This window comes from Melitaea cinxia, chromosome 2 (genome assembly GCF_905220565.1).
Source record: "Melitaea cinxia chromosome 2, ilMelCinx1.1, whole genome shotgun sequence".
In the NCBI taxonomy this organism is placed as follows: domain Eukaryota; kingdom Metazoa; phylum Arthropoda; class Insecta; order Lepidoptera; family Nymphalidae; genus Melitaea; species Melitaea cinxia.
The window spans coordinates 13,920,196-14,021,925 of NC_059395.1; the positions used below are offsets into that span (position 1 = coordinate 13,920,196).

At 33.5% G+C, this 101,730-nt stretch overlaps 1 protein-coding gene across 1 annotated transcript; it reads right to left on the reverse strand.

The window, feature by feature from the left end:
* Positions 1 to 48,665: 48,665 nt before the first annotated feature.
* Positions 48,666 to 99,701, reverse strand: LOC123661809 (nose resistant to fluoxetine protein 6-like). Its single transcript, XM_045596752.1, has 12 exons — positions 99,455 to 99,701; positions 62,156 to 62,337; positions 59,558 to 59,757; positions 56,647 to 56,770; positions 55,990 to 56,068; positions 55,785 to 55,893; positions 55,046 to 55,201; positions 54,460 to 54,969; positions 53,189 to 53,358; positions 50,214 to 50,390; positions 49,770 to 49,966; positions 48,666 to 48,809 (listed from the first exon to the last, which is right to left on the reverse strand). The coding sequence occupies exons 1-12, from the start codon at positions 99,699 to 99,701 to the stop codon at positions 48,666 to 48,668; spliced, it is 2,295 nt and encodes a 764-aa protein (XP_045452708.1).
* Between the last annotated feature and the right edge of the window lie 2,029 nt (positions 99,702 to 101,730).

Sequence of the window (101,730 nt, forward strand, 5' to 3'; positions counted from 1 at the left end):
AGTATTTTTATGCTTGTGAATTTATCGTGTTAATGGAAAGTAGTCTTTGTTTATTATTATCTAAAACTAAATTAAAGGTGTATTTCATCATCACATGTAATTAAAAATACTAATATATAAAAAAAAAAAAAAAATCAGGGTATATTTATTTTCTGAGCCTTTCTAACATTTCATGTTTTTTTTATAAAAATATATATTTGTACTATTAACTCTTTATTATGCAAACTAAATACGAGTATTTATATGACGCTAAGGAATAATTTAGCATTTCTTTTTTTCTCTACAAAGTGCATGGATAAATTAGGTTAACTATTTTATATGTTTTTACACTCTTTTGAGTAAAAATAATTTTATAGCTATTATGTGACCATTTATTGTAGATAAGCAAAAGAGGAACGTAAAGCACAATTTGGCAACAATAGGAGAGGAACTGCAGTATGCGGGAAATCATAAAATCCAATCTAGTCTGACGCCCATCACGCATTTGGCGCGCAGTGAGACTTTTAAATTGGTTATTGACTTCATTGAAATAGATCTAGTGATTTGGAAAAGAGCTATTAGAAGCTACTAGATTTTTTTCACTCATTCGTATCGTACTCGCAATAAGTGTTAATATTTCAACTTATCAGTTAAAGAATTTAGTGTATCTACTAGAACAGTAATTAAGTAACTATTTTTATTTATTTATTTCAACCAATTAACTATAATAATTACATTTGAATTCCTGCCAAACTGTATAACAGTTCGTTGGCAATTCAATTGGATTACATGTAAGCAATTCTTTTGAATTACATGTAATGATGTTACTTAAAAGGTCTATTCAATTAGTAACTAGATGCTTATTTAGTACAGACAGCTACAGTTCTAGCTATATGTGGGTACAAGGTATCACTATATATAGGTGTAAAACAAATCTAATTAATATCATCTGATTATAATGTACTGATCTATGTGTTAATTAAGTGAGTGTATGTGTGTGTGTGTGTATGTGTGTGTGTACGTTTATGCCCGCGTGCGTGAATGTTTACCAGTCAGATTTTGATTTTGATGGTCACATGTGTGTGTTGTCCATGTCTCGTTGTTTACAATTCATTCGGTGACTGACGCCAGGCAGACAACGGACACAGACTACTTGTCAGTAATGTTTTTTAAACATAGTTTTAAGTTTATTTTTACTTCACTTACTTTATTTTTGCTTCAGTAATTGACGTTGTTTCCTCTTTCCTAACTGCATTTTCGATCGTAATTCGACAATTAGTTTCCACTTACTAGTCAATTGTAATTAATAATATAGTACGAATAAACCATCGTCAAATCTAGAAAAAAGTTTTCTTTTTACTATTTAAAACTGAGAAAAGGCATTACTTTTATAACTTTTTCGTTAGTTTGTAGTTTGGGTGTCCATATTCATATAATTTTTTTCTTAAAGAATTAATGTAATCAACACCTTACTAAGAAAATATAGTACAAATTTTGTCCGTATAAAGTTAATTGGCTAGGATTCAAATAGCATTTTATCCTTGATTCGCAGTACTGTTTTTTTTTCTGTGAAGTTACAAAGCGAAATTATTCTTATAAAGCTTATACTTACTTATTAACTATGTAACTTTTTTTTAATTTTAAAAGTTAGTACAAGTAATATCATAAATCGCAGTGTTAACATTTGTCTATTTAAACTTGTATGTTCTGAAATTTCTGTTAAATGGCATCGTAAACCCTTTAAATGACTTTTTTAACCGACTTCAATAAAGGAGGAGGTTACTCAATTCGACCGTATTTATATATATATATTTTTTTTATGTATGTTCGGGGATAGCTTGGTGCTTATGAACCGATTTTGATAATTCTTTTTTTTTGTTGGAAAGGAGATATTCCAACGATGGTACCTTGATAAGGAAACCAGGATCTGATGAAATCCCAGAGAAATCGAGGGAAACCCTCGAAAATCGTAGTAACGACTAGTGCGTTTGTTATTTTTTTTCGTCTACTTACGTTGTGTTACTTGCCGATGTAATTGCGGCGGTTTTTTTTTGTTTGAGAGCAAACACATTTATTTTGTCTGTAACATTAGGACACATTTTAATTGAGGTAGGGCATAGCCGGAGGTTTTCCTATGGTAACTAAGGTGACCAGAAAGCGATAGATATTTGTATTTATACAAATATTTCTTTCTGGTTTGGATGTTTATCCAATCTTCGTGCATTGGAGAGCACGTAAAGATGTCGGTCCCGGATATAATCATAAATATCTCATAGCGATCGTTACTCATAGTAGGGACATATCTACTGACCAGCAGTTGAGCAGCGTGGTGGATTAAACTCCAGTCCTTCTACACGGAAAAAGAGGCAAATGCCCAGCAGTGGGATGTTAGGTACAGGCTGAATCGAACAATACCGAAATTGGTGAAACAGATACTAACCCTAGCAACATTTATTTTGTTTCTAATAATCTTTATAATGCTGAGCGTACCACAAAAAACTGCTCGCATAAAACATTCATTGAAGTACTGCGCTCACATTAAATACGTGTATAGGTTCTACGACTAAGAATATTTAAGTCCATTATCGTAATTGAGTGTTCCGATTTTATTTTTTTATATTTTCTATCGCTGCTCGTACCAATCGGCACTAGTATGTTTTGTCTGTGGAGATCAAACGTAAATTATATAACGTAAATAACAAAAATTTGTAATATACGACAAAAACTGATATACTTGTTTTATTCTTGAACGATAAATTATTAATTTTAAACCCTCGACAGACTTGACAGAAAGATAAAACTAACAATATCGAAAAAAAAAAAATATCAAACTCAATACACTTAGAACTGCTTAAATTTTCATTTTAAAGTTTTTACAGTTTTTGTTTTTATTATATAACCACAAATTACAGAATGATCAGAGCACGTCCTTAATGTGAAAGTTCAAAGACTAAGAAACTAAAAAATAAACTCTTGATAGTCACTAATTAAATTTTTTTAGGTACTGTTACACAAAACGAACGTTGTGACAAGAGAAGTACATTTGTGCATAAATACGTCATGCTTAAATTAGTGGTACCAATATTTTTCTCAATTAAAACTTTTATTTATACCATATGTTGTGTTTTACATTTCAACCGAACTTTCCAAAGAAAGAGAAGGTTCTTAATTCGATTGTATTATTTTTTGTACGAGTATATGTTACCTCAGATCTTTTGACTGGGTGGACCGATTTTGATAAATTTCTTTAATCGAAAGGTGGTTTGTGTCATGTGGTCCCACTTAAATTTGACTTCTAACAAATACTTTTCGAGTTATATCTAATAGTGCGTATTTACTTACTTTCGTCTACGTACGTTGTATTACTTGTCGATGTATTTGAAGGCGGTTTTTGAAGTTTTACTTTATTTGGCGCGTTAGGGAAAAATGATGAGAGTAAATTTTAAAGATGCGCGCGCACAATGTCACAAAAAAAAAATCCGACACCGTGAAGTTAGCTAGTCAATGAAAAAGAAGTTAGCAACGTGAAGTTAGCTAGCCAATAAAGTATAACTTCTTACGTGCGTACATACACACACTTTTTTGTATCATTTGCGAGCAAACACAATTATTTCTGGGTAAATTAAATTATTGAGAAGTAATAAAAGTAGCTTTATAGTATTAAAAAAATTAGTGATTAAAAATATTATAATTATGATAAAATTATACCTGCTGCACTAGAGGGTGGTTTGATAAAAGAAGTAGTGAAATCTTATTATTAAAAACGAAATACATGATTTAAACAGTATTTTAGATAGACATGCTGTCCTGTAGGAAATATTTATGTAACCCGTATTTCGGATACTTAACCATTAATTTCGAATTGTATATTTATTTATGTTTATCTAATGATGCGTATACGTTTATTGAGTAAATATAACGTACACAAAATAATGAAAAAGATTTTTATATAAAGTAACGTAAAAAAAGTCGGAATAATTCTACACTTAACCTTTTGTTCAGATTGTTGTGCAGACTTGTGTTTCGTCGGCTGAGGTAGAGCTAGCTCAATTTTCTACTTGAGAGTAGAGACGAGAACCTCTTTCTAGTCAATTGAAAAAGTTAAACGTAATAAAACCAAAAAAAAGTACATACATATATACAAAAAATATATATACAAAAAATATACATTTTTATCGATAATCATTTTAATAAAATTAAAATAAGGATAAAAATTAAATCAATTAGTAATGTTTTAGACGTATTGTTTTATTAACTACTTAAAATAAGTGTTGTAAAATAAGTATTCTAACATTTCTATCTATAAAATACTAGCTGTACCCTGCGCGCGTTGCTATGGTTTTATTTATTTATTTGGTCGTACCAACTCTGAAACCTTTGTGGGCTCATGCAGAACACTTTGGTGAAGATCATGATATGATCAAATGCATAGTTTACGATTCTATAAAGGACATACAGACAAACATTCATAGGTGTTTAATCAAAGCAGAGTGTTCGAGTGAGTCCTGACTTTTAAGTGAGATTAGGAAAACTTTCCGAGCAAAATAAAAGAACTTGAAATTTTCCGAAATGTTACACGCATGAATAACTGAGATTTTTCTTATTTATATTTCGAAGAAGGCAGGAAAGTAACAGATACTAGGATATCGGATAGAAATTTTTATGTTACTAGGAATCAGTCATGAGTATCAACGTCTAAAGTTAAAAAAAATGAATGATATTTTTTTGATTTTATTCGTAAGAAGCTGAAGTTATATTACATTAATATATAAATATAAGATCGTTAGGCCATTGACATCACGAAATCTCAAAAACCTTGAGAACTCTTTTTTTGAAAAAGCAAGGTTTTTTTTACTTGTTTGTTATCTTTATTCATGTAAGTATAAACTGAGTAGTTTAGTTTTATTGTTTTGCTTTATAGGTTTCTAAGACATTTTATCAATACACACACACACACACACACATATAATTGAATAAATTGTCTGATAAAAAATAATTATAACTGTTAAATGTTTAAAATATATATACAAAAATGTAATAAAAAAAGTTAATTTGTTGGGTTTTATAAAATTCATTGTAGTACAGCATCTGAAAGCCGACTTTTGTTTCCCAAGTTGGATACCTTTACAAGCGTATCTGTGACTGCTTTAGTACTACTCTGTTTACGGAAAACAAGAGATTATAAGATGACATAACTTAACTGTTCGTTTACCGGCTGAATATTATTTAAAAATCACCTTAAACAATTTACCTAATCAACAATTTCTAACACAGGGTTGGCGCTTCTATATTATCTGCCTATACCCCAGACAGAACGTTCCACAGAACATATCCCTTGGGACCAACTATTACATACAGCTCATGTAGCTAAAATTTAGCTACATGAACTGTTTTAGCTGCTAAATAATTCATTCCATTATCATAAAAATTCCATAATCATTTAATATCTATAGGTTATGCAATACGGATAGACTACTTTAGTAATAGAGACAGTTTTGAATAAACAATTTCATTAAACACTTTATCAAAAATAAAGTAATTTAGATAATGGCTCTTCTTGCCATCGATTTTTCTGTATCTTTATTAATTATTTATCAATCTTCGTTACTTAACGATTGCTTGTTAATTGTCTTATAAAGTTTTGGCAGTTATATAGTAGAACCAAACAAAGTATATTGGTTGTTCACCAAAAGCAATTTTAATTACAAACAAATACCAAATATTTAACGTGTGAAGCAGGACCGCTGACCGCTGAAACAGACATATCTTTGAATGAAGACTACATCTTGGCGTCAAACAACGATCAATGCAAGATCACCTGCAGAGGCTCTACACTTTAACATACTTTTTAACCGACTGAAAGTGGTTACTCAATTAACTATAACTTCGTCGTTTATGAACCGATTTTGATATATATATGTATGTAACAACATTACGGGATAATTTCGTCGTTTATGAACCGATTTTGATAATTACATTTTTGTTGAAAAGGAGATATCCCAAGTGTAGTACCATGATAAGGAAACCAGGATCTGATGATGGAATCCCAGAGAAATCTAGGGAAACCCTCGAAAATCGTAGTGACGACTAGTGCGTTTGTTAATTTTTTTTCGTCTACTTACGTTGTATCACTTGGCGATGTGATTGCGGTCGGTTTTTTTCGTTTACGAGTAAATACAATTAATTGTATTTTTTCTTGTCGCTAATGTATCATTATATGTATAATGTTTATACAAAGATACATCAGCGAAGTGAAGATGGATGAGTGTTAAAAGTTAGAACGAGCTAGGAAGGAAATTTAAATGCGTCTTTACCGAAGTTTGTTACTGCAGACGATATCGAAATATATTACATTATTAGTATGTAACCTCTGCTAGCAACTTTTTGTTATTATTATTTCATTTATACTGTCCATTCTAAAAATAAAATAGGTACAAGGTAACTGTGAATTTAAAGTTGATAAAGTATTTTCTTTCAGGCGATTTTTTTTTATACGATTGTGTTAAATACAAATGGGAGAGATATTTTTATCTTTTCTTGTATATAAAAGCAAAAAAAAAAAACAAAAAGAATTAACAATATCAGAAGAAGACAAAACTAATTCCGTTTTCAAACGTTTTATATGCGAAGGATTCCCCATACCTCCCGTTTCAGGACACTTGTTTGTTTATTTTTATTTAATTACAATAAAAATTATTTTTCATCAGAATCAGGTTTAAAAGTTTTTTTTTTTGTTATTAATATTTCAATATGTTAATATGATATAGTCAATTAATATGATTTGTGTTTTATGTTTTAAAAATCATTATTTACCTACTATTAAAGTAAATGGGTTTTTGTTGAATTTTTTTACATCGACTGCATCAAACACTAACGATTTACTTCGTTTTATCGATAAATTTCATTCTTCAGCTCGGCTGAATTCTATCTGACATCACAATTTAGTAGTACAACGAATATTCAACGTCGTACCAAAATAAAATCGAATTGAGTATCCACTTCTTTTAGATATTTTTTTGAGTGTGGGCACAAAATGACGAAATAAAATTCGCTGTATGACATAGATAAGTTTATATAAATATTAAAAGATGCAGTTATGTTTGCTTGATAAGATGGTTACAAATAGAATATCAAAATATATTAAATAATCTGAGGAATCCCTAGTTTTTTAATTACCTTGAGTTAAAAATGAGGGTTACGTATTTTACAAGTTAAACAAAAGCATGCATGAATAAAACATAAGTAGGTATATTTGGATTGTGAATAAGAGTCCACAAAAATCGTGATTAGACGAATACGTTCAGCTTGGAGCGTCGTATAATTAGTACGGCAGATACGGCCTCCACGGTCCTGATTATGTGAGTAAGGTAGAAACAAGACGGCAAATTTATAATGTTATTAATAACGAGGAAAATTCTTTCAACTTTTCTTCTTCAGGAATTCTTTTACCATTAGTAAGGTTATTCAGAAAATACAAGACTTACACCATCCTAATTTTTCGAAATTTAATGACTTTTTGACATAAATTTTAACACAAGTGAAACCGTGAGGGAGACCTCTTACCTAAAAATGTATAATATTGTTTACATCCGACTAATGAAGGGAGATAATCAACAATACAAATTAATCGTACGCGAGAAATGAAAATGTTTTTATTGAACGAATGTTCAATTGAAAAGAGCCCATTGATTAATATAACATTCAATTCCCGCAATCGCCGTATTTTGCTGATGAAATATATTACCACGATGCGATATACTAGCAAACTGATTAAAGAGAGGATCGATTAAATTATTATTAACAAGCGTACTAAGCGTCTCTTTGAATTTATATATATATATATATAATTATGGTGATATATTGCAACATTAAATCCTAATGAGTTCTATGTTTTTGAACTAATATTTATGGATTTTCTTTTAATGTTGACTGAAACGCCTTCTTTCATAAATTAATTAAACGTGAAAGTTGAAAAAATGGCCTCTTAAATGACGTATCAGAGAACAAATTATCAATGAAAAAAAAAACTTTATCAAGCAAAAAACATTTTTAATTTTTTAACTACTACTAAAGGGAACAAAAGTAACAGATAATTATCCGTAAGTATCTTTCGACTTTTATTTCAGCGCTTTAGGCGCCTTTGGTATTGATCGGCATAAAACCGAGCTCGATGACAGAAGAGTTTGCTCTGTAAGTTATTTTGTACGAGCCTCGGGTTATTTTTGGCATCGGTTTGTTTTAAGGGTTTATTTTCTTTTGCTAGGAACGTTTCATAGGTATTAATGTTTACGATTTCTACTTTTAGTTCTATTATAAATATATTTTTAATTAAAAATTAACCCAATTGGGTTAATTTTTAATTAAAAATATGGTATGTAAAATATGGTTAATCCAAACTGTTATATTAATTACTAAAATCTCTTCAAAATGGTTATTACAGGAAAAAAACAACTTTACCTGCAATTATTATAAAATATAGTTTGAACTCAAAAGTAATAATACTGAATTCATAGTTTGTTCCTTAAAACAGTTTAAAGGTAGGAATAGTAACAACACAACAAAGCACAAACTGGCACAACACAGTATAAAGGACGACATTTTGAATTGCGCTTTGAGTAAATATCAATTACACACCGATTTACATTGATTTTAAATTTATAGGTATTTACACACCTACAACAACAATCTCATATCACATAGCTATTATATGGGTTTATATATTATGAGTCAGTACATACGATAAATTATCCTTAGTGTCGTAGTTACCAATACGAGTTTACGGAAGCTTACCTTAAGATTGAGTTTCTGCACTGTGCATCGCCCTAGACGATAAATTAATATACATGTGTATATTTTATTGAAATTTCTTGTGTTTGTTAAATATTTTACATACGTTGTCTTTAAACTTACAGTTCACAAATAGTCAATGTATGTAAAATGTACCTATTACAAAATGAAGCAAAATTCATTCTCAGTTATATTTTTTAAACTGAAAGAAGTAATAACAACCACAACAATTTTTTTTTTGTATAAATATGATGTTTTTGAAACGTTTAAAAGGTAAGAACACTTTAAAGGAAAGTATGGTCGAGTTCTATTCGCTTTTAAAATTTACGAGGCACAGGGGCCGACCTGTGTGCCGATTTCTTGTTTTGTAGGCGCTGTGCTTAGTACGCCGACATAGGGTAGGACGATAAAATCTGCTATCGATAAAGGAAATTTCAGCGTTATACGGTCACTCATCGATACGGCCCCAAACTCATTTTAAAGTAGAATGGTACAAACTATCTTACTAATATTGCAAATGGGAAAGTTTAAAAATAAATAAAATAAAGTTTAAAGATAAATTAAGTTAGTAATAATGTTATAGATAACATTTTTAAAGTGACGCGTATGTTAAATATTTGTAAAGATTATAATTTTTAAATTAATTTAAGTTAATAATATAAAATAAATGTTGAAAATTCTATTAGTTTGTATTGTATACTATGGCATCTATATCTATACCATAATATGTTAGTATTCCAGTAGTAGAGGCTAGATGCTGTACAATTTTTCTTTATGTTCTGCAAGAACGATTTACTTATGTTCATATGTTCCACTGAAATTGTTTATTTATTTCTAATTTATTGCGAGATATTTCATTTTAACATTGAGGAAGATATATAAGTAGAAATAATCATTATGTTTTTTCTTGCGCAAATAGAACCTTTATTGTATAAATAAGTCCCTTACCAAGTGAAGAACGAATTAATTAAAATATTTTTTAACCGACTTTAAAAAAGGAGGAGGTTACTCAATTCGACCTATATATATATTTTAATGTATGTTCGGGGATAACTTCGTCATTTATGAACCGATTTTGATAATTCCTTTTTTGTTGGAAAGAAGATATCCTAAGTGTGTGTGTGGTACCATAATAAGGAAACCAGGATCTGATGATGGGATCCCAGAGAAATCAAGGGAAACCCTCGAAAATCCGCATAACTTTTTACTAGGTGTACTGAATTTGATGATTTTTAATTTCATCGAAATCCGATTACAGTATTATATTATAGTCAAGTAAACACGCATTATCAAAGATTACTCATCTTTGATAATGCGTGTTTACTTGACTATTTTTTCGTCTAGCTACGTTGTATTACTTGTCGATGTAATTGAAGTCAGTTTTTTTTTCATTTGCCAGCAAACACAATTATATATCTTCCTCTTAGGATTCTTATATCATATTATATGTATAAAGCCAAGGAAATCATAATAACGTTTACTTACTATCAAGATTACTTTGAATTATTTATCAATTATTACAGAGATATTGGCGGCTGTTAAATTGCGTTGAAGATTTAATTAAGGTTGTCACTAAGGCTGAGTGGTTTAAAATGGAAATTCTCATCGCTGGGGCCCATTTCAATCAATTTTGGGAAGTGATAGTGATAGATAAAGTCAATCATAATAGCTTTACAATTCCTCATCGCAGTATTTTCAAAGATAACGAGGAACTCTATTTATAGTAAATATTTTCGGTTAATATAAATTATTATTTATATAAAATTAAGGTTTCTTTTAAAAGGGAAAAGTAAAACATATATTATGATTGTGTTTCGATCAATTTTTGCGACACAGATTTGTAAAGATTTAACGGCACCTTATGCTGTGTGGCTACGGCACTAAAGAATTTAGCCACCCCCTCTCTTCCCGTGGGTGTCGTAAGAGGCGACTAAGGGATAACAAGGTTCCACAACCACCTTGGAACTTAAGAAGCCGACCGATGGCGGGATAACCATCCAACTGCTGGCTTTGAAATACACAGGCCGAAGACGGGCAGCAGCGTCTTCGGTGCGACAAAGCCAGTACTGCGGTCACCAACCCGCCTGCCCAGCGTGGTGACTATGGGCAACACACATGAGTTCACGTTATTTTTGGCGTAAACTTGTGGAGGCCTATGTCCAGCAGTGGACTGTATAGGCTGTAATGAATGAAAAAAAAGGCACCTTAACGCATATGAATTCACTTATATTTCGATATCGAGATATTAATGGCAATAGGTCATAAAATATGATAATTTGTTCTTATACATAACCCTGGCAACCAGTGGAAAAGCCAGGGGCATACACCTGAAGACGTGCAAAACTCTGGGCTTGATCAGTAAATATTAATTATTAACATCCCTCTCGTCTTTGTTATGTTATAAATCATGTCCGCGTGGAATGGTGACAAGAGGCTTGTTGCATTTTTTGCCCGAAGAATCGGTATTGCGACTCAACGGGAAAATGCTGCCAGCATACTTGTTCCAAGAATGCTGGTATTCCCCGCTGACATGATTTACACCGTAACTATCTGTAACTATTTAGTTCTTAAGTTGTGAATTGTTTATACGTGTTATTACACGTATTGTTAACTTTTACTTATTATAATCGAATAATAACGATCGATCATGTACGAATATATTTTATTTATTTTTTAATTATCTGGTAAAGACACAATATGTACAAATTCACAATTATAAGTAACAAAAGTAAATTACTAAGGTTTCTACAATGGTACAGTTTACATAATATGTATATTATATTTATATTTTTTTCACGACTGTTCGACAAATTACTGTGTTTGAACAGTTTAGGATAGTGTCAAAATCTGAGTCCTCTATAGTCTGTCGTATAAATCTATATGTAATAGAACTGCAGTCTATATATATATTAAATAGTAAAAAGTCACGATATTGTTTGCAACAATAAAAAATTAAATAACAATAATAAATAATAAATATGAGAAAATGTTTGTTGCTTATTGTTTATATCGCGCTACGGGTTTTCTTATTTCTTTCCTTTTCATTTAAATCGAAATGTAGCTGCGAATGTTCCTTTTTATAAAATGGTGGATGTCTGTCTACAGTTATTTAAAAACGTTCCCTTCAATTTCCTCGTCCATAAATATATAATTTGGCCTTTGATATGCTAAGGCTTATGAATAATTTCTGATAAAATCATAAATTATTTATAAAATATATTTGTACTTATTATATTGTATATTTCATTTTTAATGTATACTAATATTATAGAGCATCTGCTCTAAAGCTCTAAATTTGTTTATTTGTTTCTTTTTGTTAGCGCGCTAATCTCGCGAACTACTGGTTTGAATTGAAACATTCTTTTTGTGTTGTAAAGTCCATTTAGATCGATTTTCGATTTATATCTAATAATGCGTTTTTACTTGACGCTTTTTTCGTCGAATTACGTTGTATTGTACACATATATTTTTAATTTAATCGAAAGCTGATGTTTATCATGTGGTCACATTTAAATTTTATCGAGATCTGATAACAGCTTTTTGAGTAATCTTTGATAACACGTATTTACTTGACTATATTTTCGTCTTTCAACGTTGTATTACTTGTCGATGTAATTGAAGTCGGTTTTTTTTCGTTTGCGGGCAAATACAATTATAAATCACAAACTGGAAAACTATCTTAAATCTTATTCTTCATTTCCTTTTAACAAATTTATTTGTTGTGCACAAATTTTGTGTGTTTTAAACTTTCCTAATGAATATATATGTTTATGTTCGATTACTCTTATTACTTTTAAGTCGTAATGTATTTTATCTCACGAAGTCGTTACGTATTTATCAAAGTAGAATTTAAATCTTTTCTATTGTTAAAAATTCTTTCAATAAAATTTCTTACTTAACGAAAGTATTTATTTTCATTCAGTAAAATAAACAAGTTCAACAAAGCGATAAAAAACAATTTTACTTAGGGAGATTGTTTTTGGATAACGTTTTCCTTTACACCATTAATCACTCTAATTACTCAACAACTATTCCCCTTTCATTTGCGGCTTTATGAGATACTCCAACATCAGAGCGAGGCGGAAACATGAATAATTGAACTAATGTGCTTTTTAAATTACGTGTTATTCAATTTGAACAAAGAACTTCAGAGGCATGCCTGATCACGATCCCTTAAACGAACAAAAGTTCATTTCAACAGCGCTTGGAATAGAACACTTCATCCCGACGATCGCTACATTTCTTGGTAAAATCAATATTTGCTAGGTTAGGCTACTTGGTTGGTCGGAAGCGATTCTTAATTATGAATATATTTTATAGGGACGCTAAATTTGTCCCAAGTAGCATAAGGAACGAGATAGTGATTAAAATGAGTAACACATATTTTTGTTTGTATTATTTACACTTATAAATTAATATACATATTGTATTGAATCACTGGTAATGATTTGATGGTGAAATAGGGTACCAAATATATAAAATGTAACTGCACAATAGAGTGGTACGTTATTTATAGTTATTAAATATAGAATGAAATTAAATTTATTGAAGATTTAAAGCTTTAGGTACAGGCGTAGAGGAATTGGCATCTTTTTGTAGCAGATTAAGCATGTCCTAGCTACGTCAATTATAATAATAGATGCAATTAGTAATAATAGGAACATAAACGGTGGAAATAATTTTATGTATTTGAGGTGTTGGACGACGGGATATTAGGGACAATCCGATAACGGACTCAACGAACTGTGTCTGCTCGCATCTCTCGCTCTGAATTTGCATTTAATTACTAAAAACCCTTTTCAATTTATTTTTGTACACCACAAGTATACTTGTTGTTTTAGCGTAGTATATTTATACAGGCACGATCGCAACAAAAACTATCCTTTCTATATGTTAATGCAAAATATATATAATTATAAAGTTGTCACTCTCGATTTTTCTTGATTGACAAATAGACACACAAAAATAATTTGTTTGTGTTGTATTATCCTGTACAAATACACTTATTTTTGTATAGATTTATAAATTTGATGTATATTGCCAACTTGTAGTGTAATATTTATAGCATGCTTAGTATGATTTTTTCAAGGAATAGTGAGATCGATCATAAAATCAAATTTACGAAGTTTAGAATATTCACTATTAACTAATTTATTATTGATTGCAAATCCGAAATATAGTATTAAAAGTCCTTATAGATTTTCTACTCGCACCTCGTGATTTATGTCAAATTCAATCCTACGAAATTTATATTGATATGATCTCTAGATGCTCGTAAAGTGTACGCAATGCGAAGCGTAAAATAGACGTTTTATCTTTTACCGTGCACGCGAGAATTCTCAATTTAGATAAGCGGAAACTATAACCCATCAATAAAAAAGCTTCTAGCAAAAGAGGTGTTGGATGTTGAAGTCATTGTTCCGACTATAAAGAACTTCGTAAATGTGGCCGATAGAGGCTATTTTCGGGTCCATTTGTCGGGTTGCGTGTTACCAGTAAATTTGTTGCTCCGAAAATCCGATTTAAGTAGACGAATTAAATGGGTTCACATTATACGAGGACGGCGCGTTGGCGCAACGGTCACAGCACTGGTTTGTGCACGTTAAGGTCTTGGTTGTTATCATGTACACCTGATAGCGATCGTTACTAATAGTAGGAAATATATCTACCAACCCGCACTGGAGCAGCGTAGTGGATAAAGCTTTGATCCTTCTCCTACACGGGGAAAGAGGACTATGCTTAGTAGTGGGATTTTACAGGCTGGAGCGATAGCGTAGCGTACATTATAAAAATAATCCATACTAATATTATAAATGCGAAAGTAACTGTCTATCTCTATGTCTTATATGAGTTGCTTTTTCACATAAATAATTCTAGTGTATTTTTATAAGTATTTAAAACGTTTGAGTTAAAGTAAGTACTTCATAAAAACTCAATTTTTCGCTGGTATCAATATTTTTATCGCCAGGAACCCAGAGATTTATCTCGCGAGTCACATCTTAACGTGAATTTGAATATCACTTGGGAGACGCAATTTGTCATTTTATGAGCGAAAATCGACTTTCTAAAATGGATATCGAATTAAAATTTTAAATGAAATTATATAAAAGTTTTAAGAAGTTATTATTTACAAATGTACATTAATTGATAAAAAAATATTTATTACAAAATTTTATAATATAATACATGTTTACAATTCACAACTTAAGAACTAAATATTGACAGATTGTTACGGTATAAATCATATCAGCATGAAATGGTGCCGAGAATGCAGCATTTTCCAGTTGAATCGCTATGCCTATTCTCTGGGAAAAAATACACTTGCTCTCTTGTCTCACTAATTTAATAAAACTGTCAATTTATTACTTGACCTTTTAGTCCCCGAAATAAAAATTTTTTTCTTCATTTAGAGTGTCTCTTTGTTGAGAAATATTTAAGGGTAACAAATATTAAGTTATACATACAGTAGTGAAAATACTAGAGAGTTTTTATAATGCTTAAATTAAATGTATATATAAAAAAAAAACAATTTTCAAATAAATATTGCTTTTATATTTTCTTATTTCTTAACTGTTTATACTACGTAAATACGTATGATTGTTAAGACATAACTATCGCAATGTTTAGCTATAATGACAGCTTATCAGATTACCTTTATTTATTCTTACGTTTCAATTTAATAACCAAATAATAAAAGTACATAATATTATAGTAGACTACACCCAAAAAAACAAGCTGAGCTAATTTGTGAGGGATATGTGCAAATTAATGTGTAATTATATGTAATAATTTTATCGAAAATTTCACCGTAACCGCTAAACTACAGTAGAAAGTAAAAATACTCAAAGTATGTTCTAATTTATTTTTTTTTCTCTTATAATTTGAAAAATTCACTCTATACGATCCTGTGACTTAAGACAAAGTGTGAACTTAAGGTTGTATTCTATTAAAAAAATAACCTCATTCAGGTAATAAAGTTTATTAAACTTCATAACTTTAAATGAAGTCACGTAGAAAACCGTTCAACTTCATTGGCATCGCAAGTTTCTCGAAAATGTAATCAAGAGATTTTAAACTTATGTTGCCATAGTCGTATGTGAATATAGACCTATGTAATCTGGGGGCACGATAGTGCCCCCGCCAAGACGAGCCAAAAAAAAAAAAAAAAAACGAAAAGCACTACCTATCTTTTCTCGAAGCACTTCGTCGTTTTTTTGAACCGTCATAACTTGGGTTCAGATTATACTAGATAAACAAAATTCTCGAGATATGATGTCAATAGTAGACTTATTAACTATATAAAGTTTCAATTACATAGCTCTTATACTTTAGATTTTATTGATATCTAAAAAACCCCGATTTCGTCACTCACTGATGATCATCAAAATTCTTAGAGTACTTCCTGAAGTTCCAGAAAGCTGAAATTTGGTATGTAAGCTAGTATTAGTACACAAACAATAAAAAAATTCTAAAACTTGAAACTTTTACCCCCCAACCCCTTAAACTAGGGGATGGAAGTTTGTATGAGACTTCCGCAAATTTTGATGCTAGAGGTCTGAAAATTGATATAGGGACTCCTTGTTACTCCTTATTATAAATAATAATAATAAAATACATAAAAAATAAAAATCGGTTATTAGATAAATATTGACTTTAGTAGTATTAAAGCACAACAGGCAGCTATAGTCGAATATAATCGCCTAAAAGCCAAGGATCGCCCTGATCTATCTCTTATTATAAAGAGTAAACCAACAAAGAAAAAAGGCAAAAATAGAGAGTGATCTATGAAAAAAGGCACCGCTGATTTGCAAGAAATACACCCCAAAAAAAGAAAGAAAAATTTACAAAATAACAAAATATTGTCATAAGCAACTTACAAAAAGAAGTGAAATCCCAACAAAAACATTTTCATGTAAAATGTTGCCAAGACGAGATCATATGGCTCGCATTGTCAAAAAGTTATCAGATCTCATGTAGAGCCAAGCTTCTAACTCTACACACCCTAACTCTACAAGCCCTAACTTCACAAACTCTACACCTTAGTCAAAATATGTGGCTTGGCCGTTTCGCTACCGACACGTGGGCGAGACTGGGCCAAAATGAAGAGGCAGGGTGCAGCATCGCCAGCAGCAGTAGTCCACCTCACCAGCAGTTGTCATCTACAACATCGGCAGCTGGTAGTAACGAAACGGCCGAGCCACATATTTTGACTAAGGTGTAGAGTTTGTGAAGTTAGGGCTTGTAGAGTTAGGGTGTGTAGAGTTAGAAGCTTGGCTCTACATGAGATCTGATAACTTTTTGACAGTGCGAGCCATATGATCTCGTCTTGGCAACATTTTACATGAAAATGTTTTTGTTGGGATTATATAATATACATTATCATTTAGAATTAGAATAAATAAACGTTTAAATCCTTTCAACAAAAAAATCTAAAACAGAAGCAGAACAACTAAAATCTAGCTTTATTTTTACAGTACAGATTAAAAATAAAAAGCAATCCATTCATCTATACACTTAACATCACTTTAACAAACTCCGCTTCGAAGAGAGAATAAAAAAGATTAATTACAATTGAACAAAGTCACTAATTTGCGTAGAAACGGCTGAGCGGATAGCAAAGGTTAGTTTAAAAGGAACGCGGTTTGAATCACCGATTTAAACTTACGCTCAGATTAATTAAACAAGTCTAATGCAATAAAAAGTATGCCTAGAAACCAAATTTGAATATGCACTGCAGAGATAAGATAAGAAAGTATGTAAAGTGGTTAGGGAAGGATATTTTAGGTGTCGCTGAGCTGTTTATCTGATAGTCCCTTGTCACCCACCTTGTCTAAATTATGTGTAACATATGTATGTACGTGCTTGGCTTCACCGTGTAATGATCATCACCATTAGTCTCTTATATATAGGTACCAAATGACATAATTTAAAGAATACTATATATTATATATACTATATAATTATATATAATTATATATTTTTAATGAAATCTCGAGTCTCGAATCGAAAGCTGTAAGTTTAACGGATACTGATATCTAGACTATATGTGATTTTGCGTTTGAAAGTATTGAGATTTGTTATGATTTTTACAATAACATGCCATAATCGTCACCAAGGAAAACCTTGTAATCAAAGAAAATGTATGTAATTATTAGTCTAAAATTCCAAATATTAAATCACTGTTACGCTTGACCAACCGTTACAAATTAATTTGAAATATGGACAAAATAGAAAGCGAATTTCTTATACTGATAATAATAATTTAAAAAGTCATATCGTAAATTCTGCATACACGTATAAGTAAAGCACTGCTTGATAGCGTATCTCTGTTATTGATTGCCTAATCTTGTATTAATTGAGTCATGAAATACTTTATAAAAAGATGTATTTTTCCTTTTGAATTATTCGGAATTTACGCATTGTTACCTATTTTAATTTAAACATATGCATGGTACTACATATTCATGAAAAGGTTTGCATAAAAATTAAACTTTGCTGCATTTTAAAGTTTAGCTTTCGCTAAAGTACATTGTTTGCCACTTTATATTTACTTTAGCAGGAGTATGAGGCGGAGTTCTGAACCTACTCGATATTTTATAGGCTTTCATTTAAAATAACACCAAGATTCGACTTAATTTCAAATTCTACTTGCTTCTTTTTTTGAAAATATTAAACATAGAAATACAGACCCACGAATTATTATTTAATTCTTACTTTGATATCATGTAACATTCAAAGGAGGAAATTTTTTCACATTAATATTAGGTATATCAAATGTAATGTGTACATCAATCTCGCACATGTGTACATCATCAGCGCACATCAATCTCGCGACCTAGTTTAAGCGCGTGACCGACAAAAAAAATACTTACGTTGCGTCGCGGCTCGGACGTCGCGAGACTGCAAACTGCACCTGACTCTGCTTCTTCAAATAAAGTAAAACTGTATCAAGTAAATACTGTATCAAGACCGCGCGAAGAATACGTGAAAAGACAGCTGCAACGACAAAGCTACGGGACACTTGCGGAATCATCGGCACATCACATCCTTTCGCCACGTGAGTCCAACTGATCAAATCTAGTTTTAAAAGTAATCATCGCTGTATATTTTGAAAGTAGTTATTAGTTGTATAGATATCTTTAGTACATAAGTGCAAGCAAAGATGTCTTCACACATCAACAAAAAGACAACCGAAGCGTCATCGGTGATTTCAAAATCATCGGTCTCGCTTCGTAAAAAAGTACTGAAAAAGCTTGCAAACGTAACCGGAACTAGTACACCTGCCGCACCGCTGCCGTCGACATCAAGCGAAAAACCCAAAAATGTAGCGGAATTCACTGTCGTCCACACCGACACAGCCTCGGAGCCCCCATTGTCAGATCTGGAGGACGGTGAGACGTCCTCGGCGGGCTCTGTAGCCTCCGAAAACAGCAGGAGGACCTCCCTCCTCTACACCACCCCAAAGAGAGGAACAGGAGTAGAAATGGACATGGTCACGGGCGTGGCCAACGACCTCCTACAACGCGGCAAGGAAGCTTTAGAAAGTAGCGGCAATATGAAGCGTGGGGTGAAAATGATCGCCTATGAGAGTCTGCAGGGCCTCTACGAGACGGTTCTGTCGCTCTCGGACTCGCGCAGCCGACACAAGTGCAGCCTCGAGAAGGAGCGCGCCCGTCATGCCCAAGAATTGGTGCGGGTCGAAAGAGCTCATGCTAAAGAGCTCACTGAACTCAAAAAGACGCTCCTCTCAGGGATGCAAAAAACTCAGACAGACTTGGTGGAGACGTTGAGGGAGACTCGAGCCGTCCGCTCTTGGCTGGAGTACGAGACGGTGGAGCCTTTCCGGCGGATCCGCGACATCTGGGAAACGCAAGTCAAATTAGAAGAAAAGCTGAGCGAGCTCCATAGGGTGGTCTCGTCAACCAGGAACGGCAGTGAAGTGACTTCGCAGACGGACAGTAAAGTCCAGGAGTTACTTAAGGCAGTGGAGAATAAAATAGGATCGCTTTCAAGTGGCCTAGAGAAGCTGAAAGACGAACTAACTCATACCAAGACCCTCCTCACTGCGAAAATTGACGACATCCCACTGATCTTGGACGACGAAAGCCGCCCACAGGTAAACAAGGACACGGCATGGAGAACCCATCTGGATGAGATCAAGCAGCACATAAAGTCAATAAATACACAACCATCTAGTACACAGCCAAACCCACAACAAGATCTGGCCCCCCTATTCGAAGTTTTAAATGAAAAGGTCGAGATCATGTCCTCGGAGCTGCGCACCCTGAGGGATTCTAGCAAGACCACCGCATCCCCAAAAAAACCAACACTGGAGACAGAGATGGCGGTTCAGGAGGTCAAGCAGACCCTCAATACTATTAAAGAAGGAGTCACAAAATTAGCTCCTTTGGCGCCGACAACCTACGCCCATGCCGCAGCCCGACTAAAAACAGAGAGTGTGGAACAAAGACCCAACCACACTCTCATCATTTCGTCCCGAAACCCGCAGGAGACTAGCGAGCAAGTGCTTACCAAGGTCAAAGACTCGCTGGACTTAAAGAAGTCTGGGGCGAGGATGGAAAGGGTCCGTAAGGCTCGCGACCAGAAAGTCGTGGTGAGGTGCGCCTCAAAAGAGGACATGGCTAAAATCAGGGGCCAGGTCCAGAAAAATACAGAGCTGACGGTGCGGGAGCCCACAAACCAGGACCCCCTGGTCTGCGTGCGGGGAGTGCTGTCAAATTACACCAACGAGGAGATTGTAGACCTTATCAAGGCCCAAAATAGTCATATCCTCGAAGGAGTAGACAAGGCGGCACTTAAAATGAAGGTGCGGTTTAGGAAGCGCGCCCGAAACCCCCACGAATGTCACCCTGTGATCGAGCTTTCCCCGTCGCTCTGGGGAAAGTTTATAGACAAGGGCAAGATCTATGTAGGATTCAGTAGATGCACGGTCGAGGATCAGTCCCCCCTCGTCCAGTGCATGAGGTGCCTTGGCTTCGGACATACTAGGGCACTTTGCAAACAGGACAAAAACACATGCAACTACTGCGCTGGAGAACACACGGGGGCGACCTGTCCCTCGAAAGCGAAAAGTGACTTGCCCAAGTGTATAAACTGTCTCAGAGCTAAAAGATCCGGTCCTGACCTGGAACACACCGCGTACAGCGCTGAGTGCCCAGAGAGAATAAAATGGGACAACATAGCGAGATCACGGGTGCAATATTGCTAAGGGCGACCCGGAGACCAAAGTTGTGGTCCCTAACAGAAAGGCGGACGGTGCAGGATGCGCTTTGCGCTTTATACAAGCAAACCTGCAGCGCTCAAGGTTGGCAACGAGCGAACTGCTTCAGGTGGCCCAGAAAAAGGGGATCTCTTTCGCCCTAGTACAAGAACCGTATACCGGAAGAACGGGCGAAATGAGGCAATACCCTGGCACGAAGATCATCCAGTGCACCCTGGGCCGCCAGAAACCAGTAAAGGCGGCGATTATCGTGTTCGGTGACAACGTGGAAGTCATTCATGACCCCCAAATTGTCACCGAGAACGTGGCCGCCGTCTTCGTAAAGGCCGGCCGACTCGAGCTTGGCATACTGTCCGTCTACTTCGAACCAAGGGACCAAGATATAGAACCATATCTTAAACAGGTGAGAACGGCTACCACGAAGTTTCCCACACACCATCAGATAGTGGCCGGTGACGTCAATGCCTGGAGTCACTGGTGGGGCAGCAGCTCAGAAGACCATCGCGGAGCACAACTCCATGGTTTTATCACCGAAATGGACCTCCACATTCATAACAACGGGGAAGTTCCTACATTCGAGACTCACAGAGGAGACAGGCTATACTCGAGTTGCGTAGATCTGACTCTAACCAGTCAATCTCTTCTCACGAGACTGGAAACCTGGCGAGTGGAACGAAATCTGATCACATCTGATCACAACGCCATTACGTTTAGTCTGCGCACTGAGGGGCCCTTGAAACCATTGGACCCAATCTCGACGCGTAGATACAACACCAAAAAGGCGCGATGGACAGATTTCTCCGCTACCCTAACAACCGGCCTCGCGGAAGAAAGCATCACTCTGGAAGCCGTCCGAAATGTCTCGAACAAGGACGATCTCGATGGCATAATCGCAAAATACGTCGCGATTATTCACCGCACATGCGAGAGTACCATCCCGAAGATAAAACCATGGAAAGGCGACCCCCGACCGCCCTGGTGGTCGGTAGAGCTAGATTCCCTGAAAAGGGAACAACTAAGAGCCAAACGTCGCATCAGAAATGCTGCACCCTGCAGAAGGGCTGGCGTCATCGAAGAATACGTACGGGCCAAGGAAAAATATAAACAAGCGGCAGACAAAGCAGCCACTCAGAGCTGGAAAGAGTTCTGCACGGCACAGGACCGCGAAAGCGTGTGGGACGGTATCTACAGAGTCATCAGGAAGACCTCTCGTAGACACGAGGACGCATTGCTAAGGAACGAATCAGGCGAAACACTGTCACCAGAACAGTCGGCAAAACTCCTAGCAAAAACGTTCTACCCTGATGACTCTGTAGAGACCGAAACCGCCCATCACAAACAGATCCGAGAGGCCGTAGAAGGCAGAACTCCCGCGGAGTTAAAAGATCTGTCCGATGACGACCCGCCGTTTACGGCCGCGGAGCTGGAACAGGTTCTTTTGAGCCAAAATCCCAAAAAAGCTCCAGGCCCAGACGGGTTAACGTCGGATATATGCGCGGCGGCAATAAACTGCAACAGGGAGTTATTCCTAGCGTTGGCGAACAAATGCCTATCGCTGTCCCACTTCCCCAAGCTGTGGAAAGTCGCCCACGTACGCATCCTCCGCAAACCAGCCAAAGAGGACTACACCCACCCGAAGTCCTATAGACCTATAGGACTCCTGTCAATCCTAGGAAAGACAGTTGAGAAAATGCTTATAGGTAGACTTCAGTGGAGACTCTTCCCCACGCTGCACCGAAGCCAGTACGGATTCATGCCACAGAGGGGAACGGAAGACGCCCTCTACGATCTCGTCGAGCATATCAGGCAGGAAATTAAGTCCAAGAAGATAGTACTTCTGGTATCGCTTGACATAGAGGGCGCTTTCGACAATGCATGGTGGCCGGCTCTCAAAAAACAGCTAGTGGACAAGCATTGCCCGAGAAACCTATACGCGATGGTCGCCTCATACCTCCAGGACCGAAAGGTCATCGTAAATTACGCCAGAGCGACCAGTGAAAAGGAGACCACGAAGGGTTGTGTCCAAGGATCCATTGGCGGGCCGACCTTCTGGAACCTCATACTGGATTCGCTTCTGAGAGAGATCAGCGCGATGGGGGTATACTGCCAGGCCTTTGCGGACGACGTTGTCCTCGTTTTCTCCAGCCAAAAAACCAGCAACCTACAGACCTCAGCCGAAACCACCTTAGCGGCCGTACAAGAGTGGGGTATACGTAACAAGCTGAGCTTCGCCGCGCACAAAACCAACGCGATGGTGCTCACTAAAAAACTCAAATACGACACCCCCATAATCCATATGTCCGGCACTCGACTGAGGCTTGTAGATGAAATAAAACTGCTGGGGCTCATTTTGGACTCGAAGCTCACTTTCAACGCGCACGTATCCGCCGTGTGTAAAAAAGCGGCGGACATCTATAAACAGCTCGCGCGCGCGGCGAGAGTGAGTTGGGGTCTGAATGGGGAGATCGTACGGATCATATATGTGGCGGTGATAGAGCCCATCGTTCTGTACGCAGCGAGCGTATGGTCCCCTGCAGCAGAGAAACTGTCGATAAGAAAGCAGCTAGACTCACTGCAGAGAGGATTTGCACAAAAAATGTGCAGGGCGTACAGAACGGTGTCTCTGACATCGGCACTAGTCCTCACTGGCTTGCTCCCGTTAGACCTTCGCGTCCGAGAGGCGGCCATACTATTCAAAACCAAAAAAGGTCACAGCACGGATCTTCTTCCACCGGGAAGAGAGCTAGAGCGCAGGGTGGGACCAATGCAAAATCCCCACCCTTCCCTACTCATGACAACAGAGTACGAGCGCTTAGAGAATCTGAACCCCGAAGTCCTTGAAGAACACAACATCGTCGGGCCTTTCATCTTTACCGACGGAAGCAAAATAGAGGGTAAAGTAGGAGCCGCCCTCACATGCTGGGACCAAGGCAGGGAAGTAAGATACTCTACTTTCCGGTTAGAGCCGCACAACACTGTCTTTCAATCGGAGATGTACGCACTCTTCAGAGCCGTGGACATGGCAAAAACCTCAAAGTCATGCTCCATTAACATCTTGAGCGACTCGAGGTCATCTTTAGATCTGCTGAGGAGCCCCTCAGTGACTCACCCTCTGGCCCTGGAAATGAAGAGTCGAATCAGACAGCTCCGGGAGGAGAATAAGACAGTGCGGTTCTTTTGGTTGAGGGCCCATGTTGGAACACCGGGCAATGAGAGAGCGGACGGGTTGGCCAAAAAGGCGGCCTTAACAAAAAAGACGGCACCTGACTACGACAGAGTACCCATCTCGTATGTCAGAAGGCAGATCAGGGAAGAGACTGTCAGGATGTGGCAGGAAAGATATAATTCTTCGGAGACGGGCTCGGTCACGAAAATATTCCTACCGGATGTAAAGACCGCTTGCAGGCTGGTAAGGAAATCGGCACCAACAGCTGTCGACACAAAAATTCTGACCGGCCACGGAGGATTTGCGGCGTATCTCCACAGATTCCACCTCACTGACAGTCCTTCATGTATCTGCGATCCGAATTGTGAGGAGACAGTTCTGCATGTTATACTGGACTGCCCGAGATTCAGTAAGGATAGGCTAGATCTAGAACTCAAACTCCAGATCAAACTTGAGCAGACATCGCTCCATACCATCCTAGAGAGTGAAAAAAACAGAACTGCCTTCCTCACATTCGCGAGAAAGGCTGTCAATATAGCCGCAAAAAGGAACAGCACGACCGCTCCACCACCTGCTGTAATACCCACGCAGAGCGTTAACACCGTCTTCCACGCAACACACACCCAAACACACAACGCACAACTACAAACACAACAAAACTGTGTCCAACAAGCCACTCAGAGAAACAGCTCAACGGCTCCGCGGATTTCTCCTGGCCGCACCCTTCTGGGTCAAATAACAAAGGTCATGCCCTCCTCGCTGCAGAAACTGTTCAGGAATAGAGCCGACCAAAACGCACCTCCGCAACCGACCCACAGCGGGATGACACAATCCTCGCTTAGCGAAGGGAACGGAAGCGAAGTAGTGGGAATTAAAACCAGATGCGTGGCTCTGTTCATGGACAGCGAAGTAGAGAGGATGGGAATAAGTTTCTGTCGTTCCGAAGGACGCGATCGGCTGGCGATTTCGCCGGGGCTCGCTTTACTGTTAAAGGGTAGCACGCAAAAGACAAGTATAAAGCGCACTAAAATCACAGCGCTATCGCAAGAACAGAAGGGCGACTCGACCTACCGTCTGGTGCGTTTGAATAACAAATCCATCGTGCTGTTCGAGTGGGGAGAGACGTCCCCCTTTACGCAGTCTAGTGTGTGGCTACGCCGGTTGAGCGAGACCCCCGGTGGAATCCCCAAAAGAATTAGCGTGGATTCGATGAGGGTCGGATATGATAGAGGTGACGTATCTGATAGGTACGGTTGCCTAATGGCCTCCAAGTACAGTGAGGTCATAGTCTACGAAGACAGGGGGGAGGATCTCGGATATCTAAGACCGAAATCCATAACACCAACACCTCCTGCATCTCCGGCCGACGACGAGTCCACGCTCTGCGGCTCGGAGCGCCTACAACAACGGATCGAGACCCAGAAGGCAGAGCGAATTAAGGCAAAAGCCACACCTGAACCTAAGCCGAGCTCGATGCCATTGGCGACCTTTATCCACGCAACCATCTCCCCAAAACCAGGCAAGCTCCCGCATCACCTCTCTCCCAAAAAGGCTGGACAGGGTGAGCGGCAATCGGCGGCGCTGAGCAGGTTCACCAGAGACAATAGTCCGAGGCACCCGGAGGCGTCACCGGCCGCTCGTACTAAGGCCGACATGGGACATGTAACACCGCCGAGACTTCGACCTGCCTCCACACCGCTACAACATGCGGAGAACGCCCTAATCGAGTTCCTGGCGATAATAAAGGCAAACCGCGAGGTAAGCCTGGCCATCTGCAAAAAGATCATGCAGGCCTACCAGTACGATCACCAAAGATTACTGGAGGTGGAACTCGAGGAAGCCGAAGCGGCCATATACAACAGTGAAACCCGACAAATACTCAAGGGCAAGATGTCGGGTAGGTATATGGCAGCATATAACAGCACAGCAGGCTTCGTGAGCGCAGTCGAATCGGAGGGGAATGACGAGGAGCCACAAACCTTCGAAACACCTGAAGGGGACCCAGTGGTGGTAGTGGCCAGATGCACGAAAGTAATGCTGGGGGACCGGATGCTACGAATGGCGAAAACCATCTCGGGCGACCGGGACGGCTTACCGACCGTGCCCTGGGAACTACCATCACTGGAGTGGATAAACGGGGTACCGGGATGCGGCAAGACAACTCGCATAGTCGGGGACTTCGATGAGGACACGGAGGTCGTGATTACGACCACAGTCGAGGCGGCCAAAGACTTAAAAGAAAAACTGGCGCACCGCTACGGCAACAAAGCCAAGCAAAAGGTGCGCACTATGGCCTCCGTTCTAGTTAATGGGTTCAACGAGGGCTCAAAAATCAACCGCCTAACGGTGGACGAGGCCCTTATGAACCACTTCGGAGCCATAGTAATGGCCGCCCGACTATCGGGAGCTCAGAAGGTAGTCCTTATCGGAGACATAAACCAGCTGCCGTACATCGACAGGGACAACCTGTTCGAAATGCGGTACTGCAGACCAACCCGGATAACAACCATCTCGTGCGAGTTGTCATGCACGCATCGAAATCCCAAAGACGTAGCCCTTGCCATCAGCGAAGTTTATAAAGACGTATACAGCTCAAGCCCAAAGATCCGATCTTTGCGAGTGGAGAGCCTCACGGGCGCGCGTATTCCTGCAAGAAGAGACCGAACCTTATACCTGGTCTTTATGCAAGAGGAGAAGAGGTTGCTGACTGACCAGGGATACGGATCCGGGGAGGGATCGCGCGTCTTAACCATCCACGAGGCGCAGGGCCAGACCTACGAGGACGTCATTGTCCTCCAGACGAAGGCGAGGAGGCTCAGGATCCACGACAGCGTTTCGCACGCTGTAGTCGCGGTGACTAGACACACCAACACCTGTGTCTATTACACCGACGACCGTGACGACGCAATTGGTCGCTTTGTGGCGAGGGCAGCGGAGACCGCGGATAAGAAAATACTCGAGCACAGTCTCAAGATGGCGATTCATCACAGAGATGCCGCCGTCACTGAGAGTGTGCTCGACATGTTGAAAACTATTGACGTGTGAAGACACTTGTTGAATAAATAAATAGTGTGTATATAAACATAAGTACTAAGTGCTAAATTAAATACGATTAATTATATAAATATAAATAATAATTACTAAATTAAATAGGATTAATTACATATAACATAACGTGTACAAATTATTTATACTTAACATGTGTAACAAATTAATTAAGATTAATTATATAATATTAATTAAAAAAAAAATACATATATGGTGATAAATATATAAGAATATATATAAAAAAAAAAAACAAAAAACGAAAAAAAAAAAAAAAAAACTTACTAACAGTAACCTAGGCTAAGTGTATATTGTAAGTAGGCCAGTAGGCCATAAGTGTATATATAAGGTAACTAGGAAATAAGTGTACATATATGATAACTAGCATATAAGTGTAAATATAAACTTAGATAATAAAAATAACAGTATAAATACAAAAATTTCAAGAAATGTACACAGCTTCTACCCCTGGACAGTTGTAAGATAAAAGTGAAGAAAAGGAAAAAGTAATAATAAATAGTAGTAATTATATATATAAGTAAATTAAGATAGCATAACTTTAAATTTTGGTCGGTGGACTCACGTGGGATTAGTGATACTAAGCTTAGTTTAATTAGTCTCTAAGTTGCATATGTAGGTGCCAAGGTATCGAGAGTAACAAACAAATAATTGCAATAACAAGAGCACGGGCATTATAAGCCCGTGGATATATATCGTTAAAAAAAAAAAAAAAAAAAAAATGTAATGTGAACAAACTTAACTAATCTTTTATACAAAATTCTCGTGCCACAATGTTAGTTGTAACTAACATGTCGAACATATCAATATATATAATATTGATATGTTCTATTAAAGTGTTGTTTTATAAAGTCACATGTCTTCAGTAAATTTTTCTGCAAAGAGAAAACCTTAACATTTCGAGCTGTCATCGTTTTTCATAACGTTAACCTAAAGGCCAAAATGCTTTATGAGACCTTGATGAAACTATTATTTATAAATTTATATTAAAATTTAATGTCTTACAAAATTTTACCATTGCGTTTTTAACTACCTTCTACCTTTGTTTCATTTTTTTTTACAGATTCGTAAGTATAAATCTGAATATACGTATATTAATCAGACGATAGGAACTTAGTACAGTACATTTGATCAAGATTTTTGAATTTTTTAACTTAATCTACAGTGTAGTGCTGTTCCTATTGCAAGTTAGATGTTTTTAATTCAGTCTGAATATTTTTTCAGCTATCTACTAAAGCAAAAGGGAAAATTTAATCTCGAGTTTGCTATACTATCTTAAAGTATTCAAAAGCCACAAAATTCTACTATTGTCGTTACTAATCTTCTTCGTTCACTACATTTATCTTTTAATTATTAGATTCATTAGTTAAACATTACGCCAATATCAATTCTAGATAAAATTGCAATAATTATCTTAAAACTAATTCGAGATAAGATTAAAAATAATTTCTATTTTATCCATGGAGAGATTTAAAAAAAAGTAATCAATCATATACGAAAACGTATATATTAAAGATTAATTACTAACAAAGGGAATTCGTAAGGAAATTTAATAATTACATCGTGGACGATATCTTTACCCACTTACCAAGGTTATTGAATCATCTCTCTCGCATTTGATAATATTTCTCGTTAAACTTATTTTAATAAATTCTCCGCCTTGCTTCCTTTGGTGGAAAGTATCGTGTATTGTTCCTAAACTTGAGATTACATTCTTTACAACTGCTTTATAAAGTTGTGATCGTAGTTATTAACTGTGTCAATAGTGTAAAAGTAATTATAAACAAACAATGGACCTAGTTCCTCTTCCCTTGTTAATTTAATTTTACGCCGATGCAAACAGTTTTGTGTAATTGTTTAGAAAATTTGAAAGATACCGAAAAAGTTGAAAAGTTTGTTCGAATTTGCAACCAACCGCAGATGTCAAGACGTGACTGTCATATTCTCGATTGGATTTCTTCGAATATATCATGTCCAATCTTTTCGATCCTGAACTATGCTCTTGAGGCACGTACTTTTCATCATATTCTTTGCATTAATTATTATAAAAAGTTCTTTAAATTTTGAAAATAGAACGTCAATGTAGTTTCCAACTTCTGTTATCATATTATACTACGAAACTCTTACATTTACGTTTCTCTCAATGTTCTAAAATTAATATATAAGAAGAATGAAGTACAAGTATAATAATTAATTCTAAGTTTTTGACGGATTTCTCAAGTTTGTTTTTCTTGAATAGATTTTAATAAATCTAACCACGATTACTTTGATTTATTATTAACATGTAGCACTAGTGATAGTGTGGTATTAGTTTTTTTTTAATATTCAACTGTGTTTTTAATCTAGTGCGTAAAATTGAATCGTTTGCGGTGTTTAATTGTTGATCCATCTGCCTAAAGCTGGTCGACTTTGGCTAGTTTAAAATACCCTCGTAGGGAAAACTTTGATTATTTCAAGCTTTTTGTAAAAAGTGAGCACATAATTACATATACACATAACATTTTGGTGTTTGGTAATGTTCAACGCACACAATGAATAAAATATAATGTAACCTACTTTGGATATAACAATAACATTAAAAATGTTTCATCTATTTATTTCTGAACTCTGTAGCAATAAAGGAACGTACACTATTTACCTACATGAGAAAACATGTATCTGTAGTACACATTATTTAGAAGTGTCGCACCTCACGTCCGTCCAAGTAAATAAATTAAGAACATTAAGCGATGTTCTAATTTCTATGCTTACTTTAATACTACCCCTGTTTAAATCATTTGAAGCAAACGTCTTATAATTCTAGGTAAATACGTGATATTATTCTGAAAATTTAATTTAATTTTCCTAATCATATATACATACATACCTATGTAAAAATCGTTTCAATAAGCATATATATTATGTATCATATCTGTTCAAACGATTTTATATACATTTTTTAAAAATACTCAAAAGGATTCACTTCAATCCTGATTCCCGTATAAAGCGATATAACTTTTTTTTGACATTCACTTTTTTATGGAGATGTAGTTTTCTGATTGTTGTCTAGAACTTGGTTGTCATCGGAACAAAAATCTGATATTCACATATAACTAAACGAACTAACGAATAGAAATTGGATGAATTATCAATATTTTCAAGTTTTATAAACTTGAAAGCAAAGTATTACCTAATTACAAGCGTGGAAATACTAAGTTAAGAAGCGTTTCAGTTATTTAAAAACTTAAAGCAAGTTGTTGCTTAACTTTTATTAAAACAACTATCACTTGCCCTATAAACTACATCGTGTTGAAATATAATTAGATAATGTAAAATTTTAAGAGGAGTTAAATAAAAATTAATGTTATGATTTCAGTACTTTAATATTATACATGAAGTAAACTAAGTGCTCATACATATTTTTATTGAATTTTCTACATACTATGATTATAATCGTATATACGAAACATATAAATATATTTTAATGTAAATAACCAACCGTTACTTGGTTAAACTAGCTAAATAAACGAAGTTATCAGTTAGCTACAGCTAAGTAGGTTCTATCGTCATATGAAAAAAAACTATAGTAAATAAATATATATAGATATAGAATGTGTGCTAAAAGAACGAAATGAAGATATCTCTATCTTTACGACCGGGTGCCATTGAACTGTAAATAGCCTTGGTGGACCGCGTGTTACTGTATAAGTATAACTAGTATGAGGAAAATGTTTTATTACTCAAATGAGGCAGCTAAAGAAAAGTTTTGTGGCTATCAATGTACACTAAATAGTATTGATATGCCCTGGTACTAGTTCAGTACACTAGCGTATGCGACGAATTTAAGATTACCTCTATCTATGGTCATTCATATAAATTAATACAAGTACTTTTTAAGCTCAAACAAGGCTCTTTTGTTGAATAAAGATATGTATGTGTAATGTTGCTGGAATTATAAAGAATATTGCTGCAATGCTATTGAATACGCTCAAAGAAATTTCAAATATAAAGGAAATAATATTTCTGATTTAGCGAATGCAATATGGATGTGAATGTCAAAGGAATATGCTGCATATCCCTTTGACATTCATGACAATATTGCATTTGCAGGTGTGTGCTTGTTGCAAGTAACTAATTGGTCGCTCACCATAGAGGTTTGACTGAAATGATCACCTGAATATTCATCGAATTTTGTTGGCCTGTTTCCGTTTATTATTCCCAAATATTAAGTGCAAACACATCTTATGTTGTTACGTAAAATAACGTGTAAGAGACAATCGATCTTGTACTGCGATGACTGGTGCTGCAAAAAGCTGTGTGTATTTCTATTATAGTTTCTCTCTCTTAATGTTCGGAAGAGATTGCCCTTTAATATATGGTCATATTATAAATTAAATGGAACAAACAGACAGACAACAATTTTAAAAAATGTTATTTTTGTATATGTACCGAGTATACATTCACATGCATTTAGTAAAAAACGGTTATTTTAATATTACAAGCAGACACTAATTTTATTAATTTGTATAGACTAGCTGTGCCCGCGTCTTCGTCCGCTTGGATTTTAACAAAAAAATTTTGTTCAGTTTGCAGAGTTATAAAATAAATTAATTTTTAAAATAAAACTAGCCAAGTTATTACAACACCTACCTGCCAGTGAAAGTCCCGTTAAAATCGTCCAACCGTTTAAGAGATCATAACTGGAAATTAATATATTTCAGATTGAGTGCCAATAACCAACCATAAGATATTGGATGAATTCAGAAGGGTGAAAAAATTGCTTAGTGCGGAATAGCACTGTATATCTAGCAATTCGAATAACATACATTTATGTATGTAGGTATGTCTACGTACGTAATGCCCTTGGAGCAATTACGTCAATGGAACGTGATAGTTTTTAAAGTTCCAAGTAAGCTATTTTTATTTTATTTTTCTTTACGTATATGCTCTTACCCCAGGGTAGGCTTACGTCCAGCAGTGGAATATAAAAGGCTGATTATGATATATCGCACCTTCGGTGCAACAAAGTCACAATTCAGGACACTTTTTTTGTCATGTCTTTTATTAGGACTTTTTAACCACCTTCAAAAAAAGGAATATATATATTATGTATGTTCGGGGATAACTTCGTCGTTTATGAACCGATTTTGATAATTCATTTTTTGTTGGAAAGGGAATATAGCTTTTGTGGTACCATGATAAGGAAACTAGGATCTGATGATGAAATCCTAGAGAAATCGAGAGGAATCCCTCGAAAATCGTAGTGACGACTAGTGTGTTTGTTATTTTCTTTTCGTTTGCGACTAAACACAATTATAAAGGTTAAATATTTCAGATTTAAAAATAACATACTATGGCTCAATACAATCAGCAATAAACTATCAAAAACGAAACAATGGAAATTAAACGTAAATTTCGAGACCTTTAGTATCAAAAAACGTCATCAAGATGAGCTTACCTCCCTTATTTGAGATTAAGATTAATTACATTATTTTACTTAGTTTAGCTTTTACATTGAGTTTTTGAATTTTAGAGCATTCTTTATCAATAAAGGCTTTATATAAAACAATTTGTACATTTGTATATCAGTAATATGTTATTACAAACCTATGTTACAAATATCTCTTTTTCTCATTTTCTTGTTCACAGATAATTTAGCGGTTTCGTACGTGAGAAGCAAAGGAGCGGAGTTAGCTTACTTAATGTCACTATACGTGACACCAACCTTCTTGTCGCGCTACGAAGCTCAAGTAATTCTCTAGAAAGCCGACAGAATGCAAAACAAAACAATATGTATAATTATACATTTGTAAGGCTATAATTAAAAAAAAAACTCTTTTAGATAGTTTCCTTTAAAAATAATTATTAATAAGACTGACTAGGTTTATTTGTTTCTTTTTGTCTGTAATAATTAATGTAGCTTACAATCTCAACGACACTGACCATTCTCCTTCGTCTTTTTTCTTTCTTACGTGACATTGGCGAAATTGACAGTGTCCCTTGTGCACAGTGCCCCCTGTCCTAGTGGCACAAGTGAAAGCCATTAAACCCAAGAATTTATTTATTTATTTATTGATAAACCTAGTTCGGCAATCTCGAATTACATTTATTCAAAGTTAACGAAAAAGATAACGAAATGGGGTAAAGTCTTCGCTAGTTTTTTAAGAGGAATCTCAGAATGACCTACAGGAACTCGTATAACGAAGGTTATAATAACCGTCGCCATAAGCATAAGAATTGAAGAGGAACGTGACAGTAATCTTAAAAAACAGGAAAGGATCATTTCTTGTTTACTTTTCTGCCTCATTTATTTCTATGTAAATTCCTTTTTCAGCTATTTATTTACTTTTTAAAAAATAAAAAGCAGGCAACTTTTGTAACAAAAGTATAATTTTTAATAAGTCAACTTTAGAAATTTATACGTTTTAACTTAGTTGTAAAAATATGAGCAAAATTTTCATTTTTTTTAATGCAATAAAGCAGGGCAAACAAGCCGACAGAAACATCTGATGTCAAGTGGTTACTGCTGCCCAAGAACATCTGCACCATTGAAGGAGTTGCGGATACGTTGTCGGTCTTAAAATCTCATTCATCATTAACTTACTTAATTTTTTCCATTCCAAGCACAAAATACTACCAAATGCCTTTGTATTAGTTTCCTGAAACGTAACCATTTTAACATGTAACATATGAAACGTATGCTTCAATAAACATATCAAGAGATTGGGGTGATCGAGATCGCTGTGAAGGAGTGAGAGAGTGCTGGGCCTCAGACAGAGTGCAAGTATTCATCAGTACCCGAGGGCTAACAATCATTATTACAACTTAAAAAAGTGCTGCGTGATTACGGTAATAAGAATACAGCCACCCCCTCTCTTCCCGTGGGTGTCGTAAGAGGCGACTAAGAGATAATACAGTTCCACTACAATCTTGGAACTTATATAGGCGACCGATGGCGGGATAACCATCCAACTGCTGGCTTTGAAATATACTGGCCGAAGACGGGCAGCAGCGTCTTCGGTGCGACAAAGCCAGCCCTGCGGTCACCAACCCGCCTGCCCAGCGTGGTGACTATGGGCAAAACACAAGAGTTCACGCCATTTTTGATGCGAACTTGTGGAGACCTGTGTCCAAGAGATTATTTTATTTTGTCCATTATTATTGTTGGAGGATCTGACTCCTGCTTGTGTCACAAGATCATTACATTAAATATGAGTTAAGCTAAATGAGTTATAACTCAAGAGATCCAATAGTAAATGTTAAATTACTCCATCATATACCAGTTACTATATAAATTACATAGGATGCACAAAGACCAACAAAATTAGATTAAATTCAAGAATCTCTAATTAAATAGATTCTACGTACAATCATAGTTCCTGTGCACAATATAACATGGTTACTCAAATTGTCTTGGTAAAAATATTTTATACATTAGTTGAACATTTTAATTCTAATAAAATAAATTTTGTTCTCTAAAGAGACAAAAAATATTTTTCAAAAGTTACACTATACATCCAAAAAAAAAAATTAACAAATATATAATCTAATACACATCTATATAAATATAAATGAATGTTGCTAAGCGCATAACTTGAGAATGGTTCGACCAATTTGGCTAATTTAGTTTTTATTGTATGTTCTTTAAGGCCTACGGAAGGTTTTAATACTAAAAAAAATATATTTTTACTATTAACTTTTGACAGACGAAGTCTGTCCGGGCAGCGTTATTAATAAAGGTAACTTTACAAAAACCTAAAATTAAAATTAAACGTTAAATAATAATAATCTTGTTAATGTGGCCCTATAAATACAATTTAATATTCGTATTAAATTATGCAAATGTATGTTAGCGAAGACGAGATGTGATAATGTCCACGGATAGAGAAGCCGTACATTCATCAACGTCTCCCAACACGCATAGATAACGACCCATTACTTCTAGCTCTAATCAACGATTTGAATGATACATTTAGAGACATGATTACTCGCCTAATTTGCTTTTCTTGTTCTTTAGAATTTCACACAATATTTTGAATTTGTAACAAAATTAAAATAGTTATAGCAATACGTTTTTTGTTTAGAAAACACGATAAAAAACATGTTTTATCCTTTACAGATTTTTCTTTATTTTTTTTTCTCACTTCACTCACTTCAGCCTAATAATAATCCTGATTATATTTTAAAAAAAAACATGAAAGTATTGCAAAGAAGAATGTAAAACAAGAAATATTACAAACAAAAGGAAATACATATTGTATATTATAAATATATATTCTTACCACACGCTGGAAGCTCCAAAAGCTCGCGATTAAAAAACTTGCAATCGTTTCACAGTGGTTTGTCAATGGTCCATGGTTGATCAATAAATTTACAATGGTTGTTTTTTACTAGTTTAGTATAGAAATTCTTCGTCATACGATCGTGTCGTAATATTATTGTAATATCTGATTTAATTTGGTTGGTTTTTATTTTCATTTAGTTTAATTTAATTTAATCACAATGTTGTGAAGTATTTGATTTCAAAATGTACATGCTGTTTTTCCTATTAATAACAGTGTTCATATAGTTAGGAACCATATTAAAAAATAATAATTTTATAACGACATACTATAAAAATTAAACAATAGAACAAAAATAATGTCACTGGTTCAGTTACTTGAGAAGAATAATATTGCAGTAATATGACGATGAAGATGTTAGATTATATATATAAGAAATTTATTAGTTTTTGTGAACCTGTAATATTAAACTAGAGAGCCTTTAAAAATTAAATGTTTATTTACTCGTTTTTTAGAAATAAATTTATATATGTAAATTACTTTAACAGTTGATAATCAATAATGTCCGCGTCATTTAGGCTAACACATACTGTCGAGATATAGGACTCCTTTGTGCAAAGTTCCTTTCATTAGCGCTCCGTTGTTATCTCTTATCGCAAAATCCAGTAACTTTCTGCCTCTGTATATCAGGGTATTCAGGGTATTACTTGCCGCCTATCTCCAAGTAGGTCATATGTATTGACGACCAAGCAGCATAATGTATATTAGGGTGAATTAGTTCAGTATGTATGGAGAGAATGATGACCATATTTATATTATTCCTACTTTTTAAAATAGTTTTAACTACATCTATGTTTTGTTATAATTAATCAAAATCAAAATAGCTTTGTTCAAATAGGCTTCAAAGTTTCATTGTTTTTTTTTTTCAATGCATTCATCATTATTTTATAACAATTTTTTCAAATTAATTTTAAAACTAATTTTATTTTACACAAAACATAAAAGTATACTATGTAGGTACCTCATACATCTCTTAGAATAATTTTAACGAAATCACCTTAGAAAGTAACATTACCTTCCTGTTACTCTATGCCTGTAACTTTTTCAATTAAAATTATCTTGATTTTGATTCAAAATCGTAATAATTTTTCGTATTTTTTTTAAATTTTAATTTGAGTGTTTTATTTTTACAACATTAAACGGATTTTGTAAAAAAGGTAAGTAGGTATTCATTTTCAGTTAAAAGATATTTGCCATTAATTAATTAATTTTGTGACTTGCAGTTTCGAGGGTTCTCGTTTAAGAGGGTTTGTATCAAAGGTATCTACTAGGTAAGGTAGGTACTAGGTATCAAGCTGGTAAATGGAAGATCTATTATTATTATAAGTTTTTCGATACCATAGCTTATTTTTTTTAATAAATCAAACTTTTCACTACTACACAAATGCGTGTATTATTTTAATAGTCGGAGCTTAATGCTACACGCTGTCCTTTTCTATTCCTGATCGTTTGCTTTAAATAATCTCACCGAAATATAATCTCAGTGGGAAAACCCACTAGAGATTCCTGTTTCGAGCGATTATTTAACCCCAAAATGTAGGCTTCAATGGAACGTTCGTCAGTAAGTACACCAGAACATTCTTCGTGAAAATTATTTGTGAAAATAATTGTACGTTCGAATTGATAGTTTCATTTTTCAATCTGGCAACACGTTTGTCGTACTTTATCGTAAACTCTCGTAGTTCGGGACGTGTGGTTAATCGAAACTGTAGGAAATTCAAGCCATATCTCGTTGCAACAGTATAAGTACGAAGCGAGTATTTTGTTATCTCTTCAATAGATGGACAACCGTTTTCAATTATTGACTTTCCGTCGCATACCTAGTAGCTTATATAAGTTGTATTAGTTGAAACTTTGTAGCCACATAGTTTTTGACAGTTACGTATAAGTCAATAATTAAATATTTGATAGACGATTACTTTTACTTATGTTTACTACGTACAAAAGAAGATTACATAGTATAAATAGTTCACCAGTGGTACATATATATATATATATACTAGCTGTGCCCGCGTCTTCGTCCGCGTGGAGATATAAAATAAATAAATTTATAAAATAAAAGTAGGCTAAGTTACTCCTTGCTACATCAGGTATCTGCCACTGAATACCCTGTCAAAATCGGTCCGTTTCCGAGATAAGCTGGAACAAAAGACGGACAAACAGACAAAAATTATAAAAAAAATGTTATTTTGGTATATGTACCGTGTATCATATGCATTTAGTATAAAGCGGTTCTTTTAATATTACAAACAGACAATCCAATTTTATTTATCTGTATAGGTTTATTATCGTGTAAATCAGGGGTTACCAAACTTATTTTGTCTACGACCGAGGGATAAACCTGGCTTCAAATCATCAGGGTCCCCGGAATGGGGTCTCCGTCAAGAATTCGTGGCATAGCTCTAAAAAAATTTACTTACGCCGAGTTGCACGAAACGAAATTAAAATTTAAGTAGTGATTAAACTAATTTAATCGCAAGAATTGTATGAAATTCTTGTGATTAAATTAGTTTAATCTCTACTTAAATTTTAATTTTGTTTCGTGCAACTCGGCATTAGTCTGTTTAAATATAAAAGCTACTCTGGCAACCTACTTCTGCATAACCGTCCAATACATTTTTTCGTAGCCCTAAAAACGTCAATAAAGTAAAATATTAATACAAACTGCCGGATACATATGGGAACGAATAGTTTTTCTCGCAAAATGTTTTTAATTGTAAACTATAGTCGTGCTTACGCACACACGGAATGTATCATGCGAAACAAGTCTATCAAATTAGCTTGTCTATTTAAACGAAGTCAAATTTAAAAATGAGCTAGATTTTTTTTTCGCGTGGAACTGATCTGTAACACTTACCGAATATTTGAAGGACCGTAGTTAGGAGTCGAACACTCTGTATATATTGTCGTTGAAAATAAAAGTTAATGGAATGCCTTCAGTTTGTAAGTATCCCAATGGAAGCAAATCAGCAATTATTCGCCTGTGAATATTGTTTAGAAGATTAATTAAAAGTTCTAAAGATTTACGAGTACTAAAGTTTGGTAGCAGGTGTAAAAAAGTTAAAAACGCTACGTCACACATTTTTTGCTGGCTCCGTTCCATCCGTCTTGTATACATTTTGCTGCACTTATATTAGATATATTATCTGTAAATGAGTACAAAGATTCGTACTCATTTATCTGGTACTTATTATTTTAAAGGAATTATTTATTAAATTTATATTGCTTATAGTTGTTGTTTTGATACTATTTCTTGTGCTTGTGTATGTTTATAGCAACTAAACAGAATAATATAAATCTAAAATATAATTAAAGACAAATAGACCACAAATCTCAGCTTGAGCTCACTGTTCATTAAATAACGAAATTTATTGTTATAAGTATTCATTCTAGACAAGCCCGTTGGCGCAGTTTGTAGTGGCCGTGCTTTCTGTCCCGCGGGTTGCGGGTTCGATTCCCGCCTGAGTCTGGGTGTAATATTTGTATTTATATATGTATTATGGCTATGTATATTTATCAAAAAAATATAGTTATGACAGTCCGCTGTCACTTGTTATACAAGTATTACGTTGCTTACCATAGGAACAGACGACCGTGTATTTATATTATATGATATGTACGATTTTTATTTTTGTGTTACCCACACATTAGGAATTCTAAACATTTTTGAATATCATATCAAAAATTGACCGCTCCAGCGGGATTCGAACCCGCGTCTCCGACTGACCGTGTCGGCGCTCTAGCCAATTAAGCTATGGAACGATATACCCGCTAGAGCGAAATTTTTGATATGATGACTTTTATTTTCGGTTTAAGCGAACCGTGGCGCCGTCTATAGTGAGTTCTTTACAGAGAACCGTAACTATTCAAAATTTCATATTACAATGAAAATCTTTGTCAGTAGACGACACCATACTATTTTTAATATGTACGATTTTTATTTTTGTGTTACCCACACATTAGGAATTCTAAACATTTTTATTCAAAAATGTTTATATTATATGATATTTATTTATGTATTCTAATAGTAAAAAACTTATTTTTTGTGCAACGACTTCGTAATTTTCATAAAAATTGTACATAAAACAACGTAACGTATAACATAAACAACATATTCTACGTTCAAAATATTCAAATAATTGTGTTTGCTCGCAAACGAAAAAAAAAACCGACTTCAATTACATTGACGAGTAATACAACGTAGATCGACGAAAAAATACTCAAGTAACAGCGCGTTATCAAAGATTACTCAAAAAGTGGTTATCAGATCTCAATGAAATTTATATGTGACCACATGACAAATATCAGCTTTCGATTAAATTAAAAATTATTAAAATCGGTACACCCAGTAAAAAGTTATTGCGGATTTTCAAGAAGTTCCCTCGATTTCTCTGGGATTCCATTATCAGATCCTGGTTTCCTTATCATGGCATTAAACTAAGGATATCTTCTTTCCAACAAAAAAAGAAGTATCAAAATCGGTATACCCAGTAAAAAGTTATTGCGGATTTTCAAGAATTTTCATCAATTTCTCTGGGATTCCATCATCAGATCCTGGTTTCCTTATCATGGTACAAAACTTGGGATATCCCCTTTCCAACAAAAAAAGAATTATCAACATCGGTACATCCAATAGAAAGTTATGCGGTATAATACAACGTAGTTCGACGAAAAAAGCGTCAAGTAAAAACGCATTATTAGATATAGCTCGAAAAGTAGTTGTTAGATCTCAAATAAATTTAAATGGGACCAATTGGCACATACCACCTTTCGATTAAAAGAAAATTTGTCGAAATCGGTCCACACGGGCAAAAGTTCTGATGTAACATACATAAAAAAAAAATACAGTCGAATTGAGAACCTCCTCCTTTTTTAGAAGTCGGTTAAAAAGAATAATAAACGTAGAATAAAAATGAGAACTTTTAAAAACAATTAATTCTTTCTAACGTACCTAAGTATATTCTAATGACCTCTGTCTACTTTGAGGTCATTTCTACCTGATTTCCGATATTTTGATTTCCTGAATCATGACAGTACTGTCGTGTGTCGTGTGGGTACAGGGGTGATGCGTGCGATTGCGATGATAACACTAACGAGAATGTAATACACATTTTTATGCGAATGTCCTAAATTTATTATATCAAGATATAATCTGAAAATGAGCATTGGTATAAACATAACTTCTGATAATATCAATTTCATTATGAGAGATGATGGTGCGAGGAACGAGTTCCTTAACTACGCTAGAAAGATCATCAAAGTAACTAATGTGAAAAATAATTCAAGAGTAGTCACTACATAAATAAACGTGCGGTTACTCGCCCTTAGCATCTTATTCACATCCGATCTCCAATGAGTTGGTTAAGTCGCCACACATCTCTGTAGTGCGAGGATTTTTCCCTGTGCATCCTTCCCCGTAACTAATATAAAAATGTGGGATGTTCTTCAATTATATTATTTTTAATAATTGTCTTAATTATAGTTGATACAATAAAAAATATATAAAATTTAAAGGCGATATACAGAATCAAATCATGATGAAGACTTAAAAATTGTCGCAATATAAATAGCGGCTGTGCGAATTTATCGTACAAAAAAAAAACAGTACTGTCGTAAGTTTAGTTTAGGTTGTAATGAATAGAAACGTAATGGGATTTATTGTTGAAAGCTGGCGTTATATTATTTCGCAAAATTGTTTTTCTATAGTATTTCGTTTTTGTTGTTATGTTACCTTTATAAATGTTAATAGTTTAAGTAGTTAACAACTCTTATTTCACGTTTTCGTAACGAAAACCTCACAATTTCCAGGCAAAATACTTTTCAAGCAAATAGTTAACATGAAGTGAAATGTTTAAGTGCTATGATGTTTTCATAATTCCAATATTCACATTATTATCATGCATTTGATGTTCGTTCTGTTTGTTTTTATTTTTTGCAATCAATAATTACAGCTCTAAAAACTGTTCTTACATTGTCATAAAAACATTTATGTCGTTTGTCACCCTGTATATTTTAAATAAGATTTTGTCTTTAAATAATGATTATATGTATATATTTTTTACATTGACAAAGTCACAAAACAATTACCTCGCTATCTTCTTCGTTATTCCTTATACGTGTTCATTCTTTATTTCATCACAATTGGTGTCTTAATTTAATGTTTACCTTGGACCTTACGTCTGAAACACCCATTATAACCATTATATTATTTGATAAAATCTATTTGCTTATAGTTAATAAAAAAAAATAAAGTAAAAGCATTAATGAGTATTAAATCAACTAACACGATTAGCTCGACTAAACAAATAAAACAACTACCTATTTTGAATTCATGGAGAATCTTAGCGCCCGTTATTGGATTTGTAGCGGATTAGTCTGAGACTTAGAACAGACTAATATCGACGCAGTTCAAGCATATTACTTTCTTAAAATATCTTTCTAACTAAAACAATTTTCTTTCAATTCATATAAAAGATTTAATGGGATAGATTGGAAACATTGAGTTATTATTACTATACATTAGTAATAATAGTTCAATGATTGGAAATTATCTTTTTGCATCACAGTAGGCAGAAATTTATATCTTTGTTTATCACTGAAAGAGTTTTTATAAGAACATAAAACCTTTGAAGTATCAAAAAGGCCTTTTAACCGTTTATTTTTTATATAAGTTTGTTTATTTTTTAATAGTATATCAAACATGCTATGTGGCTACGGCACTAAAGAATTTAGCCACCCCCTCTCTTCCCGTGGGTGTCGTAAGAGGCGACTAAGGGATAACAAGGTTCCACAACCACCTTGGAACTTAAGAAGCCGACCGATGGCGGGATAACCATCCAACTGCTGGCTTTGAAATACACAGGCCGAAGACGGGCAGCAGCGTTTTCGGTGCGACAAAGCCAGTACTGCGGTCACCAACCCGCCTGCCCAGCGTGGTGACTATGGGCAAAACACATGAGTTCACGTTATTTTTGGCTGTAATGATGATGATATCAAACATAAATTGTTGTGAAGAGATATTTTAATACTATATTTATTTTAGTGATGTGCCGGATCTTAAAAAATGTATATCCACCAATACGGATCCGGATACGGATATTTAGTGTCAAGATCCGCGGATACGGATAGGGATATTAAGTGTCAAGATCCGCTTATACGGATACGGATCTTTATTTACTCACTCAATCGGTGTCGGTGAGTGACCTTGAAACTTTAGTTAACGTCACGTCCGCCGCAACGACGGGCAGGACAGGTTTCGACTTGCATTGCGCGCGTATTACTTTTATTAATCGACTTTCAAAAAAGGGGAAGGTTCTCTATTCGTCTGTACTTTTTTTTGAAAGAAAGAAAAGTTTTTAATTAGCCTTTTTGTTTACAATATTAGCCTTTTTATTAACAATATATTTTTTATGTATCTCCTCAGAATTTTTGACTGGATGGACCGATTTCGATGATTCTTTTTTAATCAAAAGGTGATGAGATGCGTGTCATGTGGTCCCATTTAAATTAAATTGAGATTTAACGAGTACTCTTCAAGTAATAAGGTACCTGGGTCATATTTTTCCGTCGATCTACATTTGTATTATACCGCATAAATTTTCACTGGGTACACCGATTTTGATGATTTTTGTTTTAATTGAAAGCTGATGCTTGTCTTGTAATTAGCTTTAAATTTGATCGAGATATAATCAGTAATCTTTGATGACGCGTATTGAGAGAGGGTGGCTATATTCTTACTGCCGTAACCACACAGCAAATAGCATTGATAGATAGATGTCTATAACTGCTTGTTCCTAAATAATATGAAAAAAACATAAGTAAGCTATAAGCTAAACATGGGTGAAAAAGACTGCCGTAATTATACCTAGGCTTAAGCTTACTCCACGTAATCTCTTACCACCACGAACGACTTATTACGTATTTTTTGTAAGTAATATAATATACGAAATTTCTTTTTAATACCCCTTGATGTGCGTTTTAATTATTAAAATGAAAAGTAACTCAAATTAAATTCGTTTGTGCGCCACTTTTCATTTTTAATTATTTAAATCCTTCATATAGCGATAAACTTTTTTAAATCGGATTCCAAAAGTTTAATTTTCCATAAATTATATCTGACGTTCGAAAATACACGAGCTTTTCGATTTACATTTAAAACACGACGTCAAACAATTCGTATAGTTTGCAACAATGTTTAATTTAATAGGTACAAAACAATTTTGTATCACGATTAGCGAGATACAATTATAACTGACATAAATATCGAGCAAGCAGATCTCTACTCGTACATATTAGGTCAGGGGTTGGCAACCTTTTTTAGTAGAGGGCCGCAAAATTTTGAAAAATCGATATTCGGGCCAAAAGCACAGAATGATAGAAAATTATAAGACTTGATGGTACAAGTATTGAATTTTGGTGTGCCTTATTATAATAAAATTGACCACCGCACAAAATCTCTATTCGGGGCGCATCTCTACACGGGCCGCGGCTTGCTTACCCCTGCATTAGATAATTCCAGTACTCCCACTTGTATTGGTTGAAATAATACAATTACGTGACGTACCTGTCAGCGTAACCATGTTACTATTTATTATATTTCAGCCCAGGTATCGACAATCAGCGAATGAAATATACGTAGATATATTTATTTTTATAAATAACGGAGACGAAACTACTGTCTATTAAATTCAAAGCAATAAAAAATATCTTTTCACATTATATTTAAGAAATTCTCACATCCACTTATATCTATCTATTTAGAATATTTTGAAATTATATAATGAGGAAGGTCATTTACCCTACGATCAAACAATTTTAAGTTAAAAGATTGTATCGTAGTAGTACTATTAGATTTTAAAATTATTTTATTTATTTATTTATTTATTCAATATTATTTTATCAAATATAATTCCATGTAATATGCATGGTCCAACACACACGTACATAAAACTAAGCCACACAATATTTAAAAAAGTACTTATATATGTGATTTTTTTTTGCATATATTTCGTTTTGTAAAGATAATTGTGGCAATTGTTTGGTAAAAATACGCTTCACTTTTTATTTTTTGTCAAAAAGCTCCTGAATCAACTGGAGTAAAATATTTAATATTCCCTTAGTTAAATTAACAAAGAGCGCTTAAAAGGCGATAAACCTATGTTCATATATGTGAACATCCTTACATCCTTAAAACTTTTTATATTTGTTTACTTACTTACTTACTTACTCCTCTGGCTCAGCGACCCGAAGTGGATCTTGGCCTCCGACACCAAAAGTCTCCAGCGGTCCCGGTCTGGAGCTATCTCGCGCCAGTCCACTGTCACCAGCTCACGCAGGTCTTTCTCTACCTCGTCCTCCCAGCGGTACTTGGGGCGCCCCACGGGCCTACAACCGTCAGATTTCCCCAAGTACGCTCTCTTCGCTGCGCGATCGTCTCCCATCCTTACTACGTGGCCGAGCCAGCGAAGTCGCGCTGCTTTGGTTTCTGCGATAATATTGGGTTCAGCCACTAGGTCTTCAATCTCTTGGCTATATTTGTTTGGATGCGCTTATGAGATATTTGTATAGATATTAAGAGAAAATGAAAAAGTATCGAAATTGTCATGAATTGCCACTGATCGTAATTTATATATTGATTTATTTATCATTGTGGTAAAAGTATGGGCGTTTAATAAATCAATGTGTTAAATTTGAGGAAATCCAAGAGAATCCACGATTTATCTTTACGACGAAATATAATATATCAATATATGAAATAAATAAATCATATATCAACTATGTACGAACTAGGACTAGTACCGTTAAAAAACTTTTTAAGATTCATCTTTTATTCGATTCTAAAGAGATTTTTTTTTAAAACCTGTGCAATTCTGAACCGCCAATTCACACTAGAAAACTTTTGCTCTGTAGTTATTTTAACGCCACACAAAAACGAATGTAGAAATGTAGAGACGAAACCTAATATACAGAATGTCAAAAAGTTAAAACCAGTCCATCTTCTGTTTAAAAAGTATGCATCTTTTTTTATTAGTATCAACAAAAATAAAACATGTTTTAATATAAAATTTGTTTCAACGATAATATTTAAGAGGTTATTTTTCCAAATATTTATGGCAGAACGGTTTGATTTATATTTAAAAAAAATACAGGGTAACAGCAGTTTAATTATATGAGAATGATTAATTGTATCGGTTTTGTTTACAATGTCAGTCCGCTGGATAAAGAGAATTAATTGGACAAAATAAACACTCAACTTTTTATTTAACAAACAAAACCACGCTTACGTGTGAAAAAACTTTGAAAGCAAACTAATATAATAATTTTATACCACTTTCAACCGTATGTATGAAATTATTTACCTTAGGTTTTACTTATGTGTGAAATTATTTGTATATTATAAAAAAGTAAGTAGTAAAATTCATAAAAAGAAACTATACTTTAATTTCAAATATTGTATAACTTGTACATAATCGTGTTTTCTCGCAAACGAAAAAAAAAAAGACTTCAATTACATCGACAAGTAATATGAGTACAACGTAAGTTGACGAAAAAAAATAACAAACGCACTAGTCGTCACTACGATTTCCGAGGGTTTCCCTCGATTTCGCTAGAATTCCGTTATCAGATCCTGGTTTCCTTATCATGGTACCATACTTAAAATATCACCTTTTCAACAAAAAAAGAATTATCAAAATCGGTTAATAAACGGGGAAGTTATCCCCGAACATATACAGGCGAATTGAGTAACCTCCTCCTTTTTTGAAGTCGGTTAAAAATAAAATACAGCTACAACATTTGTTCCTAATAATTGTGTTTGCTTGCAAACGAAAAACAGCCGACTTTAATTAGATCGATTAAGAGATTTAATTATACAACGTAGGTAGATGAAAAACAGTCAAGTAAACACGGATCTTGATAGAACACGTGCTGTTCGATTTGAATTTGATCTACATTTGCAAGCACCACCTTTCGATTAAAAAAGGGAATAATCGAAATTGGCCGAACCCAGTAAAAATTTCTAAGGTGACTTACATAAAAAAATACATTCGAATTGTAAACCTTCTTCTTCGTTGAAGTCGATTAAAAATGATACAAATTATAATAAGTCAAGGTTCAAGGTCCGATTTATGATTTTGTTCCGGAATAAATTTTAAAAAAGTCCCTAACTCGCAAGGTTATCTTATAAAGCGGCGAATTAATATTGGTATTAGCATATTTTATTTTTTTTCAATAAAAGAGATCTTATTTTAAATAAAAAATAAATTACGTGACCATTGTTTGGAAAGTTTATGTTATCTGGCAACTCTAAGTCTATTCGTTGTCACTTTTATGATAGTTATAAACCTTTTTTTTCACATTGGTGTCTATAGTAAAGTTACTAAAGTTGCTATTATTTTTTATCTATTAAGAAAATTTAAACATAGTTATTTTTAGGCAAGAGTTCATTAAAGTTTTAGATACTGGAATAAAGAGATAGCAATAAATGAAAAACAATTAACGACTAGAAATTCAAACTATTTTATTTATGTATACTATAATAATGATATTTACATATATTCATACAATATAAGGTCACAATAAGAAAACTTACTCGTACCAATGCTTATAAGTCATGGAATATCATCTTACAACTCTTATGACTACAATAATTACACAAAATAGAACACAAATATTTGGGTAACAAAAATTTATGCGATTAAAAGTTATAAGTAAAAGTATTTGAATAATTTAATGACCGAATAAATGAACTAAGTCATTAACTTGCCTTTGAGGCTTTAATTATTTAATAGGTCAAAGTTTCCTGTGACTGTAAACTCAATGTCTACTTGTATAACTTAATGAGTTTGAGTAATGGAAGCCAGGGAATATACCCCGTATGTACTTAGTTTTGCACGGTGATGCTATAACTCTATCGGTACAATAGCTAGGGGTAACTTTGACTTTAATGTTTGCTTGTAACTGGGCTTGGTACGATTTATAGACAAAAATAAAATTTTGAAATAACCTTATTAAATATTTGCATCGTCAACCTTAATTATATATATATTATAATTATATTGGGTTTTACATTTTTAAGTCAATTATCACATACAAAAATACATCGGAACTTTAGATGTCTTTCCAAATGTTACAATACATTTCAGTACTGTCGGCATGAATGTAGCCCTGTTTTGTAATATTTCAAAAATATATAAATACTATTCATAAAATTCTTTAATGACTAAACTTTATATTGATTTCTTATCTATAGTTGGATTATCTCTGGCATAAACATGGTAACTATATCATCATCATCATATCAGCTCACGGACGCCCACTGCTGCATAAGCCTGCCCTAATGCTTTCCACGACGATCGGTCCTGCGCAGCACGCATCCCGCGACCCGGACCAGATCGTCGGTCCACCGCGTAGGGGTCTGCCAACGCTGCGGCGCCCGGTACGCGGTCGCCACTCGAGAACCTTTCCGCCCCATCGGCCATCGGTCCTTCGAACTATGTGCCCTGCCCATTGTCACTTCAACGATCCTTCGAGAAATCTCGGTCACCCTGGTTTTCCTACGGATCTCCTCATTTCTTACTCTATCAGGCAAGGAAATACCGAGCATTGCCCTCTCCATCGCCCGCTGAGCGACTTTGAGCCTTCTTATGAGGAACATATTTAGCGACCACGTTTCGGATCCATATGACATCACTGGCAACACACTGGTTGAAGACTTTCGTCTTGAGACACTGCGGGATATTGGACGCCAAGAATATCTTGATTATATTGAAGTACTATATACTTTTGTAATCTTAAGAATTTGAAAGAACGCAAAACCAAGTTTGCAACGTTTAAATAACTACTATAACTAAATAAAGCTTTTACAAAGAGGCAACGTTGTGTCGTCAGAGCAGTACTATGGTATGGAATTTCGTTATAGCGCATAGTTTAAAGTTCGACGATGCTTAACCTCGTTTCCACATATTAATAAACGTAGCTACAAACATGTTTATTTATATTTTGTCTCTGTCATTTTAATAAAAGTCTGTCGAGAAAGGCAAAGACAAGTATATGTATGCTAAACACGATCCTTCGTTTACGTCTACGTTTATTAATTTTGCAGGTGGTTTTAATGTTGTTCATCTGATGACATTTTTCTTCGTCCTCCGCCGTTGATGATTTTCAACAGACGCACTGCTGGCGCTTCGAATGCAAGTGATATGGCAAACGATGCAAGAAAAGCCATCACTGCGTAGCCGGCGTATATTGTTAGCTGAAAGAAAATTATGAAATGCATCAGGGTTGTAGATAGGGTAATAAAAGAGCTTGATTAAGTACTTGAGACGATTGTATTAAAATGATTCCTAATAAAATTTGTTAGATTTGACAGGTTGATATGGGCTACATAAAACTGAATATTTATGAGGTGATCGATACGTTAATTACATAATATCAAAGCAGTAGAGAGAAACCGATCTACATTTAAATTACTACCAAAGACATCATAGAACAAATATAAAGATACCTTTCATGACATTACATTGTAGGAAAAAATTACCCGCCCGTTATATTCTATACGCAAAGTGTGAAACTTGAATTCAATATTGATCTCTATTTATATCTATTTCAACGTATGATGGAGGTAAGAGAGAGAGTACAATTACCAAACAGATAAGGTCTGGGAATTTATTTACATAATATTTATGTTTGTTAAAGAACTATTTTGTATTCATTGATGTTACAAGAAGTTATCGGAAATTCGCATAAATGCTTATGACACTTTGGGTCGGGTATTCAGAAATGAAGAATGTTCGTTCACGTATTCAATATTATATAGGAATTTTGCAGGTATAAGGTTTGAGATAAACGAGAGTTGTTAAGTTGAAGGCTATAAAATATTTTTCATAACTTTCTCCTGCGGCATTCTCGAATGTTAACAAACATAAAGTAGCCGTAAAAGTTATGTGAACTGATTTTTAACGTGTTACATACTTTATGAATAAATAATAAATAACATCAACATCATCATCAAATCTCTATGAATAACAAATTTTTTACTGAGGCGATGTTGTATTATCTTAATCTTTTATTATCAACAAAAATAGTAGCGACGAAAATGATCTACTATAAGTTGTCCTAATCATACTGATAAACGCCTCTCGAGAAAGACAAAGACGACAAAATTTCATACATATTCTGTATCTATAAGTTTTTAATATAAATATATACTTACGACCATAGAGTTCTGCAAATGCAGAGGTCCATCGAGCAAAAATGAGGTGTACATCATGATAGTTGGGTGTATCAGGTAGGCGCAGTAGGTCAGGCGACTCAAAGGCAACAAGCCGCGGTAGGACAACGCCGAGTTGACTATACCACCGTAACCGCAGCAGCAGGCGATGCATATCCACGCTAGTGCAATTCCCCAACCTAAATTTCATAGAATTAGTTATAAATGAACAGTTACGCAATCGATATAGTTGGTTCAAACAGATCAAGCGTCAGTTCCACTTAATAAAAATTTAGATTAAAAATTTAAATTGATTCAAACTTTTACTGAAACAAGGAGCCTTAATTTCGACACATTTCAGAAGTTTTGGATACATTTAAAATTAAATTCTGAAAACATCGTCGTTGAAACATAACTTTTATAGTAATTAAACTTTAGATAATACACCTGTGTGTCCAATGCTAACGTAAAATGCTGTAGGCCATACTTCGAAGTATCCATCCACCATTCCGAAGATTAAGCTACCGATGATGGCCAGTGATGTGGGCCAGCCTATCACCACCAGCCAGTATGGGATTCGCACCTGACACTTAGTTTTATGCAGGTACCACCCTACTGTCATTCCTGGAACAAGTGATATTAATTAATATAATTTTGTTAAAAAAAAGTATATTTTTGAGGTCAACAGTCGTAGAGCTATTACAAAGCAGAAGCTGCTTATGATATTTATTATTTAAAAATATGAATGTGTGATATTTAGTTAAAACCATCTCTGTCAGTAACTTGATCTACATAAGATTGCTGGTGTAAATGAGGATTGCGGAAAACCGGGACGTCTGGCGCAAACTTGGGGAGGCCTATGTCCAGCAGTGGAAGCCACTTGACAATATATTTCTGCTGCCACCACTAAAAGTCTTGTTTAATTTACTGCTATTTTTAACCGACTTCCAAAAAAGGAGGAGGTTCTCAATTCGACTGTATTTTTTTTTTATGTATGTTACATCAGAACTTTTGACCGTGTGGACCGATTTCAACAAATGTTTTTTTAATCGAAAGGTGGTGTGTGCCAATTGGTCCCATTTAAATTTATTTGAGATCTAACAACTACTTTTCGAGTTATATATAATAATGCGTTTTTACTTGACGCTTTTTTCGTCGACCTACGTTGTATTATACCGCATAACTTTCTACTGGATGTACCGATTTTGATAGCTCTTTTTTTTGTTGGAAAGGAGATATCCCTAGTTTAGTACCATGATAAGAAAACCAGGATCTGATGATGGAATCCCAGAGAAATCGAGGGAAACTCTTGAAAATCCGCAATAGCTCTTTTTACTGGGTGTACCGATTTTGATAATTTTTAATTTAATCGAAAGCTGATGTTTGTCATGTGGTCACATATAAATTTTATTTAGATCTGATCACTACTTTTTGAGTAATCTTTGATAACGCGTATTTAGTTGACTATTTTTTCGTCGATCTACGTTGTATTACTCGTCGATGTAATTGAAGTCGGTTTTTTTCGTTTGCGAGCAAACACAATTATTTGAAATATTATCAGATAAAATAAATCAACTTCATCAACAATCATTACAATTTAGTAATTACTTCAATTATATTTACGTAATTAGAGGTAACTACATTTATTTTATTGCTAGAAGAAATGAAATAAAGGGTACACACATTATTATGAAACTCGAGCGAAAAACATATTCAAATATATCTATTACATATTAGCTTACTACATTTGAGATGAAATAATTAGATTACTTTTTAATGCAATATAAAAGCCCAGTTTTGTAAAGCAAAACATATCCAGACATCCTTGTGCAGACAAACTTACACGAGGCAAGTGTATTTTAGCTATATAGAGAAAGAGCGCAGAATGCTATATATTTTTAAATTATGCATGAAACACATTAAATCAATAAATAAAAAAAAAAAAACATTACACACACTACCATGTAGTTGACATACACACGCATATATACTCTTTTGTTTAATGTTCAAACTTATAATTTAAATTAATTATGGTCGAATTTCGACCCCTGGGCGATTACTAGTAGTATGAATACACATCAAAATGACATCTTTGAAATAATTAATTCTCACTTAGCAACTAATAATCTAGACATTTACTCGCATATAGTGGAAGGTGAAAAGTTATTAATCAATATCTATAGTATATCTAAAGTAGAATAGTACAATTATCTATTTGTCAAATGGAAGCAAATAATACGTTGCTAAATAACTTATCTATCGCAATTTATAATAGCTGCGTAAACAATGCTCTTGTGTTTATGAAATAGTATAGTTTGGATATTAACTCCTCGTATATTAATATCAGCTAGACTAATTGCGTAGTTTGAATGTCACAATTGTTAAATGAAACTAAGTGCTAACCATCAAACTATTTAAAGGTATTTAATACACTCGCGTTTATAATGCTTTGGTATTCAATTTCGAATTTCTATTGCTTGCTTGTTGTTTTGTGATAAGTAGCTTTACATTCGTGTTTATATGACAACCATCGTGGTTTTAATCTGGTTAATGACTATTATATACTGTTATTTGTGAAAAAAGTAATAGAACTTAAAGCTTTGTAAGCCTTCGAAGTTAAATCAAATACACAAATAACAACTACTTTTCCTGGTCTGGCAGACAGTCAAATAATTTTGTTATTATAGATAATAAAATAGAAAATGCCAAATTTTTAATGAAGTCATTCAAAGGAATATTATTTATTGTATAGCCATCATTCATATTTTGTATCAAAGTTTTAACATTGTAACTAATTAAATTTTTGTACTTAATAATTTAGTCTAGGAATTGTTAATAAATAATAAAATAAGCCCATAATACATAAAAATAAATCAACTCTTGTTCAATATACCATTATTAAATAATAAATGGATGTCTTCGTGTTTTCATCTCAGCATAAGGCTTTTTTCTAAGGAGCTCTTTTTTTTAAACATACATGGGCTCTTAAGTGCCCATGCCTTAATTATTTACAGTTTTATTGTCAAAACGTTGAGGCATATTATTTGCAACACTGCATGCTTCAAATTACATGCTCTTTTATTATATGTATACTCCCCTTTATAAATAAATAGGATATCTGGCAAAAAAAAATTAGACAGGTACTTAGAATGAACTTTCCAGTTTTATTATACAATATATTGTAGCAACATATAGATCTACAATATATTGATATTGTAGATAGACAATTATATCATGTAGTATCTTCACTTATTCAACGTACAAAACTACATATTTGGAGTAAAAGAAATTCTTGGCAATAGTGCTAATATCTTCATATTTTTGTGTTATTGTAGCTGCTAATATCAGTTACAATAACACAATCTATACCGAGCTTGAAAACACAAAAGCAATATACATAGATGTAAAAGTTTCTAACTTACCGACTAAGTATGGTCCAATTCTCGACCATGGTTTGTCATAAAGGGGATCGAACATTTCGAATGGTTCTTGAATGCGAGCCTTATATTGATGCCACACCGATACGTAGATGGTGGTTGCCCACGAACTAATCAACAATAGTATGAGCGATCCCATTGCTAGCTTTGTATGTCTGTAAATAAATAATAATATTTGACAATGACAATCTTATTAATGGAGTATGGTACTGTAGTCAACTGTAAACAAGTCTGAGTGTTGTGGAACGGCGCCTTCTTCTATTAAAACACACGATGTTTTCATTCATAACATGACATGAATTTTAAAAAGTTTAGTGAAGTTAAACTAAAAATAAAACCGTGGTTTTTTGAAGTGAGACGCCGCGTTGGCGCAACGTTTACAGCCATGGATTGTACCTGTTGCGCTGGCGGTTGTGGGTTCGATCCCCGCACATGACAAACATTTGTATTGGCCATACAGGTGTTTGCCGTGGTCTGGGTGTTTGTGCAGTCCTTGTGGGTCTCCCCACCGTGCCTCGGAGAGCACGTTAAGCCGTCGGTCACGGTTGTTATCATGTACACCTGATAGCGATCGTTACTCATAGTAGGGAATATATCCGCCAACCGCATTGGAGCAGCGTGGTGGATTAAGCTCTGAACCTTCTCCTACACGGGTAAAGAGGCCTATGCCCAGTAGTGGGATATTACAGGCTGAAGCGTATTTTGAAGTGAAACTTCTTTAGAATCTTTGTGATTTGAAACACGATAAAACGAAAAATCCGTCACGATTAAGAAACAAACACACAAATGTTTAGGAGAGAATGAAAAATGAATACATTACTGCTCAAAACGCGTAATCGACTCGTTTTGCGTGCCGCTTACGACCTTTTTCACGAGACCGTGGTCATCGTCGATAGAACAAATCGAACCGGCCTACCTTCCTACGACTTTCCAGAAGTTTCGCCTTTGTCGTGTGCAAATTGCACACACAGTTTTTTACACAGTTAAGATCTACGTTTTCTTGTTAACATTTATCTACACATTTTCGTAAAATTATTGTTTTACTATGAATTAAAAGTTCATAAATAAAGTTTATTTTTTCGTCGACAAATTCAGAGTGAAAAAGGTACTTGCTTTTAATCTAAATACGTTAAGCAATTGTATACATTTTTATTTGCATTTACTCATACGTGGATGTTGTGTTTGAACGAACACTTTAGTACTTGTTTACAGAGCGTAATATTGGGAAAAAGTCCGGAATACTTTTATATACTCACTTTACTGATATTAATAACAATATCACTCCTATGACATAGAATTGTGTGTCGTTTGCCATGTACCAGGACCACACCATACACATGTCCTTTTGCGGGAAAAAGTTATTTATATAAAGCAAGTTGCGCCACCAGTAGCGTTCGCAGTTGATATGGTCAAACATAGCTGGCTCAAATACGGTGTGGTCATGTGTGTAGCGAAGAGCCAATTCGTTTATTCCAATTACGAATGCATAAGCTGGAGTCAATCTGACAACTCGATAGAAAAATAATACGAAAAATGATTTCGTCATCTTAAAAATTTCCTCTTTGGAATAACCTTTAGGAGCCGGCTTGTCCAGTATATCTTCATAGAATGTTTCTTGGCTTGTAACGGAAACAGATAATGCAGAATTCGTGTAAACGTTAAGATCCTTGTTTATATCCTGGGGCACGGGTTTTGCCTTTTTGTTTAGCTTCCTATCTGCTTTTTTATCTTCTGTCCTTAAGAATAGTACGGTAACGAGAAGTCCACTGAAAGAATAATATATAATTACAAATTTACGTAATCGTACACTGTGTAATAGTTTTATAACGGTAATTTTGGTACCTTATAAAGAAGAAAGTGTCGACACAAAAAGAAGCGTTGCCAACAGATTGGTAGAGGAAATTTCGTTCTGTCACAACTCTCATTGTTTTGTTGTCAGCGACGTAGAAAATGGTTAAGTAAGTATGCACCATGATAACCCATAACACTGACATAAATCTAAAAAAAAAAATATTTTGAAACTTTCAGATATAATATTCATAACATTTGAGCAAACTTTTTAGTATAGTTCGTTAATTGTTTCCTGTTAAAATTTAGATCGTGTTTGAATAATTGTGTTTGCAGGCAAAAACCGACTTTAATTATATCGACAAGTAATACAACGTAGGTAGACGAAAAAATAGTCAAGTAAATACGCATTATCAAAGATTACTCCAAAAGTTGTAATCAGATCTCGATGAAATTTAAATGTGACCACATGATAAACATCGGCTTTCGATTAAATTAAAAATCATCAAAATCGGTACACCCAATAAAAAGTTATATGGATTTTCGAGAGTTTCCCCCGATTTCTCTGAGATCCCACCATTAGATCCTGATTTCCTTATCATGGTACCAAACTAGGGATATATCCTTTCCAACAAAAAAAGAATTATCAAATCGGTTCATAAACGACGGAGTTATCCCCGAACATACATTAAAAAAAACATATATACGGTCGAATTGAGTAGCCTCCTCCTTTTTTGAAGTCGGGTAAAAATATCGTAACATTCTAATTTCAGATATTTTATTGATTTCTTACCTCATACCGTGCAAACACGTCAAAGCGCCGTCGTTAGGCTTTTGTGTGCTGAGAATAACTCTGCCGTTAGATAGAATAGAAAAAGAAAGTAAGACCTCGGACCACGTCCCTGTGAAGACAAGCATTTGATCAAATTAAAACTTATTTTAAAAAAATCTTCGTTCATTGATAAATGTCAAACACAAACTTTGTAACGTATACTCACCACAAGTTTCCCGACATATATCTTGATCTTTATGATCTTCGTCTGTTACTTTTATATCATCTTTCGAGTTATTATTTGACTGAAAAAGATATTTTTATTTAGTTATATATTATAGAATTTTCGATGACATTTCTTAAGATTATTACAAAGTCGGAACGAAACGCTTTACTATTAATCTTAACCATTCCTAGTACAATTAAAACCTTATTTGTAAGAGCATGTTCGTTCAGCGTAGTGGAATGTTTGTAAATGTTACATTTTCATTTAAAGTCAGGGTCTGAAACAACTACACTGCGATATCCTGAGGTGTAAGTTTACTGAAAAATTTTAATGAAATACTAAAATTTAGATTGAAAAACATTAATTCATAAAACGAACGGAATTCAAGTGGATAGAATTTAAATGAAGAAGGAGAGTATTTGCATTTGGTTTTGTTATGCCAATGAGCATATCACAAATTGAATATGTTACAATTTTTATTTTAACTAAAATTAGTTGGACTGCGTCGGACACATACATATATGTTGAGGCTTTAATCTTACATACAACTTTTGTTTAAATGAATATTAAAAAAAAAACACTTTTGAAATTATGTTGGGCGTTTCGTTCAATATTAAGATTATTAGAATAATTTATATGTTGAGATAATCTACCAACAGTTGGCTTATTATTGTTGGCAAGTTCAAGGTCTTCTTGTTCCTTGAGACGATAGCGACGTTCGAGGTAACCTTCGTAGATGGACGCTATGAACATCCATATCGTAACTGCTAGCATTACCGACCTGTTACAAAATAAATATTTAATATCGCGATTCAGCCTGTAACATCCCATAGATGGGCATAGGCCTCTTCCTCCATGTAGGAGAAGGATCGGAGCTTAATCCACCACGTTGCTCCGCTGCGTACATGGCACACGCGCCATTAATCCAGAGCTGTTGTTATTACTACTGTGTGCTACTGCTGTGTGGCTACGGCACTAAAGAATTTAGCTACCCCCTCTCTTCCCGTGGGTGTCGTAAGAGGCGACTAAGGGATAACAAGGTTCCACAACCACCTTGGAACTTAAGAAGCCGACCGATGGCGGGATAACCATCCAACTGCTGGCTTTGAAATACACAGGCCGAAGACGGGCAGCAGCGTCTTCGGTGCGAAAAAGCCAGCCCTGCAGTCACCAACCCGCCTGCCCAGCGTGGTGACTATGGGCAAAACACATGAGTTCACGTTATTTTTGGCGTAAACTTGTGGAGGCCTATGTCCAGCAGTGGACTGTATAGGCTGTAATGATGTAATGATGTTGTTATTACTAATAATATAACACCCAATTAATAATAATTACCCACATATTAAATTTTAAACAACCGCTCTGGTGTAGTCGTGGGTGTAAGCACCTAAAACACTGACCGTTTGCGGGTTCGATATTTGTATTTGCACAATTATTTCTTTCCAGTTTGGATGTCTGTTCTTGTGGGTCCCCACCGTGCCTCGGAGATCAGGTTAAGCTGTTGGTCCCGGTTGTTATCATAAATACCTGATAGTGATCTTTATTCATAGTACCGGGAATATATCCACCAACCCGCTGTGGATCAGCGTGGTGGATTAAGGCTCTGATCGTTTTTTTACACGGATAAAGACGCCTATGCTCAGCAATGAGATGTTACAGGCTGAATTAATCGTAAATATTATTTTAATTACATTATTTATAATTATATTATTTATAATAAAATTTTAAAGACATTTGTGAAATGAAAATAATCGTAGACTGTTATTTGAATTTCAATATTACCCAGCGTTTCGTATAATTTAAGATTTGTAAATTGCGGAACATGTTTGTCGCTTTTATTGTAGCGGTATATATTTCAATGTTCATTTGTATTTGTACGCATTTTAGGTACAGACAAATATTATTATGTTATTATTTACACTAAACATATATTTATAACTCATATAATATTTTAAAACTAAATAAAAGCCACAAGAAACCCACAAGTCTCAAGCTTTAATACCGTGGCCTTTTATAACGGACCAATTTTGGTGGATTGAATATTAGACGCTTACAGACAACGACCTTAGTTAAGAAAATTGGATTTATGATGGTCCAGGTATAATAAACCAGACAACCTAGGTCATTATTCATATTTACGTTAAAGCGTATTGTTCCACTAAGTCTAATTAATGTCGGCCTATGACTTGATGATTTATTAGCTGAGTAGATTAAACGCTAAGAAATTTAGTTTTCTTTAGTGATTTTAATATTTCGAGTTTGGAGCCGTTAATATGCTATATCTGTTATGAAAAATAATGTAAGCTTTTAAATTATTTTCCGACATTTTTTTTTTATTATACGCTTTAAATATTTAAAATTACCAATTGTTTGGTATTACAGTCACGTATTATAAAATAAATAAAATATTTAAATATTTTAGTACGAGCACAACCTATTTTTTAAGTATATTACATTTTTTTATTGTTAATAAAATATATTACACCATGTTTCTAGTTTAGCCTTGTTAGCCTAAATTAATGTTTCACTGAAACAATATTAGGGGAAATATTGCATTCTAAGCCCTACGTTTTCATTAAAAAATATTATGATGTTCTATCTCAGAATAAAAGCAAGTTAATAATAGCATTTAATAAATTCTGCTAATACAAAGGTAATAAAAGTCAAATCAAGATCATATATCTTCACGGTGTATTGTATTATAAAGATAATAATGAGGTCATCTGAGCAAAGTATGAAACTTTTATTGTGTTAACACAAACTGGACAAAGCTATTTAAAATAACGACCGCGTTGCAGACGATGCATCGAATAACTACTTGGCAGATTCTATCCGGATTACGTTCATACACTCGCGAAACAAGGAGGTTTTAGTCACGACAATGTTTTACAGAAAATGTGGAGCAAGGTTTTAAAATTTTTACGTTGTTTCACCTACATTTAGTACGCGAAAATTGTTAAAAATGTACTCTCTTTATTTTCATACTTCCATGCTTGAATGGTCAAAAAAAGTTTTATGCAAATAGTCCAAATATTATGTAGAACTTTAAGTTTTTATGCAAACGTTTTTGCATAGGAATGTACTTTCTTTCATCTTGAAAAACTGTAGACTACATTAAATTGCGATGTAACGATGAATTCAACGAAAGTTAAGCTGAGATAATTACACTGCAAAGCCACAAGAAATAGATACATATATACATAGTGTATAAATAGTTATCGTTACAGACGGAGATGCCGTATGTTATTGATAGCGCTGGCACCGAGCCCTTTGTACTAACTTTGAACTTGCAATAAATTTCTTTTAAAGGTTTCATAAAATTTAAAAGTTTTAATAATGGTTCGATACGTATTTTATCTGAAAACTTTAAGTAAACATACGCGAATTGATTCAATTTAGAACTTTGGGCTCCTTGTTAAAGAAATATTCATTATTTTAAAATAATTAAGAAGAACTACCAAAACTTCTTATATCTTCAATGAAGGATAGACGATAAAAATCTTATAAATTAAAACCAAAGATTGGAATAGAGGCTGAACGGTTAATTTTATCCCACTCTCATACTTACCCAAGTATGTGGAATTTAAAGTCATTTAGTATGTCATAGGAGCCTGGCACTGGGCGCACGTAGAGGGTAGTGAACGAGGCGTCGATACCTGCGGCTGCGGCCCGGGCGGCGATCACTGCTTCCGACGAACTCAGTAGCATTTTTATTGCATCTTTGCTGCAGGAAGCTGGCACGCATTGACCGACTAACATTGGCCTCGTCTATAAGTAAAAATAATTCGGTGAAAATCTTCTCCTTTGGTATCTGTCCTTATATGATGTGAAATGTGTGATGTGTGATGTGTGGTGCGGTGCGGTGCGGGGCGGTGCGGTGCGTTGCGTTGTGGAGCGGTGCTGTGTGGTGCGGTGCGGTGCGGTACGTTGCAGAGCGGTGCGGTTCGGTTCGGTGCGGTGCGGTGCGGTGCGGTGCGGTGCGGCGCGGTGCGGTGCGGTGCTGTGCTGTGCGGTGCTGTGCGGTGCGGTGCGGTGCGGTGTGGTGCGGTGCGGTGTGGTGTGGTGTTAAGTAAGTTAAGTTTAAGTTAAGTAATGCAAATAATAACATATTTTTGGGTTAAATGCATTTGAACACGTTTTCATGGTATCTGATGCAACAAAATGCCTTATGTAATATACATACATATCTAATATCTATCATAAACGGAAGAATGTGTTCACTGCAAAATAGGTTATATTAAAAATGTTGTTTACGAGATTTCAATTTATTTTATCGAGTATGGGTAAATTTCAAATTTAAAATCATAATCCTCATATCTTTATCGAGTCGAGTAAACATTTTAAAGAATAATATTTTATAAATTAACAAGCGACCCGCCCCGGCTTCGCACGGGTGCAATGCTGATACTGATGCTGATATTGACCCGACTTCTTAATAAGATTCGTGCCAAATTTGAAGTAAATCCATGCAGTACTTTTTGAGTTTATTCCGGACATACATACAGACAAACAGACAAACAGACAAAAATTCTAAAAACTATTCTTTTGGCTTCGGTATCGATTGTAGATCACACCCCAAGTATTCTTTAAAAAAAATATTCAATGTACAATTTTGACTTTCCTACCATTTTATTATATGTATAGATTCTGAAAACCTACGTACTTTATGATTATAATATTGGAATCGGTTTTCAAAGGTATGACCTTACAAACATCTTTAATGTAATCAGAACTATAAAAATTCGCGTACAAGCAACATAGTAAAAACAAAAGCAAGTGTAATTGATGTTCCATTTAATTTAACAATAATAATTAGTAGAATATATCTTTACAGTCGCTATATGAAGTATAGTACAAAGGAACGAAAATAGGCTAACCGGGGCAAATGGCTGGCTATAAATGGGGTAATTAATCTGGGCAAGTTTTATAAGTTGCATAACCGTAATAAGTGGCTTGTGTGTATCATTTCATATTGGACGAGGAAAAAGCATCCGAGGGAATTCCAGCCAATTAATTGCGAGGGTCGGGAGGAAACAAGAACTTTTAATAAACGGGTTCTGCTGCAAATTGTCCTCTAAGCGCCTCCGTCGAGTGACATTAACATCTCGGTTATGTTACTCTGACTTCACGTTGATGTTCAGAAAATGTTTTTGTTTATTTTTCCGTGTATCAAATCGTAAAAGATAAAATATGCCAGAGCTAAGACTTTTGCATGTTTTTATCACGATTTCGACTATTGGACTTAATGGCTCTTTGTTCTTTGAAATAAAAAACTAACGAATTGCGAATTGGTCACTTCTTCTGTTTGCTTACACAATTTATATTAAGAAAACACAAAAAAAAAAATGATCACGTTCCTTTTATAGAGCAACTCTACAATTTACAACAATAAACACATTTAATGACAAAATACCATCTGAAAATATAGGCAAATTACCCTGCTTGAATCAAATCGCATATTGTGTCCGCTTAGGGAGTGTACGCGATGCTGATATTTTGATGATTAATAAGAAATAATTTTAAGTTTTTCTATCCCTGAACCTTACAATGTTTACAAAAATTGCTAAATTTTATTCGCCCCAAGAAAAATACGTTTAATAAATAAAACACTATAGCTAAGTAAAAGCTTATTAACAAACTCGAAATTGATAATAAATTGAACGGTACGCTGTATTGTCACACGGCAAGGTACGAATCAGGATACCACGCATACAGTGCTGTTCACCCACATATACCTTGCAGTATATACAATGTAATTTGACAGATGGGTAGGTGAACAACGGAGCTTAGTAATATTATTCAATTAATCATTTTTATTATTATTACATAATATAAAACAAAGTCGCTTCCCGCTATCTGTATGCTTAGATCTTTAAAACTACGCAACGGATTTTGATGCGGTTTTCTTTAGTAAATATAATGATCCCAGTGGAAGATGTATATATATATATATATATATATATATATATATATATATATATAGTATATGTGTAATACATGCATAAAATAGTAGTGGAACACTGATAGTTTTTGGAACCGTGCGAAACCGAGGTGCGTCGCTAGAAATAATATATAACATAAGTACAATTCATTACAGTGTTCTGTAGTATATCTTTATAATACGGAACCTTCGTTCTTTATTTTTTCAGTTAAATATATTATTTACCTGCGGTATATGATCTGCATCTACTTTAAGATTGATCTTAGCAACGTAGAACGTGGTAGAGAAGGGCGGAGTTTGCGCATAGTATTTCTTGAGTAACAGATCGTGACACGCATTCTGTGAACCCAGCCAGTACTCGTTGCCAAATAATAAGTTAGGAGTGTATTGTCCGGAAGCGTCGTAAACTGAAAATATAAAGAAAGCACTCTTTAACACTGTGAATGAATTAAATACCAGCCCGTTGCGGAGTTAGCATTAGTGCTGCTTTTTCCTCCGGGGATTGTGAATTCGATTCCCACTGAGTTTGATGTAATATATGTTCAGTTCTATATATATTATATATGTAAATTTAATATAATAAACAAATTTTGTTACATCTTAGCAACAAATGATTGAGTGTATGTTAAGGATATATATTTAATTAGTAATAATTACACAACTGTATCTAACAAGAAAAAATTAAAACCCGACTATGACAAAAAAAATATTACGTTACTTTATGTCCTATAGAGGGCGCCATATTCAGAATAATGCGATATCTTATAGCCTTTAATCAGCGAAAAATAAACACGCTTCTAATGATACCTCATTTGTCTAAATATGGCAAGGAGTTTACATCCATACATAAATCCATATATTAAAATTATAATATATGTTAAGAAGCGTCGGAACTTAATGTTTCCACTGCTCTACTGCACTCTGAAGACCATATTCGTACATGTCTAATTTTTTTCAACAACTTACAGATTTTACACGTAATTCGTTTTATATTTCAGCATACTAGTTTGGATTTGATCCCTGACCTGTCGCTTGAAATATACGATTAAATTGTAATGTTTGTTTGGTTACATTTATTAATTTCTGAAATAAATTTTGAAAAATTACGATTCAACTAAGTAAGCCATTTTTCGAAAAATATATGATTTTTTAACATAAAATATTAAAGAAAATCAATATCCATAAACGTCTATTTAGTTTGATAACTTTCAAAATTTTACGTGATAAGTAAAACTGCTACGCTGCTAATTTAAAGAGTTTATGAATAAATTGAAACTTCTTATAAAAATGACAATACAGAACAAAAATATCAATTTTATATCGATAGCGGTGTGGTATCCATTTATTCAGTGATAATTAAATTTGAGAGAAATTCGCTTTCTCAATTGAACATGTTGTTATATATATATGAGTAGTGTAACTGGAAACATGATTCTGATGACCTGGCGTACAATGTTTAACGGCACTCAGTTGACGCAGACTTAACAACGTCATAAGAACACCAAAATCAAGCCCACATAATTTCGCCTAGGGTGCAGAATACTATGACTAGTAAAGTCCATCAAATCATCTAACGTTTATATTTTAACTAACTTTTACTCGTTGCTTCGCTTTGATTTTTTTTATTAAAAGTATCCTATATTACTTTTAATACCTCCAAGAATATGTTTACATAGTTTAATGATGATCGGTTATGTATTTTTTGCGTGAAAGCGTAAAAAACAAACTTACATTCATATTTATATTATTATTATTCTGGAACATTTTATGCTAAAATCATTCAAATTTTAATGAACAAGTTACGTTCATGAAAACTTCGATCTGATAGAGTGGAATGAATATTTCATTTATGGCTTCTGAAGGCACAAAGTTATATATTATAGGTACTTTGAAGGACGAAACTCACGACAAACTTTTGTTTCAAATTACTTAAATATAACACGAGTTTTTTTTAATACTCACTTACTTTGTATAGATATTTATTCTACCTTAGTAAATTAGACAGACTACCGAGTACACTTATACCTTTTCTAACAAACATTATATTTCAATTGTATCTATATTTAACGAGACACATTAAAACTAAAAGATTATAAAACTTTTATTTACTGTCTATAAATATTTACAAACGCGTTTAAAGATAAGATGGAGAATAAAAGTATAAAATGCATTTGCCGAGACCTGCATTAAAAGAGCAACAAAAACAACTACATAATAAATATAATATCTTTAAACACGATATACTATAAACACACTTACTCTTATTTTAATTTTTTACTAATCCTTCTTTTTTTCTGAAATCTTAAAAATATTTGTACTCTTAAAAATATTAAATTATTTTAAAAAACTCTTCTTTACATCCATTGTTCTCTATTGCGACGTAAATCAGGAACAACGGTTAAAATGTAGCGAAAAAAACTGTAACAGTATACATTAATTTCAGTTAATATAAAACGTAGCTCTATATTTACCCTTATATATTTCTTAGACCATTTATTAAAACAGTGAATTATTGTTTGCGAAATATAAGGGTCCGTGAGCTTCGATAACAAAGTCAATAAATATTTGCTAGTGCGCCCGCGATACGGTCAATGGTTACCATAAAATATATATTGTTCTTGTTTTATTAAGAGCTAATGTCGAAAATATGTGTTTAAGGCTGTACTAATACTACAAAACTGAAGGTTTTATTTGTTTATTTGAAGACGTTGTTTTCAATTTCACTGAATCCTTTCGGAAATTTCTTTTGTATTATTTATATAAAATACCGAAAGTATAGAATACAATACACGTCGTAGGAACTGAGCATTCACTATAAAGTCAACTTCAACATAACGTTATATATTTGTAAACTATTTTGTAACTTAAGTTATGTCCTTAGACCGTTTACAACAAAATCAATTAAATAACTTACAGGAAGAATTAATATGGTGAGAAAATGGTTCATCCATACATATCAACTAAAACAGAAAGCCTAGGTTAAAAATCTTGTTTCATTAATAATGTCCGTACTAGCCAAACTTGTTCGATTCCAAAAACAAAAGACTGTTTTATATTGTTTTATGGCCTGTGTAAGCGTAGATATCGTTTGCCAGTGATAAATTGACCCCATCTATCATATAGTAAGAGAGCTCAATTGACAGGTGAATATATATTTTTTTCTATAAAACATCTTGGTTTCAAAGAGAAAAATGAAAAATAAGGCAAGATAACTGTTCCGTCTCCTGATTATTTCATTAAATTTTTGAAGTAAACCAAACATTCGTATAAATTTCAAATGAAATTATTAACAACACATATATTATTTACGTCTATAATCCTCTTTCTCATTATGAATTATGACTTTGAAGATAAAGATAAACAGCGGTCCTAGCTAGTACCACGGATATATCAAAGCATGCCAAGTTTTCTTCAAGTTCATTCAATAGTTTTAACGTGATGCTCGGCCAAGATAAAAGCATTTTTTTTTCATATCTGAAATAATTTTGGCTTAAGTAAAAATATATAGCAAGAGCTGTCTAAAAATTTTTCATAATACTAATTTGGAGTTATATCAGTTTTGACATAACTATATATTACATAATATAGTCTTAACAAATACAAATATAGTGCAAAAAATCGGCGAAGTATAAATTGGACGTATGCAATGTGGTATGGTTTACCATATATTTTTATCATAGAATCGTAAAAAATACTACAACTACTCTAGAAAATGTCAAAAGAGTGTTGAGATTCAAAGTTCGTGTTTATAGTCGAAGCTTTTACGCGACGCGTATATTTTAATCAACTCAGCCAGTTCTATTTTTAAAACAAAGTGATAATTTCAAGTACATTAAACCATTAGTATAAGTCGTTGTTAATTAAGGAGAAGTGGAGTGTAAGAGCACCTTTTATAATTACATCCCCATACAGAGTGTCGTATCAACGGTTTTAATAAAATTTCACTGGCAACTTTAATATATCACGAAGATTCACGGCGAAGCAAATGACAGACATTACGGGACTTATGAGTAACATTAATTTTAAAAGATCAACTTTAACATTTGATATTACATGCCTATATTTATGTTAAGAATAAATAAATAGCATTATATTTAAATACGGTGAATTTTACAAACTTCATTTTAGTTTCGACAAGTTGTGACATGATTTATTCATTAGTGGTTTGACTCAATACTATTTTTAAGCAACAGCGGCGATGGAATTTAGTATTCTAGTATCAGAGGGTTAATAACAGTGCTATTTGATAACAAATGTGCCTAAGTATTACGTGAAATATATTTAGGGTAGAAAAAATATTAATATGCTTACTGTATTACGCTATTTAATAGGAACCAGTACACTTATTTCATAGTTTGTATCAGTTAAATTATTTTTTTGTTTTCGATTTTGCAATTTAAAAAAAAAGGAAACGAAAATATTTGTTATTATAATTATTCAAATGAGTATGATTACCTCACCAAGCATTTTATTTATTCCATTTTATTTGCAGTTACATAGTTATTCTCTTTGTTAGGTACCTAACAATTGGGTAAAGTCTATGTCGTCATATTAAAAATTGTTTTTATTTTATTTTAATTATTGATAAAGATTTTTTTACATTATTGGTAATAATCTATTTCCTTATTACACTAATATAAACTAGACAATTTTAGGTATGTTTTACATCCGCTCTATTCGAAAGGCGTTGTTGTCTATATAATATGACCTGAAGCAAAAACTTTGTACTCCTTTTTACGAAAATTGTGCGGGCGGAGGAGTATGAAATTTCGTACATTTATAGTTTATATAGAGAACGAGTGCAGAATGGCACACGCATATATGTATATATATATATATATATATATATGGTCGAATTGAGTAACCTCCTCCTTTTTTGAAGTTGGTTAAAAAAGTGTTAAAAAGCGGTCCTGGATTTGTTCACTGGTATTATTCAAAAATTTACATATATACACTAAATAAAGTATCGTCTACTACTCGTTACTTGATACGCGCAAGTTCACAACATATATTTTATTCACCCTTGTCAATGTCATGACACTAAGTGATGGCGGTGGGCCCAGTTCTCCTTTGAGAGTCGTACTGTCGCACCTTTTAAGCACATTTATTTTCTTTGTGGGCTGAAAAGGTATATCACTGCTATACAATGAACGAATTTCTTCGCCTCCTAGACTGGAAATGATTTTTTGCCTTTTGTCAAAGAGCCGTACCTAAAATCATGTAGGTATCATAAGTTTTTAGCCAAAGTCGATATATTCTAAAACTAGCTGTGCCCGCGACTTCGACCGCCTTGAATTTAACAAAAAAGTTATTGTTCAGTTCTCAGTTATAAATAAAATACTTATATCCAAAACAAAAGTAGCCTAAGTTACTCCTTATTTTGTCAGCTATCTGCCAATCAATCTCGTGATAATTGGTCCAGCCGTTTCAGAGATTAGCCGGAACAAACAGACAGACGGACAGACAAAAATTATAGAAAATATTATTTTGGTATATGTAACGTGTATACATACATATGCGTTCAGTAAAGAGCAGTTATTGTTAATATTACGAACAGACACTCCAATTTTATTTATTTGTATAGATAAGTACTATATGTATTTGATAATCTTGATATGTAAATTGCTAATAATAAGCTGTGTGATACACGGCAGTAAGGAATATAGCAACCCCCACTCTTTCCGTGGGTGTCGTAAGAGGCGACTAGGGAATAACACAGTTCTACTACCGCCTTGGAAGTCACAAAGCCGACAGATAGCGGGGTAACCATCCTACTGCTGGCTCTGAAATACACAGGCTAAAGACGGGTAGCAGCGTCTTCGGTGCGACAAAGTCTCAAAGCGTCTGAGTTGACCCACACACTTTTTTTGATCAAAATTGTCTTCAACGTAATTTGATTTCAATGAATATCTTCGAAGATATCATAATTTTAAAATAACTCTGCAACGAATTAATGATCATAAAAAATGAAAGTGATTTTATTGCATTAGTATTAGCCAGGCATGTTAATGCTTACGAATAAAAAACACTTTATCGACAAGGTAATTTTTTGAAGATAAACTTTGTTTTTCATAGCATTTAACTTGGACACATAATTTAGGAGATAATGTAAAATCAAATGAAACAACGCACGTGCACCTATGTAAGTCGCTTGATTTGCACAGTAATGGTTTAAAAATATTTTAGGAGGTTTTTTCCTCAAATTAATGTAAATGAAACTGCACGAAGCTAGTAAAATATATAGATGTAACTAAAAATAAGTGTACCAGTCTCTTTAACTATAGTCTACGAGCATGAAGTCACGTGAGACATTTGGTTGTTTTTAAAAAGGTAATAGCGGTATTTCTTAATGTAAGCAAATGTTCTGTACAGCGTCAAGTCACGGCCAGCCGTTGGTACAAATTTCGGTCCACAAGCTACGGTTTTTCTGTATCGATTATACTACTATCAACTGAATAGATTATGAGATACGTAACTAAGTTGAAATAACTAGTAATGTCTGTTTTTTTTTTTATTCCTTATTAATCGATTTTCATATAAGGAATAAAAAAAAATATAAACAGTAAAATCTACTGAACGGATAACCTCGTTACGGTTCTCCGTTTATTGGAACCCTGATACACGATGCCATCTATCGGAATTTTATTGGGTTCCGATAGATTGCCTTATTTGATTCGTTTATTTACCATTTGATATGGTATTAATTTTTTTCTTAGACTACTAAGCTTTTTTTGTGTCTATTTAGACAGTTGATCTCAAGGAGTAAACTCCAGTCGTGCATCTGAGCTGACACACACTTTTTTATTCTTTAAATCCTTATTACGTAAACTTGATTTTTTTGCCTTTTTCTGCTTTTAATAGTATTTATAGAATTAAATATACTGAATCTTCCAAGTTGTCAAATTCTTTTTTAGTTATTGAGTATGATACTTTAATTAATTACCTACCCAATTAGTCGCAATTAACATGAATCACTTTTCGTTAATTATTGCAAATAATAGGAAAGGTTAGTTAACGGCTGTGATAACTTTATTACATCACAAGTGATGTCACGCCATGAGAATTATAAGAACTGCTAGAAAAATTACCTTCGCTGGCAAGGTTACGTTTTTATACGAAGTATATACATATATTCATACTTAGTTAGGTTTCAAAGGTCTGAGTGTAAGTTTCTCAAGTTTTTAACGTTCTTTTTCAAGCTTGCGTTTTTTGAATGAAAACTTGAACTGCGCTTCACGATGAAAGTCTAATACCTAAAATCGTGATACCCTAAGTTTTTAAGCTTTCACGGCCACTGACATTACTTTTACTTTAAGTGTTAGTGTCAGAGTCGTAGCAAAACCTATAAAGAATGCTGTTTAGCCTCAATACTGCCTCAAGGTGGGTTGGACTCGGGATGAACTTAGAAAAGACCAAGGTCATGTTCACACTTCAATCTCGAACTAATATATGTCGAAGGTGTAGCAATAAAAGTTATCCAGGAGTATATCTAGCTCAGACAAATATTGCTGTTGGATAGACGAACTTTGAGGGTGAGCTAGACAAGTGCAACGGGGTTGGGCAGTGTTTGAAAAGTTGCGTCGCATCTTTGGAACATTCTTGCCATAAGCCCTCAAGACCAAGAAGTTCGATCAATGCATCCTGCCAGTCATGACACACGAAGACGTAGAACTTGACGGTAAAGCTACTCCACTGACTGCATCTTTCTCAGAGAGCTATGAAGAGCGAGTCTATCTGGTAACTGATAACAACAAGATCTTTCTTATAATATTCTTATCTTTACTATATAAGCCTTTTTCATATCCATGACATCAAATGTCATTCTTATCTTTAATCATAGCAATTTTTTAATGACAGCCATTAAAATCTGACGACATAGCTAAACAAGTAAGACATATAACACTGCGCTGCAGAAAATGAATGACATATCGTTAGCGCCATCTGTTGAGCAATGTTATTTTATTTTTACTATGTTTGTCTATACTAATATTATAAAGAGGTAAAGGTTATAACTTTCTTTGTATGTAGGGGGTAATCTTCGCAAATACTGATCCGATCATGAAAATTTTTTCACTAACAGAAAGCTACACTATTTAGGAGTGACATTTATTATATTATGTTTGAAAATGAATTGAAATAACATCATGTAAGTCTTCTTCTTCGTCGTTTCCTCACTGCTGACCACATATGATCTGCCACTGAACACGGTCGTGTAAATAAAGATAGTTAAAAATATAATATTGATTTTTTATTTACCCTTGTTTGCTTGAAATTTATGGATTTTGAGACTTTAGTTTTGAGTTGGATTATGGTTATTGTAGCTCGTTGGATAGCTTTTGAAGTGTAGATATTTTTAAAATAATACGCAGGTACACGTTCATAATTTTTTTTTCAGTACGTCATAAGTTTTTCAAACAAAGACATTAATTATTTTCCTCTTTTTAACTTTGGTGAGTCAAGGGTTAAAAATTCAATAAGTTATCGTTGTTTGATGTTATTTATTATTATTTAGAATATTGTTTATCATTCTATGATAATTTTACGAATATTCGTCAATTAATTTCTTTTTAATGCCCTTTAAAGTAATAGATTCGGGGATTTTTCACCAATAATAGTAAAATTTAAAAAAATCTAAAATAGGTGAACATGGATTTTTCTAAATATTTTTTTGTGATTGCCCATACCCCTCCTGACAACCCCTTCAAGGGATCGTGACATATTACAAGTAACCCTGCATATTATGTATGTACACCTCCATGCCGTCTAATTATTTTGTCATGTCCTTTTCATTTTAGAGGTTGTCTGGAAGAGATCGCTCTTTTAGCGATAAGAACACCTTTTGTACATGTCTATATTTTCTTTTTCATTGTAAAATTTTATTCTCTGATAGTGTACAATAAAGAGTATTTGTATTTGTATATGTATTCGTAATACGTAAAAAACAAATGTATTCGTAATGTACGCTGAATGATTTTAATGAATGATGGCGTATTATTTTTATCTCTAATCTGACAAGCCGTCAATAAATCTTCTTCGCGTATTCTCCATTATTCCTATGTTTATTCGCGAAATCAACTGTGTTCTTTTAGCTCCAATTTTATCTTTATACCATATGAATGAATAACTGAATGTATCTGAATATATCAATTTACTCGAGCCTTCCGTCAGCCTTATATTGATTGATTAGTCTATTTAATGTTTTCCATTATCACACTTTTTAAACTTGGAATGCCGCAATATCTATAAAAATAAAAATGAATGTTGCTAAGCGCATAACTCGAGCATGGCCGTATGTTCCTCAAGGCCCACGGAAGGTTGTAATACTAAAAAAAAAAAAATTCCTATTAACTTTTGATAGAACTGTCGGGTAGCTAGTTTTACAATGAAAATCAAAACGCATTCATAGCTACAAATCTTTTTTGAGCTAAAAAATTATTTTAAGTTTATTTTTTGAAGTAGAAATATCAGGGTCTTTAATCGAAATAAAACATGGCATATATTTTTGGTTGCACAAAGTTACATATCTGTGTAAAATTTCATTAAAATCGGTCCATTAGTTTCGGAGATTAGCCTGAACAAACATCCAGACACCAGATTTATATACATACATTGTTTATTAGTGAAAACTGTAAAAAATACGAAAAATAATGTTGGCGAAACCCAAGTAAAGAACATTTACACATTAGGGAAAGGCGTAGAAAATGACAGGTAGGTAAAATGACAGATAGTGTTTTCGTAAAAATCTATAGACATATTATTATTCATTCTTGAATAACAAATTAAAACCTGTGTCAACGCCAGTCGCATCCATTGAGCCATGTGATGCAGAAACTTGATTATTTGATAAATAAGTGATAATATGTGTGTGATGATAAATAAATAGTATTATTTGATATTAAGTGCAAAAATCAAACAATCAAGTTTCTGCATCACATGGCTCAATGGATGCGACTGGCGTTGACACAGGTTTTAATTTGTTATTCAAGAATGAATAATAATATGTCTATAGATTTTTACGAAAACACTATCTGTCATTTTACCTACCTGTCATTTTCTACGCCTTTCCCTGCACTTTCTAGTTTCAATATTAATATTTTTTCTTCGCAAAAATAAGTAATTTTTATACATTCTGACATTGTTTATATCGATTTATCTGAACAACTGTTAAACAAATTGGAACGACTACAAAACATATGTATTCGCTTTATATTCGGGTTGCGCAAATTTGATCATATATCTCAATATCAACAACAGTTAGGTTGGCTACCAATTAGGCAGCGACAAAATATGCATGCTCTTTCTTTATTGTTCAATATTCTTTATCACCCTCACACACCCTCTTATTTTAAGGAAAGGTTTAGTTTTTTAGGACATGACACTGAATGTAACTTGCGTCCCCGTGTAATAACTTGCTTGTGGTACCTCTTTGTCGCTCTAATGCGTATTATAATTCCTTCACTACTAAAGTGATCAAACTTTGGAATTCCCTGCCCAATGACATCCGTCAAGCAGAATCTATAAATATTTTTAAGAGTCGTTTACACAAATACTACTTAACTCTTACATAGTTTTAAATATATGTATTCTATTGGTATATTGTTTTTATATGTATGTTTGTATAAATATATTTTGTATGTATTTACATATGTTTGTATATGTTTATGTAGGTATATACCGTTTAAATGTATGAATATTGTATTATATAAGTACGTTTAGTACTATAAATTGATTTAATTATGTGTATTAATCTTGCGTTGTTGATTGCGCACTATTACCGAAATATTTTTTATATTACTTACTACTTTTATTAAAGGTTGCCTGGAAGAGATCGCTATAAGCGATAAGGCCGCCTTTGCATACATTACTTGTTTTTGTATCTAATCGTTCTGAAATGTAACTTTTTTTTGTGTGTGCAATAAAGTTTAATAAATAAATAAATAAAATAAATATTTTTCTGCATTCATATCTTTTGATTAGCGTTAGTTTATTATGAAGTTATTAAAAAACTTTGTGCATTTAATTGTTAAAATTATTTCGATATTTGTAGTGATTGCTTTCTATTGCTTTAGGTACAAAATGGCTTGATATGAGATTTGACCCATCATGATTTCAATCTTTCAGATAAATAAACTACCCCACAACTATAGAAAAACAAACTGACAGGTTTGGATAAAATCTCTATGGAAAGGAATTACATAAGAAACCAACAACTTTATTATTAAGTACCAAATATAATAAGCCAAAGCAAATTCTGCTTCTGTACCTATGACAAAGAAATAAACCAGAATGATTTCAAACATTTGGATTTTGACAGTGAAAGTTACTTCTCTTCCATACAAGCTTAAAATCAAACTGTTGCTAATGATACAGATTCTCCTTGCATATATTCCTATGACTCCTATTTAATAATAATAATAATAATAATAATATTCTTTATTAAAGTGACCAGTGACTCATTTTGGTTAGTAAACAATATTTCTTACACACTATGTTAGTTTAGTTATTACAATTTTTTTTAAATAAATAAATGTTACAGAACACACGAATCACCGCTGCACCGTTCCATTTGCAACGGCACAGCAATGATTCATGTATATGCAATCCAGTCTACTGGATATCATGCCCAGAATTCCGTTGGCACTACCCCGCACTCTACGCACCAGAGACCCACATCTTTTTCTTATGAGGGCGTAAAAACAATCAACACGCGCTTCTGCGAACATCCCTGAGGCGCTGTAGTATCGAGGTAGCCCCAACAACACCCTGAACGCGTTATTGTATTGAACGCGGAGAGCACTATAAGATTTTTGAGTATATCTCGCCCATAGGCTGCACGTGTAAAAGGATGTACAATATGCTCTAAATAATGTTATCTTAACATTGGGTGAACTACGTGCAAACCTACGAGCAAGCATATTCGCTCTCACCGACAATGCTCTCCGCTCTCGTTCAATGTCAGCATCATCTTTGAGATCGGAAGTCAGATAATGCCCGAGATATTTAAAATTATCCACCCTATCCAGGATACAATCATTTAGAAATACCGGTGGTAGTTCCTTCGTACACTTGCCTCGGACGTTAAACACCATTATTTGGCTCTTTTTTACATTATAAATTAAGCCGTGTGACTTAGCATACGACTCACATACTGACAATAATTTTCTTATGCCACAGACGGACGCACTCAGCAGCACCATATCGTCAGCGTAGCTAATGTTGTTCACACATACACCATCTATGTAACAGCCAACTCTGGTACTGCTGAGCTCCGCTATCAAATCATTTATATAAATGTTAAAAAGCGTTGGCGAAGTTAAACCCCCTTGTCTCACGCCACACTCCAGGCCATACGGCCGAGACAACGCTCCTTCCCATCGTACATTATTGACCTGGTTCCCATACCAATACTTAAGAATGTTAACGAGATCTACAGGTAACCCGCTCTTCTGTAGTTTCTTCCATAAAATATTGTATGAGACCAGGTCGAAAGCCTTGGAGAGATCAAGGAAGCAAGCAACAACTGGCGTTTCCCTCTCTACGTAGTAGGTGACAGCACTCTTAAGACACAGCACTGCAGTTTCTGTTGATAAACCCGGCTTAAAACCAAACTGATTGTCGTGCTGTTGGACGTACACGTTAAGCTGTGTATTAAGAATGCTGTCAAATACTTTCGAAATTACAGTTGCTAACGAAATGGGCCTATAGTTATTCTTATCAGCGTTGTCGCCCGTTTTATTTTTGATTATAGGAACCACCACCGTACGCATCATATCATCCGGCATATAACTATGATTTAAACATAAGTTAAATAATATACATAAAACACGGGGTAAGTGATTTAAGGTCTAAGTTAAAACAGATTTCGTTAAAGTGCATAAGCTGTAAAAGATGTGCTCATGCGTCATATGTAGATGTTTCTCAAAAGGTAAAATGTGCATGAACTGCAAATAATTGGCTTATTTTCAATACAAACTTCATATGCCACTTTATTTATACCACGTGTGTCATTAATTCAAACTAGGTAATGAACGAAAGAATTTAGACATATAGAAAACGTTGAAAATTAGTAATAAATATACATATCATGAATCTGATTCAGTAACTAGTGCGTCATTTTGTACACCTTACCTATACGTATTTACAAAAATATTTTTCAACTTCTAAATTTCTTGTTTCCTCCTTTATTTCAATTCACAAAGAATCATAAATGTTGGAAAACAGAGATGACTTTCACAAAGAGCTTGTTTTGCAAAATAATAAATGTATTGAGGCTCTACGGAGACATTTTACGAAAACAACGCTATGTCGTTACACATAACACTTGCGTTAAAGATATATTTTTTACACGAGTACTTTTTACTTTGAGTTAACGATATTATTTTTGCAGTAATAATGTTTTTAACAAGTAATAATCAAAATTATTCTTTTATAAATATTAAGTAGTGCCTAGATCACTGAAAGATCGAGTTGCCTTCGTCGGTCTCAAGTCGATCGATTTTCGGTTGTTGTTGAGCAAACAAGAATTTATTGGATATCAGTTAAACTCTAGTCTATCTAGAAAGTATTACTGATTTTTATGTGAGAAAAGAATTCCAATATAAGTGACTTTAGAGGAAGTTTCATTTGAAATTACATTTTTTAGGTTCCGTGTCAAGTCTGACCTTCTATCTGTCCCTTTGTACGTTTTTTACAAAGTCCTAAGAAGACAATCAATTTTTTTACAAAATATGTAGGTATTTACGTCTGTTTTAACAACAAATAATAAAAATAAAAAAGAATTTCAATATATATGTAAACGATTTTTTTTTTTTTGTTTCTTTAGACTGAACTGAAATATGTACTTATCGTAAACATTCAGATATACAATTTACATTAGAGGTACCTTTAAAGATAAACACCCACACTACAATACAAGAATAACTTGATATAAATATCATATAGGTAAGTACAAATATGAGACCCAAACGGAAATCAAAATCACGTCGACGGAAACGGATCTTTCGTTGTCACTACATCAGTACATTCGCAATAGTTAGATAATATTATAAAATTCCAAAACAGAAGCAGGGAAATAAAACTGAAAAGATGAAATTCGAAAGCACGTCTTGTGTTGTACCTATATTATGTGTCGTACTTATATTATGTGTTGTACCTATATTATGTGTCGTACCTATATTATGTAGCTGAATTATAAAGTGAGAGTCGGGTTTATTGATATGTTTATTTATTCATGCAACTCAATTTTGTACTTTCGTCTCTATCGTGATAGCTTTTAATTTATAGCACAGTGTTGAGTAATAAAAAAAATATTTTTATTTATTTAATACTATGGTACATTTAGATGGTCTTATAAATATATAACTATGTAGGTACCAGTAAGTTTCCAATCAACTTAAATAAATGACTATAATTAATCATAAACTGTATAAATAAAAATAAATAATAAAAATTTATATTTTTTGTACAGAATTCTTACAGGCCATTTTGTAATAGGTATCAAGTATAAAAGGGTTCTTACTATATTAAGATTTTCTTTGAAAGAACTTGACATCTTATCTACGACTTTCAAAAGCAGGTTTATTAAACAATTTTTATTTTTATTTTTTATTTAAAATTTAATTCTTTGATAGTCGTTTTTACGTGGAATTTTATTGCTTTGAAAACACAAGATAAAAGCTTAACTAAATAAAACGAATATTTCTAAATAATTAATGAAGTTTTAAAATATCTCAAATTCTAATTTTTCACTGTTTCGTAAAAGCTAAGAAAACCTTTTACCTTTTATGTATGTATTCCATAATATCATCTTTGTGTTTTTTACGTTAATGAAACCCGAGGCTATATAAATGGCAAAAATAATAGTAAGCTGAAGTGAAATGCTCGTTATCGTGGATTGTTCGTACAATAACTGGAACTTAGCAAAAATAAAAAGTATGGATTTTCCAGTTACAACTGATAGTTATTAACAACACTGTCAGAAAATTATAACGTTAATTAAAAGAACTATGCGTTAGGGTTCCTGGAACCGGTCTATTTTTGATTTTCGGTAATTTGTCTTAACGAAATCGGGATTTCCCTGTTCTTTCGGTACTTTCTAGTTTTTATTATATATGTATATAACAACAAGTGATATTCTACAAAAGAGTACAATAAAACATTTAAGTAGTTTTCGTTGAATCTTAAGCAATGACAAAAAAAAAATTGAATTAAACGGAATTTAATCTCTCAGTCTTCTGATCAACATTTTTTTTGCTTTTTTATTCTCGTGTTTAATAGCAACAAATGAGTCAAAAAGCGACTAGTCTTTTAATTTAGTAAGCGTATTCTTTACATCTACCCTCACAAATTGTCCATGTTGGCGGAGGGTTGCTTTCTAGATTCGACGTTTCCTACAAAGGACTTCTAAGCAGGAGAGTTGTCTTTTTATGACAGCGGCTCTGGTTACAAGGGATAAATTATTCTGAAGAAGAGATTTTGAAAGGAGAAGTAATGTTACCTCTAAATAATACAAGAAGTAAAATGTTAGGATAAATTTTAAATACATATGCAGATATGTCATAGGCTGTTAGGTTTGCCAAATTATGTTGAAAAAATCACCAATGTGTTGTGTGCAGGACTGAAATGTGATTTCCCGATTCTATTTAATTGGCCAAAGAACCGGGAAAATCCGGGGATTTCTCGGTTCTGAACATTTGTCCGATCATTTATCTTATATTATGTATTTATGTTATGTAAATAACTGTGAAGAAAGAATTTTAAATTTCTAAAGATAATTTCTACGGAAACGCCTGTTGTAATGTATAGTAGTCATTTCTCATGTTTACATAAAAGCTTGGTACTTTCAAAACACTAATTTAAAGTTACTTAGTCGTAGAAATTACAGCCACTCGGAACACGAGAGACAACTGTCGAGTCTGTTGTACTTTACCTTTAATGTAATAAATTTAAGCCAGGGTCATGGAGATTCGGAAGCCCAAGAGGATGCTGTTTTGTAAGGAACCCCTTGTGAATTTCCATAATAATATTACTTAAGCCCACTATCCCTTTATTAATAAGAAAAATGTTATTATGAAATTGTATGTTACGGCAGAATATAATAAATAAATTTTCCGATAAAATGATAAATAAACGTTTCAAATATCTCAGATTCCAGCGATGCCGAGCCTATATTCTATTGATACAATTTTGATTTTCTTATTAAAGTAAAAGTATCTGCAAGATTTATTTGTTACTAGCTGTGCCCGCGACTTCGTTCGTGGAATTTAAGAAATAGTTATTGTTCAGTTTGCAGTGCTATTAAATAAATAAATTTCTAAACCAAACAAGTTACTCCTTATTACATCAGGTCCAGCTGTTTCATAGATTAGCCGGAACAAACAGACAGACACACAAAAATTTTAAAAAATGTAATTTTGGTAGGTATATGTACCGAGTTATACATCCATAAGCATTTAGTAAAAAGCGGTTATTTGAATATTAAAACAGACACTCCTATTTTATTTATTTGTATAGATGTATAGATTTATTTGGTTAGAGCGTATATAAATGTAACTTTACGGGGATTTTCCAAATAGCGTATTATTGGAAAATTTCTATCTTAGAAATTAAGAACAATTTTCTAGTCTACTAAATTTAACTTATATATCTATAATCAAAATATTGAACCATCGCTCTGATTTAGTGATGTGTGTGCAATGTACGCACCTTAACACTAGTGGTTTGCGGGTTCGATACCACGGTCGGGATGGATATTTTGTTTTTCTTTCCAGTTTGCGTCTGTCCTTGTGTACTGGGTCTTCCTACCGTGTCTCGGAAAGTACGCTAAGCTATCAGTCTCGGTTCTTATCATATACGCCTGATAGGGATTTTTACTCATAGAAGGGAAAATGTCCGCCGACCCACAGTGGAGCAGCATTGTGGATTACGCTCCGAGCCTACATGGAGAGACTATACCCAAGCATACCCAGCAATGGTATTTTACAGTCTGTATCGTGATTGTGATCGAGAACCAATGAATAATTAAACCATTTTTTATACACAATCTACTTGTAAATGCTTGTACCTAAATAGGTAGGTAATATATGGAACAGCAATATTAAATTATCTTATATCGATTCACAACTAATAACACGAATAAGATACGCACAATTTATAAAGTAAGATAAAAATTAGTAAATACCTAACTGACATCTCATCTACTATCGTAGGTCTTGGATTCACTTAGACAAGATAAAATTTAAAATGCTGTTTTATTTTTAAGAAACTTTATGCTTTTGATTATGTTTCGGTATTCACTCAAAAAGTATTGAACAAATAATAACAATTAAAATATACATAGTTTTAATTTTCTTACTAGTCTTAAAAGCTAAGTGGATACACTTTATTAACGTCATCATTATGAAAAGGTAAAAAAACAGGTATCATTAAATTTGTAATTATACTATAGTTTGTGTTAATTAAACAACATTTTTATTTAATGTATTACTCCTGCAAGATTTAGTGTAGTTGCATTACGTCGAAAAATTTCACTCGAGAGTTTTAGAACGCCGAGTAATCAATTTTTCTCGACCCGCTCTCCTCGGAAAAGCGAGTGAGTAATAAATGAAATGAAATCATTCAGAAAGTTATCGGAAATTGAATTCTGATGTTTGTAAAATGATTTGTAAATACATCTTGGAGAAGCCTAAACGAAAATGAATCTTAGAAATATTGATGCACTTCCAGTAAGGGCGACCGAGCAGAGTTGAAACAGTTTATACATTAATACTCACTAATTTAAAACGATAGTATGTAACGTGTTGAAAATGAAAAAATAAAATAAAAATGAAATAAAAAAATTGTATTGAATAAAAATAAAAATGAATTTACTATTTCCTTCAATTTTAATCCTTCTATCTAGTCACATATTTATCTCCTGTCCTCACTTTGAATCTTATCATAATAATTCTTAATTCTTCTCTTTTAAATTAACTTTATATACGTCTATGTATGTCTATTACCACTTTCCATTTATATATGCCATGTACATACATATACTTTATTTTAATTTTTTTTTTATATTATATATTTGTCTAAATAAATATATTGTATATGTTTAGGTAAAACTGTACACCTACACTGTCTACATATATACCATTTCCTTTACCCAAAGATTACCTGGAAGAGATCGCTCATTAGCGATAAGGCCGCCTTTTGTACTTAAATCCTCCTTGGTGTACAATAAAGAGTTTTTATTATTATTATTATTATTATGAATATAAATGAAAATAATGAAATATCAAATGAAACATTGTTTAATTTACTAAGAAATGTGTAAGACCAACAGCGCGGCTATTTCCTTTGTATCTATGAGTATAAAAAGTCAACCTGAAGGCTACTGGTGGCTTTGTTTCAACTCTAGGAGAGGTAGGTAAGAATATTAAAATAAGTACCTAAGCAGCCTCGTGTATCACGCTAATCTTGATGAATTTTGATTTCTAGGTCAAGTTTAGTGCAGGTGGATTTTTTACTACTCAGTATTTCACGGTCTAATCAACGTTGTTTGTACATTTATAAAATTGAGGTTAATAGCTTAAAAAGTCATGTTTATCATTTAGGAGTGACTTTGAATTTATAAACGCAAACAAACACAGTTTAATGTTTTTAATGTTTTTATTTTGTTCATTTTATTATATTTTGTACTATTATGAACCAACGTTTTGAAATATTATGCTAAAATATTATTGAATATCACTTAACCTACATGGATATAACGATTTAAGATGTTATGCTATTAGAAATTGCTAAAGCGCCTTGCTAGTTTCATAGTAAATAAACAGTAGGGGAGAGCGAGGAGCGTTGAAACGGAGATAAGTTGAAACAACGCAAATTTATCGCAATCTAAAAATATTTACGAGATGGCGATTATAGTTCATTTGGCAATTATATTTCGCCGTTATAAAATATTAGGTCAAAAAGCGATAAAAGGAAGTTTTTATCCTCCTAATTGTACCTCAATTCGTTTAATTCAAAATCAAAAATAACTTACTTCAAATAGGTTCAAAAGCGCTTTCAAATCGTCTTTTTACAAATTAAAATTTTAATTATTTGCATGGCATTTGTTATTTATTTTTTTTTGATTTTATAATATTTAATAATTCAAATTAAATTAGGTGAATTTTCGTTAGAAATATTTGACACTAGTATACCGCCCCGATTTCGCACGGATATTTAACAAAAAAATTCCGAAAAAAAAATACCAAATTTTTCATTTTTTTTTTAAATAGCCTATGTTTCTAAATAGCCTATGTCATCCGCAGATAGTGTAGCTTCCCAACAGAGAAAGAATTTTTCAAATCGGTTCTGTACTTTCGGAACCTATTCAATGCAAACAAACAATCAAATCTTTGCTCTTCATAATATCAGTATAGATCTAAAAAAACGAAGCTTATAAAAAGTGAACAAAAGAGATTTTTAATTTTTATTTAATTTTCTTTTCATTATTTACATAAATTTACTTCACATTAATAAGATTACATCTTACCAAATATGATTAAAGTAACGTCGAAAATATTTGCATTTTAATAAATAAATAAAAAAATAAGTGAAATAAAGACGGTTTTCGTTTCTCTTGTAAGGAAAAGAGTGCGTAACCGTACAATCCAATCTGCCTGCTTATATTTTATTCAGATTGATTTCGGCAAAACTCGAACAGGGTATCGTAACGTTGACTTTATAATGAAAAATAATAATTTAGTGAGCGTTTTGTTTAGCGCCTCTACTATATAAGTATGTTCTTTCAAATATAATGCATTAATAATAATTCGGCCAATTTTACATACGTTATGTAATATATGTAATTTAAGTCGACGGATTCATGCATAAAATAATGATGTGCTCAATGTGTAATCACTTCATATGCTATTTACGTGCAAAATATTTAAATGCAAAACTATGAAAACGTTTGCATGTAAGCTCAATTGACATTTATGTTTTTTTTTGTATTAAAAAAACTCACCTAAAAATATCTTGATCTTAAAAGTTGTTGATAGGAGTCTGTGTGAGTACTGTCAAGTATTTTAATCTATACAAATAAATAAAATTGCAGTATCTGTTTGTAATATTAAAATAGCCGCTTTTTACTAAATTCATATGGATGTAGGTATACACTATACATGTACCAAAATAACATCTTTTACAATTTTTGTCTGTCTGTCTTTCTGTCTTATTTTTTTATTATTAAATTCCATGCGGACGAAGTCGCGATCACAGCTAATATTATATAATAATGTACTATACGCTCGTGCCTGTTGTACGCTGTACAGTTGAAACGAGAGGAAAATCCGGTCAAACGGTATTCGAGACATTCAGACAGCTGCGCGGTTGAATATGTAGATGAAGAAAAGAATCGCTCACTTTTACAGATTATTTATTTTTGCGATTTGCGTGAAAGAGCCAGTCTTGAGAATTACACATACATTGCATCTAAGGAGTAAAAATATAGGAAATGGCATTATATTTTAAAACAAAATCAACGAAACAATACAGTTTTGCATGAAAGCTTTTCCTCACTATCTACAAAGCCGTCTTTGTATCGGGTCGTTTACGTACGTGATCTCATACGTGTTTATGTCTACCAATCTGCTTCTGTAGGCCGGTGTGTTACATAATCAATAAAACGGCTTTCATTGAAGCACCAATCCTTGAAATCAGATGAAAATTTCTATAATCTTCTAATATCAGTTTTATAGATAATAATAAAAACAAAGTTCCATTAAATCATTTCCATCCGCTTCCACTTCTGAGTAATGAGTAGCCACGCTGGCCGTTACATCACACCTAGCTATCTGCCATTGCATTGCCTATTTAACGCACCTGTTGAGGTACTCTTCAAGCATTATTAATAACATTCCTTGCGCAATTTCGGCTTAAATATGATTCAATATTACGCTCTAAATTATATTCATGTCACCGGTTTTATAGCTCGTTATGATGGAACGTTACAGTAATGAGATGGTGTCATTAGTTCACAAGTTTGATTAAAATGAGGTAATCAAAGACACAAGAAAAGGAGCCATCTGATTTAGGTTAGATATATGACTATACAACAAAAGCCGCGGAGCATAGTTTATGGTGATCCTGATAGAAGTCAATCCAGCTTTTTTCTCGTTTATTGTAAATAATAGTCTAATATGTCTGGAGAAGGAAGTTTTATACTTTGAATACTATGTAAGATCAGTATGAGTTGGATAGTTAAAGTTATTTTTCTTGCAAAGTTTGGGGTATACAAAATTTACTACTCCATTTCGAACCCTTGGAAATTGAACGTCGAAATCTGGCTTCTTAATGAGAATTTATGACGCAAAACGTGCAATTGTTATAATTTCACGCTTGTAGCGCCCGTAATTTCGTCTGCACGGTGAGGAATAAATAAATCAACTTCCAAAAATACGTATGTAAGTACAGTCATAAATCTCTATATGCATATGGGAGAGGCTGTCTAGCCTTTGTTAACACAATCTCTAACTAATGACTTTGTTGAGTGTTGTTTTTCTATTATAATTCTGAATTAATATTAAAAAATCGTGAATGCAACCATACACAGAATCTCTTTATTTAAACGAGTAAGACACCCTCTGTCCGTGTAATATTACAATATGTAATCTCTTGATTCATTAAAGTTCTTTTTTTAAACATTCCTTTGAGTCTGGTTCTAGCATGAAAATAATGTCGCATAATGATATTCGCGCTCCCGCCTTCAATTCACCGTTGTTTGGGGCGAGGAAGCAATGCAGCGGCACGGCCTGCGCGACTCTCATTACTTACTAGGCATGACGAACACTCGTCCCGTCAACACTCATTTTTCACACATCTGGGTCGACGATTACATATCATTCATTCAAAATTCGACTAAACTAGTTTTTAAATCATTAACGTATGGCGTAACAATGCTATCACCGAACAGGTTTCGCTCGAAAGTGTTTTAGAAACTTATGTTATGCAGTTAATTATGTGGAATGATGAAAATGATATTTTCACGGATAGATAAAATAAATATGACTAGGCCGTTCGGAATTTTTGATACTTTGTTAATTCTGTCCGGTTTTGCAATTTTAGATTTAAGTGGAGAATGGTCATTGACGTGGTAACCTACAAATGAAGTATTCTGTTTGCTCAACCTGAGATAATGAAGCAATAGTGAAACAAGTTGTGTCAGTGACGCATAAGTTTGAATACAAATCTAAATCCAATTTATGATATGTCATTTTGTTTTATTGGCTACTAACGAAAGCCGCTTATACTCGGATTTTATTCACCACAGTGTTCAAATACCTATCTTGGTAATTTTGAGGTGCAGTGGTCGTTGTAACTGACTGCTGCACTAAACGTTGCGCATGGAGAAATGAATTGAGAATGAAGTTTGACAATGGAGATTTGGAGATTAGAAATTCGAATCTTTACTTCGAAACTTCGAACTTCGAACTTCGAACTGTATGAAATTCTTGTGATTAAATTAGTTTAATCTCTACTTAAATTTTAATTTTGTTTCGTGCCACTCGACGTAAATTTGTGAAAAGACAAAAGAGATATATTTCGAGAACACGTTTTATTGAAATTCAATTTCAACCTAATCTCGCAGTCCATTGGTGCTTCGATACAGGAGTGTCAGGCTATTTCGTAATTCCACTAAAATAATCGGCTGGTTTTATGAAGATTTTATCAAATGTATTGATAGCATTTATTCATTTATTATACTTTCAATCGTTTTACGATCTTTCAGTAAATTAACCAATTATTATTCATTAAGGGGTTTGCAGGTTCGAATCCCGCCTGAGTCTGAGTCTAATATATGTAATTATACAAATATTAAACTCAAATCTGTTTTCGAAACAAAAAAAAACTATTTACCTCTAACTACTTACTTTACATAAGAACAGACGACCGTGTGTAGGTGTATAAGATATTTATTTATTTATTTATTATTTATTAAACCAAATATGATTAAAATCCAAAAAAGTTCAATAATGCTTCTGAATCAAATCCGACAATACTATACGATTCAGTCTGTAACATCCTACTGCTGGATATAGGCCTCTTTCTCCATGTAGGAAGAGGATTGGAGCTTAATCCACCACGCTGCTCCACTACGAGTTGGCGGATATGTTCCCTACTATGAGTGACGATCGCTATCAGGTATTTGATATGATGACAAAACGGGACCGACGGCTTACCGTGCTCACCGAGACACGGTGGGGAGACACGGACAGAGACCCAAACCAAGATATTTGCGCACTTATATTCTTCCCAAGCGTGAATCAAACCATCGGTACTTTAGACGACTACTCACACTACTACATCAGAGCGGTTGTTAGAATGTCAGAATGAAATCCTACGGTCATATATTCTTTTCTGACATCTCTGACCTCCGAGAATCCGATTCCGATGTTGTGAATACTAGTACTAGCCGTGCCCGCGACTTCATCCGCGTGGAATCAAATAAAAAGTTATTGTTCAGTTCGCAGAGTTATAAAATAAACAAAATTTCTAAAATAAAAGTAGCTTAAGATACTCCTTATTACATAAGCTATCTGTCAGTGAAAGTCCCGTCAAAATTAGTCCAGCCGTTTCAGAGATTAGCCGGAGCAAACAAACAAACAGACAGACAGACAGACAAAATTTTAAAAAATGTCATTTTGGTATATGTACCGTGTATATATCCGTACTGTACCGTGTATACATTACCGTGTATACATATACCGTGTATACCGTGTATACATTTAGTAAAAAGCGTTTATGTTAATATTACAAACACACACACTAATTTTATTTATTAGTATAGATATATAATATGTATGTACATATATACGGTATCTAATCAATTTCGATATAAGGGTGATTTAATGTATGTCATATTATTCAGCCTTTATCCAATCGAGGTTACAAGCTACACACTAAAATCCAATTGAGGTTTAAAGTTCGAAAAAAAAACATACTCACAGAACAGACATTTACTAGAGTTTTACTATATAAAGAACAAAATTATGACAATATTTTCCATAAATTACAGTATACCAACATTATTCCTTTTATTCTTTGGAAAAAAAATAGATCAAAATTAACCTTCAAAGAGTCAGCTTACGTCTCTGAGGATAACAAGACAAGAGTTGACATTTAAATAAATTACACTCGAGCAACCTCCCTGAAAGTACAATATTTTAACTTTTTTCCGACACTGATGGTATAAAACATTGACTGTATCCGTATAATTCGGAAGTCTTAAACAAATTGTCTGCCGTCTTAAATTCAGCATTGTCGTAAAATATATAGAACCATTTGTATTCCGTGACTTACAGAAAAATCTACATTAAAAACGATATTTCTAGATTTATCACTTACTAGCTGTGCCCGCGACTTTGTCCGCGTGGAGTTTAACAAAAAAGTTATTGTTCAGTTCGCAGTTAAAAAATAAATAAATTTCTAAAATAAAAGTAGCCTAAGTTACTCCTTATTACATCAGCTACGTGCCAGTTTTTACTAGGACCTTTGCCCCGTCAAAATCGGTCCAGCCGTTTCAGAGATTAGCCGGAACAAACAGACAGAGAGACAAAAATTGTAAAAAATATTATTTGGTGTATGTACCGTATATACATAGATTTGAATTTAGTAAAAAGCGGTTATTTTAATATTACAAATAGACACTCCAATTTTATTTATTTGTAGTATTATATATTATTATAAAACACTAATTCAAATTCATGTTATAATGATGTATTTAAAGTCTGAAAACTTATAATTACTTATTTTTGTTATTGGAGTACAACTACGAAGGTTCGAATTGAATAGTCACCCCATAGTGGTGAAACGGGAGTTCAGAGTTTGTATTGGGAAACAATTTTAATGTCATGTCCGCCGTCTTAGACTTCGAAATAACTGCCATTTTCGGAATCAATGTCCCAAAAAACATAAATATCGACACCCATGTCGATTATTATTAGGTTTATTCATTTCACCCCCTAAGAGGTTGATTTTCGGAAAATCACGAAAGACGTTGCTTATTTATTTTTGGGAATACCCCTACGAAGTTTTGAATCGAAATGTTTATTTAATATTGTTTCACCATACAAAATTTGAACCGCCATTTTACCCCTTTAGGGGTTGAATTTCGAAATATCATTCCTTATTCCTTGTATACATCATAAAGGGAAACTCTAGGCAAAACTTGTCTTTTTATATATAAAAAGATTATTCCTTAGTTTAACATTATCAATGTTACTAATAGATATTTTGTGTGTCAGTTCCAACACACGGTTGGAATTTACTCCTTTAGAAAATTTAAGGAGTTCATTAAAAATTAAAAAGCTCTAGTAAATTAATAAAATTATAATTAATTAAAATAATAAAACTCTAAAATCAAAATGTAAATTGTCGCTTGGTATTAGTATCGTACATAGTAAATGCTGATATAATATTATACCGATAATTTAGCTCTGAAGGTAAAACTCGAAAATTTTAAGGTCTCTATACCTCATGATGCTATGTGGCTATGGCAGTAAAAATATAGCCACCCCTCTCTTCCCGTGGGTGTCGTAAAAGGCGACTAAGCGATAACACAGTTCCACTACCACCTTGGAACTTAAAAAGCCGACCGATGGTGGGATAGTCATCAAACTGCTGGCTTTAAAATACACAAGCTGAAGACGGGCAGCAGCGTCTTCGATGCGACATAGCCAGCCCTGCGGTCACCAACGCGCCTGCCCAGCGTGGTGACTATGGGCAAAACACATGAGTTCACGCCATTTTTGGCGCGAACTTGTGGAGGCCTGTGTCCAGCAGTGGACTTAGGCTGAAATGATGATGATGATGATAATGATGACCTCATGATATTTAATGTACAACATTCATTTTAAAATTCAACGCTTACTCGGCGTACACCTTACTAAATTGAGAGAATTTGTATGATTCGTGAGGTCTAATGAACACTCTTACCAATCTGCAATATAACAGTAGAGAAAATTAAGTTCCAATATACTTTTACAGTCTTACATGTTATTTCTGTAAAAACCAGTAAAGTAATCACTTAGAAAGTCATTTAATAGATAAGTGTACTCGTATGTTATGAGGCTATAATATTAGTTTAAAGTTTAGTAAAAAGTTGCTCTTTTGTTCAATAAATTACTTTAGATTATTGCTTATAATTATAAGCAATCAATAGTTCCGTGATTTGTTCTTTGTTCGTTAATAAATACTTCCTTCCTATCTCGCGGATGTAACAATTACGTATTGTACAACAATGTTTACATACTAGCAAAAACTGAATCCATTGTTATACACTAACAAATTACTGCGAGGGATCTTACAAACAAAGGCGGTGGAGTGTGGACTCGTAATGATTACAGTTCGCTCTAATTGCTGACACATCTGCGCGGAGAACGCAATTTACCCCTTGAATGCTCGTAAATACGATTTGATTTCAATATATTAGCCTTTCATTTTGAATATCTATTTTTAAGTTTAAATTCACATTTACGAGTCAAATCGGTCACATTTGTTTGTTGGAGCTTATAATGTACCTACTGTTTTAGTTTTAAAGTTATCTATGATTTTTGAAAACTTTTTATTTGAAGAATTTATAGTCCATTACATCACGACGGATTTTAATATAAAAAAGTAACCGCCAACGCGAATGAACTGCGCGAGTCTTCTAGCCAAGAGCAGCGTGTAAATGTGATTAGAAAAGCATCAATACTCGTGGATAATGATGAAAAATGTTTTTAAAAGTATTTTCATTGGTATAATAATTTAACTTTTATCAATTGAATTTTAATTCAAAAAGAATTATTTAGTATATTCTATATACATATATTTTTTTTATTGTGATACACAACATAAAATTGTACTTAGCTTACGTTAGTCAAATTATCAATAGTTAATTACTTCCAGGTCACACCCCAATAATTTTTATATATTTATTTATTTTTATTATTTTTATTTATTTGGGAAACAAACAATATAAACATCACATACAATTAATATTCTTACAAAAACACATTTATCAATAAAGTTTCCACTAACAATACTAAACAGACATGTCATCTGAAAAATCGTAATTTTAAATCAAATAACAAAATAAAAATTAAAAAAATTAAACTAACTAACAAAAAGAGACAAAAAAATCACTTAGATATAAAAATAAAATGATTTAAAAAAATGTCATAAAAAGAGTCGAAGGTGTCAATTATGTCAAATAAAAGAAATATAATTTAAAAATAAGTCAAATATTAAAATTACTGTAATAAATCAAAGAGATACATTATTATATCAAGAAATACATTATCCCACCAAAAACATTTTCATGTAAAATGTTGCCAAGACGAGATCATATGGCTCGCACTGTCAAAAAGTTATCAGATCTCATGTAGAGCCAAGCTTCTAACTCTACACGCCCTAACTCTACAAGCCCTAACTTCACAAACTCTACACCTTAGTCAAAATATGTGGCTTGGCCGTTTCGTTACTACCGGCTGCCCATGTTGTAGATGACGACTTTCTTGTCTCATTTATATAAATATATTTTCTCTTTTTATTTTTATTTGTATTATATGTATATCAATTATTCTTCTTCTTTTTATTTTTTCTTTAATAGAACTATTGTATGACAGAAAAGTAAAAAACAGTGAAAATTTTTTTCACCTTACGCCCACGTGACGGTAGCGAAACGGCCAAGCCACATATTTTGACTAAGGTGTAGAGTTTGTGAAGTTAGGGCTTGTAGAGTTAGGGCGTGTAGAGTTAGAAGCTTGGCTCTACATGAGATCTGATAACTTTTTGACAGTGCGAGCCATATGATCTCGTCTTGGCAACATTTTACATGAAAATGTTTTTGGTGGGATTTCACTTCTTTTTGTAAGTTGCTTATGACAATATTATAGTTGCATTTCACCTCCGAGACATTTTATATCATAAATATTATCCAATCTTCACCATATTCGGTTTAAGCACGCTGTTTTTGATTTTATGTTGAACTGATATGCAAACGGTGATCTCCGCCAAAACTTAAATACCAAAATTACAAAATGTAAATTTTCGACATAAACTAATAACCGATTTTTATTTTTTATGTATTTTATTATTATTAATAATAACAAGGAGTCCCTATATCAATTTTCAGACTTCTAGCATCAAAATTTGCGGAAGTCTCATACAAACTTCCATCCCCTAGTTTAGGGGGTTGGGGGGTAAAAGTTCCAAGTCTTAGAATTTTTTTGTTGTTTGTGTACTAATACTAGCTTACATACCAAATTTCAGCTTTCTGAGACTTCAGGAAGACTCTAGGAATTTTGATGATCATCAGTGAGTGACGAAATCGGGGTTTTTTAGATATCAATAAAATCTAAAGTATAAGAGCTATGCAATTGAAACTTTATATGTTTAATAAGTCCACTATTGACACCATATCCCCAGAATTTTGTTTATCTGGTATAATCCAAACCCAAGTTATGAGGGTTCAAAAAAACGACGAAGTACTTCGAGAAAAGATAGGTAGTGCTTTTCGTTTTTTTTTTTTTTTTTTTTTGGTTCGTCTTGGCGGGGGCACTACCGTGCCCCCAGATTATTTTTTACTTATTACGTCCCTAACATGCTGGTTAAATGAGGTTAGGGTACAATTATAAATTAACCGTAGGGATATGGTGCTGATAGCGGAAGCACAGGTCTCCTAATTTGGTACTTTGTATATATAATATATTTGTGTATATATTTGCGTACGGCTCACCTAAATGGTAAGCGATTACCGTAGCCTATAAACGTCTGCAACACCAAAAGCATCGCAAGCTCGTAGCCGACCCCATCCCCAATTTCCCCCAGGAGCTCTGGTCACCTTACTCACCCACAAAACACAACACTGCTTGAAAACAGCGTTATTTAGCTGTGATCTTCTGTAAGATCGAGGTACTACCCCAGTAGGGCTGCTCCATATTTTAAGCATGAAATTTTCTGCCCTATTATACTGTACTGTGTTGATGTACTACTTACTGGAAACAAAATGTATAGGGTTTCCTCTTTAAGAAATCTAAACCTACGCGGAAAGTCTGACATGAAAGTTGAAAACCATAACAAGAAGAACGTAACGTACACATGATGTGTTAATATTATTAATAAATCAATCATAAACTGAATAATCGTGGTTTATTAGAATTTTAATGGAAAATAATGCGTTGGTGTTTGTAAACTCCCATTTAAATATTGATTGTATTATTGGTTAGCAACAACGTGCTTCTAGATGTAATTTACTACGAGTATATCTTTAAGTAATTGAATTATATAATTATTTTATATTTTCCTTTTTAAATATTTAAAATATTTCGTAGATAAAAACGAACTAGATACATTAATTTTTTAAATTTTTTAAGCAATAAAAATTGTACACACTTCAGCCTATCGCAGTCCACTGCTGAACATAGGCCTCCACAAGTTCACGCCAAAAATGGCGTGAACTCATGTGTTTTGCCCATAGTCACCACGCTGGGCAGGCGGGTTGGTGACCGCAGTACTGGCTTTGTCGCACCGAAGACGCTGCTGCCCGTCTTCGGCCTGTGTATTTCAAAGCCAGCAGTTGGATGGCTATCCCGCCATCGGTCGGCTTTTTGAATTCCAAGGTAGTAGTGGAACTGTGTTATCCCTTAGTCGCCTCTTACGACACCCACGGGAAAAGAGGGGGTGGCTATATTCTTCATTGCCGTAACCACACATAAAAATTGTAAATGGTATGTTATTTTTGGACAATTTAGTTATCTAATGATGAAGAAAATTGTTGTTGTTTGTAATTGCAAAGTGAATTTTAAAATCAATTTAATTACTATTTAAATTATAAGCGTCCAAGCCTAATTATTCTGTGAAACAATGAATAAAATACTAAAAACTAAGAAAAGTTCTTTTCACGACTACAAAGTTCTTTCATATTCAATTCTGAAGATGAAGATATTCAATTTCATACTATGTATGCACGCTTTGCATTAATGAAAACACTTTTTCTCCGTAGTTTTTTAATTTCAAACTTACAATATAACTTAAGTTACATTTAAGATATATACTATATTTACTCACTGTGAAAACCTAAGGACACCTACCCGAAAAAGAGAAGTCTTAAAGATCATTAAGTTGATAGACATAGATATTGTAATATTATTTATCTGTCTGTCAATACCATTTTTTCGGCAAATAAAAACAGTAAAAAAGCTGATAACGCGAAGCTGATTTACGAGTCTAATTCATTTTTAAAAACTAGGAAATTAAATAACTTGATCTGATACATTTTAATTTTTAAAATTTCCAAACAACGACTACTCAAATATCGCGAAAAGCTTTTGTATCATTTAAATTGTGTAATGACTATTTATTTAATTATAAACTCGACAAAATTTTGCCCGTAAGAGCTCAGGAAAGAAACCCTCCTATGCTATACTATATAATTATATTGATCTGCCGTGGATATGTCGAAAAATGCCTTTTATATAAACCACTAGCTGTGTCCGCGACTTCGTCTGCGTGGATTTTTCAAAATCGGTCCAGCCGTTTCAGTGATTAGCCGGAACAAACAGACGGATAGACAGACAAAAATTGTAAAAAATGCTATTATGATATTTGTACCGTGTGTATACATTTAGTAAAAAGCGGTTATTTTAATATTAAAAACAGACACTCCAATTTTTATTTATACTATAGATCTACTGACAGTTTCCTTATGAAAGAAGGAAAATTTAAATGTTTTGTTTTTTATGAATTATATGACGAATTTATTATATTTCTGTGACTTATATGGCAGTAAATGTCTTTGTAGCGCAGTCCATATTATTTTTTATCTCCAACGTAATTTTTCATTTTATATGTAGAGATTTAATAGAAGAAAAATATATGAAGATATTGTGTATTTCTGTATTACCTACTTAATAATATTACTTAGTACATACTTTGGTATTTGTTTTTTAATGTTACTGTAATGACTTCATTACACAAATAAATAAATATTCATAAAATAGTCGCATATGTAAATCCACTCAACCGCAAAATTCCTGGTTAGCAAGTTGGTAATTTCAATGAGTTTTACTTTGGCAAATTTCACTGCTAACTCTATTACCAAACTCGAATCAATCATTTGCGATACAAGTTTGATCGTTTAATAAATCTTTATATAACAAATTTATTTACGAAACACTTACAAATATTTTTCTTTATTTAGAATTTTATTAATATAAAACAATTTCTGCTTCGTTATAAAAAAGGAGGAGGTGACTCAAATCGACCGTATATATGTATGTATATTATGTATGTTCGGGGATAACTTCATCATTTATGAGCCGATTTTGATAATTCTTTTTTTGTTGGAAAGGAAATATTTCAGGAGTAGTACCATGATAAGGAAACTACGATCTGATGATAGAATCCTAGAGAAATTGAGGGGAACCCTTGAAAATCGTAGTGACGACTAGTGCGTTTGTTAATTGTTTTCGTCAACTTACGTTATATTACTTGTCTATGTAATTGAAGTCGGTTTTTTTCGTTTGTGAGCACACTTCAGCCTCTCGCAGTCCACGGCTGGACATAGGCCCCCCAAGTTCGCGCCACACATCCCGGTCTTCCGCAATCCTCATCCAGCCTACACCGGCAATCTTACGTAGATCGTCGGTCGGACGTGGTCGTCGGTTTGTGAGCAAACATAATTATTATGGATTGGCCACTGTAATTGGTACAGTACAAGCCCTGTTTGTCATTTAAAAAATGGTTATACTCGTATTTGTACTAATGAAACATAATTTTTAGAGAATATATAAAACAAATGATCCAAACAAAGATTTTTTCCTAATTTTTCGGAATTATGAGAATGGGTAAATTTAAAAGACAGTGAAAGAAAGTGATGTATGCCATTGCATACTCCAGACCTTTGAAAATTTACAATTTATTGTTGTTAACTTTTCATAGTCTTAGTTGTGTATCTACCTAAGTTTTATTTATTACTACTGTTTTGGTTTATAAGTAATGTGGACATTTTGCGCAGTATCCTACTTGATTTTGTTAAAACATTTTACATGTTATATTAATTACCTATGTACATCAATTAATATTACATAATTACACAGCTAACTCTGTAACAACTTTCCAATTGTTAATCCATCTATGAGTATAAATAGTTCATTAAATATTTTGGATATTACAAATAAATATAAAACATCAGCTCTCTGTCTCTCTCTCTCTCTTTCTCTTTACAATAAAAATATGAATTTCTTCATTTTCATATACGCGCTTAGCGTTCCTACTATAAGCTTCTCTTGCATTAAGAGAACTGGCAAAGGAAAGATATAAAAATAAATCTACCACGAATAAACCGACTGTCAAATAAACATATAAACATATTCATCCTGTTCTTTATTACACTAGTACAAGTAGGCTCGCAATGAATCAAATAGTTAATCTTCGTGCGACTTGGCACTTGGGTGGGTTTAAGTAAGTTAGACGTAACTAATTTTCATCAATTCTAATACAAGTACAGACACATAATGAACGTAATTATAAACTCATGTTTCTCTTACGCGACATTACATAAATTGTATTAATAGCTACGTAGGTAAGTACTAGATTAAAACAAAATATCTCGAATTGCTATTGGTCAATGTAGTTTTTTTAAATACAACTAGGTCGGCAAACATGCGTACGGCCTCACTCCCCTGATTGTAAGCGATTGCCGTGGTTTATAGGCGTCTTCAACACCAGAAGCATCGCAAGAGCGTTGCGGACCCTTACTCCCAACTCACTCCTCCATCCCGGAGCTTTGGTCACCTTACTGACCACAGGAATACAGCACTGCTTGAAAGCAGGATTATTTAGCTGTGATCTTCTGTAAGGTCGAGGTACTTCCTCAGTAGGGCTGCTCCAAATCGTAAGCAGGATATTTCCTGCTGTGCCCTATTTCAGCTTTTACGTTTTTTACTTTTTATTAGTTTATGTGTTATTACGTTTTAAAAACTTCAACACGTTTTATTAATTATATTAAATAAAATTTAATACAATACAAAAAAGAACAACAATTCTGTACAAACTTAATACCGTAGATATGTCGAGATTCCGACACATTCTGACGTCAGGCAAAATCGCATCCCGAGTAATCCTATTACACGTAGGTATTCACACGGTGGGGATATAAAATAAGGGATGTATCCAATCCTACAAACTGAGGGTAATCTAAAAATAGAGCCGTTTAGTCAGGTATTGATTTATTAGATCTATATAAATAAAATTACGTATATCACAAATAAATCATACTGAGTGTTACTTTAAAAGTTTGGCACCATAAATAGCTAAGTAGGCGAAAAAGGTGGAAACGCGTGGCAGCGCTGAGAGGCTTTTCATTTTAAGCACTTGGTATGTAATGTGATAATTTTTCGTGATAACTTTTTCACACCTTCATATGTAATATATGACTAGCCCGTTGGCGCAGTGTGTAGTGCTCTGCTTTCAGCTCCTCGAGTTGTATTTTGCCAAAATATATATATATATATATATATATATATTTAGCTATAGCAGTCGGCTGGTACCCGACATTATACACAAGCATTATTGGCATTACTTAGGAACAGACGACCGAGTGTGAATGTTATAAGAAATTTCATATATTTTTACTTGTTGGCAAACTATCACGCAGGTCGACGGGAGACAGCGAGAAATGACAATTACATTTCTCGCACATTTAATGTCTTTCTCATTTCGTCTGTGTAATATCTTAAATTAGCTTTCTTTACGGGTAGTCTTCAACGGATCGTAGTGCAAGGTCAACTCAATTTAAGAAATCTTTAAAGATTGTAATTTATTACTACTATTATTATACGATTTATCTAAAAAAACAATCGAATGATATCAACGCCAAACTATTATAATACAGTGTAACATACGTGTATAGCTAAATTTATTTTCGTAAGGAATCTTTAGTGTAACATACGTGTATAGCTAAATTTATTTTCGTAAGGAATCTTTAAAATAATTAATTAATAAAAATGAAGACATGAAGTGAACTTCTGGAGGATTTAGTTCCGTCATTGTAACAAGCTGTAATAAAAAAAATATTTTCTTTAATATTCGAAATATTTCCTTCATTTATTGTATTTTTTTAACATTCAAATACCAATATTTGATCGACACTGAAATGTGCAACTAATATTTCGTAGTATTGTGTTAAATGAAATCGTATTAAAGCTGAAACGCTACAGTGCGGCCCACCCTTCAATAAATTACTTCTGTTTGACTGAACGAATACAAAAAGACGCCGTTCAATAATAAATAAAGCACGTATTAGATATGAGTTTCGAATCCTTTGTTAAAGCGCTTGACAATCCATAAACCCTTTTATAAAGCTTTTAAACTGGAAATATTAACTTAGTGACGGTTCCTTTAAGGTTAATAACGATTATTATGAACGGACGAACCAAAATTACATTTTTATTCAGAAAGTGTACGTTTTAAAAACATGTCCGTAGAATCCAAATATAATACTTATAATATTATTTGCTTACAGTAAATTTTGTTAAAAAATAAAGAGTACATCCATACGTATATAGAATAGAATATAAAAGCATAGAATAAGAATTATAATTATATGTTATAAAAAGTTCTCTGGTTTTAACATTTGATACAGAATTTTTAAATTTAACTGATGTACGAGATACGACAAAAATGGATAATTAACAGATGAATGAATAATTAGAAAACTTCTTGTAATCACTTTGTAGCATTTAGAACAAATAGTACCTATTATAAACTTGCTAACTACAGTTTTTTCCAAAAGAATTAAGCGCAGGCTTTCTTTATAATTATGTTAATTAAGAAGCTATATCACTTAATTACTTCTTCGCGTTAGATAATAATGTGAGTGAAATAAGACATTATCGATGTTAAGTATGGTACCTACTTGTGTATGAATTGTTGAAAACTTAACCTGAAGCTTTTTTTATTTTCGATTTGAGTTATTAATACATAACAATCGTTTTATTTTATTTGCAATAAAACTTACAAACAAAAAACTAAAAATAACCAATTTCAAGAGTCCTCTCGCAACAGTCTGCTTAAAATACATAAGTATGTATTCAATATCAAAGTTATACTATGATATTTTTTTCGATTTCTAACAAGATTGCTGGACTTTAAAGATAAATTAGGGGAGAGGGTGTTCATAATGAAATATTCTTTAATTTCATTTTATTTTAATTCAATAATCAGACCGGTGCAAAATGCTAGTATCGATCGATATACCTGTTTATACCTGGTTATAGGGGGGCCAATGCAACCTTACTTTATATGTACCTATAGTTAAAACTGTATAAGGTAAACACTTGTAGTTTTCAAAGAATATGTATTCAAAGAATATTTTTTAGGTTCGTTTTATTAAATGTATTAATAATAATACTTCACAACGACAAAATGGCACTGAACCATTTGTTTCGCTCGATTCAACCTTAGTTGTTTTTACTTTACTAGAAGTAATTTAAAAATACGAATAATATTTTCGCTATTGTAATGTTAGCGCAAATCGCTTTTGTTTGAAACTAGACGACAAAACTACTAACATTTATAAAATAACAGCCGCTATACGAAAACGATTTTGAATACGAAAAATGTTTGTTCCAAATGTCACGTTTTCTCGAAATGATATTGGGAATCGAATATTTCAGTTTTTAAAGTTGAGTTTTCGATATAAAATTTACGGGAAAATATCACCGAATATATTCAAAAATTGTATGAGTTCTACTACAATTTTGATTTGAACAGTCACAAGCATTCATGCCTTGAAGTAGTAGTAAACATAGTACGGTAATAGCGAAAAATACTGAATATACATACTAATTTTTCTATACTAATTTATTTAATAATTTTATATGTATTTGTTTTTTTCATTATAATGGTCTGTTCTGCATATCTTTACTTAACTTTGATTTCGTTTAATAACGTCGGATGTTCATAATAGACTTTTAATTAACTAGATATCGTTTCTATAAAAATATTGTGCCATGTACTATCTCTAAATAAAAAAAAGAAAGAAATGTATAGGTAAGACTTACTATCATAATTTTAACATCGTCAATATTAATATTTATTGCCAATTTCTTAAATCAGCTTATAAGGTATTAATATATTTGGTACTAATATACCTATAAAATAAAATTTTGAATTAAGCATGCGTCGCGTGATACCGTCCAATATAATATGCTGGCGACAAGCCTTCTGCGAGCGGCTTTGTTAAGACCGTAACGTGACGTTTACGATTATGTAAGCCAATGAGAATTTATTACGCATTCTATTGTATTGAGGTCAAAAGTTTTATTCTAATAATAATTTTAACCTTTTCTGTTATGTGTTTACGTTTTTAAAAAGAACAAATACTAACTTGCGTGTAATAAATAGTAAATATGGCGTAAAGTAATGAATAGATTTTTTTGTATATTCTTAAACGAATTTTCAAAGCTTAAGTAAAAAAAAAAATACTACATAATAAATAAATACCATGATTTGAGTTAAAAATAAACACCGCTTAGGCATATGCTGCGAAATGTCGGTGACCCACCCACTACCGCAGGTTTTACGCGAGACTTGTTTGAGGGATTACATAATTAGCCAAGGAGAGGCATTTACTACGCCGTAATTATAAAACGAACGAGGTCAATGATCTTTCAATCATACTCCGGTATTGCATAAAGTACTCAATACACAAAATATTATTTTTAATTAATTCAAACTTGAAAACATATTACGAGTATAGTTCAACACAAATCATTAGTAGGTTGTTGAGAATGCAAGTTTTATTTTTGTACTTTGTAAAATAACAATAAAATTTAGGTTGAATAACTGTTTCAAATATTAAAAGATTAATAATTTAAGCAGTTTACATTTCATTATTATTTAATATGTAGGTACCTATATTTCAAAATAATATTGACCTATACGAATTAATTTCATTATTACATAACCTTAATAACATTGAGTAATTTTGCAATTTACTTTTATTGTAATCACTTATTGTATTATTTTGTATAAATTTAATTAGCCTTCAAAGATGTACGTCGTAGTTTATCTAATAATTGTTGTTAATTTTACGGTTTGTAGTTATTACTTAATAAAAACAAGCATATGGGCTGAGTTAGCTATGAAATTAGATATTATGATACAAGAAATATACTTCGTAATTGATACAATACACTTTGGAAATCGTTCTGTCGAAAAGCCCCGGTGTACACCAAAGGTTAAGTAGAACAAGGAACGAAGTTCAAGATATGTGGGTTTCATTATTCCATTGTGCCGTAAATCTAATTTAATTCGGTTTAATCTGCTCGTGTGGATCGAGATCTTAGATAAATTGACTTAAGGGTGTTGCCAAACTGCTCCCAGTATTGTACAAGTAGCTAATAGTGTTGAAGGATTGATTTCCAATATAAATCAATTTACTTAGGAACAATCAAATAACACAATATATATTTTGTTAACGCTATTTACTTTATATTTTATACTTACTTTTGGAAGCCCACAGCTGCCCCTGATTTAATGCTGTGATGTACTGCCTCAAATCATTTTCGCAAGTCTCCGGTAGTGAATGATTCGCGTTGAGTAAATTAATCCAATCGTGGTGATCCAGTAGGCCCTTCATCCATGCCATACGAGAACTATTATCCATGGAGCCAGCCTCAGTGGAGTTCACTTCCCCACTAACAACACTCATAAACACAAACAGAGTCACGAAAAACATGTTTGGAATATACATCTTGCACTATATCAATGATGCATTGATATTTGTTCCATTAAAGTACAAGCCGTGAAGGCTGCTACGATTTCACACACATTGCACTCCTGAAACAATAAAAAAATACGAATTAACAAAGTGATACATTATTTTATACTTTACTCACTAAACTCATTCATCTCATTTTCTTGTTATAGTTTCAAATAAATTTCATTTAGAGATAATCATCATCATCATCATCATCATCATTACAGCCTATACAGTCCACTGCTGGACATAGGCCTCCACAAGTTTACGCCAAAAATAACGTACTGTGTGGCTACGGTACTAAAGAATATAGCCACCCCCTCTCTTCCCGTGGGTGTCGTAAAAGGTGACTAAGGGATAACACAGTTCCGCTATCACCTTGGAGCTTGAAAGGCCGACCGGTGGCGGGATAGCCATCCAACTGCTGGCTTTGAAATACACAGGCCGAAGACGGGCAGCAGCGTCTTCGGTGCGACAAAGCCAGCCCTGCGGTCACCAACCCGCCTGCCCAGCGTGGTGACTATGGGCAAAACACATGAGTTCACGTTATTTTTGGCGTAAACTTACAGATAATAGAATTGAAAAATGTTTTCACATAAAATGTTTTTAATTCTGTGTACTCAATGACAATTCATCAAAAATTATAACTACTATTTCAGAATAGTAATAAATTTATTTGGTCACGTTTACTTTTCTAATATATATTTTCAAGTTGCATTTCATGTTTAGGTAGATATAGGCAGCTGAAAATAACAACAAAACTGTACAAAATCGAATCTAGCCAATTATCTCTTTCAATATCTCGGACATATAATAATTATGGCCGTTCTATAGAATAATATTTTTCTAACACATTTGTTTGAAAGCGAGCTGTGCCCGCGACTTCGTCCGCGTTTAATTCAACAAAATAGTTATTGTTCAGTTCGCAGAGTTATAAAATAATAATAATAATAATAAAAACAAAACTTAAAGTAGCCTAAGTTATGCCTTAATACATCAGCTATCTGCCAATGAAAGTCCTGACAAAATCGGTCCAACCGTTTCAGAGATTAGCCGGAACAAACAGACAGACAAAAATTATTAAAAATTTAAATTTTATTATATGTACCGTGTATACATACTTACGAATTTAGTAAAAAGCGGTCATTTTAATATAACAAACTGACACTCCAATTTTATTTATTTGTATAGATTTATTGATTGCGTCACAAAACACTTTTCATATTTATAATTATCATAATATGATGTCTGAAAGCCGATTTTCTTGACGTAGGTGCTTCTTCGGAATTTTTACGTGTGCTTCAAACTGGCTTTAAAGATTTAAAATTCATTTCACCGATGCTTCCATAATTTCTAGATGATTACTAATCTTGAGAATCATCTTTAATATTTAATTTCACAAAAAAATTATTTAGATTTCTAAAGCAAACTTTAATTTTCATAAAAATAGAGTCAACATATATACATACATATCATCAAAATGGATATCTAACGTAACAAAGAAGAGTTTTAGGTCAAAAACGTTATAAATTAACTTACTTTCAAGTTAGTTGCTATTTTACCTAACTAGCAAAGATTATCGGGTACTATTATATCTATATATGACTTAGAAAAGTATGTTGGTAACGCTATATTAGTAAAATAACACAATTTTTATATGCATGTAAAATTCTAAACGGTACATAGGTAAACAGTTTCCTTCTCGATAATTCCAGTTCACAAGGCGTCGATAAATACAAAGCAACACAAAGAAACTTCGTTGGCAATAGCATTTTTCTGTAAGAGTTAAAAAGTTTTCCAGCCTAGAGGAAGTCTTTCGTTGTGCTCCTAACCTATTGTTGCCTGTTTTAGTTAGTAATGAATCTGACCAGTAAAGTATTAATAAATGAGTGAAAACTTTTATTGCTGTTATAAACGATTCAATAGAATGGACTTTTAAAAGTCTCGTTTAAATCACTACCATACTTTATTTTTATTATAGAACATTATAAATTAACCTAACTCTACTATTTACTTACTAGAA

What these genes read in the sequence shown, in the direction of transcription:
- LOC123661809 (XM_045596752.1), bottom strand. Translation starts at nt 99,701, where the DNA reads ATGTATATTCCAAACATGTTTTTCGTGACTCTGTTTGTGTTTATGAGT. An exon ending in ATGCAGATCATATACCGCAG is followed by an intron (nt 59,758 to 62,155) that starts GTAAATAATATA and finishes TTTTACTTATAG; the next exon opens with ACGAGGCCAATGTTAGTCGG. An exon ending in ACGTGTTTGCACGGTATGAG is followed by an intron (nt 55,202 to 55,784) that starts GTAAGAAATCAA and finishes TTTTTTTTTTAG; the next exon opens with ATTTATGTCAGTGTTATGGG.